We start from the raw sequence: 122,946 nt of genomic DNA on the forward strand, positions 1-122,946 counted from the left end.
TGTTCCTGGTAATAATGTTAAAATAATACTCCAAAACAATAATAAAGTAGAAGTCAACTACCCAATGTTAAAATGTATTCTCTAACTACAAAGAAAGTATGATACTAAACAAGAACAGACCTATATACAAATGAAACATTATAGTATAGAAGATTCACACAGTGTCCCCAACTGATTTTTCATAAAAATGCAAAATCAATTCAATGCAGAAAAAAAAGAGTATTTCCAACATATACTATTAAAACTAGACTTAGACTGGACAAAAAATTACCCTTAATATAAACCTCACATTTTTAAAATAATAAAAATCAGAATAGATCACAAATCTAAATCTAAAATGTACATGACTTTAAGAAGGAAACATCATGAGTTAGATATGGCAAAAAAAAATTAGAGGAAAATTAGATAAATAGTACTTTATCAAAATTCAAAACTTTTACTCCTCAAAACTCTCTGATGAGAAAATGAAAATACAAACCACAGTCTGGGAGAAAATATCTGCAAAACACTTATCAAGCAAATGGTTTCTTTACAAAAAAAAAAAAAAGAACTCTCTCTAAATTCAACATTAAGTAAACAAATAAAGCTCATCAGAAAATGGTCAAAAGACTGGAGACTCTTCACCAAAAAAGGAGATACAGATGTGAGTAAATACATGAGAAGACTGTCGACAACATTAGACATCTGCAACATGCAAATTTAAACATAATATGACAGCACTATAGAACTACAAAGATGGCTTTTTTAAAAGTACTGGTAATATTAAGTGTTGCTAATGATTAGAGTAATTGATCTCAAATACATTGCTAAAATATAAAATGATACAGCAACTAGGAAAGTTTGTTAGTTTCTTATTAAGTAAAATATACACTTACCATGTAATTTAGCTGTCATCATACCTAGAGAAATAAAACATACATCCACATAAAATCCTGTACAGAGGGGCAGACATTTGCTATGGCAACTAAGTGACCACTTGGGACCCAGCCCATATGGGAGTACCTGGACACCAGACCCAGCTACTCTGGATTCCATTCAACTTCTTGCTAATGAGCACAATTGGAAGCATCAAATGATAACCAAACTACTTGAGTGCCCACAACTCTTGCAGAAAAACCCAGACTGAGTTCCAAGCTCCCTGCTTCAGTCTGCCCAGCTGTTGCAGCCATCTGAGGAATGAGCAAGTGAATGAAAAATATCATGAGTGTGCTCTCTCCATTTCAAATAATTTTGTTTTTTTTTAAAAAACCTGTACAGAACTATTTATAGCAACTTTATTTGTAATATCTTAAAACTAGAAGCAATCCGATGTCTGTCAATGGACAAATGGATAATCTATGGCACATCAGCACAACAGAATACCTCGCCACAAAAAAGAACAAACTACTGACTGAGGCAATAACTTGGATGGACCTTAAGGGTACAATGCTGAGTTTGAGAAGTCAATTCCCAAAGTTGCATGCTGTAGGATCCAATTTAGATCCCATTCCGGAAATAACATAGTGATGGAGAATAGATGGGTAACTGCCAAGAGACCAACTTGAGGAAGGTCTGATTAAAAGGACAGAGCATGAGGGAGATTCTTTGTGATTATAAAATCGCTCTTTATTCTGAGGGCAGAAGTGATTTCCTAAACTTATATATGTCATGGTATTACTATGGACCCTCCAAATAATATCTGAAACCGAATAAAGTCTTATTTAATAAAGCTTTATTTAATAGAATTGTCAAATTCCTGGTTTTGAAAATGTAAGATGTTATCATTGGAGAAAGATGAGTGAAGGATACTTTTTAATATTTGTTTGCAATTTTCTGTGAGCCTTAATTCAAAATGTAAAAATTTACAAAGAAGCAAGAAGTGTGGGAAGAGCCCCAACACGGATATTACCCCTGATACTCTGGGAGAAACCAAAGTCAAAAAGCATTGCCTCTGTTCAGGTTTCATCCAAATTGGGAGACACAACTTTACCTAAGAGGCTCAGGCAGAGGAAGGGAACCCACTGCTTTGGACCAAGCTGGTGAAACCGCTCTTCCTTGAAACGTATGCTGTGGGGACTCCTTTGACCAGCCCGTGCCCTCTCAGGCAGGGCGGCCGCCACCCAGGAGGCGTCCGTGGAGACACCGTGCACAGCACGGCCAGCCCCGCTCAGGACCTGATCCCGGAGCGCCTCGACTCCCTCGTCCGGCTGCTCACGCCACCATGTGGCCTCCGCTCGTGGCCCCCAGGGCTCCTTCTCCCCTCAGTTTCCCCCTCGCGGTCTTGCCTCTCAGGCCCTCCACTCCTCGCGTCTCCATCCTCACAAGTCCTTGCTCCCTCACGATCCCCAGTGTCTGTCCTCCTGCTTCCGTCTCCGTTCTCCCGCGTCTTCGTCCCTCGCGGTCTTCCCCTCAGCGCCCCGTTCCCCCGTCTCGCCCTCACACCCCCTCCCGCGTGTCTCCCTCCTCCCGCGCCTTCCTCCCCTCCCCGTCTCCCGGCCTCGCCCTCACGTCCGGTTTCCTCTCCCGGTCTCCCGGCCTCGCCCTCACGTCCGGTTTTCTCTCCCGGTCTCCTCCGGGCCTCTCTCTCACCTCCCCCCCTCCCCACCATGTCGCCCTCCTCACCTGCCTTCCTCCCTCGCGGCCTCGCCCCAATGCCCCACCTCGCTGCGTGTCTTCCTCCTCATGCCTCTTCCCCCTCGCGTCTCTTGCCACCCCCAGGCTCCTCCCACGTTCTCTCCTCAGTTTCCCCTCACGCCTGTCACCTCATAGCTTCTGCTGAAGTGCCTTCCCGCCTCAGATCTCAGGGTACTTCCCTCCCACACTCTTCTCTCCTCGCTTCCTCCTTCTCCCGGTCCTCCCTCCCTCCTCACACCTCTCGCACCCCAAGTCTTCCACTTACTCCTCTCACCAACCCCACTACCCCTCGCCCGTCGCCCGTCGCCGGCAGGGTCGGCCTCTGCATGCCCCATCTTCCTGGGCATCGTGCACAGCCTTGCTCAGCCAAGCCTCCCCCTACTCACGCCCGCTCCCCGATACGCCCCTGCTTGCTGCCCCTCCCCCACCTCGGGGCTCACTTGCGGGCTCCCCCACCTCTTCACACACCCTCCTCACTGCAGTTCCCCCATCTCACTGTGCTAATAGCAGGAAGAGTAGTTATTCCTGTGGGATGCAAGAGTTTATCTCTGCTCTCCCAAAACACTATTAAAATGACTGTGAAATGGAATGATTTGTCAGAGACGAAGGAATAACAAGAGACTGTGTTGCTTTTCTGGAAAACTGGGGAAAAGCAGAGCTCAAGGTGGAACCTCGTGTTCTGAAGAGAAGATCACTGTTCATACAAAACTCCCATTTCCTGAGTTGGAGACCTCGACACCAAGAACAGTAAGAGGGTAAAGCTGGAATGCGTGAACTGATAGGAGATCTCTGTAGAGAAGACATCTTTCCCTCATTTTTGCTCTGCATTCCATAAAAACAGTTTCTCCCAACACCATTCTTGACTTAAAACGAGGGTCAGTTAACTTTTTCTATAAAAAGCAAAGTACTTGTTTTTGTAGCGCAGATGGGTTCTCACAACTCCTCAAGCCTGCCCTTGTAACATGAAAGCAGCCATAGACAACACATGGATAAACACGGCTTGGTTCTAATAAAACTATATTTATGGACATGAAAATTTGAATTTCATATAATTAATGGAAAAGGGAGAAAGCACAGAATGCATTCACAACCTCACACCAGTGACCTAGCAAGAGACAAGCAGGACAGAATATACAATAAGTTTGCCCCACTTCCCACTTGACAAACACCAAGCCCCACCTAACCCAATGGGTATGTTTCCTGCATGTCCCACTGACAGATACCGGGCTCTCCTGACCCAGCCGGAACATTCATCCACCCCAACTTGATCTGCAGCTGCAAAATTTGCCTCTCCTGACCCCACCCTGTAAACTCTCTCACCCTGTAAGAGAAAAGACTTTGGTCTCTCTTGACTGATGACCCCTCTGAAACTTATTTTCTAAAAAACCTGTCCCTGCTGTCAAATTGCCTCTCTCCATTTCAATTTCTTTCATTGCCATTTTATTCTAACCCTAACAGTTTTCACATGTCACAAAATGTGTACCATTGCACATGAAATGTAAAAATCATTCTCAATTAAGGGCCATACAAAGACATGGCAGACTAGATTTGGCCTATGGGTAGCCATTTACCCATCTCCAGCTTGAAGAAAAAGCTATTAATAAGCTACTAATATAATTAATATAAATTAATAAGCTACCAATATAATTGACTTTTCTTACATCCATAAACATGCTTTAAAATGTTTATTATTCCATTCACATACAGTGTTCATGTATTTAGTTTAAAATTATTTAATTTGTACAAAGGAACAAATGAGAGCACAGGAACAAAGGGCTCTATCATGCTTGAATTTATTCCTGTTAATTATATAATAAAGCATGAGGGGGTTCTCGCAGAGAAGGCCCTGGTAGTGGCTCATTCGTGGGTTGGTGAGCCAGTGGTGTTCTTTGTGATCCATCAGGGCTGTGACTGCATGTGTGACATTAATGATTAGGGTTTGTGCCATAGTCAGTTTGCCTCTTCTGCCAGGAAAGCAGTGGTGGCTAGGGCTTATAGGCAGGGTAGCCACCCAGCTGCCATTGTGTCTAACTGTTTGGACAGATAGGTCACAGGTCACCTCCAGCTTCCTATATTTTGGGCTGTGACCCATAGGGACAAATTGAATTTGCACGTCACATCAGGGAATCCCGAAGCAGGTGCCTCTCGTAGAACCTTTTTAAGAGGAAGAAAGTCCTCTTGTTGCTCTTGCCCCCATTTGAATAGTTCTTTCTCTGCTCCCCCACTGAAGTTTCATAGAGGGGCCTGACTATCAGTAAGTAGCTGGAGATCCAAATGCGACAGAAGCTGCTGCCCACAAAAACTCTCAGACCTGTCTCCAGGTTTTTGGGGTTGGGAGAGCCTAGATTGCTTCCAATTAATTAAATCAGTGGTAGAGAATGGTTGGTAATGAAAAATTAGTTGTCCCCATTAATTAGTACTGTCTTGGTCAGCCTGCGGCGGCCCTCTGATCTCTCACAGGGCCACTTGGAGTGCCGTGTGAAATGCTGTTGTTCCCACCACTATTGCTGCTGTCACTGTTGCCTGCAGCTCTGTCTTGGGAATCAGAGATGGGGCCTCTCTGTGCTCACAGGCTCTGGGTTGAACAGATATGCTTTCCCATCTATTCAGATTTCTCAGGTTGCAGCAGGTGTGTAAAACAGATGGTGATGGACCATCTGGTAGAGGAGGGGCCTCTGGCCTTAGCAGAGGAAAGTAGGGAGGTGGCAGCAGTGAGGAGTTTTCTAGAGATGCTGTGGGATTCTTGGAGGTTCCTTGGTCTCTTAACTGGGACTGAGTCCTGGCCACAAGGATTTTGCTCTGACCCTGCCTGCCAGCACACAACTATATCCAGAGGGGCTAAATTAATGCAATTTGTAACCCAGAATTTATATATGGGAACTAGTCTGGATGGTCTGCCTACCTGGTTATTACCAAGTGCACCTTCAGTATGACCTTTTGAGTGCCTTGCTGGACTCCCGCAGTGTGGCAGCCCAGCAGACAGAGCAGTAACATCATGGACCCACTCATCACCACACCACTGGGCTGGCAGGTGGGTTGAGCTCCCTGATGAGCACGGGAGGAGCAGCAAGCATCACAGGCAGCCAGGCCTGCTCCTCTCTCCGCAATGCCTGGCTTGCTTTGCTCACTGGGGTCCCTGGCTGGCCATCCAATTGGCCTGGCCTTGCAGCCATGGTCACTCCCTCCTCCATACCCCACACAGGTTTCCCTGAAGAGCTCTGGCTGCAGCTGTGGCAATAATGGCTACGCCCTTATCTTAGAGAGTGGCCTCTGGCAGCTTTTCTAAGTCAGCCCTTCCACTTCATACATTTTTTAAGTTAAACCATTTTTTTTTAATTTGTAAGATCCACCTTAGAGGCCATAATAATAAAACTCTTATTACTCATTGTTATTTTGCCAAATCTTCTAAACCTAGTAACAAAACAAGTCAGGCAGATTAAACAGCAAAAATTTTTCTTTTAAAGCAGCGATCTTGTTAGATTCAAAAGAGAAATTTCTTCAAACTCAATGTCCAGTTATGTTTGAACAAAATTAGCACAGAAGCAATCACTCTAGCAATTTTAGGCAAGAGATTGTTATTTATCAACTCTGTCTCCCTAGACTTTCTCCAGTAGACAGAGCTTTTCAGCTCCCTAACCTCAGCAAAGTTGATCTCCCCCAGTCTCTCCAGTGCCTCTTCATTCATCACAGTACCTCTCTCACAGCCATTTCCTCTGAGTTATTCCTTCTTTCCCTCTCTCCACACAATCATCCCCCCATTCCTATTCAGCTTCATATTTCTGTCCTCATCCTCCCTCCATCATCACATTCCCATTCTCTCATTTCCCTCTTTCTTGTCTGTGTGCTTTAAATGTAAGACAATACTGTATAATTTTTAATAATGTCATAAATGTGACTCAGGAAAAGATAGAAATCAAGTATTTTAATTAATTGATTAATCAATGATGAAACTGGTACAATTGTAGAGCTAGTTCAGATAGCATTTGGAAAAATAATGTATTTATTGTCCATCTGGAAACGCAATTGAAAATAAATACTGTGAGTAAGAGAAGAAATTTGGTTAATATCTTATGGTTCAATAAAACTATAGGCTTTGGGATACTCAGAAAAACAATCTATAACTTTGATCAGTATAGCTCCAAAAATAAATTCATTGCCAAATGTATACCTAGATAACTTAGAAATCAACCTGATGAAGTGTTATAATATTGATGGATTTATTCATTGCTTCTGGAACTATTTAGGCAGGCGTACACTTAGCTAAAAAGATCACTCCTGGATTTGTAAATAAAATCATACCATCTGCATCCTTCCTTTCCTCTCTCTTTAAAAGAAAGCATGCCCTTATATAATCCAAAATTAATGCAGTGCCATAAAGATAAATGAAAAATGAATGGAAGATAAATATGGCAGTTAATATATGAATATATAGAAGGTACTTAAAATCTAAGCAAGGACATTGTATTTTTTATGGTCTTATGGTTGAGATAAAACATTTTAATAAATGTGTCAGTGCCTGAAAAACCATTTTCCACACAGTGTGAACAGTTCAGTGCCCTCCTCTAAGCCACACTATGACTTAGCTGATTACAGGAAAGTCTGATCACAAGATAGCAACTACATGGCATTTGAGCAGGCAAATGTAATATAAAAAACTATTACCTAGGGGCTGGCCTTGTGGCATAGCCAGTAAAACCACTGCCTCCGAATGAGGGTGAAGATGGTGGAATAGTGAGGGCGTGCACCGATAGTCCGGGAAAATTTAGTTTAATAAAAGGGGAGTTACGGTAGCCTCAGAAAAAGGATCAGGAAAAAATTGCAGAGGAAACTCTTCTGGCTCTAGTGGCTGTGACTCGGAGGACCTACTGGGAGAACAAGGTTGCCCACCGCACGGAAGCCCAGCGGCAGGAGCCACAGGGTCTGTGCGCCAGTGCAGGAAGGGGAGTGCATGTCACACAGACACCAGCGGGGAAAGTTGGGACGCTCAGGGCTCTGAGTCCACACATCAGCCCTGGAAGGGGAGGTGAGCTCAATAACCCGAGACATTGGCGGGGAAATGGCTGTCAGAATCTAGAGGGGAGCGGGAAAGTGCACCAGACTGACTACAGGAGAGAAGGAAAAAAAGGTGGGGGGTTTCTCTTTCCGCCAACCTTGCAAAGGTTGCAAGGCTGCAAGGCTTGCAAGACTTTGCAAGAGTTTGTAAGAGTTTGCAAGAGACAAAGAGCAGGCCCCCTCTCTGGATTTACATAACAACAGGGGAGAGCTAAGGAACTGAGTCACTACACTTCAGTAGCCTAGGCAACCCAGTGGGAGTCTAGAGGAGAAACAGAGCCTGCACAGACTCTTTGGGTAGAAGCCAGAGATCAGAAGCTAAATACCATCAATTCTGCACAGCCGTGCGGTGCGGTATTACTTACCCCCTGAAAAAATTAAATAAATAAATAAAAAGAGAGAGATTTACCACGCAAAACCTGAGGGTGTCACCTTTGCACACCCGTAACCCGGAAGAACCAAGCAGAGCTCTCAGGCCACACCCATCTCAAACCTCCAAGGCTCCTCCAACAGCAGGCAGTCCACTTAACACGGACACAGTATAAAATAATAAAAAAAAAAAAACGCACAGTGACACAAGAAGAATTAACTATGCCAAGCAACAAACACAGAAATCGAGGGAACAAGATCAACGATGACACTATGATGCCTCCAAATAAACAAAACACCCCAAGCCAAGATTATGAAGATGATGAGATAGAAGAAATGCAAGATATGGATTTCAAAAAATTTATGATAAGAACATTTAGAAGTTTTCAAAAGCAAATCCTTGAACTATGGAAATCCTTATTGGACAGGATTGAAAATCTCTTTCGTGAAAATGAAATTTTAAGGAAGAATCAAAATGAAACTCAGAAACTAGTAGAACAGGAAAGTGTGATAGTGAAGAGAAATCAAAATGAAATGAAGAGCTCAATAGATCAAATGACAAACACATTAGAGAGCCTTAAAAACAGAATGGATGAAGCAGAAGAGAGAATATCGGACTTAGAGCACAGGAAAACATACAGTCAAACCAAAGAAAAGAAGAGGAAATTAGAAATCTAAAAAATATTGTTGGGAATCTACAGGATACTATTAAAAAAAAAACAACATTCGAGTTCTAGGAGTTCCTGAAGGCATGGAGAGAGAGAAAGGATTAGAAGGCCTTTTTAGTGAGATACTAGCAGAGAACTTTCCGGGTCTGGAGAAGGACAGAGACATCCTAGTACAGGAAGCTCATAGAACCCCCAATAAACATGACCAAAAGTGATCCCCACCACGACACGTGGTAATTAAACTTACCACAGTGAAACATAAAGAAAAGATCCTAAAATGTGCAAGAGAGAAACATCAGATTACTCTCAGAGGATCTCCAATCAGACTCACAGCAGACTTCTCATCAGAAACACTACAGGCTAGGAGGGAATGGCGAGATATAGCACAGGTGCTAAGAGAGAAAAATTGCCAGCCCAGAATATTATATCCTGCTAAGCTCTCCTTTGTGAATGAAGGTGAAATAAAGACCTTTCATAGCAAACAGAAATTGAAAGACTTTGCCGCCACTCGTCCAGCCCTGCAAAAGATACTTAAAGATGTGCTACACTCAGAAACACAGAAACACGGCCATCAATATGAAAGAAGGGAAAGGAAGAGAAACCACCAGTAAAAGAGCATGGGAAGCTCAAAGCATATACTAGAAAATATCTCCGGGAAAATGGGAGGGCAAAGTCACTACATATCAATAGTCACATTGAACTTTAATGGTCTTAATTCTTCAGTTAAAAGGCACCGATTGGCTGATTGGCTCAAGGAACACAACCCAACTATTTGTTGCCTACAAGAAACGCATCTCTCTAACAAAGATGCATGCAGACTGAAAGTGAAAGGCAAAGTGGGACACTATATAATGATTAAGGGTTCAATTCAACAGGAAGATGTAACCATTATAAATGTATATGCACCTAATTACAGGGCAGCGGTCTATTTAAAATATATGTTAAGGGACTTAAAGGGAGATTTAGATTCCAATACAATAGTACTGGGGGACTTCAATACTCCACTCTCAGAAATAGACAGATCATCCGGACAGAAGATTAACAAGGAAACAGCAGATTTAATCGACACTATTGCCCAAATGGATCTAACAGATATCTACAGAAATTTCAATCCTACAGCTAAAGACTTCACATTCTTCTCAGCAGTGCATGGAACCTTCTCTAGGATTGATCACATACTAGGCCATAAAGCAAGTCTCAGCAAATTCAAAAGAATTAGAATCATACCATGCAGCTTCTCAGACCATAAAGGAATGAAGCTGGAAATTAGCAACTCAGGAAACCCTAGAAAGTATGCAAACACGTGGAGATTGAACAACATGCTCCTGAATGAACAATGGGTCATAGAAGAAATCAAAAGAGAAATCAAAAACATTCTGGAAGTAAATGAGGATAACAACACAGCATATCAAAACTTATGGGATACAGCAAAAGCAGTTTGAGAGGCAAGTTTATAGCAATAGGTGCCTATACCAAGAAATTGGAAAGGTACCAAATAAATGAGCTTTCAGCGCACCTCAAGGACCTAGAAAAACTGCAGCAAACCAAACCCAAATCTAGTAGGAGAAAAGAAATAATTAAAATCAGAGAAGAAATTAACAGGATTGAATCCAAAAACATTACAAAAAATCAGCCAAGCGAGAAGCTGGTTTTTTGAAAAAATAAACAAAATTGACACCCCATTGGCCCAACTAACTAAAAAAAGAAAAGACCCAAATCAATAAAATCAGAGATGAAAAAGGAAACGTAACAACAGACACCACAGAAATAAAAAGAATCATCAGAAATTACTAAAAGGACTTGTATGCCAGCAAACAGGAAAATCTATCAGAAATGGATAGATTCCTGGACACATGCAATCTACCAAAATTGAACCATGAAGACATAGAAAACCTAAATAGACCCATAACTGAAACAGAAATTGAAACAGTAATAAAGGCCCTCCAAACAAAGAAAAGCCCAGGACCAGATGGATTCACTGCTGAATTCTACCAGACATTTAAAGAAGAACTAATCCCATTTCTTCTCAAACTATTCAGAACAATCGAAGAAGAGGGAATCCTCCCAAATTCTTTCTATGAAGCCAGCATCACCTTAATTCCTAAGCCGGAAAAAGATGCAGCACTGAAAGAAAATTATAGACCAATATCCCTGATGAACATAGACGCAAAAATCCTCAATAAAATTCTGGCCAATATAATACAACAACACATCAGAAAGATCATCCACCCAGACCAAGTGGGATTCATCCCTGGTATGCAGGGATGGTTCAACATTCACAAATCAATCAATGTGATTAACCATATTAACAGACTGCAAAAAAAAAGCCATATGATTATCTCAATTGATGCAGAGAAAGCATTCAATAAAATTCAACACCCTTTCATGATGAAAACTCTCAGCAAATTGGGTATAGAAGGAACATTCCTCAATATAATCAAAGCAATTTATGAAAAACCCACAGCCAGCATCCTATTGAATGGGGAAAAGTTGGAAGCATTTCCACTGAGATCTGGTACCAGGCAGGGATGCCCACTCTCACCACTGCTATTTAACATAGTTCTGGAAGTTTTAGCCAGAGCCATCAGACAAGAAAAAGAAATCAAAGGAATACAAATTGAGAAGGAAGAAGTCAAACTATCCCTCTTTGCAGATGACATGATTCTTTATTTAGGGGACCCAAAGAACTCTACTAAGAGACTATTGGAACTCATAGAGGAGTTTCACAAAGTGGCAGGATATAAAATCAATGCACAAAAATCAACAGCCTTTGTATACACAAGCAATGCCATGACTGAGAAAGAACTACTAAGATCAATCCCATTCACAATAGCTACAAAAACAATCATTTACCTTGGAATAAACTTAACCAAGGACGTTAAAGATCTCTACGATGAGAATTACAAAATCTTAAAGAAAGAAATAGAAGAGGATACCAAGAAATGGAAAAATCTTCCATGCTCATGGATTGGAAGAATCAACATCATCAAAATGTCCATTCTCCCAAAAGCAATTTATAGATTCAATGCAATCCCAATGAGGATACCAAAGACATTTTTCTCAGATCTAGAAAAAATGATGCTGAAATTCATATGGAGGCATAAGAGACCTCGAATAGCTAAAGCAATCTTGTACAACAAAAACAAAGCCAGAGGCATCTCAATACCAGATTTCAGGACATACTATAGAGCATTTGTATTCAAAACAGCAGGGTGCTGGTACAGAAACAGATGGATAGACCAATGGAACACAATTGAAACACCAGAAATCAACCCAAACATCTACAGCCAACTTATATTTGATCAAGGATCTAAAACCAATTTCTGGAGCAAGAACAGTCTATTCAATAAATGGTGCTGGGAAAACTGGATTTCTATGTGCAGAAGCATGAAGCAAGACCCCTACCTTACACCTTACACAAAAATCCACTCAACAGCGATTAAAGACCTAAATCTACGACCTGACACCATGAAGTTACTAGAGAACATTGGAGAAACCCTCCAAGATATTGGCACAGGCAAAGAGTTTCTGGAAAAGACCCAGGAGGCGCAGGCAGTCAAAGGCAAAATCAACTATTGGGATTGCATCAAATTGAGAAGTTTCTGTACTGCAAAAGAAACAGTCAGGAGAGTGAAGAGACAACCGACAGAATGGGAAAAAATATTTGCAAACTATGCAACAGATAAAGGGTTAATAACCAGAATCTACAAAGAGATCAAGAAACTCGACAAAAACAAAACCAACAACCCACTTAAGAGATGGGCCAAGGACCTCAATAGACATTTTTCAAAAGAGGAAATCCAAATGGCCAACAGGCACATGGAAAATGTTCAAGATCACTAGCAATCAGGGAAATGCAAATCAAAACCATAATGAGGTTTCACCTCACCCCGGTTATGATGGCTCACATACAGAAATCTACCAACAACAGATGCTGGCGAGGATGTGGGGAAAAAGGGACACTAACCCACTGTTGGTGGGAATGCAAACTGGTCAAGCCACTATGGAAGTCAGTCTGGAGATTCCTCAGAAACCTGAAAATAACCCTACCGTTCGACCCAGCCATCCCACTCCTTGGAATTTACCCAAAGGAGTTTAAATTGGCAAACAAAAAAGCGGTCTGCACCCTAATGTTTATTGCAGCACAATTCACAATAGCCAAGACCTAAAACCAATCTAAATGCCCATCAACGGTAGACTGGATAAAGAAATTATGGGATATGTACTCTTCAGAATACTATACCTCAGTAAGAAACAACGAAATCCAGTCATTTGCAACAAAATGGAGGAATCTAGAACACATCATGCTGAGTGAAATAAGCCAGTCCCAAAGGGACAAATACCATATGTTCGCCCTGATCAGTGACAACTGACTGAACACCAAAAAGGAAACCTGTTGAAGTGAAATAGACACTATGGGAAACGGTGACTTGATCAGCATAGCCCTGACTGTTAATGAACAACTTAATACATTATCCCTCTTAGTAGTTTCTTTTTGTCTGTTCTACTTAATATGACTGGTTTAATTCTGTAATTATCACACAGTTATTCTTAAGTGTTGAAATTTAACTGAAATGTGATCCCTGTTAAACATAAGAGTGGGAATAAGAGAGGGAAGAGATGTACAATTTGGGACATGCTCAAGCTGACTTGCCCCAAATGGTAGAGTTAGAAACATACCAGGGGACTCCAATTCAATCCCATCAAGGTGGCATGTACCAATGCCATCTCACTAGTCCAAGTGATCAATTTCAGTTCACAATTGATCATAATGAAAGGACTAAGAGTCAAAGGGAGCACATAAACAAGTCTAGTACCTGCTAATACTAACCGATAGAATAAATAAAGGGGAGAGTGATCCAACATGGGAAGCGAGATACTCAGCAGACTCATAGAATGGCAGATGTCCTAAATAGCACTCTGGCCTCAGAATCAGCCCTAAAGGCATTTGGATCTGGCTGAAAAGCCCATGAGAGTATTTCAGGCATGGAAAGCCAAGACACTTTGGCAAAAAAAAAGACCTAAATGAAAGATCTCTGTGAGTGAGATCCCAGTGGAAGGAACAGGTCATCCAAGAAGGAGGTACCTTTCTCTGAAGGGAGGAGAGAACCTCCACTTTGACTATGACCTTGTCTAAACAAGATAAGAGTCGGAGAACTCAAAAGGCTTCCATAGCCTTGGAATCTCATGACTGAAGCATAGTGAGATTACTGATGCCATAAACAGGAGTGTCAATTTGTAAAGTCAACAACAGGAGTCACTGTGCACTTACTCCTCATGTAGGATCTCTGTCCTTAATGTGCTGTACATTGAGACTTAATGCTATAACGAGTACTCAAACAGTATATTTCACTTTGTGTTTCTATGGGGGTGCAAACTGTTGAAATCTTTACTTAATGTATACTAAACTGATCTTCTGTTTAAAAAAAAAAAGAAGAAATCAGCAATTCCCAACTTGACTCTCACTGGGATTAAACATGACAATAGGTCTGATCTGATTTCATCATCATTTAAAAAATCATCTATTATTTTTCACTTTATGTTTCTGTGTGGGAGCAAACTGTTGAAATCTTTACTTAATGTATACTAAACTGATCTTCTGTATATTAAGAGAAGAAAAAAAAAAAAAACACTGCCTCCAATGCCAGCATCCCGTATATATGCTGGTTCATGTCCAAGCTGTTCCATTTCTGATACAGCTCCTGCTAATGGTCTGAGAAAAGCAGCAGAAGATGACTCAAGTGTTTGGACTCCTGCCACCCACATAGAAGACTCAGAGGAAAATCCCAGCTTCAGCCTAGAGCAGTCGTGGCTGTTGTAGCCATCTAGGTAGTGAACCAGTGAATGAAGCTTCTCTCTCTCTCTCTCTCTCTCTCTCTCTCTCTCTCAGAATTTCAAATAAATAAGTAAATCTATAAAAAATTCATCACCTAGAAAAATGTGGTTAACTATTAAAAAGAAGGAAGAAAGCAGTAAAGAATACAGAGGGAGTGACATTGGGGTGCAGCTGATTAAGCCACCAATTGAAACACCTGTATCTCTAGCAGAGTGCCTGGTTCATGTCCTGGCTACATCACTTCTGATCCAGCTTCCTGCCAATACAACTAGGGAGGCAGCACAGGATGACACAAGCACTTTGTCCCCTGCCATCTATGTGAGAAATCAGGATTGAGTTCCTGGCTGTTGGCTTCAGCCCAGACCAGCCCCAGATGTTGGTGGCATTTGGGGAATGAACTAGCAGATGAAAGATTCTCTCTCTCTCTCACTCTCACTCTCTCTCTCTCTCTCTCTCTCATATACCTTTCAAATAAATAAACAATTTTTAAAAAGAACATGGAACTACCAGATATAGGAAACAGATACTGCCTCTTGGGATGTGTCAGAGTAGACATGGAAGGAAGACATGGAGAAAATCTCAACAAAGAAACCCTGAAATTTCCAATTCATTGCTGAAGGTGGGCTGTGGCCTACTGGCGGGTAAAGTTCACTGCTGTGGCCCAAGACAGAGCCAGTTACATGAAACTTCCTATTAGGATACTCGTGAGACCCCCTGAGAAGCAAGACAATCAGGCAATGAAATGATATTGGGCAACGTCTACACTGTTGGCTACCCCAGCTGCATATACACCATTATACACATATTTGTGGGGATTTGTTTTTGTTTTGTTGGTGGGAATTTTTTTTTCTTTTTTAAAATTTTTAATTAGTTTTTAACAAAATGGTTTGTAGATATAATTCTAAGACCATAATGATATCCCCTTGTTACCTCATTCCTTCCCTGTCCCTTTTGCCCTCCCACCTTCCTTTCTTCTCCTTTTCGGTCTTTTCTTATACACACACTTGAACTCCTCACAATAGAAAAACAACTCTACCCTCTCACTTGTCAAGTCAAATCACTCTTAGAAAGGAAGAATCTCCCACTTTTTTCCCCAAAATAAGGAAACAAACTGCACAAATCATTATATTTATTCTTCCAATCCAAACAGAGTCCCACTGATGATTGTGTTATCTAAAGATTATAATATAGGGACAGGCTTGACCAGTACTGTCACATAGTGGGCTAAGCCTCCACCTGCAGCACCAGCATCCCATATGGGCATCGGGTCATGTCCCAGCTGCTCCACTTTTGACCAGCTCTCTACTATGGTCTGAGAAAGAAGTAGAAGATGGCCCAAGTCCTTGGGCCCCTGCAACTGCATAGGAGACCTGGAGGAAGCTCCTGGCTCCTGGATTCTGGCTTCAGATAGGCTCAACTCCAGCTGTTGCAGCCATCTGGGGAGTGTACCAGCAGATGGAAGGCCTTTGTCTCTGTCTCTCCCTCTCTGTGTCTGAGGCTCCACCTCTCAAATAAATAAAATCTTGGGCAGGCATTTGGCACTGTGATTAAGTGACCATGAGGTCTACATCTGATATTAGTGTAGCTGGATTGGAATCCATGCTAGATTCTCCATTCCAACTTCCTGATAATGTACTCCCTAGGAGACAGAAGGTGTTGGCTCATGTACTAGGTTACTGCCACTCACATAGCAGATGCAGATTGAGAACTTAATTCTTGGTTGCAGGTGGCCTAGCCAGATATTTGGGGAGTAAACCAGTAAGCAGAAGAATCTCACTCTGCTGTTCAAATAAAATAAATAAATACATTTTTAAAACACTATAATATATTCTTTTAAATCTCCAACATCTTATACATAGTGTCATAAGAAAGAAGAAAATGTTTACTATGTACAAAGACATACACAAGACAGTCAAAGACAAAATAACCTAAACTCTCCCATTAGTCAGCATTTTGTTGCTATAATGAAATACCTGAGGCAAAGCAACTTTATAAAGACAAAATGTTTATTTTGGCTCATGGTTCCAGAGATTAAAAATCCATTAATGTGTGATGCAAGCTGGAGCATTATAAATTATAATTTGAAACTATATGGAATATACAAGGGAGACATGGATGAAGTTCCAGGCTCCTGACTTTGTCTTTACCTAGCCCAGGCCATTTCAGCTAAGAGAAGAGTGAACCAGCAGAAAGATCTCTCTCTCTCTCTCTCTCTCTCTCTCTCTCTCTCTCTCTCCTCTCTCTGCAACTCTGCCTTTAAAACAAGTAAATAAATCTTTAAAATAAAATAAAAATGAAAAAAGAAAGAGCCAGGACTCAAACCCAGGCATTCAAATATGGGATGTGAGACTCCCAAGTGGCATCAGAACAACCACACCACATGTCCCTGGTCAAAGTTATTTACCTTGTGGAGTAAACACAATTTCATGCCTGAAGAGACCAAACCCTCAATAGTCCTGTTTCTTTTTGTTTTCTATGGCTTTCCCCTCCCTGTAACAACTGGACTTGGAAGTACTAAGAGGCAATACATTGATTAACTAGAACCATGCTCATGGGCAAAGCTTTCTACAGTTGAACTTGCTACTGAAAACTCTCTCCTTCATTGTCATCTTAGTCAATACATACTCCTTACTCTCTCTTCTTCCCACAGGTGTAGTGTTGACACAAAAAGATAATCCAGGCCCTCAAACTTAGATTCCATGAACCAACACAGCACAATTTTTTCACTGGTAATAGGAATTTACTGAGGTATGGAAAAATAGAGGTGTTTCCTCATTCCAGAAAGGGAGGTCAACAACATAGACCATTAGATCCTTCCCATTAAAAACCATCAGTCATCTGCTTCCATGGATTTTTGAATGGCCAATGTTAGTAATCAAATAGAACAAACCCTCCCAGAATAGACCTGGGAACCACCCTCAACCTCTTAGTACCTCTGTTCATACTCAGTGTGGAAAATCAAACGCTCCCTTCTTGAACACTGAAATTCAGAGCTCAGTTTACTTCATATCCAGAGGGAATTGAAAACTCATAAAACAATTTTTAAAGATTTTTTTATTTATTTGAAAGGTAGAGTTACAGAGGGAGGGGGCAGAGACAGAGAGAGACAGAGAGATCGTCCATCTGCTGGTTCTCTCCCCAAATGAACATTAACAGCTGAGGCTGGGCCCAGCTGAAGCCAGGAGCCAGGGTCTCCCAGGTGGGTATGAGGGCTCAAGCACTGGGGTCATCCTTGGCTGCTCTCCCAGGCACATTAGCAGGGAGCTGGATTGGAAGTGGAGCAGCCAGGACATGAACCAGTATCCATATGGGATGCCAGTTCTGCAGATTGTGGCTTAACCTGCTATGCCACAATTCCAGCCCCAAAAAACAATTTTTTAAAACTAAAAATTACAATTACCCATAGTAAAATTTAGCCTATCCTAAACCACTTCAAAAAACAGTCAACTTATACCTTCGGCTCTTTGAACACAGGCCATGGACCAACAATTCTCATAAACACAGGAGGAGAAAATTCTGGGACCATCTTGGATTCACCTCAGAGCCTTTTGCCACAGGGAGTCTGCAGCCCCAGCAAGAGTCACATTGAGAAATCAGGGGCAGTGAGGGGTTCTATGTGGTGCAAGGAAGCAATGGAGACTCAGCCCCAGGGGGAGCACCATCAACTCCAGAGCCTGAGCTGAGAACCTCCTGATGGTGCCTCACAGGCTCCTCAAAGGAAGAATTGTTAGGAGGCACAGGGAGCCCCTCAGATTCACGTGCCACTAAGCAGATGCTCAGGGACACATTTCCTGACTTTAGCATGAAGTATGGAAAGAGCTTTCCAACGAAAGAAACTCGAGGGAAGGAGAAAATGTGGGAGCCATCAGTCATGTTATAGAAGGAGACGTCCCTTCCATCATAGTCCAGGAAAATCCCCACCCTGCTGGGATGCTGCCTAAGGGATAGAGATGTTGGATTGGAAGTAGTACAGGCATTATACCCATTATTAAAACACCCCACAACCCAGAACCCCTTATCTGGGGACTCTGTATAAAAGCCTGTCCTTTTCACATGCTCCCTACAGACGCTCAGAGCAAACTCGCTGTCCACTCCATTCCTGATATCCACCTCCCAGTAATATCTTCCCCACGTGATGCCCTCAAGGCCCAACACAGAGCAGCGGCCATCTGAGACAACACAGGTGTCCTTCCAGGTCACACTTGTCTTTCCAGGAGACAGAGCAAGGTTCTTATGGGCAGAGCCTGGATCCAGAGTGACAGACCCTGCAGGGAGAGTTTCCAATCATACACAGTTCCTTCTTGCCTAATAACAAAGATACACAACCACCCCCAGAGTCATGTAGCTGCTCATAGGAGGGGCAAGGCCCCTGAGACCCAAGCCCATGGCCTCCAAGCAGGAGGAAGAACCAGAACCCTCTGAGTTAGATGTGTCACCTTGAGGACCAGAGCCAGCTTTGTTCCTCTCACTTCAGCCCCACCCTCCACTGTTGAAGGTGCCAGCATCTATACCAGCACAGAGAACTGAAGCAGAGGCCAGAGCCATGGGAACCACAGGAGGAGCACCCAGAAAGAGCATGAAGTCACTCACAGGCCTGGAACTGTTCCTCTCGCCAATCTACAAGAAAAACAAACATTTCTTATGAGGGGTCTGCACAAACTTTAAATGTCGGCTCAGCACCTACTTTCCTGAAATAGTATTGTGGGAGAGATAAGGGAAATGTGTAGGAGACATTCAGCTGATGGACTGTTTCTTACACACACACACACACACACACACACTCCTTCAAAGGTTAAACATAAAGCTAACATCCCAGGATTAAGTATTAGACACAGACCTGAATGGAAAAGTCATTGCCCAGATTTCACTATGAAATTGTGCTGATCTGTTTCCTAGCCACAAAACCCAACCTGAGGGGCTGGTGCTGTAGAGCAGAATGTTAAGCCTCTGCCTGTGGCAGCAGCATCCCTTATGGGTACCAGTTGGAGTCCCAGCTACTCCACTTCTGATCCAGCTCCCTGCTAATTGCCTGGGAAAGCAGTGGAGGATGGCTCAAGTGTTTGAGCCTCTGCACTCACGTGAGAGACCTGGAAGAAGCTCCCAGCTCCTGGCTCCTGGCTTTAGATCAGCCCAGCTCTGGACACTGCAGCCATTTAGGGAGTGAACCAGCAAATGGAAGACCTTTCTCTCTTTCTCTCCCTCTCTCTGTCTGTAACTCTGACTTGCAAATAAATAAATAACTGTTTTAAAAATCCTAGATTGGATTAAGATGTTGGAATAGGGAGGGAGCTTACTGCTTTGTCTAGGAGAAGATATTTTTTAAAAAGTGGACAAAGTGCAGTCTCAGGGAAAAGTTAGGGGAAAAACAACAGAGAATACTGCACACAAATTATAGGGACACTGTGGACCTACATAAAGGATGTGGACAAACACAACTCAGGACTCTAGCAGCCGAGAAACTCAGCAGTAGCTCTGGAATGAGGTGAGACCAGTCTGCAGCAAGCCACTAGCAATAAAGCTGCATGAAGAGCTTGGTGGGAATTGGGCTTGGAGCCCTGTGGGGAATAGTATACTTACCAAACTAGAGGAGAAAAAAAAATAGGGGATGAGGGCTCATTTCTCACTCCCAGACCACCCTGCACCCAGTGTCCTGTAGAGGGTGGGCACCATTTTGGACATATGTTAAAGCTTCCCTAGCTCATGTTTGCACGCCCTGCTAGCAGAGACTCCTTAGTCTGGCAGGGAGAACTGACAACGGGCTGGGTGCTTGTGACTATGGAAAGCTTGCATGCTGGGACTGTGAATACACTGTGGCTGTGTGGGAGGGCTCAGAGTGTGGCTGGGATTTGGGGCAGTCACTGTGGGAGGCTCCACATGCTAAGGTCTCCCTGATTCCCTGGGGAGGGTCATTGCTACAGAATCTGTGCTTACATGGAGGGCCACACAGATCCTTTTTGGAGTTCTTGTGGCAGTGCAGATGAATACTATACATACTGGGGTTAGCACTCAGGCAATGGTACCTTTTAGCAGAAGAGATAAGATGACACTACACTAACACAGATGAACAAACCTTCCTACTGATTAAAAAAAAAGGAGATTTATAATGCCCAATCTGGGTGTCACCTTGGACACCCCCTTCACCCTGGAGAACTGAACAGAGCTCCCTGGACACAAAAGCAAATGTCTCTAAGTTCAGTGAAAAAGAAGGCACTCCATTAATCCACAGAGTCATCATCAAAAGATTAAAGCCATCACAGGGAAAAAACAAAGAAGAAACAAATGAGTATCTCCACAAATGCCAATTAATAAATGCAGCAATTTAAGAAACAAGAATTGAGAAGACAACATGACACACCCAAAAGAACACAACACTTCAATATTAGATTGTGAAAATGAAGAGATTGAAGAAATGCTAGAAATGGCTTTCAAAAAATTGATTATAAGATTACTGAGAAGCCATCAGTAGCAAATGCATGAACTAATAAAATCCATACATGACATGAAAGAAAATTTCTCCCACAGAACTGAGATCTTAAAAATCAAAATAAAATCTTGGAAAAGAATAATTCAATAGAACAAATAAAAATGCAGTGGAAAACCTTAACAGTGAGCAGAAGAAAGAATATCTGAATTAGAAGACAAATCTCTGCAAATTTTATAGTCAGAAAAAAAAAGAAGAAGCGATTAGGAAACTAAAAACACTGTTGGAAATATACAGAATACTGTCATACAATCCAACATATGGATCTTAGGAGTTTTTGAAGGTGTGGAAAGAGAGAAAGGATTAGAATACCTTATTAGTGGCCGGCGCTGCGGCTCAGTAGGCTAATCCTCTGCCTTGCGGCGCCGGCACACTGGGTTCTAGTTCCGGTCAGGGCTCCGGATTCTGTCCCAGTTGCCCCTCTTCCAGGCCAGCTCTCTGCTATGACCAGGGAGTGCAGTGGAGGATGGCTCAAGTGCTTGGGCTCTGCACCCCATGGGAGACCAGGATAAGCACCTGGCTCCTGCCATTGGATCAGCGCAGTGCGCCAGCTGCAGCGCGCCGGCCGCGGTGGCCATTGGAGAGTGAACCAATGGCAAAAGGAAGACCTTTCTCTCTGTCTCTCTCTCTCTCACTGTCCACTCTGCCTGTCAAAAAAAAAAAAAGAAGAAAAAGAATACCTTACCACAGCACACTATAGTCAAACTATCCACAGTAAAACATAAAAAAAAAGAAAAGATTCTAAAACATGCATGAGAGAAATTCCAGATGACTGCCAGAAGATCTCCAATTAATCTCACAACTGACTTCTCATCAGAAACCCTACAGGCTAGGAGAGAATGGCAAGATATATTCCAAGTCTTAAGAGAAAAAACTGTCAACCCAGAATAATGTACCCTACAAAGTTTGCATTTTTAAGATTTATTTATTTATCTGAAAGAGTTACACACAGAGAGGAGTGGCAGAGAGAGAGAGAGAGAGAGAGAGAGAGAGAGAGAGAGAAAGAGAGAGGTCCTCCATCCAATGCTTCACTCCCAAATTGGTTACATCAGCCGGAGCTGTACTTTTCCAAAGCCTGGAGCCTCCTCCAGTTCTCCCACACAGGCATAGGGGCCCAAGGACTTGGGCCATCCTCCACTGCTCTCCCAGGACAGAGCAGAGAGCTGGATTGGAAGTGGAGCAGCCAAGTCTTGCACCGGTGCCCATATGGAATGCGGATGCCTCAGGCCAGGGCATAACCCATTGCACCACAGTGCTGGTCCCTAACATTTGCATTTATGAATGAAGGTGAAATAAAGACCTACCATAACAAACAGAAGTTGAATTTGTCACCATCCATCCAGCCTTACAAAATGTATAAGGATGTGCTACACACAGAAGCACAAAAAGATAAACATCATTATGAAAGAATGTGAAGGTAGAAACTCTCCTAGTAAAAGCACAAAGGGAATCCAAAGTAAAAAATAGGAATATTTATGGAAAAATGGCAAGGCCAAATCATTACTTATTAACAGTCACCTTGAATATAAGTGGCCTAAACTCTCTAGTAAAAAGACATAGATTGGCAGAATGGATTAAAAAAAAAAAACAAAATCTATCTATTTGCTGCCTACATGAAAAACATCTCACCATAAAAGATACACGCAGACTGAAAGTGAAAGAATAGAAAAAGATATTTCATGACAATAGAAACCAAAAAAGAACTGATGTAGCCGTCTTAAGATCAGACACAATAGACTTTAAAACAAAAACTGTTAAAAGAGACAAGGGCACTATGTAATGATTAAGCAATCAATTCAACAGGAAGATGTGCCTATTATAAACATATATGCACCTAATTACAGGGCACCTGGCTATATAAAAGAAATGTTAATGGATTTAAAAGAATACCTAGACTCCAATACAAAGTACTGAGGGACTTCAACACTGTACTTTCAGCAATGGACAGATCAACCAGACAGAGAATCGACAGGGAAACAGCAGATTTAATTGACACTATAGACCAAATGGACCTAACAGATATCTACAGAACTTTTCATCCTACAGTTGAAGAATACACATTCTTCTCAGCAGTACATGGAACTTTCTCTAGGATTGACCACATTAGGTCATAAAACAAATCTCAGCAAATTCAAAAAAATCAAAATCATATCAAGCATGTTCTCTGACCACGATGGAATGAAGCTGGAAATCAATACCTCCGTGATGCCTAGAGCATATGCAAACACATGGAAATTTAACAACATGCTCCTGAATGAACAGTAGGTCATTGAAGAAATCAAAAAATTTCAGGAAACAAATGAAGACAATAATAGAACACACCAAAACTTATGGGATACAGCAAAAGCATTGTTAAGAGGAAATTTTATAGCAATTGGAGCCTCTGTCAAAAAATTGGAAAAGCACCAAATAAATAAGCTATCAATGCATCTCAAGGACCTAGAAAAACAATAGAAAACCAAACCCAAGTCTACTGTGCAAAAAGAAATAATTAAAATTAGAGAAGAAATGAACAAAATTGAAACAAAAAACAATATAAAAGATCAGCAGAACGAAGAGCTGTTCTTTTGAAAAAATAAATAAAATTGACACATCATTGGCCTAACTAACCAAAAAAGGAGGGAGAAGACCCAAATTAACAAAATTAGAGATGAAAAGGGAAAATTAACAACAGACACCACAGAAATTTTAAAAAAGCATCAGAAATTACTGCAAAAAGCTGTATGCCAATGAACTAGAAAACCTAGAAGAAATACACAGATTCCTTGAAACATACAACCTACCTAAATTGAAGAATGAAGACATAGAAAATCTAATCAAACCCAGAACCAAGACAGAATTTGAAGCATTAATAAAGACCCTCCCAAAAAAGAAAAGCCCAGGACCAGATGACTTCAGTACTGAATTTTACCACACATTTAAAGAAGAACTGGTGTCAACACTGTGGTGTAGTGGGTAAAGCCGCCACCAGCAGTGCTGCATCCCTTATGGGCACCAGTGCAAGTCCCAGCCGCTCCACTTCCAATCCAGCTCTCTACTACGCTCTGGTAAAGCAGTAGAATATAGGCCAAGTCCTTGGGCCCCTGCAACCATGTGGGAGACCCTGAAGAAGCTCCTGACTCTTGGCTTCAGGTAGGCACAGCTCCAGCCATTGTCGCCATCTGGGGAGTGAACCAGCAGATGGACGATCTCTCTCTCTCTCTCTCTCTCTCTCTCTCTCTCTTTCTCTCTACCCCTCTGTAACTCTGCATTTCAAATAAACAAATAAAAATTATAAAAAAAAACTAACTCCAATTCTTCTCAACCTATTTAAAACAATAGAAAAAAGGACTCCTCCAAAATTCTTTCTATGAAGCAACATCACCTTAATTCTTAATACAACAGAGAAAGAGAACCACAGACCAAATTCCCTGATGAAATGAGATGCAAAAATCCTCAATAAAATACTAGCCAATCAAATCCAACAACATATCAGAAAGATCATTCACCCAGACCAAGTAGAATTTATGGTTCAATATTTGCAAATTAAACAATGTGATACATCACATTAACAAACTGAAGCTCAATAGATGCAGAGAAAGAATCTGGTAAAATACAAACCCTTTCATGATGAAAACTCTTAGCAAATTGGTTATAGAAGGAATAATCCTCAACATAACCAAGAAAATTTATGCATGGCCAGCATCCTATTGAATGGGGAAAAGTTGGAGGCATCCCCACTGAGATCCAGAACAAGAAAAAGATGCCCACTGTCACCGTTGCTATTCTATATAGTACTAGAAGTTTTAGCCAGAGTCTTTAGGCAAGAAAAAGAAATCAAAAGGATACATATTGGGAAGGAGGAAGTCAAACTATGCCTATTGGCAGATGACATCATTCTATTTATTGGGGATCCAAGACTCCACTAATAGAATATTGGAACTCATAGAAAAGTTTGGTAAAGTAGCAGGGTATAAAATCAACACATAAAAATAAACAATCTTTGTATACACAGACAATGCCACAGCTGAGAAAGAACTTTGAAGATCAATCCCATTCACAATAGCTACAAAAAATATCAAATATTCTTGATATTGGAATCAATTTAAGCAAGGATGTCAAAGATCTCTATGATGAGAATTACAAAACATTAAAGAAAGAAATAGAAGAAGATACAAAAAAATGGAAAAATCTTCCATGTTCATGGATTGGAAGAATCAATATCATCAAAATGTCCATGCAACCAAAGGCAATTTACAGATTCAGTGTGATACCAATCAAAATACCAAGGACATTCTGGTCAGATCTAGAAAAAAATGATGATGAAATTCACATAGAAACAAGGAGACTCCAAATAGCTAAAGCAACCTTATACAACAGAAACAAAGCCAGAAGCATCGTAATATTAGATTTAAAGACATACTACAGGGTAGTTATAATCAAAACATCCTGGTACTGGTACAAAAACAGATGGCTAGACCAATTGAACAGAATGGAAATGCCAGAAATCAGTCCAAGCATCTACAATGAACTTATCTTTGACCAAGGAGCTAAAATCAATCCCTGGAGCAAGGACAGTCTCTAAAAGAAATGGGGTGCTGGAAAAACTGCAGAAGTACAAATCAAGACCCCTACCTTACACCTTACACAAAAATCCACTCAAAATGGATTAAAGACTTCAGCCTTCAACCCAGTATCATCAAATAATTAGAGAACATTGGAAAAACCATGCAAGATATAGGCATAGGCAGAGAGTTCTTGGGAAAGACCCCAGAGGCACAGGCAGTCAAAGCCAAAATTAACAAATGGGATTACATCAAATTGAGAAGCTTCTGTACTGCAAATGAAACACTCAGCAAAGTAAAGAGGCAACTGACAGAATGGGAGAAATTATTGGCAAACTATACAATTATGGATTAATAACTAGAATATATAAAAAGTTCAAGAAACTCAACAACAGAACAAACAGTCCAGTTAAGAAATGGACAGGGCCAGTGCTGTGGAATAGCAGGTAAAGCTGCCTGCAGTGCCGGCATCCCATATGGGCACCAGTTCAAGTCCTGGCAGTTCCACTTCTGATCCAGCTCTCTGCTATGGCCTGGGATAACAGTAGAAGGTGGTTCAAGTCCTTGGGCCTCTGCACACATGTGGGAGACCTGTAAGAAGATCCTGGCTCCTGGCTCCTGACTTTGGATCAGTGCAGCTCTAGCCATTGCAGCCAACTGGCAAGAACTAGCAGATGGAAGACCTCTCTCTCTCTCTCTCTCTCTCTCTCTCTCTCATTGTCTCTCTCTGCCTCTCCTTCTATCTCTGTGTAATTCTGACTTTCAAATAAATAAATAAATAAATCTTTTTTAAAAAGAACTGGACAAAGGACTTAAACAGGCATTTTTCAAAAGAAGAAGTGCAAATGTGACCAACAGACATGAAAAATGCTCAAGATCATTAGCCATTAGGGAAATGCAAGTTCAAAACCACAGTGAGGTTCCACCTCATCCCTGTTAGAACGATCTTCATACAGAAATCAACAAACAACAAATACTGGTGAGGATGTAGGGGAAAAGGTACCCTAATCCACTGTTGGTGGGAATGTAAACTGGTAAAGCCACTGTGGAAGACATCATGGAGATACCTGAGAAATCTGAATATAGACCTTACCATATGACCCAGCAGTCCCACTCCTAGGGATGACATCAGCATACGACAATAAATTTATTTTTTTTAATTTAGGTTTTTACCAATGTTGTCAAAGAGATGTTCTGGAGTCGATCATATTTCCCAACCACGGCCCTGAAAGCCCTCAGTGCACCTCCTCAGTTCCAACTCCCCGGCTGTGGCCTTCAGCCCACTGCAGCCACTCTGAGCCACCCCAGTCCTGCACGCAGCATCACTCCACACACTGCTTTACTTCCTCCCTCATCTCTACCTCTCTTCCCCACAGATTCTTTTCTTTCATGGTTTTCTCACCACCCTTTCTCTGGTAAACAATTGCAACTTTTCTAGATTTCTCTTTTTTATCATCTTCATATGTTACCGCTAAACAAAAATCAAACAAGGTCATAAGCCCTTAGACAAATACAGAATTCTCCTAAAGTGGGAGAAAGTGGTGTGAGAAATCACACAGTACATTTTTGTTCTTGTTAAAAAAAAAAAAAAAAAAAAACCTCCTCAGGGCAAACATTTGGTCTCACAGTAAAACTACTGGTTAAGTTGTCCACAATCCATATCTGAGTGCTTAGGTTTGATGTCCAACTCCAGCTCCAATTATATATTCCTCCTAGTGCACACCCTGGGAGGCAGAAGGTAACAGATGAAGTAGTTAGATCCCTGCCGTCCATGTGAGAGACTAAGAATAAGTTCCTGGCTCTTTGGGGCCAGTGCTGTGGCATAACGGGTAAAGCTGCCGGTGGCAGTGCTGGCATCCCGTATGGGCACCAGTTTGAGTCCTGACTACTCTACTTCTGATCCAGTTCTCTGCTATGGCCTGGGAAAGCAGTAGAATATGCCCCAACTCCTTGGGCCCCTACACCCACATGGGAAACCCGGAAGAAAGTTCTGGCTCCTGGCTTTCGATTGGTCCAGCTCCAGCCCTTGTGGCCATTTGGGGAGTAAAGCAACAAATGGAATATTTCCTTCTCTCTCTCTCTACTCCCTCCTCTCTCTCTGCCTCTGCCTCTCAGTAACTCTGCCTTTCAAATAAATAAATAAATCTTCAATTTATAATTCAAATGCCTTCAAATAAATAAATAAATTCCTGACTCCTTGCTTTGGCTCTGGCCTAGCCCTGAAACAGCCCTGGCCATTGCAGGCATTTAGGGAATAGAACAACAGACGAGACTGTGTGTTGGGTCTCTCTCTCTCTCTCTCTCTCTCTCTCTCTCCCCTTAAATAAGTACATTTTATTTAATAAAAAAAGAACGTGGCAGGTATTTAGCCTAATGGTTAAGATACCTACCAGCCACATTGAAATGCTGGGTTCAACTTCCAACTCCAACTACTGACTCTAACTTCCTGTTTATGGCTTACGGAGACTAAGAAACAACACTGAGGGGTTGAGATGTTGACATCATGTGGGAGACCCTATTGAGGGAAAAGCACTGGCTTTGGCCAGGCCTAGCAGTAGCTATTGCTGGCAGCTGGGGAGAAAACTAACAGATAGTCTGTCTCTCTCTCCACCCCACCACCACCATTCTCTCTCTCTCTCTCTCTCTCTCTGCCTGTCAAGTAATCTACTTAGAATGCTAAAACTGTTGTGAATAATTTCAGTTATTTCATAGATGCCAACTGAGGAACCCATCCACAAATATCCTGGAGGCTCCATTTCCCAGATTTAGAACATTTACTCAGAGTAACTAATTCCTTAGCAACCAAGGATGTTCAGAGGAAGAACCCAGCTCCACAGTGGTCAGAGCAAGAAGAAGCCCAGAGAAGACCAACATCCCAGAGGACCAGGAAGAAACAGGAAGACCAAACTAGAATATAATGGGTAAAAATGTGGGTGTTAGAAGGGTATAGAGGAGGCTGGCCTTGTGACTGAATAGGTGAAGCAGCCACCTGCATCCCATATGGGTGCCAATTTCAGTTCCAGCTGTCTCACTTCCTATCCAGCTCCTGCTATGGCCTAGGAACGCAGCTGAAGATGGTCCATGTGGTTTGATGATTGCACCCATTTGGGATACCTGGCTGAAGCTCTTGACTCCTGACTTTGACCTGGCCCAGCCCCAGCCATAGAGAAAATTTCAGGGTGAACCAGTAGATGGAAGATCTGTCTCTCTGTCTATCTCGCCCTCTCTCTTTCTCCCTGTCTGTAACTCTGCTTTCAAATAACTAAAATAAATCGCAAAAAAAAAGGTTATAGAACTAATGACCCTCTTAGACTTGAGATCTAAGCAGGAAAGCATGATTTCTAGGGATTCCTAGAGACAGCAATTCTTGATCTACACAGTTGTTGCCTTGCTACTGTCTCTCCATGGTCAGCACACCAATGAGAAAGATCAGTTGAATGAGGGGTTTTCAGAGGATATTGCTGACCCTAACAGGGACCTGCAGTGGCGAAAGAGCCCAGAATGGAAACAGAGCTGTACTTCTAACTAGGAGCCCCAGGGGTCTTCTTTGGAGGCTACAACACTGACAAGGAGAGCAGGGACACCCAGCCCATCTGGAGTTGAGTCCACAGGTAGAGAAGGGGCAGGGCAGAGGCAGGGCAGGGAGGCAGAGGAACCATCAGCATCACTTACCAGCATACAGCTGCACCTTCCTCCAGGCTGAAAGGAAACACACCCTGGTGAGACCACAGCCACACCACCTGCTCAGCCCTCGCCTGCCCTCTGTGCTGAAGGTCAGACTCTGCAGGAGGAGAGAGGCTGCACAGGAGGGGCCTCCTGCAAGTGCAGACAGCAGAGGATTGTGGGAAACTCCCTGACCACAGATCAGGAAGCTGCAGGACAGCTGAGTTGTACCCTGCCCCACTGCTGGTGACTTTTGGCTGTCAGCTCTCTGCCCTGTGCCTTAAAACCCACAAAGTCTCCTGGCACCTTGATAATGCTTGTTAGGATAAAAACTATATATGGGAAAATACTTATCAAAAAATATAACTGACTCCATATTTATGACAATTAATTATCACATGGCTATTCCAGGCATGGGGATTTTAAAAAAATTAAAGGACAAAAAGAATAAAGTACATGACCATGAGACCTAGGTCAGAGGGGCCAGCATTCTTACACAATATTTCTGGAGAGAAGCATCACCATTCTCAGAAACATGCATCTCATCCCATCACATCCCCACACCTGCTCAGCAGTTTTCACCAGCCCCTTGTAGGAACAGGGAGGAATGGCTCCCCCTGGTGATGCTTTGCAAGGAGAAGGGAGATGACACTCCCAGCTGAATGAGCCATTTAAGTGTATCCTGTCTCTCAGGAAATCTAGAGCAAATGGATTTTGGCTTCCTGGAACAGACCAAGAGCTAGGTGCATTGCAGGCTAAAGCACTAACAATGTAAATATGGGGCATGCCAGGGTTGGAATAAAACCCAGAATGCAGGACAAACTCCATGACCCATCATTGCACCCAGATCTGAAAGCATAGATAGGAAAAACTCCTCAAACAGATGTGAGACAGCCCAGGGAGCAAGGCTCCATGTCCCAACAACTGGGACTGCTGTTCCCAGGAAAGGGAGTCCATGTGTCTGTGCCCAGAGAGAAACAAGGAGGGGACAGCTGGGCACAGGTGGGACAGGAGACCAAGGGACATCTGGAGAGTCACTCACCAGCCAGGTAAGCTGCCTTCCTCCTACCTGAAAAACAGCACACAGGGAACAGGTGAGCTGAGACCCAGAGAGTCCTCCACAAAGAGACATGGGGAGTTCAGGAGGGGGAGCAGAGCTTACCAAGTTCTGCCTGAAGTTCATCTGAAAGAGAACGGGGACAGCGGGGAGATGAACACCAATGCCAGAAAAGGAAGGCTACCTTCTTTGGGAATCCACAAAAAAGATATTTTCTGTAACCTAGAAAATGTCCTGACGCCAGACCCACCCATACCACCACGCCTCCTGCTGTCTTCTCTGATCTCCACAGCCTGCTCTGGGCTTGGGATGCTGAATCTCTCTGGGGAGCTGCACCCATGGACCCCAGTCCTGTCTTCTTGTCTCTCTCAGCACCAGCTGCTGCACCTGGCCTCCTACCTCTGGCCTTCAGTGCCTCCTCCTCTGCCCGCAGGTCCTCCTCCTTAGCCTGGTGCAGCTCCTGCTGTTTCTGCCTCTCCTGCACCTTTGCGGAGTGCTCTCTCCTGGTGAAGAAGCCAGCCCCAAAGAGCAGGAGCCCCAGCACCGTCAGGTTCCCAGCAAAAGCTGCCTTCCAGGGAGAGGCCTGCGGGAAGAAGGGCTCTGGGGCCCAGGCAGAGACCCAGTCAGGGGAGCACCCAGGCCCACCCCGCACACTCAGGGATGCCGGCACCACCCCCCAAGCCCTACCAGGATGAGAAGCAGCACCGACCTGGGATGGACACGGCCATCGCCTTCTCCTGGCCCAGGATGGGATTGAGGACAGAGCAGCCCACACGCCCTGCAGAGCTGTCTCTCACCACCAGAGTCGCCTCCACGCTGAACAGCCCTGCTGCGTCCTGGGCATGGGCCTCAGAGAACTCCAGGAACTTCTTCCCGCTGAGGTCTGTCCACTGCACCTGGGGCTTCGGGAACCAGCTTGACGCCTTGCACACCACGCGGACCCCGTCCTGCTCCGGCCCTTCAATGTGCACTTGAGGGGCAGAGCCCAGGCCTGCAAGAGGGGAGCTGTGGAGACCTTGGATTCCACTTGGCCCAGGGCCTCAGCAGGGTCTGGGTGTGGCTCAACTACAGGGGAGTCACTGTGTTCCATTCTGGAGAGTCCATGGGAGGGTGTGGCCTGAAGGGGAAAGAGCCCTGGACCCATGGGGGCACAGAGTAGGGGGCTTTCTCCTCAACTGTGCAGATGAGAACACTGAGGCCCAGAGAAACCAGGAGCAGGAACTTGACCCCAGGGCTCTATCTGTGAACTTCTAGTCTCCTCACTTCACACACACGCTGGGGGCACCTGCTTCTACACCTACTGCCCCTATTTCTCTTGTTTATTTTTGTAAGATATTTATTTATTTATTTGAAAGTCAGAGGTACAGAGAGAGAGAGAGAGAGAAAGAGAGAGAGAGATCTTCCATCCACTGGTTCACTCCCCACATGGCCACAATGACCAAGGCTATGCCAGGCTGAAGCCAGGAGCCAGTAGATTCTTTCAGGTCTCCCAGGTAGGTAGCAGGGACCAAACTCTTGGACCATCCTCCTCTGTTTTCCCAGGCCATTAGCAGGGAGCTTGATTGGAAGTGGAGCAGCCAGGTCAGACAGTTGTTCTCCCTAATTAGAACTGCAACCACACTTCCCTCTTGCTCACCTTCCAGTAATCTTCCTTATTGTCACCAGATTGAGCATTCAACCACTGACTGCTCCATTTAAAATATCCACAGCTCTGCATCCAGACTCCCTAACACAATACACAGTGCCTGCACTGATCTGATATCTGCCTTGCACACTAACGCCCTCTGCCTGCCCCACCACCAAACCCCCGACCTGTGACCCTCAAGGTCCACATACCCAGTGCCAAGGACTATTTGGCTAACTACAAATGATCTTGTTCACCATGCTGTCTATGGCCCTACCTCCTCACATTCCAGTCCATACAGGGTTCTTCAGAACCTCGCTTGCTGAACTCATGTGCCAGCATAAGTATTTGTGCCAAAACACCTTTTTTGGATCATGGTGTACAGTTTTATCTAAGACTGTCTATCTCTTTATTGCAATATTATCACTGCTTGCCATCCCCCATCACTGCTTGCAACCACCACAATGGTGGTACCCAGAGCACACCAAATGCTCCCATCCCAAAGGCTTCAAACTGGGTGCAGTACTGCACTAAATCCTGCGACTCCCCTCACCCCTAAACCCACATGGTGAGTTAGCTGCTTCTTTGAGCTGGGTTCAGATCATCAATAAGGGCCCACCTGAAACCCTACATAAGAACACAGACTGACCTCACTCCCCGGCCCATTGTCCCGATCACCTCCACTTGCTTCACTTGGCCTTTGTTCTTTAACACTTAGCACTTTCTCAAACATCAAAATATTCATCTATTTTGCTTTTTCTGTCTCAGCTTATAGATCATAAACTCTGCAGAACAAGCATCTTTGCTTCACTGATATGACTCTGGTACTCAGAACAATGAACAGCACACACTAGGGGCTTTATATACAAGATTTATATAGGTTGGCACCACAGCTCACTTGGCTAATCCTCCGCCTGCAGCGCCGGCACCCTGGGTTCTAGTCCCGGTTGGAGCACCGGATTCTGTCCTGGTTGTTCCTCTTCCAGGCCAGCTCTCTGCTGTGGCCTGGGAGTGCAGTGGAGGATGGGCCAAGTGCTTTTGCCCTGCACCCGCATGGGAGACCAGGAGGAAGCACCTGGCTCCTGGCTTCAGATCAGTGCAGTGCGCCGGCCATAGCAGCCACTTGGTGGGGTGAACCAATGGAAAGGAAGACCTTTCTCTCTGTCTCTCTCTCTCTTACTGTCTAAATCTGCCTGTCCAAAAAAAAAAAAAAGATTTATATTAAAAAAAAATGAGCTGCCTTTCTCTCACATATGAAATGAGATGCTTAATTATATGAGTTCCCTCCCAAACCCAATACTCCCAAATCTAGATTTAGAATATAAATCAAGTCACCAACCTGCCACCTTGAGTTCTAGAGTGGCCTCTTCATAGTGGCCTCCCTTCTGGAAGAAGCATGAGTACCTCCCATTGTCTGAAGCCCGGACATTCTGGATACGCACGGCAGCCTGCCCTTGGGTGAGGAGGTCCCTCACCAGCGAAGTCCGCCCTGCATACTGGGGCATCTGCTCCTCGTGCTGCTCCCGGCCATTCTGATAGATGAGCACCGCTTCTGAGAACTTGGTACGGAACCACCGCAGCTCCATGTGCTCTGCATTCATGGCTGGGACCAGGGAGCAGGGCAGGGTAGCCTCACCATCCAACATGGCCACAATGGGATCCGAGGGGCCCATCACCAGGAAATCATCTGTGGACAGAGAATAGACTGAGCACTGAGAGACACAGGCAGGGGGCAGAGACACACAGACCACGGGGGAAGAACAGGCAGACCGGGAACAGGCGCTGGAAGATGTGACCCCAAGGCCTGAGGACTGGGCAGTGATGACTCTGAATCTGGATGAGACCCTCAGACCACAGGTTGTGGCCCAGAACGGATGTCACAGACTCCCTCATGAGCCTGGTCCCTGGCCCCAGAGTGTCCCATGAAGAAGAAATCTCTACCCCAATGGGTCTCAACCTTGAGCGTACACCTAAATCAAAGGTCAGCTTGTAAAACCCAGATTACTAGGCCTACACCTAGAATGCCTCATTCAGTTGATCCAAGCATTTCAGAACAGTCCCCAGAGAGCTGACATTGTTGGTTCAGGAGCTACACTTTGAGAACCACAGATCTAACCTGGCCTGTGTCAGCAAACATGGAAACTGAGCACAGAGCACACCTGGGGCCTCCCTCAGAGCTCCTGGGTCACTCAGCCACATCCAGAAAACACCCACTCCCACTCCTGTTTACTGGTTCTGCCCATATTTTTTCCTCCTCCATTGAATTCTAGTTGCACTTAAAACAGACCCCAATGTTCCTTCTATTATAAACCTGTCATTGCTCACAAGAGCTCGAATCAATGCTGGTTAAAGTGCAGTGCATTTTCTTTGTGTCTTTGCCCTTAGCCCTCTGAGGCCTGGCAACAGAGACACATATTTCATGGTTTTTTTTTTTTTTTTTGACAGGCAGAGTGGACAGTGAGAGAGAGAGAGACAGAGAGAAAGGTCTTCCTTTTGCCATTGGTTCACCCTCCAATGGCTGCCGCGGCCAGCACGCTGCGGCCAGTGCACCGCACTGATCCGATGGCAGGAGCTAGGTGCTTATCCTGGTCTCCCATGGGGTGCAGGGCCCAAGCACTTGGGCCATCCTCCACTGCACTCCCTGGCCACAGCAGAGAGCTGGCCTGGAAGAAGGGCAACCGGGACAGAATCTGGAGCCCCAAGCAGGACTAGAACCTGGTGTGCCGGCGCCACAAGGCAGAGGATTAGCCTAGTGAGCCACGGTGCTCGCCTCTTTATATATATATATATATATATATATATATATAGACTTTTTTTTTGTTTTATTTTTTGACAGGCAGAGTGGACAGTGAGAGAGAGAGACAGAGAGAAAGGTCTTCCAGGTGCTTATCCTGGTCTCCCATAGGGTGCAGGGCCCAAGCACTTGGGCCATCCTCCACTGCACTCCCAGGCCACAGCAGAGAGCTGGCCTGGAAGAGGGGAGCCCCAAGCGGGACTAGAACCTGGTGTGCCGGCGCCGCAAGGCAGAGGATTAGCCTAGTGAGCCACAGCGCCAGCCCAGAGTCACAGGACTCTTCTGCAGGACAAGTGACCATGGGCCCAGAACAGCCCCCCTCAGCTCTGTGCTGTGTCACCTGGCCCAGCCACCATCGTCTCTCACCTGGAGGGTGGGAACAGACCAGGCCCTTGGTTGTTCTCTCTCCAGCCCCACTTGTGTTCCATTCAACATGTGAGCTAAACCATGTCTCTGCTGTGCTCAGAGCCCTTCCCTAGTTCCCCAGTCCCCTCCCCTCAGTGTCACACAGACCCAGCAGGGTGGACTCCAATACTCTGATCCCATTTCCTGCTTCTCTCCCCCAGGCTCCCTCTGCTCCAGCCAGCACTTACCTCTGCTGCTCCTTATCCTGGGAACACTGCCAGCTGCAGAATCATCTCTCCCTGGGAGTTCTCACAGCTCACCCCTGCTCCACATCCTTGTTCCTGTCTCACTGTCTACCCTGCCTGCATCCCTGAACATGGCTGCTCCCTGCATCCCAACTCCTGTACCCCTGACTGCATATTCCCTGTCCTAACTCATTTCCCATTAGCCACCCCCTCCCACAGACACAGGCCTGAGTGTTATCCACTGTCCTTTCTAGAAGGGGATACAGGGCAGCTCCGTTTAAGGTGCTCATAGAACAGCCCCTAAAAACCCACTAGTATGAGAGGAACAAATAAACAAATGAATGCTGAGAACACCTAAAAAGGAGGGAAGTGAAAAATTAGGAAAATGGGATTTTCAAATTTTTGATGCACCACTTTTTAAAACATCGCCAAAATATCCTTGGACAATTTTCAAGATCCCTAACATTCATGTGATGGTTTAGTGACTTGTCTTAAAGATATAATGGCAATCAATGGTTGGGGGAACTCCATTACCATCATCTTTCCAGAGCCTGGGCCTCCACAGACTCACCCCCTCCTGACAGAGAACACCTGGGGGCTCCTGTCACTCAGGAAGACCCAGGGTGAGGGACAGGGACAGACTCACCTGCAGAGCCCCACGTGGGCAGCTGGACGAGGAGAAGCAGGGAGGGGAGACTGCAGAGCAGAGAGGGGCGGCAGCCGTGCTCCATGTCCTCAGAGCTGGGGAGAGAGGTAGGGAAAGAGGAGGTCTGGGCCAGCAGACTGGAGGCGGGAGGTGGGTCCAGCCCAGAGTGCCAGCTCCTAGGTGGGAGCAGAAGGCCCAGCCTGCCCTGTCAGCCCTCACAGAGGCAAAGCATTCCCTGCAGACTCATCACATCAGCAAGACGGGGCCTGTGCCAGCAGGGTAGCTGGGGAGGAACAGCTCTTTCTTGTCCCACCACAGTTGAGGTCCTTCTGCCTAGAAAACCAGGCCTTTCCTTTCCCAACCCCAGGAGTCCCGTGGAGGAAGCCATGCCTGCATCTATCCACCATCTACCCAGGACCCATGCCTTCCAAGACAGTTGGCCCAGACTCACCATGAAGGGCATGCTTGTTCCTGTTGTCAGTTGCTCTGTCCTCTGCAGCTGTGACCTGGGTGTCACCTGAGAAGCAGCAGACAGTTCATGAGCCATAGTGCCCAGCAGAGGTGCCCAGCAGCCTGTCTGTCTTTGTAAGTCTGTGGCATTCCCACCACAGGGCCCCGGACATTCCTCACTGACAAGATTCTCACTCTGTACATTTGAAGACTCCTGTTGGGAGGCAGGGCCACAAGAAGAGAAAATGATCCTTGCTCAGAAAAAGCCCCCACAACTGTTGTAAGGAGGAAGGGGGAGGCAGCCTTTTGTCCTGGGAGGGACAGGCTCAAGCACCCCTCTGCAGGCTTAGGCACTCTTGGGGTCACCACTTCAGGCCAGGTTCTTGGCCTTGGACTCAGTTTCCTTCTCTGAAAATGTGGGCAACAATGCTTCTCAGCCTTTTGGCTAAGATCAAGTGTAGTATCTGTTCTTATCAGCTTAATATCACATTAAAATGTGGGTAACAGAATCCCCCTTACCATGCAATGAGAGGTCTTTATATTGGTTCAGTCACCACATGCATTTAGAACCTGGACTGGGTGGGGGGCATTGTGGCATAGTGGGTTAAGCAGCAACCTGCCACATCAGCATCCCGTATGGATACCCGTTCATGTCCCAGCTGCCCCACTTTCGATCCAGCTCCCTGATAATGTCCTCGGAAAGCAGTGGAAGATAGCCTGAGTCCTTGGGTCCCTACATCCATGTGGGAGACCCGGAAGAAGCTCCTGGCTCCTGGCTTCAGTCTGGCCCAGACCTGGCTGTTGCAGTTAACTCAGAGAGTGAACAAGCAGATGGAAAATTGGAAGATTGTCATTCATTCTCTCTCTCTCTCTCTCTCTCTCTCTCTCTCTCTCTTTCTCCCTTTCAAATAAATAAAGGGAAACCAGGAGAAGCACCTGGCTCCTAGCTTCGGATCAGTGTGGTGCGCCGGCTGCAGCGGCCATTGCGGGGTGAACCAACGGCAAAGGAAGACCTTTCTCTCTGTCTCTCTCTCTCACTGTCCACTCTGCCTGTCAAAAAAAAAAAATAAGAAAGTAACTGGGCCTGGTCCTAGTAGATACTTGAGAAATGGAATTAAAATAAATGAGTTAAAGTACAGCCTTCACTAATATTCTGGGTCTTCCTTGAACAAAGCTTTTATCCAGCCGCCCCTTCCCCAAGTCAGCTGCTAACTGCCTTCCTCCTCTTCACTCACTGGTGTCTTCAAAGCCAGCTTACCTGCTACTCTTTCTTCTCAGCTGTGAAAAGCTGCGACTTCCTGCATTGTCTTTAAATTCAGCAGCTCCAAAAACTTCAGAGTCACCGAGACCCCAGCAATTGGCAAATCCACTCTCCAAGCTTGAACCCACCGAGAGCTGCCCTCAGAGCTGCAGAGTCCACTTCCAGGTCCACTGCTGGGCCAAGAATCCTACACTCCAGGTGGCCGTGGACTCCCAGAAGACCAAAGCAGAGCTGGCACCGGTGTAGCAGAGTCTTCAGAGGCCCTGGCCCTGGGGCCCCACCAAGCCCTCCCACCCAGAAGAGCCAGGCCCTCAGTTTCCTTCAACCATCTAAAGTGAAAGCTTGCAGAAGCAGCCTGGGCAGGGAGTGCCCTGCCCTGTGGACCTCGCTCCCTGTTGTCAGCATGAGCACAGTGCAGGAAATAGCACCACAGCTGCCCTGGGAGTGGCTGCAGCACAGCCTGCTTAGAGCTCACAGTGCCTCAGCCCCTCCCCCTCAGCCACCACCTGCCCCTGCCCAGCACCCAGACTTCCCAAGGCCCAGAGACGTTAGGGAACTTCTATGAAAAGACAGAAGAAACTAAATCTTATCCCGTGCATATTATGTGTCAGGATCTGAGCTACACACAGTAGATTCCTGAACCTCCTTGTCACAACTATATGCAGATGCAGTAGGACAAGACCCCTGCCACCTCCTAACACTCAGGTATTTCCTAGGGAGGGAGGAGCTAGAGCTGCAGGGAGACCCTGCACCCCCCCTACAGCCATAACCCTCAGATCCAGCCCTGAAGGCAGACAACTCAGAGTGAGAAAGAGCTGCCATGGGGCCTTGGACTCTCAGCCACCCCAGGATGACACCACCTGGATACTCGTCTCAGCCGGCAGCCCAGCCTTTTGCCCTGAGTATCAGGTGGAAAGGGAGCACCCCAGTCCAGGTCAGATTTTCTGTATGAGCTCTGATAGGAAGGCAGCAAACAGTAATTCATCCCCCTCCCAGCTCACCAGGACCAATGCACAGCTGCTATAACATGACTGCTGTTCACTAAGCACCAATGATTTCTTGCTTAAAGTATAAATTATCCTAAAGCTATTGAGTTACTATTTTACTTCCTTTTAACACACAGGTCATGTTTCTTATCATTTAGTTGTTTCAAGTACTTTCAAAATAGTTTCAGATACATATCTAAGCATCAGGGCCAGCTTTGTGGGATAGTGCGTGAAGTCACCACCTGCAATTTTGGCATCCCATATGGGCACTGGTTCATGTCCCGGTGGCTCCACTTTCAATCCAGCTCCCTGCTTATGGCCTGTGTAAAGCAGCTAACCATAGCCCAAGAATTTAGGCCCCTGTACCCATATGGGAGACCCAGAAGAACTCCTGGTTCCTGGCTTCATCCTGGCCCAGTCCCAGCTGTTGAGGCCATTTAGAGAGTGAACCAGAGGATGAAAGATCTCTCTCTCTCTCTCCCCCTCTCTAACTCTGCCTTTCAAATAAATAAATATTTTTAAATATATATATATATATATATATATATAAAGCAATGTTTAATGAAAAAATATTAAACCAAGTAAGATTTAAAATGTGATCATTAATGAAAAGGATCAACCCTTTATATATTTTGTTATTTAGCAGAAGTAAAAAGAAGTAGAAACACAAGGAGCAGGGGCCCACATACTTGAGTCATCCTCTGCTGCTTTTCCCAGGCCATTAACAGGGACTTGGAATGGAAGTGCAGGAGCTGGGACATGAATGCATGCCCATATAGGATGCCAGGGTCTCAGGTGGCAATTGTACCCACTACATCACAATGCCAGCCCCACTGGTTTATCTTCTATTGTATGAAACTTTCAAGAACTGTTTTCTGATTGCTTATTTGCCAGAAAAAGAAAAAGAAGCAGAAGCAGCACACATACATACACACAGGTGGATTTGTTTTAGTTTTGACTAAAAATTCTTCTTTCAGATCTGCAATCAGCATGAACCTGACTGTGGGTTGAGTTCTGATCTGGCAACCTGCCGAGCAGAGCCCCAGTAGACATCACCCCACGCTGATCCTGCCGTCTGCTCCTCAGGTGGGAAGAGCTCTCCGTCGCTGCACCTTCCCCACACCCTCAGTCCAGGCAGTCACCCCCGTAACTGACAGTTACACCTAAATGTGGCTCAGACACTTCCCTATGTCCTCAGGGTCTGTCCAGTCCCATGCAGAGATCATTGGCTGAGCCTTGTTGGCCTGGGACCCCTGCCCGCCCATGCCCTAAATGGGAATCCACCTGCTTCCAAATCTGAGATTCCTTGAAAGGTGAGCACAAATCAACCTCACCCAATACCCAAGATATATACAGGTAAAGGAATAAGGCCAGAGGGGGGAAAACAGTCTTATAGAAAATTTATGGGTCTGGCGTTGGTGTAGCAGTTAAAGCAGCTGCCTGTGACTCCCGTATCCCATAGGGGCACTGGTTTGTGTTCCAGCTGCTCCACTTCCAATCCAGCTCCTTACTAATGGCCTGGAAAAAGCAGAAGATGGCCCAAGTGCTTGGGCCACTGACACTTCACAGAAGACCCAGAAGAAGCTCCTGGCCCCTGCCCCGGCTATTGCAGCCACCTGGGGCATAAACCAGTAGATGGACGATCTCTCTCTCTCTCTGTCTCTCTGTGGCTCTCTGTGGCTCTCTTAAGTCTTTCAAACAAATCAATAAATCTTTTATAAAAATGTAATATATTTTATTAGACTAATAAATCAGCAAAAATAAATAATAAAACTGAATAGAGGGAACCATTGAGAAAAATGGTGAAAGAAATGGAGAAAAAGGAAAGAGAAGATAGGGGGAAAACCCTAACTGATGAATTTTGTTACCCAGAACTGTTGTAGAAAAACTAAATCTTAAGGATGAATTTTCTGAATTGATTCTGGGGTTTCAGAAATTAGCTCTCCAGAATGATTAGATTTTAGATTTTAAATTGCACTAATAGTTTATGACATCATACACAAAATATCACCACTGGATACACCTAGTCAAACACTTACAAGAAGGGAGAACCCCAGTGATCATGTGTATGATGCTTGTACATTTTTATCAAACTAACGAGTCTGACTGATTGCTCCTAAAGGTATTGAACAAATTGGAGCAAGAAAAAGAGACACTCATGGATTTGAAATCCCAGATCAAATGTCACACAAATGACCTAAAAATTTCTCTATGTCCCAGAAACAGACCCCCATCTCCTCACCTGCAGAGCTGAGATTGCTGAAAATCAAACTCAGATTCATATCCTCCAAGTGTCTTAATTAAAACACAAATTAAATTCTAGACCCCAAACTGTATCAGCTGTAAAAATAAAAGGCATTGTTTGGAAAGAAATGGGAACCTGAAAGTTGGAAAGGGGTGTGTGTGGGCAGACTGATTGAGCTTGGGATACTTAGTCCCTAAATTTTGTTGGGTCTTTTTTTTTCCCACAGAAGTTGCCTTTCCACCTGCCAAAAATGTATACTGTTCATTTTTCTCTCACATTCTCCAAAGAGACTTGCAACCTTTTGGCAGAGTAACTGCAACTAAGGAAAAGTAAATGAATCAGATCGTGCAGAAACTACCGACACTGGCTCTGAACTGACGCTGAGGTCTAGGAGATCCAGTACATTATTGTGGCCCCACCCAATACAGCTCGTCTGAGCTAACAAAGCTTATGGAGGGGAAGTGATCAATGAAGTTTTAGACCAGGTCCCTATGACAGTGGGTCCAGTGGGACCCAAACCCATCCTGTAATTATTTCCTAGTTTCAGAAGACACGAATGGAACAGACGCTGCTGCCGTTTGAGTGTGGTGTGTTTCCCTCACAGGTCCATGTGCTGGAAGCTTGGTCCTCAGCACAGAAATGTTAAGGTGATGGAACCTTTAAAAGGTGGGGCCTAGTGGAAGGCAGTTATCTCACAGGAGCCCTACCCTCACGATAAGATTAATGCTATCTCATGGGAAAGGGTCAGGTCTCCTGTGTTGGGATAAGCTCTGAAATCAGTCCATTTGCCATTGCCAGGCTATTGGGACTTTCCAGATCCCAGGACCACAAATAAAATAAATCTCTCCTATTTTTATATTTACCCAGGATTAGGTATTTTTATATTTACCCAGGATTAGCAATTTGAAAAGAAGTAAGATAGGAAATGCGTCCTGAGGAATGGGACATTGCTATGAGAAAATACTTGAAAATGGAAAAAGAGCTCTGGAACTGCAGGTTGGGTAGAAGTTGGAAAAGTTTAGAGGAGCTGGAAAGAAAGCCCCAGAGAATTACAGGTGTTTCTAGGAATACCTCAGCAGTCCGGGCAATGAGAAAGGCCAGAACTCCCCCCCCCACACACAGGCAGAGTTAGACAATGAGAGAGAGAAAGAGAGAAAGGTCTTCCTTTTTTCCCGTTGGTGCACTCCCCTAATGGCCACCACTGCCGCTGCACTGCGCCGATCTGAAGCCAGGAGCCAGGTGCTTCCTCCTGGCCCAGGAAGGCAGTGGAGGATGGCCCAAGTGCTTGGGCCCTGCACCCACATGGGAGACCAGGAGGAAGCACCTGGCTCCTGGCTTCAGATCAGCACAGTCGCCGGCCACGGCGGCCATTTTGGGGGTGAAGCAATGGAAGGAAGACCTTTCTTATTGTCTCTCTCTCTCACTGTCTAACTCTGCCTGTCAAAAAAAAAAAAAAAAAAAAAAAAGTAAGACCTGAGAGTGGCAAGATGAGGGAAAGTGACAGGAAAGTCAGCCTTAGGCCAAGTGAACTGAGCAGGAACAAAACTGGAGAAGGAGCATTCTCAGGGGAGAATTGCAGGAAAAACTTCAGTGGGAGGTCCTGCGAAAGCAGTGGAAATGGTCTGCACCTGAGTGGAAGACACAGACACACAACAACAAACAGGAACACAAAACGAATGACCCAGCAGCCCACTCTGATGAGCAAGGTGAGGTCAGACTGCACAGGCCTCCACCACTGTTGATACAGCTGGAGGGAGAGCCTAGTGGACTGCACCATCTTTGCCTCTGGCCAGAATCCTCAGGGAAGCAGGGCAACTGCTCACCCAGAATGGGGGAAAATCAAGTGTCTCTCTCTCTCCTCTTCTCTACCTCCACACCAGTGCCCTATGGCTAGCTGTTGGGAGGGCTGGCGCCATTTTGGATATAAGCAGACAGCAGCTGCTTCACTCTTCTGTGTGCACCCAGCAACTAGCAGGGGCAGTCTCTATCCTGTCTGCAGGGCCAAACATGGCAGCTTGAGTCAATTGGCAAGGACTGTCTCCACCTTGTCATCTGGGCAACAATACCAGGTTCACTGCGCCCACCTGGCAACAGGCAGGAAGAGGGAGCCATCCGACAGAAGAGAAGTGCCACCGATGGGGACTATTGAATGCACCAAGCACAATTTTGAAAGGAGTGGGACTGCAGCAGGCAGGTTATGTGCACAACTGAGATCCAGGGATTTTACCAGAGGAAAAAATCCATTCCCCACTGACTTTGAGTCTGACTTGGAGGATAGGGCTCTATCTGCATGGGCAGTGATTCTGAGAACCTCTCAGTCTCTCTATGAACAGGACAGGCTAGTGGCACAGAGCAGACTCTCCTGCACTCCTTGATCATGGGAGAGCTGTGTGCTGAAACTGTGAAAATACTGTGAATACGTGAGAGGGGGCAAGGTATAGAGGGGGTGTGGGCAAGCTCTGGGTATAAAGCCACATTCTCAGAGCTCTTTGGTTGCCAGAGTAATTCATTGCAATGGGAACTGTGTTCACAGTGAGATAACTGCACAGATCACTTGTGTGGTTCATATGGCAGTGTGGATGACTGTTGAACACACTGGGAACTAACACCCAGGCAATGCTCAGCTTGGAGGAGAGATGAGGGCATGATTACACAGAGGTGACCATTCCCCTGCCTCTTCTGTTAATAAGAGGAGAGCTCCAAAGCCCAACTAAGATGTCACCCTGGGTACTTGCCCCACCCTGGGGCACTGACCAGAGCTCCCTGACCACACCCACCATACACCTTGTGCTGTTCACTGAAAGTACAGACATTCCACTAAGACACAGGGGCACAGCTCAAAGATAAAAGCCATCAGAGAAAAAAAAAACAACAATTAACTCCACAAATGCCTAAAAATAAATGCAGAAATTCAAGAAACAAAAATAAAGAAGACACCATGACACCTCAAAGCAACAAAACAACTATTAGAATGTGAAGATGAACAGCTGGAGGAAATGTGAGAAATGGAAATCAAAAATTAATCATAGGATTACTCAAAAGCAATCAGAAGCAAATCCATGAACTAAAGAAAACCATATGAGACATGAACAAAAATTTTTCCAATTAAATTGAGATTTTTAAAGAAAAATCAAAATGAAATATTAGAAATGAAGAACTCAGTAGATCAAATACAAGATGCAGTGGGAAGCCTTAACAACAGCCTTAGAGAAGCAAAAGAAGGACTATCCAAGCTGGAAGACAAATCTTTGGAAATCATTCATTCAGACAAAAAAAAAGAAGAAATTAGAAAATTTAAAAACACTATTGGAGATTTATGGGATACTATCAAATGACCCAACTTACGGGTCTTAGGAGTTCCTGAAGGTGTGGAAAGAGAGAATGGACTGAAAGGCCTATTTAGTGAAATAATTACAGAAATGTTGCTAATTGAGAAAAATTAAAGAGACATCCAAATACAGAATGCACATAACACTCCTAAAAGAAATGACCAGAAAAGATCTTGACCACAACACACTGTAGTCAAACTCCACAGTAAAACATAAAGAAAAGGTTCTAAAATGTATATGAGAGAAACACCAGATTACTGCCAAATCTCCAATTAGACTCATAGCTGACTTCTCATCAAAAACCCTATAGGCTAGAAGAGAATGGCAAGAAATAGCGCCCAAGTCTTAAGAAAAAAAAAAAAAAAGACTTTCAACCCAGAATACTGTAGCCTGCAAAGCTCTCATTTAAAATGAAGGTGAAAGAAAGACTTTCCATAACAGAACATGAAAGAATTTGTCACCACTCATCTAGCCTTACAGATGATTAAGGATGTGCTACACACAGAAACACAGAAAGATAGATATCATTATTGAAAAAATTTGAAGGCAGAAAATCCCCCAGTAAAAGTACAAAAGAAACCCAAAGTAAACAATAGGAATATTTATGGAAAAATGGTAGGGTCAAGTCATTACTTATCTATTGTCAACTTGAATGTAAGCGGCCTCAACTCTCCAGTTAAAAGATACAGACTGATAGAATAAATAAAGGGGAGAGTGATCCAACATGGGAAGCGAGATACTCAGCATACTCATAGAATGGCGGATGTCCTAAACAGTACTCTGGCCTCAGAATCAGCCCTAAAGGCATTCCGATCTGGCTGAAAAGCCCATGAGAGTATTTCAGGCATGGAAAGCCAAGACACTCTGGCAAAAAAAAAAAAAAAAAAAAAAAAAAAAAAAAAAAACCACCTAAATGAAAGATCTCTGTGAGTGAGATCCCAGTGGAAAGAACAGGTCTTCAAAAGAAGGAGGTACCTTTCTCTGAAGGGAGGAGAGAACCTCCACTTTGAATATGACCTTGTCTAAACAAGATAAGAGTCAGAGAACTCAAGGGGCTTCCATAGCCTTGGAAACTCATGACTGGTGCATAGGGAGATTACTGATGCCATAAACAGGAGTGTCAATTTGTAAAGTCAACAACAGGAGTCACTGTGCACTTACTCCTCATGTAGGATCTCTGTCCTTAATGTGCTGTACATTGAGACTTAATGCTATAACAAGTACTCAAACAGTATATTTCACTTTGTGTTTCTATGGGGGTGCAAACTGTTGAAATCTTTACTTAATGTATACTAAACTGATCTTCTGTTTAAAAAAAAAAAAGAAGAAATCAGCAATTCCCAACTTGACTCTCACTGGGATTAAACATGACAATAGGTCTGATCTGATTTCATCATCATTTAAAAAATCATCTATTATTTTTCACTTTATGTTTCTGTGTGGGAGCAAACTGTTGAAATCTTTACTTAATGTATACTAAACTGATCTTCTGTATATAAAGAGAATTGAAAATGAATCCTCATGTGAATGGAAGAGGAGAGGGAATGGGAAAGGGAAGGGTTGTGGGTGGGAGGGACGTTATGGGGGGGAAGCCATTGTAATCCATAAGCCATACTTTGGAAATTTATATTCATTAAATAAAAGTTAAAAAAAATTTTAAAAAAAGATACAGACTGGCTGAATGGATTAAAAAGCAAAACCCTCTATTTGCTGCCTACAAGAAACACATGTTACCAACATGCAAACTGAAAGTGAAAGGATAGAAAAAGATATTCCATGTTAACATAAAGCAAAAAAGAGCAGGTGTAGTCATCCTAATATCAGACAACAGAGTTTAACATGAAAACTTTAAAAAAAAAACTTTAAAAAAAATACTGTTAACAGATATGAAGACGGGTGCAATGTAATGATTAAAGGATCAAATCAACAGGAACATGTGACTATAATAAAGGTATACACCCAACTACAGAGTACCTGGGTATTTAAAAGTAATGTTAACAGATCTAAAGGGAGATATAGACTCCAATACAATAGTAACAGGGGACTATGGGTTACCTGTACCCCTATGTTCATTGCAGCTCAATTTACAATAGTTAAGATATGTAAACAACCCAGATGTCTATCAACTAAAGATTAGATAAAGAAATTGTGGTATATATACACTGTGGAATACTATATAGTGGTAAAAAATGAAATGCTGTCATTTGCAGCAAAATGGATGCAACTGAAAACCATTATGCTTAGTGAAATAAGCCAGTCTCAAAAAGACAAATACCATATATTCTCTCTAATCTGTGGTAACTTACACCACACCTAAAAGGTAATATATAGGAGTGAAATTGATACTTTATGATGACATGATTTGAACAGCCTTTGTGTTTGCTGTTGAGGAACAATGTTTTTTGTTTGTTCACTTGGTTTTGATTTTTGCTTTTTTTAAATTTTTCTTTACACTATTTGTTGATCCCTCTACTTAGTGAAGGGCTAATGTTATGAGTATAAAGTTAGCTGAAAATAAATATTTGTAAAAAATAAGAATGGGAATGGGAGAGGAAGGAGGAAAAAGCATGGGAGTATGGGTGGGAGGAAGGAAGGATAGGAAGAATCATTATATTCCTCAATTTGTATATATTAATTTTATGAATTTTGTATTCTTTAAATAAAATTTTAAAATGCAAAAATGAAATAAAAATATATAAAGTTAGAAAAAGAAAATAAGCACTCAAACAAGTGCAAAAGCATATATGTTCACAACATCACTATTCATAACATTCAAAATAGTAATGTCCAGATGTCCAGCAACAGATCAATAAACAAATTATGCAACATACATGTAATAGGATATTATTCAGTCACAAACAGGAATGAAGTACTAAGATATTACACAATTTGAAAGAACCTCTAAAACATAATAAAACAGGGGGCCAGTGTTGTGGCATAGCAGGTAAAACTGCCACCTGAGGCTTCAGCATCTCATACAAGTGCTTGTTTGTGTTCCAGCTGCTCCACTTCTTCTTTTTTTTTTTTTTTTTTTTTTTGACAGGCAGAGTGGACAGTGAGAGAGAGACAGGGAGAAAGGTCTTCCTTTTGCCGTTGGTTCACCCTCCAATGGCCGCCGCGGCTGGCGCACTGCAGCCGGCGCACCACACTGATCCGATGGCAGGAGCCAGGTACTTATCCTGGTCTCCCATAGGGTGCAGGGCCCAAGCACTTGGGCCATCCTCCGCTGCACTCCCGGGCCACAGCAGAGAGCTGGCCTGGAAGAGGGGCAACTGGGACAGAATCCGGTGCCCCGACCGGGACTAGAACCCGGTGTGCTGCCACCGCAAGACGGAGGATTAGCCTAGTGAGTCGCGGCGCCAGGCTCCTACTTCTGATCCAGCTCTCTGCCTATGCACCTGAGAAAGCAGCAGAGGCTAGCCCAAGTCCTTGGGCCCCTGCACCCATGAAAGACACCCAGAAGAAGCTCCTGGTTTCCTGGCTTCCTGGCTTCCATTTGACCCAGCTCCAGCCATAGTGGCCATTTGGGAAGTGAACTAGTGGAAGGAAGATCTCTCTCTGTGTGTGTGTGTGTGTGTGTGTGTGTGTATGTCTTCCCCTCTCTCTTTAACTCCAACTTTAAAATAAATAAATAAATATTTTTAAAAACATGGTAAGACAAAGTTTACAGATTGTATTATTCCACTTTTATGAAATTCCAAAATAGAAAAATCTGCAGAAACATGAGGCTCAATATTTTAATATGTCAATTTTGCTGAATTGTACTATACATCCAGACAATCTCAATCAAAATTCCAGAAGGATTTTGGGAGAAACTGAGAGCCAAACACTAAGAATTGTAATAGATAAAATAAACAATAGTAGGACTAGCACTATGGCATAGTGGGTAGAAGCCACCACCTGCAGTGCCAGAATCCCATAATGGGCACCAGTTCAAATCCTGGCTGCTCTAGTTCTGATCCAGCCCTTTTCTATGGCTTGGGAAAATAGTGGAAGATGACCCAACTCCTTGGGCCCTTGCACGCATGTTGGAGATATGGAGGAAGCTCCTGGCTCCTCACTTCAGATTGGCACAGCTCCAGACATTGGAGCCATTTGGGGAGTGAACCAGCATATGGAAGACCTCTCTCTCTGCCTCTGCCTCTCTTTCAAATGAATAAGTAAATCTTAAAAAAAAATAAAAAATAACCAATAGAAAAAAACAGTTTTGAGAAATAAGAAATTTGGATGGCTTATTTCGATTGCTTTCAAAAACTTGCTCTATAGGTCCAGTAAGTAAGACAGTGCGGTATCAATCTAGGAAGATGTGTACAGATAAATTAAAAAAGCCAGAATGACCTAATACTGACGTACAGATATAAGGCTGATTCTTTTGCAATAAATGCAATACCATGGAGGAAAATATAGTTTTAGCAGTAAATAGTGCTGCAAAGTTGCAGGTTACAAAATAAACACAAAAATCAATAGCCTTTGTATACACAACAATGCTGAGAAAGAACTTGCAGAGTCAGAACCATTCAAAATGGCAACAAAATTTTAAATACCTTGAAATAAACCTAACAAAGGATAAAAAGAGCTCTACAAAGAAAATCACAAAGTACTAGAGAAAGAAATAGGAGAAAAAAAATGGAAAAAAATTGTTTACATTGGTAGATTGGAAGAATTAATGTCATCAAAATGTCTATACTACCAAAAGCAAATTACTTATTCAAAGTGATCCCAGTGAAAACACCAAGGACATTTTGCTCAGATCTAGAAAAAATAATGCTGAAATTCATGTGGAATCACAAGAGACCTTGAATGGGCCAAACAATCTTAAACAACAAAAACAAAGCAGGAGGTATCATAATACCAGACTTCAAGACATACTATAGGGCAGTTATAATCTAAACAGCCTGATTCTGACAAAAAAAAAATAGATATATATACCACTGGGACAGAATAGAAACCCCAGAAGTTAGTCTACACACCTATAACCACTAATCTTAAAGAAAGGAACTAAAATCATTCCCTGGATAAAGAACAGTCTTTTTATTTATTTATTTTTTGACAGGCAGAGTGGACAGTGGGAGAGAGACAGGGAGAAAGGTCTTCCTTTACCATTGTTTCACCCTCCAATGGCCGCTGCGGCCGGCGTGCTGTGGCCAGTGCACTGCGCTGATGCGAAGCCAGGAGCCAAGTGCTTCTCCTAGTCTCCCATGTGGGTGCAGGGCCCAAGCACTTGGGCCATCCTCCACTGCACTCCTGGGCCACAGCAGAGAGCTGGCCTGGAAGAGGGGCAACCGGGACAGAATCCGGTGCCCCGACCAGACTAGAACCCTGTGTGCCGGCGCTGCAAGACGGAGGATTAGCCTATTGAGTTGCGGCACCAGCCGACAGTCTTTTTAACAAATGGTGTTGGGGAAGTTTTATGAAACCAGTATGAAACCAGACACCTACCTAACACCTTATAAGCAAAAAAAAAAAAAAATCATAGTGGGTCAAATAAATAAGTCTATGGCCTGATACCATGATACCATCAAATTACTACAGGAAAACATTCCATGAACTCTGTAAGAAATTGATATAGGGAAAGACATCTTGGAAAATATTCCAGAAGCACTGACAGTAAAAGCAAAAATAGATAAATGGGACTACATCCAGCTAAGAAGCTTATACACTGCAAAGGAAACATTCAAGTGACAGAATAGGAGAAAATATTTCCAAACTATGCAACTGGTAAAAGATTACTATCCAGAATCTAGAAAGAGCTAAAGAAACTCAACAACAATACAAACATTCCAGTTAAGAAATGGACATAGGTCATGAACACATATTTTTAAAAGATGAAATACAAATGGCCAACAGACACATGATCACTAGCCACCAGGGAGATGCAAATAAAAACTAGAATGAGGTTTTCCCTCACCCTACTTATGATTGTCATCCAAAAAAAAGAAAATGTTGGCAAGGATGTGGAGAAAAAGATACGCTAATCCACTGTTGGTGGGAATGTAAACTGGTACAGCCACTTTGTAAGGCAGTATGAAGATTTCTCAGCAATCCCATTCCTGGGAATTTACCCAAAGAAAATGAAACCAGTATATGAAAGAGTGATTGGTACCCCCATGTTTATTGCAGCTGAAGTCACGATAGTTAAGATATGGAATCAGCTCAGATGTCCATCAGCTGATGACTGGATAAAGAAAATGTAGTGTATATACACTGTGGAATACTACATGACTATGCAGTGGTAAAAAAGAATGAAACCGTCTTTTGCAACAAAATTGATACAACTAGAAATCATTATTCTTTGTGAATAAAGCCAGTCTCAAAAAGATGTATATATCATACATTTTTATAGAAAACTTTTATTTAATAGATATAAATTTTGAAAGTACAACTTTTGGATTATAGCAGTTCTTCTCCCCATAACCACCCTCCCACCTACAAACCATCCCATCTCCTACTCCCTCCCCCATCCCATTCTTCATTAAGATTCATTTTTAATTATCTTTATATACAGAAGATCAACTCTATACTAAGTAAATATTTCACCAGTTTGCACCCATACCAGCACACAAAGTATAAAGTACTGTTTGAGCAGTAGTTTTACTGTTAATTCTCAACACATTAAGGACAGAGGTCCTACAGGGGGAGCAAGTGCACAGTGACTTCCATTGTTGATTAAACAATTGACACTCTTATTTATGATATCAGTAATCAACCAAGGCTCGTGTCATGAGATGCCAAGGCTATGGAAGCCTCTTGAGTTCACAAACTCCAACATTATTTAGACAAGACCATAATCAAAGTGGAAGTTCTCTCCTCCTTTAAGAGAAAGGTACCTCCTTTTTTGATGGCCCATTCTTTCTGCTGGGATCTCAATCACAGAGATCTTTCATGTAGCTCATTTTTTGCCACAGTGTCTTGGCTTTCCATGCCTGAAATACTCTCATGGGCTTTTTAGCCAGATCTAAATGCCTTAAGGGCTGATTCTGAGGCCAGAGTGCTGTTTAGGGCATTGGTCATTCTACGTGTATCCCACTTCCCATGTTGGAAAGTGATCAGTTTAAGTTCATAACTGATCATAAATATAGGATTAAGTGTCAAAAAGATCACAAAAATAAGACCAGTGTCTGCTAATAATAACTGATAAAAAGGAGAGAACATATATCATGCATTTTTCTCTTATATGTGGTAGTTAATATCAAATAGAATTTTATATATATATATAAGAATGAAGCTGACATTTTATGATTTGAGTATTGTTTACAACCTTGTATATAAGTCCTGTGGAACAGTGGTATTTCTACGTTTTAATATTTGGGCATTATGGTTAGTGGTGCTTTAAATCTGTGATTATAAATTTAAATTATATTATTGAAAAATTAAATTATAAAATAAAGAATGGAAGGAGGATGTTTGAGGGATGGAGGGAAGTATGATTATCTTCTTAGAATTGTATCTATGAAATACCCAAAATCTATATAAATTTTTTTATTTTTTATTTTTTTAACAGGCAGAGTTAGACAGTGAGAGAGAGAGAGACAGAGAGAAAGGTCTTCCTTTTTCCGTTGATTTACCCCCCAAGTGGCCACTACGGCTGGCGCATTGCGGTCGGCGCTGCGCCGATCCAAAGCCAGAAGCTAGGTGCTTCCTCCTGGTCTCCCATGCAGGTACAGGGCCCAACAACTTGGGCCATCCTCCACTGCACTCCCGGGCCACAGCAGAGAGTTGGACTGGAAGAGGAACAACCGGGACAGAACCGGTGCCCCCACTGGGACTAGAACCCTGGGTGCCGGTGCCACAGGTAGAGGATTAGCCTAGTGAGCCGTGGTGTTGGACATATATAAAAATTTTTAAAAACTGCAAAAAAGACCTATAGAAAATGTTCATTTTTTGCATTTTTAAAAAATAATTATTACATCCACCCATTTTTTTCACTGAAGTATAGTAAACATTCATTTACACACAAAATATTAGGACTGGCAGCAGGTGCAGCCTGGAATGCCTGTATATCATAACAGAGTGCTAGGTTAGAGTTCTGGCTCTGCTCCTGATTCCAGCTTTCTGCTAATGCATGCTCTGGGAGGCAGCAGGTGATGGCTCAATAGTGGGGCCTCTGCTACCCACATGGGAGACCTGAATGAACTCACAACAAACTTGGCTCAGCCCCAACTGTTGTAGGCATTTGGAGAGTAAATCATCGTATATATCCCCCCTTCTTCTCCCTCCCTCCTTCTCATCTTCTTTCCTTCTTTCCCTCATTCCCTCTGCCTTTCAAATAAGCAAAGTTAATAAGTAACTTTTTTCTGAGGGGCCAGTGCTGTGGCATAGTGGATAAAGCTGCCGCCTGCAGTGCCGGCATCCCATATGGGCACTGGTTCAAGTCCCAGATGCTCCACTTCTGATCCAGCTCTCTGCTATGGCCTGGGAAATCAGTAGAAGATGAGTAAGACCTCGCGCCCCTGCACCCACGTGGGAGACCTGGAAGAAGCTACAGGTTCCTGTCAGCTCTGGCCATTGTGGCCAACCGGGGAGTGAACCAGCAGATGGAAGACCTCTCTCTCTCTCTCTCTCTCTCTCTGCATCTCCTTCTCTCTGCGTGAAACTCTGACTTTCAAATAAATAAATCAATCCTAAAAAAAACTTTTCTTAAAATGAATAAAAGTGATAGATTTGACTATCTAGCACAAAAATTCTTATACAAATGTTAGGAACTGAATGGGTACTTTTAATGAGAGATCATTCCCAGGAAGACATGAACCAAACATCCATGATCCCCTCTTCTGGTATACAGTATTACCTTTCCTCATCCAGTCTATGTCTATGGTCCCATGGTGAGTTTCATAAGATCAGTTATCTAGGCTAGCACCGCAGCTCACTAGGCTAATCCTCCGCCTTGCGGCACCGGCACACCAGTTTCTAGTCCCGGTCGGGGCGCCAGATTCTGTCCTGGTTGCCCCTCTTCCAGGCCAGCTCTCTGCTGTGGCCAGGGAGTGCAGTGGAGGATGGCCCAAGTGCTTGGGCCCTGCACCCCACGGGAGACCAGGAGAAGCACCTGGCTCCTGCCATCGGATCAGTGTGGTGCGCCGGCTGCGGCGGCCATTGAAGGGTGAACCAAGGGCAAAGGAAGACCTTTCTCTCTGTCTCTCTCTCACTGTCCACTCTGCCTGTAAAAAAAAATCAGTTATCAGAGGATGGGAATACTTGCCTGGTTGATAAATGGTCCTGTACCATACGAAGGCACTGCACAGAAGTATACAGTTGCAGCACCTCCACCCCTTCCTGGGACATCAGTGAAAGTGAAGAGTGGAGGGTAACCCTTAGAGTGGGCAGAATTGATTGTCCACTTTGCTTGGAAGGAGAAGCAACCAGTCATGTGATTATTTACCAATTCAGAGGAAGTGGCCAATAGTTTGAGGGAATGGCCTTGGATTTGAAAGTGTGTGTTTTTTTTATTAAAGATTTATTTTGCTTATTTGAAAGTTACAGAGAGGAGGTGGAGAGACCACAAAATCTTCTTTTCCTTGGTTTATTCTCCAAATGCCCACAATGGCTATGGCTGGGCCAAGAAGAAACCAGGAGCCAAGAACTTCATTTGGGTTTCTCACATAGGTGTATGAAATTGGATCAGAAATGGGCAGCTTAGACTTGAAGCAGCATCCATATGAGATGCTGGTGTTGCAGATGGTGGCTTAGTCTGCTACACCACAATGCTAGTCTAAGATTAAGATTCTTGAAAAATTTGTGACAAGAATATTTGTGGAAAGGATATGTGGACAAATATCTCTTAATGGGTCAAGAATGAAGATATTATTATTTCATGCAAATGCTCACCCAAGGATGTTCTCAACCGAGGAGGACTTTAATAGTCAAATGGATGGAATAACTACTGGATCTGGATGGTGACTGAGAGGAGGCACAAGAGGGTCTAATAATAGTCTTCACCTGGATGTGGGTGATGATTTGCAGCAATACAAGGGTTGTTAATAACTTAACAGGGAGTGCCTGTGAAGTGAGCCGTGCTGCAGCCAAGTGCAGTGTTGAGAAGTAGAAAGTGAAGCCATGGTATGTGTCTTTGTTTTTTAGCTGGTAGGGAGAAAAGTAAGATGAGATCTTGTCTGTTCACATAGAGTAATTGAAGATACAAGGGTAGAAAGGATACTTGAAAATATTGGAGAAAGGAGAGAGAACCTCAGCCAGTTAGAGAAGGGTCTCAGAATATATAGTAAGACACCCGCTGTTGATGATGGAAGATATGTACAAGTAAAAAAAAAAAAGCAAAGACAAAAAAGCATTGCATATGTTCAGATTTCAGAAAATACACAATACATCACTTCATTTAAAAGAAAAAGTGACAAGGACTGTGATGCAGAGGGATAAGCCTTACAATCCATATCAGAAACCTGGCTAATGTCCTGGCTACTCTGCCTCTGATCCAACTTCCTGCTAATGCATTCCTGGAGACAGCAGATGATGGTTAAGATACTCTTTCGATAACACTCCACTAAAATTGCCTTCTTGTTGCTCATCAACTTCATGCTTTGTCACTGATAGAATAAGCTCCCAGGATTCACATCTTAGCTGAAACACTTCCCCCAGAGTGTGCATTAGTGGGAAGCTAGAATGAGGTGTGGATCCAGGACTCAAACCCAGGCATTCCAAAATGGATTGTGGGAAACCCAGGCAGCATCATGACCACTGCAGCACGTGTCCTCTCCTGGGCAGAGTTCTCTCTGTGGCAGAGTGAACACAGCTCCATGCTGGAAGAGTCAGAGTCCTCAGTACTCCTACTGCTTTTGGTTTGCTCTGGTTTTCCACTCACTGTGACTGTTGGACTTGGAAGTACTAAGAGGGAGTGCATTTGACCATGCAAAACTTTAAGCCTTCCTACAGTTGAACTTGCCATTGAAAATTCTCTTCTTCAACTTCATCTTACCCAGTTACTCACTGCTTACCCTGGTAGCAGCTCTCTTCTTCCCACAGCTAGTGTTGACTCCAAAGAGGAATCCAACCTCGTGTCCATTCACAATCCCTGAATTAACACAATTTTTTCACCAGTAATAAAAAGCTACTGAGGTATCCAAAAGCACATGTGTTTCCTCCATTCCAGAAAGGAAAGTAAACAAGGTAGACCATAATATTCCTTTCCACTGTGATTATATCAGTCATTCATTTCCATGGAAATTTTTGGAATTTCATGGAAATTATTGTCATCAAATACAGAAAATCCCCCCAGGATACACCTGGGACTACCATCATCTTCTTTGTCCCTCTGCTCAGAATCAAGCTAGATAATTAAACTCTCATTTGTTGGGCACAATAACTCAGACCTCAGCCCCATTCACATCCTAAGAGAATTTAAAACCCATGAAATACCTTTAATGCCAAAAACAATTATTTCATAGTAAAGTTCAGCCTGTCCTAAGCCAGTTCAAATAACATCAACCTTTATCTTTTGTCTGAACACGGTACATGAATCAACAATTATCTTAACCTCTGGAGAAGTTTCCATGGCCTTGCAGGACTTACTGTGGAGATTTTTATTATAGGGAACCTGCAGCCCCAAGAAGTGTTGAGTCAGTGGCAGTGAGGGGCCCTATGTGGCACAGGGATGTAATGGAGACTCAGCCCTTGAGGGTGCACCATCAACTCCAGAGTGCAAGCTGAGCCCCTCCATTAGGGGCCTCACAGCCTCCTCCAAAGAAAGAGAATTTCTAAGGGGCAGAGGGAGCTCCTCAGACTCCTCCACTTTGGAACAGATGCTCAGGGCCACATCTTCCATAAGCATGAAGTATGGAAAGAGGGTTCCAGAGAAAGAGGCTGGGGGGAAGGAGAAAATGTGACACCCATCAGTCATGTCATAGAAAGAGACATACCCTTTGCTGTAGTCTAGGAAAATCCCTACCCTGCAGGGATGCTGTCTAAGGGATAGAAGCGATGGCATGTTAGTCCAGGCAAATTAGATACTGTAAATCCACCCCACAGCCCAGAACCCAGTATCTGGGGATTCTGTATACCTGCCTGTCCTTGTCACATGCTCCCTACAGACCCCCAGAGCCCACCTTCTGCCCTTCCCACTCCTGATCTCCACCTCCCAGTAAGATCTCCCCGACATGATGCCTTCAAGGCCCAACACACTGCAGATGTCATCTGAGCCCACACAGTTGTCCTTCCAGGTCACACTTGTCCTTTTAGGAGAGATGGCAAGGTTGAAATGTGCAGAGTCCGGATCCAGAGTGACAAACCCTGTAGAGAGAGTTCCCAATCATGCAAGTCCTCTTCCAGCCCCATTTCAAGGTTGTACAACCACCTCCAGACCTGCCCAGCTTCGTGGGAGAGGGGCAAGGCCCCTGAGATAAGGACACTGGGACACAAGCCCATGGCCTCCAAGCACTTTTGAGGTTCAAATGTGTCACAAAGACTTTGAGGACCATCCCCAGATCATTCCTTTCACTTCAGCCCCACCCACCACCATTGAGGGTGCCAGCATCTGCATCACCACAGAGAACTGGAGGAGATGCCAGAGCCATAGGAACCACACGAGGAAGCACTCAGAAAGAACACAAAAAGTTACTTACAGGCCTGGAACTGCTCCTTCCTCCAGTCTACAAGAGAACCACACATTTCATATCAGAGAGCTTCACAGACATAACACGCCAGCTCACCAGCTGCTCTTTTGATACAGTGATGTGGGAGTGATGGGGGAAATGTGCAGGAATACATTTAGCTGATGGACTGTGTCTTACACACACACACTCATACACACACGTTGCACGTAGCAGCCTTCCTGCAAATGCTGAACATAAAGCTAACATCCCAGGACTGAGAGGCTGGACACTGACCTGAATACAAAGTCATTGCCCAGATTTCACTTTCAATTTGTGCTTTCTTAAACTGCTAGCTATAACACCCTGAAAACTAAATTTTCTTGAGGATAAATTGAGGAAATCAAAATTTACAGCCCCTCCATTTACCTACAGAGAACTGATTAAGCTGGAATTGTGGGTTTCCTCTAAACCATGGGTGAAGAGAGTATGCTACAATGGGCAGGGTAGAACTTAGCAGATGACTTCCAAAGATGTCCATGTGCTAACCAGTACAACCTGTGACTAAGTCAACTCACTGGGAAAGGGAGCTTTGCAAATACCAAAATATTGAGGACTTTGAAATGCAGATAGTTCTTTAAATTATCCAGGTGGGCCCAATCTAATCAAATGAGCCTGTAGAACCTTGCCAACATGTTTGTGGTCAGAGAAAGTTATACGATGATGGAAGCAGGATCAGAAAGACATATACTTGCTGGCACTGAAAAGGAATGGGACCATGAACCAAGTAATGCAAGTGGGCTATCTGCATAGTATTTGCACTGCTCCAGTCCCTCCTCACAGCTGACATCTCAATGGTCACCACACCAATGACAAGGGTCAGTTGAACAGGGGTTTTAAGAAGATGTCGCTATCCCTAACAGTGACCTGCAGTAGACAAAGGGCCCAGAATGGAAGCAGAGCTGTGATCCCATGGAGGAGCCCCTGCTGTCTTCCCATGGAGGCTACAACACTGACAAGGAGACCAGGATGCCCAGCCCATCTGGGGTTGAGTCCACAGGTAGAGAAGGGGCAGGGAAGAGGCAGGGCAGGGAGGCAGAGGAGCCATCAGCATCACTTACCAGCATACAGCTGCGCCTTCCTCCAGGCTGAAAGGAAACACACGCTGGTGAGACCACAGCCACACCACCTGCTCAGCCCTCGCCTGCCCTCTGTGCTGAAGGTCAGACTGCAGGAGGAGAGGGGCTGCACAGGAGGGGCCTCCTGCAAGTGCAGACAGCAGAGGATTGTGGGAAACTCCCTGACCACAGATCAGGAAGCCTGCAGGACAGCTGAGTTGCACCCCTGCCCCACTGCTGGGTGACTTTGGCTGTCAACTTGCTACCCTGTGTATCAAAACACACAAAGTCTCCTGTGTCACTGGTTCCTCAGTGCTGTGATCAGGACCAAAAACTATGTGCGAAGACAATCTAGTGGAAAAAAGAACAAATTACTCCATGTTGGTAGCAATTAATTATTGTATGGTATTTCCTGGCAGGGGAACAATGGGGAAATTAAAGTAAGAGGAAAAGAACAAAGAACATGAATGTGAGATCAGCTCCAGGGACAAAGGGATCAAACATTCCCTGATAAAGTAGTCTAGAGAGAAACATCACTATTCTGAGAAATGTCCAGTTCATCCTATCACATCCCACATCTGGTCAGCAGTCCAGTCCTCTCCTCCTCCACTTTTGAGGAACAGGACAGGAATTGCTACCCATGAGTAGCGAGGGGGCAGAAATCACACCCCCAAGCTCAACGACCCCATTTATTCATCTCTCTCTTCTCATGGAATCTCAGTGCATCTGGCTATGGTTTCCTGTGCAGACCAAGAGCTAGAGCACTGGAGGCTGAAACTCCAGCAATATTCAGCTGGGGACAGCCCAGGGTGGAAACAGACCCAGGATGCAAGGCTGACTCAATGGCCCATCATTGCACACAGGTCTTAAAGCATGAAAAGGAAACAGCACCAAGATGGGAGAGAGCAAGAAGCAGGGCTCTGCCTCCCACCAGCTGCCACTGCTGCACCAAGGAGGGCTCCACATGTCTGTGCCCAGACAGAAACAAGGAGGGGACATCTGGGCACAGGTGGGACAGGAGACCATAGGACATCTGGAGAGTCACTCACCAGCCAGGTAAGCTGCCTTCCTCCAACCCGAAAAGCAGCACACAGGGAACAGGTGAGCTGAGACCCAGAGTCCTCCACAGAGGGACACGGAGAGTTCAGGAGGGGGAGCAGAGCTTACCAAGATCTGCCTGCAGCTCATCTGAAAAAGAGTGAAGCATCATGAACTCCTGTGCCCAAGAAAGGGATGTGCTTAGAGAACCCACAGGAAAGACCTTTTCTGTACCCTAGAAAGATTCTCACTCCAGATCTACGCACATCTCCACGTCTCCAGCTGTCCTCTGATTCTCCACAATCACTCGCTATGGAGAGCAGAGCCCACAGATTCAAATCGTGTCAGGTTGTCTCTCTCAGCACCTGCTGCTGCCCCTGTCTTCCTACCTCTGGCCTTCAGCAACTGCTCCATTTCCTGCTCCTTATCCTGGCGAAAATAATCTTTTTTCTGTCTTGCAAGCAACTTTGCAGAGTGCTCTCTCCTGGAGAAGCAGCCAGCCCCTAAGAGCAGGAGCCCCAGCACCGTCAGATACCCAATAAAAGCTGCCTTCCAGGGAGAGGCCTGCGGGAAGAAGGGCTCTGCTGCCCAGGCAGAGACCCAGTCAGGGGAGCACCCAGGCCCACCCCACACACTCAGGGATGCCGGCACCACCTCCCAAGCCCTGCCAGGGATGAGAAGCAGCACCGACCTGGGAAGGACACGGCCATCGCCTTCTCCTGGCCCAGGATGGGATTGAGGACAGAGCAGCTCACACTCCCTGCAGAGCTGTCTCTCACCACCAGAGCCGCCTCCACGCTGAACAGCCCTGCTGCGTCCTGGGCATGGGCCTCAGAGAACTCCAGGAACTTCTTCCCGCTGAGGTCTGTCCACTGCACCTGGGGCTTCGGGAACCAGCCCGAGGCTTGCACACCACGCGGACCCCGTCCTGCTCCGGCCCTTCAATGTGCACTTGAGGGGCAGAGCCCAGGCCTGCAAGAGGGGAGCTGTGGAGACCTTGGATTCCACTTGGCCCAGGGCCTCAGCAGGGTCTGGGTGTGGCTCAACTACAGGGGAGTCACTGTGTTCCATTCTGGAGATTCTGTGGGAGGGCGTGGCCTGAAGGAGGGGAAAGAGCCCTGGGACCCATGGGGGCACAGAGTAGGGGGCTTTCTCCTCAACTGTGCAGATGGGAAGACTGAGGCCCAGAGAAACCAGGAGCAGGAACTTGACCCCAGGACTCCATCCTGAACCTCTAATCTCACCTCACTCACTCCTGGGCATCTGCCTTTATTGTCCCTGCCTCTCTTTTAAATCCCTTCCCTTGTAAAACTCAGATTACTGGGCCCCTACCTCCACAGCTCCAGATTCAGTTGGTATGGGGCAGGCCCAAGAGTTTCTAAGCATTTCAGAGCAGTCCTCGGGTAGCTAACAGTGTTGATCCAGGAGCTATACTATGAGAACCACAGTTCTAACCTGCCAGCGTCAGGACAGCCTGGAAACTAATCCAGGAGTTCACCTGGGGCCTCCCTCAGAATTCCTGGATCAGTCAACCCAGGAAACTGCCCACTTCCATTGCTAAGCTGACTTTTTCTGCCCATCCTTTTATCCTCCACTGAACTCTAGGTGCACTAGAACAGACTCAGAGGCTACTTCTATTAGACACCTGCCCTCATTGCTCAAAGAAGCTGGACTTGCTGCTGGCTAACGCAGCAAGTTCATGGGGCAGCTTTGTGGCACTGCAGGTTAAAGCACTGCCTGAAATGCAGGTATCGCTTATGAGCACTGGTTCCAGTCCCAGCTCTCCACTTCTGATTCAGCTCCTTGCTAAGTCTCCTGGGGAAGCAGAAGAAGACAGCCAAGAACTTGGCCCCCTACCACCTGCAAGGGAGACTTCAGATGGAGTTCCAGCTTCCTGCTTTGAGTCTGACCCAGCCACAGCCATTGCAGCCATTCAGGGAGTGAACCAGCTGATGGAAGATTCTCTCTCTCTCTCTCTCTCTCACTCTATTGAATTAATAAATAAATTTTGAAGACAATTCAAGCCACCCTCTATCCTCTCCTCACCCTGGGCCCTCTGAGGCCTTGACACGGTCGCAGCAGGACTCTTGTGCAGAACAAGTTGCCACGGGCCTCAGAACAGCCACCAACCACCCCCTCCAGCCACCGTCGTCTCACCCAGAGGAGGGCAACAGACGAAGGCTGTGTCTGTTCTCTCCCCACTTCCACACTGTGATCATTTTAATCTCTGAGCTAAACCACATCCCTACTCTGCCCAGAGCCCATCCCTCACTCCCTAGCTCCCTCACCCAGGGTCCCGCAGACCAAACAGGGTGGACCCCAGGAATTATCTGACCCCAACTCTTGCTTCTTTTCCCAAACTGCCTCTGCTCCAGCCAGTGCTTGCCTTTGAGGTGCCTCACACCGGGCACACTGCCAGCTTGGCACTGGCTGCCCCCGTGGAATGTCTTTCCCTGGGGGTCCTCACAGAATAGCCCTTCCTCCACATCCTTGTTCCCATCTCACTCTCTACACTGCCCACCTCTCTGAACATGACCGCTGCCCACACCCGATCCACATTCCTGTCCTACTTCATTTCCCATCACTCATCTCCTTCAATTCTGCTGCTGGAAGGAAAGCCTGGACACAGGTAGGTCTATCTGTTGTGTTCAAAGAACAGCCCCTAACATTCAGTTGATATTTCATTAATATTGGGGGGATAAATAAATGAGCAAATAAATTCTCAGAATGCCAAAAAAGGAGGGAAGGCAAACGTGAAGGGAGAGGTATTTTCAAATTATTGATACTTGACACTAAAACACCCACAAAACATCCTTGACAATTGTCAGGATCCCTAACACTCACTTTATGGCTGAGTGACTCTTCTTAAATTTTAATGGTAACCAGTGACTGGGAGAGCACCACCAACTTTCTAGAGCATGGGCCTCCGCCAACCTCATCCTAGAGGCTCCAGGGGGAGGGATAGGGATGCACTCACCTGAGGACCCCCACGTGGGCAGCTGGGCGAGGAGAAGCAGGGAGGGGAGACTGCAGAGCAGAGAGGGGCGGCAGCCGTGCTCCATGTCCTCGGAGCTGGGGAGAGAGGCAGGGAGGAGGAGGCCAGGGCCAGCAGGCAGCAGGCAGGAGACAGGACTTCACCAGAGCGCAAACCCCTCTTTGGGGAACCAGTGCCAGGGCCTCGCTGCCAGCCCTAACAAAAGCAAAGCCTTCCCTACAGGCTCAGCACACAACAGTGTGGAGTCCACGCAGGATCCTGATGGCTGCAACAAATGTGAGATTAGCTCTACCTATCCCTTCTGGGAAGACTGTGGTGCTTGGGAACACTTAGGGTAGCTTGGGAAGATACAGCCCCTTCTTTGCCCACCCTCAGTTGAGGCCCCTCTGCCTAGAAAACCAGACCTTTCCTTTCTCAGCTCCAGGAGCCTATGAAGGAAACCACAGCTGCATCTCTCCACTATTCACACAGCTTCAGGGACCCCCACCCTGACCCTACCCAGGACAGAGGCCCAGACAGGCTGCTCGCCATGAAGGATGCACTCACCACCTCCTGCATTCCTGCTGCTCTGTAGCTCCAGCTGTGACCTGGGTGAGCCTTGAGAAACGTCACAGACAGATCCAACCTGATGGAGGCTGTGCTGCCTGTCACAGAGGCCCAGCACCTATGTGGCATCTGTGGCTGTGGCGTTCACCTGAATTTGAATCCCACCCCCAGTCTCTTACTCCACGGGCCCAAGTCCTGGCCCTACATTCAGCAGGTGCCCAGGCCAGTTCCTGCCGGCAAGTGAACCCTCACTCTCTCTACACTCAAAGATTTTTGCATTTACAGTTAAGGATTCTGCTGGGAGGCAGGGCCACAGAGAAAACAGTCCCTGATCAGAAAAAAAATAATCCCTGAATCACCCACTGTTTGTGGGCAGGAAGCAGAGGCAGCCTTTATCCTGGGGAGGACAGGCTCCAGGGCCCCTCAATGGGCTGCCTGCAGGCTCGGCCACTCTTAGTGTCACAACTTGAGGCAAGGTCCTTGAGTTTCTTGGCCTCAGTTCCCATATCTGCAAATGTTCTTAATGGCAGCTTTCTTCCAAGTTGGCAATGAGAGGTACATGATTTTGTATTGGTGCAATCACTATATGCAATTATAACAGGATGTGGCCTATTACATATTTGAGAAATAGAATTGAAAGAAGTGAATGAAGGATGAGTGCTCACTAACATTGTCCTGGGTCTTCCTGGAGTGAGACTTTTATGCAGCCGTCCCCTTTACACAACTCTGGCCCCACCACATCCTCAGCCGCCTCTCCCAGCCACCTGCCCCCTGCTTTCTTCCTCTTCACCCACAGGCATCTTGAAAGCCACTTTACCTGCTCCTTTTTGTTCCCAGCTGTGAAAGGCTGTGACTTCTTGCAATGTCTAAATTCAGCATCTCCAGATAATTCCGTAAAGAGAGCCCAGCAGATTGCAAATCCACCCTAGGAGCTTGCACCTGCACTGAGCTTGGAACCACAAACCCTGCTTTCCAGATCCAATGCTGGAGGTCCAGGATTCCTAAGCTCTAAGTGGTAATGGGTTCCCAGGAGACCGGAGGAGCAGCAGAGGTGGTACCGGCACAGCAGCCTCTGCAGAGGCCCTGGCCCTGGGGCCCCACCAGGACCTCCCAGCCAGAAGAGCCAGCCCCTGCTTCTCCTTCCACCATCTATAGTGAAAGCTTGCAGAAGCAGCCTGGGCAGGGAATGCCCTGCCCTGTGGACCTTGCTCCCTGTTGTAAGCATGAGCCCAGCACAGGAGACAGCACCACAGCTGCCCTGGGAGTGGCTGCAGCACAACCTGCTTAGAGCTCACAGTGCCCTCAGCCCCTCCCCTTCAGGCACCACCTGCCCCTGCCCAGCACTGAGACTTCCTAAGGCCTGGGAACTATTATGAAAAGACAGAAGAAATCAAACTTTATTCAATACAAATTAAGTGTCAGGATCTGAGCCACTTCCTTGAGACAACTGTAAGCAAATTGAATAAGACAAGACCCCTGCCACCTCCTAACATTCAGGAATTTCCTAGGGAGGGAGGGGCTAGAGCTGCAGGGAGACCCTGTTCCCTCCCACACACACAGCCACAGCCCTCAGACTCAGCCCAGCCCAGTCCAGCTTCAGCTCCAGACAACTGGAGAGAGCAGTCAGAGGGCCCTGAACTCTCAGGTGGCCCATTATTATATGGCCCAGAAATTTATCTCAAGGTCACTTTAACATAAAAGACATGCACTGGGGACTGGTGCTGTTGTGCAGCTTTTAAAGCCCTGGCCTGCAGCTCCAGCATCTCCTATGGTACTGGTTCGAGTCCCAGCTGATCCACTTCCAATCCAGCTCCTCGCCAATGCTCCTGGAAAAGCAGTGGAAGATGGCCCAAGTGACCAAGAGACCCAGTGAACTCCTCCTTACAGGTTCTTCAAGTTTTTTGTGGGCTTTCAAACCTGGGGAAGAATGCAGGGGTTGGGGGTGGGGAACAATACAGGGTGTGAGACTGAACTGGTCTCTTGAAAGAAGGCAGGGGCAAGGGGTAAAATGGCATTCTATCTAGTTTCAGGCAAGAACCTAGAATGGCTGAGGCTTATGCCACTGTAAAGCCACCACAAAACACACCAAACACCAAATAATGAAAAGGGTTTATTGATGTAGGGAAACCCGACAGGCTGGAGGAAGAGGGAGAAGAAGAGAGCCTGGGCCAGAAAGCAGACCTTGTTATAGACTCACAGGGGTGAGGGAATGGGAACAGTCAATCTTGTTAGAGTTGGGGTGGGGTTGCCACTTATGGAGGGGCCATTCGGTCACCTGACTCTTAGTAAGCCAGGTTGGGTCCCGGAGAGACCAGGATGGGGCTTGAGATGGAACCTTTAGGGAAAATGGCTCTGTTTCACTTACACATGTTCCATCAATACTTCCTTTCATATCATTTTCAAGTGTTTCAGAACACTTTCAGATATACATCCAAGCAGTAAAATAATGTTCAATGTAAAATATATTAAATTTGTTAAAAATTTTAAATTGGATCATTAATGAAAATGATCAACCTTTTTTCTTTTTTGTTATGATAGATTTACAAGGCATAGTTACAAAGAGAGAGATCTTCTACCTGTTGCTTTACTTCACAAATTCCCTGTCAGTTAGTGCTACGCCAAGCTGAACAGGAGCCAGGAACTCCACCCACATCTCCTATGTGAGTGAAAGGGCCTCAAGCACTTGAACTACAACCGTCTGCCTCCCAGGATGCATTAGCAGAAGGCTGCCTCTGAATGGAAGTATTTGGACTCCAGTTGGCACTCAGAGGATGCAGGCACTCCAGGCAGAGGGCTAACCACTTAGGCAGCAACATCTGCTCAAACACTTTTATTAAAGGTGCAATCTGATAAGACTTGATTTATCTTTACACTGTTAAATGATGAAGTCACCAGGTTATCTTCTATTATAAGAAAGTTTCAAGAACTGTTTTCTGGTTGCTTACTAACCAAAAAATAAAAAGAGAAGAAACATACACACATACACACAAGGTGCTAGTTCTTGTTTCAACTTTAAAAAAAGTTTCCTGGGGCCAGTGCTGTTGTGTAGTTGGTAAAGCCACCCTACATGGACACCAGTTCCAGACCTGGATGCTCCACTTCCAATCCAGCCTTGTACTAATGCACCTGGGAAAGCAGTAGATGATGGCTCAAATGCTTGGACCCCTACACCCGCTTGGGAGACATGGAAGAAGCTCCTGGCTCCTGGCTTCAGATCCAGCCAGCTTCAGCCATTGTGGCCAAGGAACACATGGGAAATGGGCCTCTGGAAGTTGGAAAGGACATGTCTGGGAAGACTCTGAAACAGCTTGGAATGTTAAGTCCCTAAATTCTGTTGGGTCATTTTTGCCTATGGAAGCTGCCTTTCCACCCCAGTAGGAGCTACCTCTTTACCCTCATCTTAGGAGGGTCACCTTCCAGTTACTGAGAAAGCTGGAATGACTTCCCTGAGAGACTTGCCTTGAAGACAATGCAAAGTCTCCTCACAACACACCCCATCATCCTCTTTGTTTCTAGACCTATAACTATACTCAAGTACCTGCAAGTCCGTAAAGGTGATATACAAATTGTGAATTACACAAACAGAAATCTGAGGAAAATGTGTAGTAATGGATATTGAGAATGTAGATTAATTACAGAAGGTTCATTAAGTTGGATCAGGCTGGGGCTGACACTGTGGCATAGTGGGTTAAGCCTGCAGTGCTGGCATCCCATATTGGTGCTGGTTCGAATCCTGGCTGATCCAATTCCAATCCAACTCCCTGTTAATGGCCTGGGAAAGCAGCAGAGGACAATCCAACTGCTTGGGCCCCTCCATATGTGGGAGACCCAGAAAAAGTTTCTGGTTCCTGACTTTGCCTTGGCCCAACCCCAGCCATTATAGCCATTTGAGGTGTGAAAAAGCAGATGAATGACCTCTCTGACTCTGTGTGTGTGTGTGTGTGTGTGTGTGTCTCTCTCTCTCCCTCTTTCCCTCTTTCTCTCTCTCTGTACTCTTTCAAATAAATAAAATAAATCTTAAAAAATTTGAATAAGGTCATATGTATTTACATGAGTCCATGAAGCAAGATTCCAAATTTAATGTTACAGTTCAGGGAGTTAGAAAAGATTCTAACACTTTACTTAATAGGATGAAACATGGATCAAAAGGTGACCCACAGCCGTGCTGGGCCAGCCTTGGTTTAATGTAGAGAAAAGGATTCAAAGACTTACAGAGACTATGATGTTAGAGTATACTTATCACTTAAGATTTACTCTCCCACCCTGAGGAGATCAAGAAGATGCACTTTTCCACAAGAATAGGAGAAATAAATTTGGGAAGGTGGGGGTCCCAGTTTCTTGAAGAGTTCTGTGATTCCCTTTACATCTCCCAGAATCCTAAACCCAATCAATCTCTTTTCTTTATATATTACCCAACATTAAATATTTTCTCTAGCAACATAAAATGAAGTAATGGAGGAGATTGATTCTGAGGAACTGGAGAGTTACTATGACAATGACTGAAAATGCAGAAGCAGCTTTGTTACTGCAGGACGGGCAGTGGTTGGAAGTTTGGAGTAGGTGGTTAGGAAGCTCCTAGAGCCTTTCCAAGATGGCAGAGTAGGGAGGGAGCAAACTGCTCTAGCCACAGAGAAGATATTTTTCAAAAAGCGGAGAAAGTGAAGTCTCAGGGAAGAGTTACGGAGAAAACAGAAGAGGAAATCCTACCAAAATTAGAGGGACACGGTGGACCTATGTGGAGGGTGTGGGCACCCAAGGCTCAGGACTCCAGCAGCTGAGAACCTACACACCAGTGCTGGAAAGTGAGGTGAGACCAGACCGCAGCAGCACAAGCCACTGGCGAAAAAGCTGCAGGAAGAGCCTAGAGGGAACTCGGCTTGGAGCCCTGTGGGGGATTGTGTGCCAGTCAACTATAGGAAAAAAAAAAGGACAGGACAGACACATTTCTCTCTCCCTGGCATACTGTAAAAAGCCAATATAGCGGGAGCCATTTTGGACATATGTAACAACTGCACCAGCTCATGTCTGCACCCAGCAACCAGCCAAGTAGAGACTCCTGATCCTGGTGGGACAAACTAACTGGGGGTTAGGAGCTTGTGACTGCATGAGGATTCTGTACCAGGACTGTGAAAATAACTGAGGGTGTGTAGAAAGACTCAAGTTATGACTGGAACTTTGAGCAGTCTCAATGGGAGACTCAGGGCTTCCTGATTACCTGGTGAGAAACATTGCTGGGGAATCTGAACTTAAACTGAGGACTGCACAGATCTTTTGTGTGGTCCTTGTGACAGAGCAGATGAATATTTTCATTGGGGCTGGCACTCAGGCACTGATCTCCATTGCGAAGAGGAGCTCAGTTGAGCAGAATAAATTTCCCTTCTGATTAAAAAAATATAGAAGATTTACTATGCCAAAGCTGGGTGTGTCACCCTTAACCCTAGAGAAATGAATAGAGCTCTCTGGCCCACACTCCCTACAAGCCTCCAGATATTCACTGAAAGAAGACATCCCACTTATCTACAGAGTCATACTACAATGATAAAAGTCATCACAGCAAAAGGAAAAGAAGAAGAACAAGAAGAAGGAGGAGGAGGAGGAGGAGGAGGAGGAGGAGGGGGAGGACAAGGAGGACCAGGAGGAAGAAGCAGCAGCCAACAAGTATCTCCACAAATTCTGAATAACAAATGCACCAATTCAAGAAACAAGAATAAGGAAGACAATATGATTTCTCCAAAAGAACACAACACTTCAACACTAGATTGTGAAGATGATGAGGTTGAAGAAGTGCCAGAAAGGGAATTCAAAAAAAAAAATAAGATTACATAGAAGTAATCAGAAGCAAATGCATGAACTACTGAAATCCATACAGGACATGAAATAAAATTTCTCCCATGAAAATGAGATCTTAAAGAGAAACCAAAATGAAATGAAAAATTAAATAGAGCAAATAAAAAACGCAATGGAGAGCCTTAACCACAGAATTGGTGAAGCAGAAGACAGAATATCGGACTTAGAATACAATGCACAGAAAATTATACAGTCAAATCAAAGATAAGAAGAAGAAATTAGAAAACTAAAAAACACTGTTGGGAATCTACAGGATACTATAAGAAGACCCAATATGTGGGTTCTAGGAGTTCCTGAAGGCATGGGAAGACAGAAAGAATTAGAAGGCCTTTTTGGTGAAATAATAACAGAAAACTTCCCTGGTTGGTAGAAAGAAAGGGATACCCAAGTACAGGAAGCACATAGAACTCCTCATATGTGTGATCAGAAAAGGTCCTCGCCACGACGCATTGTAATCAAACTCACCACAGTAAAACATAAAGAGAAGATTCTAAAACGTGCACAAGAGAAATGCCAGATTACTTTCAGAGGATCTCCAATTAGACTCACAGTGGATGTCTCATCAGAAAACTTACAGTATAGGAGAGAATAGCGAGATATAGTTGAAGTCTTAAGAGAAAAAAAAACTGTCATCCCAGAATAATATACCCTGCAAAGCTCTCATTTATGAATGAAAGTGAAATAAAGGCCTTCCAGAACAAAGACAAATTGAAAGAATTTGTCACCACCCATCCAGCCCTACAAAGATTCTTTTAAGGCTATGTTGCACACACACACACGCAAAAAAATAAAGTAAAATAAATAAAAAAAAAACATGGTCATCACCATGAAACAAGGCAAAGGAAGAAAGTCTCTCAGTAAAAGCTCAAATGAAATTCAAATTAAAAAAATAGAAATATTTTTAGAAAAAATGGCAGGGCAAAGTCATTACTTATTAATAGTCACATTGAATGTAAATGGCCTCAACTCTCTAGTTAAATGACACAGACTGACTAAATGGATTAAAAAACAAAACCTATCTATTCACTGCCTACAAGAAACACATCTCACCAACGAAGATGCATGCAGACTGAAACTGAAAGGTTGGAAAAAGATATTCCATGCCAGCAGAAACCAAAAAAGAGCTGGTGTAGCCATCTTAATATCAGACAAAATAGACTTTAACACAAAAACTGTTAAAAGATATAAAGAAAGACACTATATAATTATTAAGGGATCCATTCAACAGGAAGATGTAACTATTATAAACATATATGCACTTAATTACAGCACACCTGGCTATTTAAAAGAAATGTTAAGGGATTTAAAAGGAAGACTCAGACTCCAATACAATAGTAATGCAGGAATTCAATACTCCACTTCCAGCAATGGACAGATCAATCAGACAGAGAATTAACAAGGAAACAGCAGATTTAATCGATACTATCGACCAAATGGACCTAACAGATATCTACAGAACTTTTCATCCTACAGTTGCAGAATACACATTCTTCCCAGAAGTGCATGGAACTTTGTCTAGTATTAACGACATACTAGGCCATAAAGCAAATTCAAAATAAATTGAAATCATACCATGCATCTTCTCAGATCACCATGGAATGAAGCTGGAAATCAGTAATTCAGGAATCTCTAGAGCATATGCAAACACATGGAGACTGAAAAAAATGTTCCTGAATGAACAGTGGGTCATAGAAGAAATCAAAAGAGAAATCAAAAAATTCCTGAAAACAAATGAAGACAAGAACACAACATATCAAAACATATGGAGGGGGTGCACTATGTTGAAGTGGATAAAGCCACCACCTGCAGTGCCAGGATTCCATATGGGACTGGATTGAATCCCAGCTGCTCCACTTCTGACCCAGCTCTCTGCCATGGCCTGGGAAGGCAGTAGAAGATGGCCCAATTCCTTCTACCCTTGCACCCACATGGGACGACCTGGCTCCTGGCTTCTGATCAGTGCAGCTCTGGCCAATTGGGGAGTGAACCAGAAGATGGAAGGCATCTCTTTCTCTAGCTCTCTGCTTCTCCTTCTTTCTCTGTATAACTCTGACTTTCAAATAAATTAATAAATCTTTAAAAAATATATGATACACAAAAGCAGTGTTAAGAGGAAAGTTTATAGCAATAGGTGTCTACATCGAGAAATTAAAAAAGAACCAAATAAATGAGCTACCAATGCATCTCAAGGATCTAGGAAAAAAACAGCAAATCAAACCCAAAACTAGTAGGAGAAAAGAAATAATTAAAATTGGAGAAGAAATCAACAAAATTGAATAAAAAATAGAAAATAGCAAAACAAAGAGTAGTTTTTCAAAAAGTAACAAAATTGACACATCATTGGCCCAAGTAACCAAAAAAATAAAAGGAGAGAGAAGAACTGAATCAATAAAATTAGAGAAGAAAATTGAAATGCAACAAAAGATACCACAGAAATAAAAATCATCAGAAATTACTATTAAAGCGGTATGTCAACAAACTGGGAAACCTAGAAGAGATGGATAGATTCATGGTCACATAAATATACCTAAATTGAGCCATGAAGACATAGAAAAACTAAACAGACCCATAACCAAGATGGAATTTGAATCAGTAACATGGGACCTCCCAACAAAGAAAAGTCCAGGACCAGATGGATTCACTGCTGAATTCTACCAGTCATTTAAAAAAGAACTAACTCCAATTATTCTCAAGTTATTCAAAACAATTAAAAGAGAGGAAATCCCAATTTTTTTCTATGAAGCCAGCATCTCCTTAAACCTGAAAAAGATACAACAGAATAAGAGAATCGCAGACCAATTTCCCTGATGAACATAGAAAAATCCACAACAAAATTCTAGCCAACTGAATCCAACAACACATCAGAAAGATCATCCACCCAGACCAAGGGGATTTATCCCCAGTATGCAGTGATGGTTCAATATTCACAAACCAATAAATGTGACAGCTCACATTAACAAACTGCCAAAGGGAAAAAAATATGATTATATCTTCAGATGCAGGGAAAGCATTTGACAAAACTCAACACCCATTCATGATGAATAAAATTGGTTATAGAAGGAAAACTCCTCAACACAATCAAGCGAATACATGACAAACCCATGGCCAGCATCCTATTGAATGGGGAAAAGTTGGAAGCATTTCCACTGAGATCTGGTACCAGACAGGAATGCCCACTCTCACCATTGGTATTCAATATAGTCCTGGAAGTTTTAGCCAAAGCCATTAGGCAAGAAAAAGTAATCAAATGGATACAAATTGGGAAGGAGTAAGTCAAACTATTTACAGATGATATGATTCTTTATATAGGGGATCCAAAGAACTCCTCTAAAAGACTATAGGAACTGATAGAAGAGTTTGATAAAGTAGCAGGATATAAAATCAATGCACAGATATCAACAGCCCTTATATACACAGACAATGCCATGGCTGAGAAAGACCTTCTAAGAATAATACCATTCAGAATAGCCACAAAAACAATCAAATACGTTGGAATAAACTTAACCAAGGATGTCAAAGATCTCTATGATGAAAAACACAAAACATCAAAGAAAGAAATAGAAGAAGATACAAAAAAATGGGAAAATGGATTGGAAGAATCAATATCATCAAAATGTCCATTCTTCCCAAAGCAATTTATAGATTCAATGTGATACAAATCAAAATACCAAAGACTTTCTTCTCAAATCTAAAAAAAAAAAAATGATGCTGAAATTCATTTGGAGGAAAAGGAGACCTCGAATAGCTAAAGCAATCTTGTACAACAAAAACAAAGACAGGGGCATCACAATACCAGATTTCAGGACATACTACAGGGCAGTTGTAATCAAAACAGCATGGTACTGGTACAGAAACAGATGGATAGACCAATGGAACAGAATAGAAACACCAGAAATCAATCCAAACATCTACAATCAACTTATATTTCATCAAGGGGCTAAAATCAATTCCTGGAGCAAGTACAGTCTATTCAACAAATGGTGCTGGGAAAACTGGATTTCCACATGCAGAAGCACGAAGGAAGACCCCTACCTTATACCTTACACAAAAATCCACTCAACATGGATTAAAGATCTAAATCTATCACCTGACACCATCAATTTATTAGAGATCATCAGAGAAATTTGCAAGATATTGGCACAGGTAAAGATTTATTGGAAAAGCCCTAGAGGCATAGGCAGTCAAAGCCAGAATTAACAATTGAGATTACATCAAATTGAAAAGTTTCTGTACTGCAAAAGAAACAGTCAGGAAAGTGAAGAGGCAACCGACAGAATGGGGAAAATATTTTCAAATTATGCAACTGATAAAGGATTAATAACCAGAATCTACAAAGAGATCAAGAAACCCCACCACAACAAAACAAACAACCCACTTAAGAGAAGGGCCAAGGACCTAAACAGACATTTTTCAAAAGAGGAAATCCAAATGGCCATCAGGCACATGAAAAAAAGTTCAGAATCACTAGCTATCAGGGAAATGCAAATTAAAACCATATGGCTTTCATACAGAAATCAACAAACAACAGATGCTAACAAGGATGTGTGGAAAAAGGCACACCAATACACTCTTGGTGGGATTGCAAACTGGTAAAGCCACTATGGAAGTCAGTTTGGAGATTCCTCAGAAATCTGAATATAGCTCTACCATACAACCCAGCCATCCCACTCCTTGGAATTTACCCAAAGGAATTTAAATTGGCAAACAAAAAAGCGGTCTGCACCCTAATGTTTATTGCAGCACAATTCACAATAGCCAAGACCTAGAACCAACCTAAATGCCCATCAACGGTAGACTGGATAAAGAAATTATGGGATATGTACTCTTTAGAATACTACACAGTGTTAAAAAATTAAATCCAGTCATCTGCAACAAAATAGAGGAATCTGGAAAACATCATGCTGGGTGAAGTAAGCCAGTCCCAAAGGGATAAGTATTTGTTCTCCCTGATCTGTGACAACTAACTGAGCATCTAACAGAAACCTGTAGCACTGAAACTGACACTATGAGAAACAATGACTTGATCAGCCCTTGTACTGACTGTTGAGGAACAGCTTACTAGTTTATTCATTTTACTATTTTCTTTTTCTACTTAATACCATTGACTGAACTATTTACTTAACACAGAATTAATCTCAGGCATTTAAATCCTATTGAAAATTGACCCTTTTATAAATGAGAGTTGGAATAATAGAGGGAGGAGATGGACAGTTTGGCACTAGTTCCCTCAGACTTACCCCTAAAGGTATGGCTACAAATTTGCCATGGGACACCAAATCCCACTAAGTTGACAGGTGCCAATGCCATCTTACTAATTAAAGTGATCAGTTTAAGTTCATGACTGATCATAAAGATAGGATTAATTGTCAAAGGGATCACAAAAATAAGACCAAGTGTCTGCTAATAATAATGATAGAATTAAAAAGGAGAGAATGATACAACATGGGAAGCAGTGAAGTAGCACCTTGACAGTAGAGACTCCTTTTGGAGCACTTGAGACTCCATTCTGGGAAAGAACCCACCCCACCCCCCACCGTGAGACTCTGGTCTGAAACTATGATCTCAAATAGTCGGACAATAGCAGTGCACTACACCACCCTTGGCAGAGCACAAAAATCCCCTAGCATGATTGCACCTCTGGCTTTGTAACCATTTATACCAAGAGGGAAGACAATAGTTTCTATGGCTTCAGTATTTGTGTTCCCAAGCTCAGTTGGGACTGCAGTCTTATAAGTTGTATATTAACAGTAGTGAGGGGGTGGAAACTTAATCAAATTACTGTGTTAGAGTTGAGGATTTTGTGAAGTGATTTCAGTGGAGCAGGTTGTTAGGACAGAGCTCCTGTGATTGAATCTTGGTGGATTTATGGGGGAGGGAAAGGGAGCTCATGGACACAGAGAGAAGTGTGCGATGCTGTCATATTGTGATTTTCTAAGGAAGCTCCTGTGAAAGTCTCCATTGTGCTCCCTGGACTTTGGCTCCCCAGAGCTGTGAGCCAAATAAACCTCGTGTCTTTATAAATTTACTCTGCCTCAAGTATTTCCTTATTGCAACAGAAAGCTTAGGAATATTTTCTTAGCTTGTCTGTGTATGTCTTTGAATATAGTAATCATTTTCTTCCTCTCTCCTTAAACTTATGGTATATTATATGTAAATTGTTTAAGATTGGCTTTATATTTATAATCTTATATAATGTATGTTTTTATTATTCTCCTTTTTATTTGAAGGAGAGAGAGATATCTTTTGTCCACTTGTTCATCCCCACATGACTGCAGCATTTGGGGCTAGGCCAGGCTGCAGCCAGGAGTCAGTGGCTCCATCTTGGCCTCCCCTGTGTGGCAGGGGCTGAAGAACCCACATATGTCACCTCCTAGGTAACATGACATCAATGTTGTCATGATGCTGGATCAGAGGTAGAGTAGCTGGTACTTGAACCAGGCACTGTGCTGGGGGATTCTGTTGTCCTCAGCTTGGCTGCACCTCAATGTCACACTTTTGTCTTCTTAGAGCTTTCTTTTCCTCTTTAGTAGTGAACCACATTTCTCTAGTAATAGTTTTTTAGGTTACATTTTCCCTGCTGAATTGACTGATGTAGTTTCCATCTCATGAGTGGACTCTGCCTGATGTAATCCTCTAAGCCACAGTGCAGCCCAGAGGAGGGTGCTGAGCTGCTCACACCGTGTGGGAAAGGGGAGCTGAGGCACTCACACATTTATCAAAATGCTTCACCCAAGCATGAGACCATACACACGTACTCTACAGGGTCCTTGCTTGGATTTTATGTATTCTCAACATATTCATGTATTAGCTGTCTTATTTATCCCCATTCCATCTTCCATGTATCTTTATGACACTATTACTATTATGACATGCATTACTATAATGACACACAATACTATTGGATTATCTATGTGAAAACTTTCTTTGAAAGAGACAGAAAAGGAAGTCATGCAGATGATGTGATATTATTTACCAAAAACAGGAGTGATCTCTTTGTTTTTTTAAAACATTTTAAAAGATATTTTTATTTACTTTAAAGGCAGAGTTACAGAGAGGCAGAGGCAGAAGCAGAGAGAGAGAGAGAGAGAGAGAGAGAGAGAAGGAGAGGCAGAGAGAGAGATCTTTCATTCATCTGATGTTTCACTCACCACATGGCCCCAACAGCTGTGCTGATCTGAGCCAGGAGCTTCCACTGGGTCTCCCAGGTGGCAGCAGGGGACCAGAACTTGGGCCATCTTCTGCTTCCCCAGGCCATACCAGAGAGCTGGATCAGAAGTGGAGCAGCCGGGGTTCAAACCAGCACAATATGTGATGCTGGCACTTCAGGCAGTGTCTACTCGCTACACCTAGGCTTGGGCCCCTGGAGTGATCTGTTTAGCTAAGTTCACCAGCTGCCCTTATAGCTTCAGAAGCAGTGATTAAAGCCATCACTCCTGAGGCACCTAGTCAGATAGATTTGTAAGTCACCTCAGTGTACATTTAGCAATGAATTTATTTTGGAAGTTAGTATATCAAAGGTACCAGGTACTTTTCTGAGTATCCTAAAACCTATAGTTTTGCTGCACCATAAAATATTTGCAACTTTCTCCCTCTTACTCAATGTATTTATTTTCATTTTTATAAATATTCATTTTGTTTATTTGTTTTTTAAAAAGATTTTATTTATTTATTTGACAGGTAGAGTTACAGACAGTGAGACAGACAGACAGAGAAAAAGGTCTTCCTTCCATTGGTTCACTCCCCAAATGGCCACAACAACCGGAGCTGCACCTATCCGAAGCCAGGAGCCAGGTGCTTCTTCCTGGTTTCCCACGTGGGTACAGGGGCCCAAGCACTTGGGCCATCTTCAGCTGCTATCCCAGGACATAGCAGAGACCTGGACTGGAAGAGGAGCAACCAAGACTAGAACCGGCGCCCATATGGGATGCCGATGCCGCAGGTGGAGGATTAACCCAGTGCGCAACAGCACAGGCCCCATTTTGTTTGTTTGAAAGTCAGAGTTGTATAGATGGAGCGAGCAAGTGAGCGAGCGAGAGAGAGAGCAATTCCATCCATTAGTTCACTCCTCAAATGTCCACAGAGACTGGACTTGGAGAGGCTGAAGCCAGGAGCCAGGAGCTTATTCCAGGTCTCCTATGTGGCTCCCAGGAACAAGCACTTGAGCCATCCTCCAGTTCTTTCCCAGGCACATAGGCAGGGAGCTGGATCAGAAGACTTGAGCTGGAGCTATTACAGGATGCTAGTGTTTCAGGAGGAGGCTTTATCCACTGGGCCACAACGAAAACCCCAATGTATTTATTTTCAAATGCCCTTCCTGTTGGACAATAAACAGTCTATTCTTCCAAACACTCCCTGAAGTAGCTCTACAATTGTATAGTTTCATCACTGATTAGGTAATGGAATAAATACTTTGATTTCTATCTTTGCCTAGAATCCTATTTATGACCTTATGACAATTGTACACTATTTTCTTACATTTAAACAACATAGATGAGGAGTGGGTGAGTGATGATGAAGGCAGAAATAGGAGACTGAGTAGGAACTGGGGAGACTGTGTGGAGAGAAGGACAGAGGGAGAACTGAGGGAAATGGGTGTGAGGGAGGAACTGTGCAGAGTGCAGGGCACTGGGGCGACTGGGCAGGACGGCACTTGGCCAGCACTGAGGGAGCTGGGAGGCTCTGCCCACTGCAGAAACTGACCTGAGATTTGAAAGGGGACTCCTTGAGGGATGAATTCAGGGGAGAGAATGAAATCACAGGCTTCTTACAAAGTGATACATTTTACCTTTTCCTTTGAAAAGAAAGCAGTTATTTTACTTTCATCTCCTTGTAAGGCAGAGCAAGAGGGGAGAGTGAAAGTGAGAATTGGGGGGGGGGGGAGAGGGAGAGAGATAGAGATAGATAATGAGAGTGCTCTTTCATCCACTGTCTCATTCCTGAAACAGCCAGTCAGCCAGTGCTGGGCCAGGCTGATGCCAGGCTCCAGGACCTAATTCATCTCCCCCACATGGGCGGCAGGGTCCCAGCACTTGAGTCCTCATCTGCTGCAGAGCAGCCAGGACTCAAGCCAGCTCTCAGATAGGAGTCTTGGGCTTCTGCGCTGTGAATTATCCAACAATATCACAGTGAATGCTCTTTTTTTCTTTAAATAAAGTGATGTCCTGAGTTTTTCTGCAGTCTGAACATATTCAATGCTTCTGTATTTGTATCCATCCTCCTTCTTTGACAGCAGGTGTCTTGTGAGGTGTTTGGTCCCTTCCTGTTCTCCTGCCCATGTAACTCATCTTCCTGGCTGAGGTTCAGTCTCCTGTCTGCAGAGTCTTCTTCAAGTATCTTTTCCACCACTCTGTCTCCATCTACTCAGTCTGGACAGCCAAGGTCTCACTCACCTGCCTTTCCTCACTACAAATGCAAAATAAGACACACCCTTGGCTTTGCTGCCACTTCTCACAGTGCATTTGGTCTCAGCACTCCTCACTTCAAAGGGACTCCCAGGGCTTGAGTGATTGACAGCCGTGATGTTGCTACAGATCACATCCACATCAAGGTAAGGATTACCATCAGCCCCTCCTGTGCCCCCTCAGTCTCTGTCCAGCTCCAGATCCCAGCACATGGTCATCACCACCCTCCTCTGCTGAGCACGTCCTTGGGGGAGCATTCATGGGAAACACAAGTATCCACTTTCTGTACAGTCAGAGACGTCTGTCCACAGAGCCTTTCCTCAGATGTCCTTGTCACAAATTTTCACAAATCTCCCTGCCAATTCCTAGGCCAGCCCATCACACTATTGGCCACAGCCTGTGACCTGGCAAATACTCGCAGGCCTGGGTGTTTTCCCCAGTCAAGTGAGCAGTCAGGTGCTCTTCACCCCTGTGCTCACTGACGTCCCAGAAAGGGGCTGCAGTGCTGCCACTGCCCACTGGGTGGTGCCTGCCTGTGGTCAGAGCCATTTGTAAGTCAGGCTGAGCCTTCTCTCCCGTCAGGGGATCCTAGGAGCTCCCCATGGGACCAGAGGCACAGACTGGGTGAGGAAAGGCAATGCTGTGTGAGGGAGAGGGGCTATGGGCGTTTGGACCATGTCTTCCTGTGACTTCAGGGCCTGCTCAGTGGATGCTGCATGCAGTACACACTCCCATGTGATGATGGAGTGGTGCTGTGCACACCCTACTTTACAGCCTCTGAATCAGCGCACAGCCAGTGTGACAGAGGGAGTGACAGAGAGAGAGAGAGAGAGAGAGATCTTCCATCCTCTGTTTCACTTCCAAAATGGCTGCAACAACCAGGTCTGGGCCAGGCTGATACCAGGAACCAGTAGCTTCTTCCAGGTGTCCCATGTTGCAAGCAGGGACCTATGCACGTGGCCACCTTCCAATGCTTTGCCAGGCCCTTAGCAGGAAGATGTAATGGACATGGAGCAGATGGGACTCGTACTGGCGCCCATATGGGATGCTGGCACTGCAGGCAGACACTTTACCTGCTGCATCACAAAGCCAGCCTCAGAGAAAAATGATATTTGGCAACAAGAGGCATGGTGGGAGCTTTATGTTGGAGAGGCAAACAGAAGAGTGGAAAACCACAGCTTGGAGTGTGACACTGGGTTCAAGTCCTGCCTTCAGCACCACTCACCCACTGTGTGACATTGATCAGAGCAGCTTCCAAGCCTCACTCAGCCCCTCCTCTGTAAGGAGAGGAGTCTAATGTGGAGGATGTGGTGAGCACTGCACCAGACCCTGATCAGCCCTGTGACTGACAAAGAAGTGCAACCCTTATAAGGACTGGGCTTTGTCCTCTCTGTCACAGGAGGATGACTGTGGACCCGGCCACGCTCCCTAGAGGACCTCCTTCCCACTGCAGGGATGCTTCCATGGATTTGGTCAATCTGGGCCCCAGCTATGTGACAATGTCTCTCCACTTCTTCTTCTCTCTCTTTCTGTCTGTCTCTCTCTGGCCCACTTCCCACAGATAACCACCCTGATAAGCAGGAGTTTGTCCTGGGTTTTAGTTCCTGGCTGACTTCTGGGACTCCTCACTAGGTGACCACTCTTTGTGTCAGTGTCTCCCCAGGGCTGCAGGAGGGGTTGGTCGGGATCCTGGGGCTCTGGGACAGTGGCCCTGATGCTGCCCCTGGGGGCACTGCTCTCCCGGGAGGTGACCATGGCAGACCCTCCACCAGTGACAGCCAGGCTCCAGGGTCCCCTGGCAGCAGGAGGCCTGTCCCTGGCTGACCTCAGGCCCCTTCAGTGCCTGCTGAGAAAGCTCAGGGCTGCCTGCAGGGAAATTTCAGGTTCTGTTCTGCTGATGCCAAGGATGGGGCCCAACCTCCTTCCCAGAGATTTACTCAGAGAGCTCAGGGCTGCACACGTGCATCTCTGGAGGACCAGAGGCCATTTCTTTGCAGTGCAGTCAGCATGAAGGGTGAGGCCTCTGCCTCAGGCTCCACGGGAGCTCAGAACACAGACCTGTGCAGCTGCCCCTTCACATGCACACTGACCAGCCTTCCACCTTCCCACCTCCCTGGCTCACCTGAGCCCCTGCTGGCCCCTCCCCCTCATCCTCACTGCATCCCAAGTCCTCAGGTCACGAGTCAGGGCTGTCTGCTCCTGGCCTGCCCTCCCTGTGGGCCTCAGGGTCCTGCCCAGCTCTGGGGTTGGGAGCCCATCTGCCTTGTAGCTTCTCTGGCTCCCAGCACTTCACTCTCCTGGCTCCACTCTTGGGGCTGGCAGATGGTCATGACAGGCAGCACTGTGACTGTGACGGCCGTGCAGGGATGGCTCCTGACGGCTGCTCTGGGAGAAGCAGAAGCCACTCAAGCAGACATCCCAGCCAGGTCTCTTCTTGGAGCGCAGACTGTGTGGTAGCTCCTCCCCCACTCCCAGTCAGGTGTGTAATGGAGCAGTCGGCAGAAACACACCTCAACCACGGCCTTGCCCTCCTGCTCCTCTTCACACCCTGGCAGAGCAGCTACTCCATCGCTAGGCTGTGCTGTGGTCCTGTGTGCCCCAGAGCGAATGTGCAGGACATGGAGCCTTGTCGTGACAGTGCTGGGACTGGCAGCCTTTCTGGGAGGTGGGATCACGACTCCGTTCCTGTCCACATGGAAGGACTTGGCGAAGGGAGCACATCCCTTTGGCCCTTCTGCCTTTCTCCCTGTGAGGCCACGAGCTTGCTCTGCTCTGGAGGACACAGCAGCAAGGCGCCATCTTGAAACCCGAGAGCAGTCCTCGATGGACACGGAGCCTGTGGGTACTTATATCTTGGATTCCCTGAGCTTCAGAACTGCAAGAAATGAAATTCTATTAAAAAACCATTTAATTATGTATTTGATAGGCAGTGTTTTAGAGAGAGAGAGAGAGAGAGATCTTCCACCTGCTGGGTCACTCCCCAAATGGCTGCAATAGCTAGGAAAGGGCCAGGCTGTAGCCAGGAATTTCTTCTGGGTCTCCCACGTGGGTGCAGGGGCCCAAGAACTTGGACCATCCCCCATTGCTTTTCCAGGCACATTGGCAGGGAGCTGGATTGGAAGCGGAGCAGCCGGGACACAACCTGTTATGGACTAGCTTGAACCAAAATGAGTATCTCAGGCTCTGGTCTTCTATTAGAGAAGCATCCTAAGCACAGGTCAAGCATGCTGTGCAGCACAGTGAGGTTTATTTAGAAAGTGAGAAGAACACGCAGGTGCGTGAGGGCTTCATTAGGGAGAGTGGGCCAGGAAAGGTGAGAAGGGCAATTTCATACCCTGCTCTGCTCATCCTGGGGCCACAAAGTGAGGAGAGGGAAAAAAGGGACCCCTCCCCTGAACCAGGCTTCCTGTGAGCTTTGGAAAGGGGAATGGGTACATAGTACTGCCCCAGGTCAGGTAAGGGGAGGTGCAGTTTGGGGAGGGGTCATCTGATTGATGATTGCACTACACGGGGTGGAGTAGGTATGGCTTCCAGCCCAGGAACTTCTTCTATCTCTCGAACTTTTCCCACATCAGAACTGGTGCCACATGGGATATCAGCCTCGCTTGTGGGAGCTTAACACACTACACCACAACGCTGGCCCAGAAATATTATTCTTTATCAATTACCTATTCTGTTGTATTCTATTATAGCAGCACAAACTGGCCCAAGATTGGACAGAAATCTAGGAATTCTCTTCTCTTCCTCCCAGACAGGAGTGTGAGGCTCCACCCCCAGGGCTCTCCTGGTCTCTGCAGAACCTGCCTGCTGGTCTCCCTGCTCCCATTTTCCGAGTCAGCTCTCCAGAAGGAAGCCTGAGCAGTGCTGCTGGAGTGGCAGCAGCAGTGCTGTGCCTGGGCTGAGCCTGTGCACACAGGCAGGGTCATGGCCGACAGCCGCAGGTCTGGGTCTGTTCACAAAAATCTGTGGGAGCAGAAGTGGGGGCACTGGGTTGATGAAGCTGGGGAAGGAGCATGTGGGCATCACTCGTCCTCTTACTCTGTCCACTTCTGTTTAAATACAGTTAACAGATTTTGTTATTGGTACTTTCAAATAAAAAATACCAGAGTGCTTTGCTGTGATAAGGGTAAAATAAGACAATGCACACAATGGTGGGGGTCAGACCAAGTCACCCTTCTGCAGGAGTGCTGCTAAAGCTTCTCCCTCTCCCTCAGTAACAATTGAAGGCTGTGGGATGTCGAAGGCCCCATCATGGGCCGGGCACACTCAGCTGCATCAGCACCACTGGCTTCCAGCGTGTGGTCCTCAGGCCAGCAGTGTCAGCGTTTCCCTGGACCTTGCAGGAGGTGAGCATGTTTGGGCTCCACCACTCACCTGCTCAACCAGACACCCCATGGGTGGGGCGGTCTGGGAACCCCTGCAGGTGATTCCACTGCTGATGCTAAAACCCCAGGGCCCAGACTCAACCTGGGGAAGCTGAGGGAGGTGGCCTGGAAGGACAAGCCTGGGAGAGCAGGTACAGGTGTCTGATCCCAGAGCCAGGCAGAACGAGGTCAAACTGCCCACAGCAGCATCTGACCAGTCTTGAACCACAAGGCTGAGTGCCCTGCCCTACTCCAGGGGAGGAGGTGAGGTAAGAACACGACTGTGGGAACCTGAGGTCCCGCTGTGGGGGCCCAGTGTGCTGGGAAGGAGCAGCTGTATGGTACTTAGTAGGGAGCCACTCAGAGAAATGGTTGTAGCGCCAGGTCCCATTGTGACAGAGCTGGGGAGGCAGAGTCTGAACCCACATCTGCCTACTCCACGCCCAGGGCTCCTGCCCTCTGCCTCCCCCTGCCTGTGGATTCCATCATTAAGGTAGATAGGAAGCTAGAACTTAGCCTATGTATGTGGGAGAGGGGGCTGTATAAACCAGAACATCTGCAGAAGCCCACCCTGGAAGCAGCCCAGGATCTCACACTCTGACGTCCTGCCCAGACCCTGATGACTGTCCAGGTGGTCTCAGCCCTCCCCCCAGGACAGCTTCCAGGAGAACCCTGTCTCCTCAGCATCCAGTGGGCCCCTGGCCTGATACACTGAGTGATAAACCACTGCTCCTTCCTCCAGGCAGGCCCCCTAGGGGACACTCCTCTGTCCATGCCAGGTGGGCTCCCCAGTCTGATGGCACTGCAGCAAAACCTGGGAGGAATTTTCCTAAGTTACACTCAGCAAATTCTTTGTCCTGGAGGAGGAGAAGGGGAAATGTGGGCGGTCCCAGCAGTTAGCTGATACCAGGCACATTTCTCCCCACCCTCAACTTCTGCTAATCAGGTAAAGTGCTCCCGGGTGTGGCCCAGGCCCACCTGGAAAGCTACCTCCAAGCTGATTGGAGAGGCTACTGGCACCAGTGTCGGTTCTGTCCTGTAGTTAGTGCTCCCCTGAGTTAGTTACGCCCTTCCTCCCGCCCTTTAAAAAGCATACATGGCTGTGAATAAAGTCAGACATATTCTCTGAAACTTGTCCCTGGTGCTCCTTGAGGGAAGGACACTGTCACCCTGCTCTCCCAGACAGTGTGGCTTTGCAGGACAAGATGCAGGGAAAGAGAAATGGTGGAAGAACTGGACCCTTTTCTCTTATGAGCCCCAGAATGAATACAGAGAGCGCACTCAGCACTCAGCTCTCTGCTGAGCCACCCACCTGGGCTGCCAGCTGTATTCTCTCCATTTACCCATGTAACCTTGCTTTCCCCAGTCTGAGTGACTGGGCCCTGTCTCTCTGATTCTGTCCCATCCGTTCTGAGGGATGCCCCACCCCTGTACACCTTGCTACCTTGCTGAGCACTGCTCTGTCTCACACCTGAATTCTTTGTAGCATGAAGACAAGAACCCCACACTCATCTCTGCTGAAAATTAGAGTCCTCTCTGTTCTTTGACTGCCTCATTCTTGTTTAAGGGGAGCAGGATGGGGGTTCATGTATCTGGAGGGCCTTATGGTTTTTACTTTAAAAATTTATTTATTTGAAAGGCAAAGTGACAGAGACAGAGACAGAGAAAGGGAGAGAGAGAGGACAGAGAGTGAGGAAGAGCTGGAGAGAGATCTTCCATCTGCTGGGTCACTCCCCAAATGGCTGTAACAGACAGGACTGGGTCAGGCTGAGCCCGAAGCCAGGAGCTGTATCTGGTCTCCCTTGTGGTTTCAGGGGCCCAAGCTCTCAGACCATCTTCTGCTGCTTTCCCAGGTGCATGAGCAGGGAGCTGGATCAGAAGGGGATCCAGCAGACATCTGTGGCACAGCAGAAGATGAACTATTTTACACTTGTGAGCGTGTGGCTGGTCTCAAGGAGACAGTGACAAGGGGAAGGCAGGGGGCTCACTGTGGTTGCACTGGTTCTCGCCCTGTCCCCATGTGTCTGTCTTATCAGCCAATGAGACTGTGAGTCTCCTCTGGACAAAAGGCTTTTCTGTGTCTGGATGCCCGCAGAAGCCTTGATAGATGCTCACTGAAGAGCTCCTTGTGAGGCTGAGTCCTAGGACTGCTCAGTGGGGCACAGTGGCATCAAGAGGGGAGGGAGTGGGAGAATAGAAAACTTTTGATTGGGGGAGGGGCTGGGGGAGCCCAGGTGTGGCCAAGGATGCAGTCAGGGTGTGTTGAGGGGGGTCCAAGAAGAGGGAGACCCTGGCCCTCTCTGTTCTCAGGGGAGCAGTGTGGGCAGGCTCACCTGGGAGCCCTGGTGTAGGCAGAGATGCTGATATTACAGATGTAGGGAGGTGGGTTTGCTGTGAAATAAAGAGAGGAGCCAACACTACAGCCCGAGAGTGGTTTCGTGGATCATGTGACATAATGTGCCCCAGGGCAGCTCTGTGTGCAGAAGCCAGAGTACCACAGGTGGGGACGGAGGCCCAGAGCAGGAGGCAGAGATCCTGGCCCCAGGATGCCCGTGGGAGAAGCAGGAGTGAGACCTGATCATACCTACTGTGGTCTGTGCTCTGCCCGTGGTGGCCTTGGCTTCCAGCCCCATCAGCCACTGACTTTGAACCCAATCTACAGCACAGCGTGAAGCGCGCTGCTCTCTCTGAAACCACCACATTTTGCACAGGAAACCTGTGTGACCATCCGGGATCAAGGCTGAGTGCTCCTGGCCCCCAGGACAATCCGGCCTTGTCCTTCCCGACCTCACCTCCTCCTCAGCCTGCCAGGGGACCAGCTCTTCGTGACACTTCTCTCACTGCAGCTCCTCCTGCTGCTCTTTCACTGCATGCATTTGCAGTCCTGCACCTTGTGGCCTTTCCTGTCTGGGCTCTGGGAATCCTGTTTGCATTTCTAAGATTTCTGGACTGAATTGCCATCGCCTTCCTGCTGGGAAGTGCTGCTGTCTGCAGTGCTGTCCACAAGGGGGCAGCAGAGGGCTGGGAAACCCGGTGCCGCTGGCGCTGCTTCTGGGTTGGCCCTGCTTCCTCTGGGGCCTGCTGCTGTGCAGAGTTCTGGAGCAGGGGTTTGGAGCCAGGATCTCCGCACTGTTTGGAACACGCACTCCTTTAAATAATGAGAAAGTAGAATGAAAAGGGAAGCTTATTTTGGTAGAAAGCATTGTGATGTCCGTGAGCAGCTTTTCCCTAAACGCATTTCCAGGGACTTCTGGATGAGCCCTCCCAGGTCCTTGGCCTCCCCTCTGCCCCCAGATCCCTGGACACCGCTAGGGCTGCTGCCCCCCACGTGGTGGCCCCACTGGGAGCAGGCGGAACTCTGGGGGGAGCTGGCATCGGCAGGGCTGACCCTGGTGGGTTCCTCACCTCGGGACCCCGGGTCTCAGCTGCGACAGGAGGACAGCAGAGGCCTCACATTAACGCAGGAGAACGGGCACGGAGACTCCGTGTGCGCTGCTCAGAGGAAAACGCGGGGGAGTGAGCGGGGCCGAGTGTGTGGTGGGGGCCGTGGGACAGCAGAGGGCAGGCGTCCATCCCTATAATGTCAGATTTGCCTCGCAGGACTGGACGGCGCCTCTGTAGCCTCTGCCACCCCAGGCTTCTCTTGTGTTCTTTTGGGGACAAAACCGGGGTCTTTCCCATCACCACTTCCTGCAGTCCCTCTGCCAGGATTTGCCTGCTGCACCCTTGGCCCAGGCAGAGCCTGATCCACACGGAACTGGAGGTGAAGGGTCAGAGAATTCCTCCAGGTCGCTGACGCCCCCATCTGGGCAGCACTGGCGCTGGCGCTCGGGGCCCAGCCACTGCCCGGGAAAGCGCTGAGGCCCTGTGGGAGGAGGGGTCCATCGGCCCCGCCCCGGATACATCTGGGCTTCTTTCTTCATAACCCTGCCTGCCTTCTTCTCTGCCTCCTTCCTTTTCCTTTCTTTCTTTCTTTCTTTCTTTCTTTCTTTCTTTCTTTCTTTCTTTCTTTCTTTCTTTCTTTCTTTCTTTCTTTCTTTTTTTTTTTTTATTTTCTTTCTTAGAGTTATAAACGGGGGAGGAGGAGGAAGGCAGAGAGAAAAGTCTTTCATCTGCTAGTGTACTCCCCAAATTGCCAGAATGGACAAAACTGAGCCAATTTGGAGCCAGGAGCCAGGAGCTTCCTCCGGGTCTCCCGTGTGGGTGCAGGGACCCAAGCAATTGGGCCATCTTCCACTGCTTTCCCAGGCCATAGCAGAGAGCTGGATCAGAAGTGGAGCAGCCGGGAATCGAACCAGCGCCCCTTTGGGCTGCCGGTGCTACTGCCTCCTTCCTTTATGCTCTTTTTTTGCCTGTGCAATCATCTTTCCACTTTGTTTCACATTTTTATTTATTTTTTGCTTATTTATTAGCCTGATAAATTTATTAAATTCTCTGTAAGAACACCCTTTTCCATTTGAGCTCTTTATAAACAATCTTTATACAGGAAGACTGCAAAAACTTGGAAAGTGCATATTGTGAAGCCAGATGGGACCAGTGCTGTGGCATAAGGGTTAACCTTTAGTTGTAGCCCTGGCCTCCCATGTGTGCACCATTGTCCTGGCTTCTCCACTTCTATCAAGCCCCTGCTGGTACACCTAGGAAAGCAGTAGAAGGTGAACAACTTGGCTGTTGCAGCCATCTGGGGAGTGAACCAGCAGATGGAAGACTGCTCTCTGTGCCTCTCCTTCTCTCTGTCTGTAACTCTGCCTCTCAAATAAATAAGTAAATGTTATAAAAGAAATTAGATTATAAAACTTTTGCACCAAAGTAAACTGATCTTTTGATTCTGTTTCCATGAACGTTTTGAGGCCACTTGTGCATCTCAGTGGTTGCAGGGAAGGGAGACCTCCTCACCTGCCCTGGACCCTCAGGTGTGGACGTGGATGCCCATTCTGAGCCAGGGTGGGCAGGGGTCCCAGACCAGGAGGGCTCTGCCGCTGACCTCTGGGCAGGGCTGGGCAGACCCTGGTCCTTTGTTGGGCTGAGAGCATCCGGATGTTCCTGAGCCACATCAGTTGTGGTGCTGACAGCCTGGACTGGGGGTGGGGCCGCAGACTCCTCCCCCCTGAGGGGCAGATGGCAGCCAGAGGGAGGAGTGTCCACCAGGACTCTGCTCAGCAGGTTGCCAGGTCACAGCTCAGCCCACCAGCCAGGTTCCTGCTGGTTACAGATGGCAAGGAAAAATTATGAAGTTGAAACAAAAAATGTACCCCATATGTACGTGTGTGTATGTGTGCACACATGTATATATGTGTCTTCTCAATTTTTCATTTATTTTTCATAAAGGGAGAAACTAGAAAACAATTCTTAACACTGTTTCCTGGAGAAGATAACCCAGAGAAGATAATCTCTTTATCCTAACACTCAATGTCAATGAATTTTTTTTTTAACAGACTCTACTTCTAAGAAAAGGGATGGGTAGGACTAGCATTTGGGAGGCAGTTAAGACCCAGGCTGAGACACCTGCGTCCACAGAATGCCGGCTGGATACCTGGTTGCAGCTCCTGATTCCCGTTTCTTCCTAACTCTGACCCTAGAGGCAGTGGTCATGGCTCACGTATGGGGTTTCAGCCACCCCCATATACTTTGTGTTAACTGCTGTTTTATGGCTTAGATATTTATGGAAAACTAGTTTGAAAGCACTAGAAATAACTAAGAGGTATGATCTGTCTGTTAACAGGAAGAAAAATATTAACTCAATTAACTCAACAGCTTAGGATATTTTTTACTTTAAGCAAGAACCCCTTGGTGCTTCCTGAACAGGAGCTATTTTAAAGCTGATGGGCCATGGTCCTTATATCTGGGAGAGGAGGAGTTACTGTTTGCTGCCCTCCTGCTGGAGCTCATTGGGTCCTGGAAGTGTTTCTTACAGAAAATTTGATCTGCCCTGGGGCACTCCTCCTCCTCCTGCCCCTCCCCCTCCCCCTCACCCTCCACTCCTCCTTCTCCTCCTCCTCCCTCCCCCTCCCCCTCCCTGATAAGCAGGGCAAGGGCTGGGCTGCAGGCTGAGATCAGGGTCCAGGTGGTGTCATCGTGGGGGCAGCTTAGAGTCCAAGGCCCTTGGCAGCTCTTTCTCACTCTGAGTTGTCTGCAGCTGGGGCTGGGGTGAGGGCTGGGGGAATGGGAGGGAGAGTTTGCAGCTCCAGGCCTTCCCCTATGAAGTTCCTGGGTGTCAGGAGGTGCAGGGCTCCTGTCCTCCTGCATCTGCTCCCAGCAGTGACAGGAGCTGCAGGAATCTCTTGTGTGTAGCTCAGACCCTGACACTAAATAGTCATGGACTGAAATTCAGTTGCTTCTGAGATTTCCTAAAAGTTCCCTAGCATCTCTCAGCCTGGGGAAGTCTTGGTGCTGGGCAGGGACAGGTGGTTGCTGAGGGGGAGGGGCTGAGGCACTGTGAGCTCTAAGCAGGTTGTGCTGCAGCCACTCCCAGGGCAGCTGTGGTGCTGTCTCCTGGCTGTGCTCATGCTGACAACAGGGAGCGAGGTCCACAGGGCAAGGCACTCCCTGCCCAGGCTGCTTCTGCAAGCTTTCACTGTAGATGGTGGAGGGAGACAGAGGGGCTGGCTCTTCTGGCTGGGAGGGCCTGGTGGGCCCCAGGGCCAGGGCCTCTGCAGAGGCTGCTGCACTGTGCCAGCTCTGCTGCTCCTCTGGTCTCCTGGGAGCCCACTGCCTCCTTTGGATGAGGATTCCTGGGCCCTCAGCATGGACCCTGAAGCAGGGGTTGTGGCTTTGAGGGCAGCTCACGACAGGTGCAAACCTGAGAAGGGGATTTTCCAATTGCTGGGGTCTATGTGACTCTGAAGTCTCTGGAGCTGCTGAATTTAGAGACGTTGGAGGAAGTCACAGCCGGAAGCACAAGGGAGCAGGTGAGCTGGCTGTGAAACACCTGTGAGTGAGGAAGAGGGAAGCAGGGAGCAGGGAGTAGGGAGGAGCTGAGAGTGTGGTGGGCTCAGGGCAGTGGGAGGGGGGCGGCTGGAGAAGTCTCACTGCAGGAAGAACCAGGACGAGGTTAGTGAGCACTGAGCCTGTGTTCATTTCTTTGGTTTCCATTTCTCAAATGTGCTCCAGGCCAGGCCCTGCTCTGACTGCATTAGTGACTGTGCTGATACAGAGTCAGGAACCTCTACCTGCAATCCTGGGGAAAGACGCTGTTACTCACATTTGCAGATGAGGGAACTGAGGCCCAGAAACTCCAGGGCTCTGCCTTCAGCTGTGACCCAGAGTGGCTGAGCCTGCAGGGAGCACCCCGGGGGGGGGGGGGTGAGCCTGTTCTTCCCAGGAGGAATGGCTGCCTCCTCTTCCTGCCCACAACCAGTGGGTGGTGTGGGGGTCATTTCCTCTGATCAGGGACCATTTTCTCTGTGGTGCTGCCTCTCACCAGGGCCCTTAACTGTTAGTGCAGAAATCACTGAATGTGGAGAGAGCGAGGATTCACCTGTCAGCAGGAACTGCCCCGGGCACCTGCTGAACGCAGGGCCAGGACCTGGGCCCTGGAGTAAGAGGCTGGGGTGGGGGGTCAAATTTCGGTGAATTCCACAGCCACAGATGCCACAGGTCTGGGTCCCTGGGACGGGCAGCACAGTCTCATCAGGATGGGTCTGTCTCTGACGTTTCTCAGGACTCACCCAGGTCACAGCCAGGAGCTACAGAGAAGCAGGAAAGCAGCAGGCGGTGAGCTCATCCTTCATGGTGAGCAGCCTGTCTGGGCCTCTGTCCTGGTGGGGGTGGGGTGGGGATCCCAGGTGCTGTGTGAAGAGTGGAGAGATGCAGGCGTGGTTTCCTCCATGGGCTCCTGGGGCTGAGAAAGGGAAGGCTTGGGTTCTAGGCAGAGGGGCCTCAATTGTGGTGGGAATAGAAGTCGTTGTTTCTCCCCAGCTATCTTAAGAGTTCCCAGGCTCCAGAGTCTTCCCAGAAAGGCTGGGTGCAGCTAACCCCACGTTTGTTGCTGTCAGGATCCTGTGGCCCCCACTACTGGCTTGGTGATTCCTTAGGTCTGACAGGGCAGGCTGGCCCTTCTGCTCCCACCTAGGAGCTGGCACTCTGGGCTGGACCCACCTCCCCCCTCCAGTCTACTGGCCTAGACCTCCTCTTTCCCTACCTCTCTCCCCAGCTCTGAGGACATGGAGCGCAGCTGCTGCCCCTCTCTGCTCTGCAGTCTCCCCTCCCTGCTTCTCCTCACCCCGCTGCCCACGTGGGGCTCTGCAGGTAAGTCTGTCCCTGACTCGTCCTGGGTCTTCTTCTGGGGTGGGAGGAGCCCCCAGCCGTCTTGATCAGGACAGGATTAGGTTGCCCAAGACCAAGGCTCTAGAAAGGTGGTAGTGCTGCCCCAACCACTGGTTGTCATTAAGAAGTTAGGATGAGTCACTCAGCCATCAGTGGGTGTTAGAGACTTGACTGTTGTTTAAGGATTTGGGGCCTGCTTTAATGTCAAGTGTCAGTAATCTGAAAATACCTCTCCCCTCACTTTTGGCTCCCCTCTTTTTTGGTGTTCTGCGCATTCATTTGTTCATTTAGTTCCTCCCCAAGTATTAACAGAATGTCGACTATGCATTAGGAGCTGTTCCATGACCACAACAGATGTGTCTCTGCCCCCTGCCTGAGTCTCTCCAGTGTTCTCAGTTTATTCTGTGTCCACAGACAAGTTCCTGGTGATCGGACCCTCAGATCCCATTGTGGCAGAGTTGGGTGGTGACGCCATTCTACCCTGCTCCCTGGTCCCAGCCATGAACACGGAGGACATGGAGCTGCGGTGGTTCTGTACCAAGTTCTCAGAGGTGGTGTTCGTCTATCGGAACAGCCGGGTGTAGCACGAGGAACAAATGCCCCAGTACGCAGGGTGGACCTCACTGGTGAGGGATTTCTTAACCCACAGGAAGGCTGCTGTGCACATCCAGAAAGTCTGGGCTTCAGACAATGGGAGCTGCACCTGCTTCTTCCAGAAGGGAGGCCGCTATGCAGAAGCCATTCTAGAACTGCAGGAGGCAGGTTGGTGGCTTGATCTGTATTCTACATCTATACCTTGGGAGTATTGGAAACTCACGTAATTAAACAGCTCATTTTATATGTGAGGGAAAGATGGCTCACTCACTCATTCTTTTTTTCAAAATAAATCTTTTTTTTTAAAGATTTATTTGTTGGGGCTGGCACTGTGGTACTGTAGGTTAATTCTCTGCTTGCAGCACTTGGGCCATGCTCCTCTTCTTTCTCAGGCACATTAGCAGGGAACTAGATTGGAAGTGGAACAGCCGGGACTCGAACTGGTGCCCTTATGGGATGCTAGCAATGCAGGCAGCAGTTTACCTGCTAGACCACAGTGTGGCCCCTCATTATAAATCTTGTTTATGGAGCCCCTTCTGTGTCAATTGGATTTACTCAGACATCTTTGGTGTGGTTGTGAAATAAAATCAATGCCAAAGTCTTCTCCCAGAAATCCTGTTTGCAAAGATAGTAGGGAAACACAGCTGTTCCATTGCTGAGTGAGCACTATCCCAGGACGTGGTGCACACACAGGACATCCACTTAGGGATTGCAAAGACAGATGACGTCTCATCTCCTTTTTGTTTTTTAGGCAATCAGACGTAACATGTGTAACATTTTTAAAAAGTTTTATTTATTCATTTTTACTTAATGAAAGGCAGTACATCAGAGAGTTATAGAGACAGAGATCTTACATCTGCTGGTTCACCCCTCCAAACGCCCACAGAGCACATGTGCTTTCCAAGCCTCTGCTTCAGTCACACTGCCCAAATTGGGTCACATGACCAACTTCAAAGTGCAAATGTGAGAGAACCTCAGACTGTGTGGTAGAGGGCTAGATCTATACAAAAGTAGGCAAAGTAAAGGGGGCATTTTAGTAATCAGTTTATCACATACGGCTCAACGTTGTGTACTAAGTTCTGTAATTTTGAGTTTCAGTGTCTGTAAGTAAACCTGGCAGAGATAACTCAGGGTGTGGCTATGAGGGAAGGAGTGGGGACAGGGTTGTTGACTGGTGTAGTATTGGAAGGGATTTACAGAGAGAGGCAGTGGGAATCATAGCAGGTGCCCCAGGAGGGAGTGAGGTGAGGAGATTAGAGGTTCAGGATGGAGTCCTGGGGTCAAGTTCCTGCTCCTGGTTTCTCTGGCCTCAGTCTTCCCAGCTGCACAGTTGAGGAGAAAGCCCCCTACTCTGTGCCCCCATGGGTCCCAGGGCTCTTTCCCCTCCTTCAGGCCACGCCCTCCCATGGAATCTCCAGAATGGAACACAGTGACTCCCCTGTAGCTGTGCCACACCCAGACCCTGCTGAGGCCCTGGGCCAAGTGGTCCCCAAGGTCTCCACAGCTCCCCTCTTGCAGGCCTGGGCTCTGCCCCTCAAGTGCACATTGAAGGGCTGGAGAAGGACGGGGTCCGCGTGGTGTGCAAGGCCTCGGGCTGGTTCCCGAAGCCCCAGGTGCAGTGGACAGACCTCAGCGGGAAGAAGTTCCTGGAGTTCTCTGAGGCCCATGCCCAGGACGCAGCAGGGCTGTTCAGCGTGGAGGCGGCTCTGGTGGTGAGAGACAGCTCTGCAGGGAGTGTGAGCTGCTCTGTCCTCAATCCCATCCTGGGCCAGGAGAAAGTGATGGCCGTGTCCATCCCAGGTCGGTGCAGCTTCTCATTCCTGGCAGGGCTTGGGAGGTGGTGCCGGCATCCCTGAGTGTGCGGGGTGCGCCTGGGTGCTCCCCTGACTGGGTCTCTGCCTGGACCCCAGAGCCCTTCTTCCCACAGGCCTCTCCCTGGAAGGCAGCTTTTATTGGGAGCCTGACTGTGCTGGGGCTCCTGCTCTTTGGGGCTGGCTGCTTCACCATGAGAGAGCACTCTGCAAAGGTCCAGGAGAGGCAGAAAGAGCAGAAGCTGTGCCGGGCTAAGGAGGAGGACCTGCGGGCAGAGGAGGAGGCACTGAAGGCCAGAGGTAGGAGGCCAGGGGCCAGGCAGGGGGGTCAGCTGGTGCTGAGAGGAAGGATGCTGGGAGATGAGTCTGTGGGTTCTGCTCTCCAGAGCAGGTGGCTGTGGAGACCCAGACAGGACAGCTGGAGGCTGGAGCTGTGGGTGAGTCTGGAGTAAGAACTTCTCTAGGATACAGATGAGGTCTTTCCTGTGGGTTCTCCAGGCACACGGTCTCTCCTTTTGTTGGGATGGAAGTTCATAATGCTTCACTCTCTTTCAGATGAGCTCCAGGCAGATCTAGGTAAGCTCTGCTCCCCTCCTGAACTCTTCCTGTCCCTTGTGGGGGAAGCTCTGGGTCTCAGCTCACCTGTTCCCTGTGTGCTGCTTTTCAGGTTGGAGGAAGGCAGCTTACCTGGCTGGTGAGTGACTCTCCAGATGTCCCCTGGTCTCCTGTCCCACCTGTGCCCAGCTGTCCTGTCTCCTTTTTTCTGTCCTGGCACAGACATTCCCTGAGGCAGCATTGGCAGTTGGTGGGTGGTGGAGGCCTGCTTTCTTACTCTCTCCCATCTGGGTGCTGTTCCCTGTTCATGCTCTAAGACCTGTGTGCAGTGATGGCCATGGAGTCTTCCCTGCATCCTGGGTCTTTTTCTACCCTGGGCTGTCCCCATATGAGTACTGCTAGGGTGTCGGCCTCCAGTGCTCTAGCTCTTGGTCCGTACCAGGAAACCAGAGATGAGTAAATGGGGTCACTGAGCATGGGGTGCCATCTCTGTCCCCTTTCTACCAAAACACCATCCAGTGGGAGCTGCTGCTCACCTGTTCCTCCAAGGTTCCGGGGAAAAGTGATAGGGAGAGGACTGCACTTCTGACCAGGTGTGGTGGTTGATGGGATGAGCTGAACGATTCTCAGCACAGTTGCGCTTCTCTAGCAGTATTTTACAGAGAATATTTGGTCCCTTAGACCCTGAAAGGGGTCTCATATCCATGTTGTTTCCTCTTTTCCTGTAATTTTTCCAATATACCAAACCAAGAATTATTACACAATAATTGTTATATATTATATTATACAATATTATTATATATATTATATATTATATTTATTAATCATTATATATTGTATTATATAATACAAATATTATACAATAATTGTTTATTTAGAGTATTTTGTGGTTTTTAAAAAGTGTTCATTTTATTTTTTGAAACGGAGACAGCGAGAGAGAGAGATCTTCTATTCACTGGTTCACTCCCCAAATGGCCACAATGGCCAGTGCTGGGCCAGTCTGAAGCCAGAAGCCAGGAGTTTCTCCAGGTCTCCCACGTGGGTGCAGGGGCCCAAGCACTTGAACTGTCTTCTACTGCTTTCCAGGATCATAAGCAGGAAGCTGGATAAGAAGAGGTGCAGTTGAGACTTGAACTTGGCCTGATACTGATGCCAAATTGCAGGCAGAAGTTTTACATGCTACGCCATAATGCTGGCTCCATTTTTTCACTAAATATCTTCACATGGTATATTTTTATCCTGACAGCACTGAAGAGCCAGTGACACAGGAGTCTTTGTGGGTTTTGAGGCATAGGGCAGAGAGCTGACAGCCAAAGTCACCCAGCACTGGGGCAGGGGTGCAACTCAGCTGTCCTGCAGGCTTCCTGATCTGTGGTCAGGGAGTTTCCCACAATCCTCTGCTGTCTGCACCTGCAGGAGGCCCCTTCTGTGCAGCCTCTCTCCTCCTGCAGAGTCTGACCTTCAGCACAGAGGGCAGGTAAGGGCTGGGCAGGTGGTGTGGCTGTGGTCTCACCAGGGTGTGTTTCCTTTCAGCCTGGAGGAAGGCGCAGCTGTTTTCTGGTAAGTGACCTGATGGTCCCTCTGCCTCCCTGCCCCTGCCCTGCCCCTTCTCTACCTGTGGACTCAACTCCAGATGGGCTGGGCTTCCTGCTCTCCTTGTCACCATTGTGGCCTGCAAAGGAAGAGAGTAGGGACTCCTCCATGGGACCACAACTCTGCTTCCATTCTGGGCCCTTTGTCAACTGCAGGTCATGATTAAGGTTAGCAACATCTTTTTTTTTTTTTTTAATAAGAGAGGGAGGAACTTTATAGTTCTACATATATTCTTTTTTATATAAGATTTATTTAATTACTTGAAAGTCAGAGTTACACAGAGGTAGGAGAGGCAGAGAGAGAGAGGTCTTCCATCTTATGGTTCACTCCCAATTGGCCGGAGATTCGCTGATCTGAAGGCAGGATCTTCTTCCGGGGCTTCTAGGCAGGTACAGGGGCCTAAACTTGGTCCACCTTCTACTGCTTTCCTAGGCCACAGCAGAGAGCTGGATCAGAAGCGGGGTAGCCGGGACTAGACCTGGTACCCATATGGATGCTGGCGCTTCAGGCCAGGGCAGTAACCCACTGTGCCACAATGCTGGCTGCAGAAACTCCTTCTTAAAACCCCTTGTTCAACTGATCCTTCTCATTACGGTGAGCCAGGTGTGAGGAGAGCCTGGAGCCAGGGAAAGACTGTGTAGATCAGGAAGCGCCGGTCTCCAGATGACCCTGGGGACCACGTTTCACTGCTCAGGACTCAGATTATATTAAGAGGGACATGGGATCTATGTTCTTCTTACCCCCAAATCCTCCCTTTAAGGCCCACTTTGGTCTTCCTGGCCCTGGAATGTGGTCTTCTCTGCTTCTTCGTGCTCTGACCGCTGTCCAGCCTGGGTTTCTTCCTGTAAGTATCAGTGGTTGCTGAGGAGTTAGTTATTCTGAGTTAATGTTCTAAATTTGGAAACAGAGGCTCTGGGATGTTTGTGGATGGATTTGTGGGTTGAGGTCTCTGACATACCTGAAATTGTATGCAACATTTTGGTACTCTGAGATCAGAAAAGCTTAAAATGTATTTGACATGCAGAGTGAGAGCAACAGCAAGAATGACAGATATCCCATCTCCTAGTTCACTCCCTAACTGCTAGCAACAGCCATGGCCACGTCAAGGCCAGGATGAGGACCTCAGCCTAGATCTCCCACATGCATGTCAGAAACACACCCCCTCAGTCCTGCCTCTCAGGGTCTCCATTGGCAAGAAGCTGGAGTCTGAGGCTTGTACATGCCTACCCCTCTTTTTAAAATGTATGTTAATTTGAATAGGAGGAAGTGTGGGATGAATGGATAGAAGGATGAAGGGAGGGAGGGAGGGAGAGAGGGAGGGAGGGAGGGAGGGAGAGAGAGAGAGAGAGAGAGAGAGAGAGAGAGAGAGAGGAACACTCCCATTGGCTGTTCTATTCCCAAATATCTGCAATGGCCAGGATTCTTTTTAAGTGAGCTGGAGTCAAATCCAGGAGGAGCTGGGAATCCAATCTAGATCCCCTACATGGTTGGTAGGGACCCAACTAGATGCATTATTTACTGTTTCCAAGGTGTGCCTTGGCCAGAGCTGGAATTAGGAGCTGGGGCTGGGAATCAAATCCAGGCCTCTGACATCAAATTCAGACATCTTAACCCGTGACTTCGCTGGAAGGTCAAATTCCTGCCCCTAAATAGGTTTTTTTTTCCTACAAGAGCAACAAATATGTGATGGTCTACTACCATTTTTTTAACATTTTAGGAGAATTCTGTATTCATTAACAGCTCAAGGCCCTTGTTTGCTTTTTGGGGCAATCCATCAAGACTGAAAAAATATAAACTTAGAAAAGCAGAAATTGTTACCTAGAGAAAGGATGGCAAGCAAATTGTGGGAGAAAAGAACATGTGGGGAAGAGAGGGGAGGAGAGGGAGAGAGTGAGTGCTGTGCAGGTGGCTCAGAGTGGCTGAAAGCCCAGCCCTGGTGTTGGAATGTAGAAAGTGTGCTGAGGGTTCACAGGGTTTGGGTATGTGAAATAGAATTGATTCTTGTACACTTTGTATATAAATTTCAGGAAAAATCTAAATTAAAACATATTAAAATTTGAGAGAGAGAGAGTGAGCAAGTGTGCTCATCACTGGTTCATTCCTTGAATCCTTCAGCCATCGCTGCTGCATCCTCAGTCTACAATGGGAGGAAGTTAGAGTACCCCGGCCCATGGGGTAATTAACTAGGACACGAGGAGGGCAGGCCTGAATGGAGAGACAAACCAGACATGAGAAGGGAGACCAAGACAGTATTCTGATCAAGGTCCCACTTTATTGGAGAAGGAGGCAGCTTATATAGTATAAGGCAACGATTGTAGCAGTCGAGGGCAAGCAGGGATCATTTTACAACATAGTTTATAGGAATGGTTTTACAGGAGTTTTAGATCAACATCAGTTTGACAAGGGGAGTTACCGTGGGGTTTTACAGCCACCAAATATGCTTATCAAGATACAAGAGGTTGTGAGGTCAGAGGGCACTGAAGCCAGACGGCCAAGCGCCAACCATATCAGTGGTCTGTACAAACGGAGCTTTCTAGTGATTTGTGGTTGAAGGTTAATCTAAATAGAGGCCTATACAGGGAAACCAGCACAGTGGCTCCCAGCATTAGAGTCCAGAGCTGGAGCTAACTCTGACGTGGAGCTGATATCACACAAGGAACAATAAGAGGTTGGACGGCAGCCCATATAGCTACAGCCAGAGTTCAGGAGGCTTGTATGTAGGCCCTTTTTTTTTCAAAATATTTATTTATTTATTTGAAAGGCAGAGGTACAGAGAGGCAGAGGCAGAGGGAACCTTCCTTCTGCTGGTTCACTCCCCAGATGGCCACCAGGGCTGGAGCTGCGCTGATCCAAAGCCAGGAGCCAAGAGCTTCTTCCTGGTCTCCTGCGTGACTGCAGGGGCCCAACGACTTGGGCCATCTTTTAGTGCTTTCCAAGGCCTTAGCAGAGAGCTGGATCTGAAGTGGAGCAGCCAGGATTCGAACTGGTGCTCATATGGGATGCCAGTACTGCAGGTAGCGGCTTTACCCACTATGCCACAGTGCCAGCCCCAGTATGTAGGCTCTTCTAATCAAAACCTCAAACTCAGCAGCTCAAGATGTAGTGGATGCACTCCTTCACATCTCACTGCAACTCATGAGCATTCTTTCACTTACAAATAATGTTCCAAAGTGGAGTGGTGAGGGACTCCTGTTCATTAGTGCTAATATATACTCTTATAGATGGGATAGAATTTGGTAGGCTGGCTATCTCTTCCCAACATTTAAAATCTCTATATGACTGGGGCAGTAAGTTAGCTGTTGGGTTCTTTGTGTCAGTTCAGATTTTGGGAAGGTTCTCAAGCTCCTAGGCAAAGGTGACCAGGATCCCAGGGTGACTGAGGAGAGAACAGAGACCTGTACATGAGGCCACTTTTCATGGGGACTTGGCTGCTTGCAGCTTCTTGTTAAGTGGGGATGTAGCATAGACTCTGGGGGCCACAATGGAAACCTTCCAGTTCATTAGCAGCCCTGGAAGGCCACCTTCACTGTCTCAAATTCCTACTCAGTAGAACGAGCAGAGGAGCACAAGCTTTAAAAGTCTTCAGTGATAAAGGAGAAAATGTAGCAGAGCTGGCACAGAGGTTCTTTAAGCAGAACATTTACAGTTTATCCAGGGGACTGAGTATGAAGGAAATGATGTGGAAGGTCAGGAAACCTTAGCATTTCCAGGTCCTGTGGCTGCCCTTAAGGGTGATGTGGAAATGCTGAGAAATCTGCAGAGGTTGGAGTAATCCATGTGAGTGAGTGTGATGATGGTGGACCAACTGCTGTGCTTAAAGCTGCTGCACAAGGTCACACAGAGTCCGCAGTGGTTCATTACAGAGGAGCAGACAGTGACATCACCACAAAGCAGGGGACCCAGTGATGTGGCCATGAGGTTTTTACAGAAGACACGACGTTTAGGGAAGCACTGATGCCAAGCATGGTTCATGTCTCAGGGAGCTGTATAAAACAGATGCCAGGATGAGAGATTATTAAATCCTGTAGCCTTGTGACACCTTCTGGAAATTGCTGTGAGCAACTACAAATGTGGGAGGGAAAACAGAAGAAAGTTAAAGCAGAAGCCAGTACATCTCAAGTCTGAAAAGGCCATCTCAGCTGCAGGGCCAGCTCAGGTGTGAATGACTGTGTAGAGAATAATTAGAGTCTCAGCCGGTGAATATCGAGCAGAGGTGAATAAACCAGGGGAAAGGCTGGAATGTGTTCAGGTCTCCAATGTTGGAGCTTTGAGGATGACTCCTGTGAGCCGAGCAAAGGGAAGAGGCAAGTGAGAACAAAGGTGTCTTCTAGGGCAGCGATGTGAGAAGGCGCTGAGCAGTGAAATCACTTAAATAAACTTGCTTCATTTTTTTCTCTTTCATTAAAAAAACAAACAAAAAAATAAAAAGACCTGGACCAGAGATTGAATCCAGGCACTCTGATGTGGGACACGGGTGTCTCAGCTGTCAGGCTCAACACAAGCTCCCCAAACTTGTATTTTTTAAAAGCCATTTTGAAGCTGGAGCTATCACGTTGTGTGTTAAGCCACTGCCTACAGTGCCCTCATCCCTTGTGGGTGCTTGTTTGCATCTCAGATGTTCCACTTCCACTCACTTCCTTGCTAATGCACCTGGGAAAGCAGTGGAGGATGGCCAAGATGCTTCAGGCCCCACACCCCATGGGAGGCTCAGAGGAAACTCCTAGACCTGGCTTTGGCCTGGGCCAGCTCTGGCTGTTTTGGACAGTTGGGGAGTGAGCCAGATGAAAGATCTCTGTCCCCACAACCCGGACCCCAAAGTGAGTCAGATTAAAATAAAATAAATCTTAATAATGTCATTTTGAAATAAGCAACTAGTGAAGCTGCCTCTGTTAAGGAGAACATTTCAATCTTCCAGCAGCAGCGAGGGAAAGCACACGGTAAGGGAGACACTAGGGCAGTGGTGGGGGGGGAGTCACTGTGGTGATGGGAGGAGCTGTGCTCTCTGGCCCTGTGTAATGTGCCCCCACTCCAGTCTGGATGCTTCTGCTCATGGTCAGGGATGTGGACTGTGAGCAGGTACACAGGGAGCCACCTTATAGAATCTGCATCTCCAGGAGACTTCTGTATAAAAAATGAGATCGTATGGTCTTCTCTTAGCATAACCCTTTCACTGCTGAGTTTATATCTTATATTTTAATATGATTATTGGAGTCTTGTCCTCATTTGATTTTTTTAAAGATTTATTTATTAATTTGAAAGTCAGAGTTACAGAGAAATAGAGAGTGAGAAAGAGAGGTAGGCAAAGGGACAGATAGAGAGATCTTCCATTCACTGGTTCACTCCCCAAACAGCCACAATGGCTGGAGCTGGGGCAGGCCAAAACCAGGAACCAAGAGCTTCCTCCAGGGCTCACATGTGGGTGCAGGGGCCCGAGGACCCAGGCCATTTTCTGCTGCTTTCTCAGGTGCATTAGCAAGAAGCTGCGTGGGAAGGGGAGCAGCCAGGACACAAGCCAGTGCTCAGGTGGGATGCTGGTACCCCAGGCTGGGGTGTTACCTGCTATGCCACAGTGCCATAACCACCTATTTGTTTTGTAAGAACAAACAGCATCTTTACTATAAATCATGTTTTTCACATGGCAAGTTCACAACTGTACAAATGTCTGATCTCTAGTTATGAATACAAAACAATGCCTAAAAACTTACAATTTCTTATGAAAATTAAGTGAATTTTATGTTGGTATTTATTAAACAGTACTTTCTGTGCTATTTTCTCAAAAGTGAATCCTGGATCTGTTTTCTCCTCCTTTTCCTCCCCTTCCCTTTTTTCTCCTCCTCCTCTTCCGTTGTGGTACAGAACTTTACAGTTTCTTTGACAACTAATGTCTTGGTGAAAAACAAGTAAATTGAACATTCACTGTTCTTCCAGAGGTTACATCAAGCAGCCACATCATTTGATGTGATTTTATTTCCTATCCAGCAAATCAATCAAGTTAGTATCTAGCTTTCTCCTCCCCAGGGATGAGCATGGAGGTGGGAGGGATGCAGTAGCCTTGGGCAAATCCAGGAGAGATTTCCTGTGCCCCCCCAGGTGCTCATGCTGGGGAGGTGGGGCTTAGCTGGTCCTGAAGCCCCTGTGTTGTCAGCTGAGGAAGGGCAGGGCAGGTCCTGTCTGATCACTTGGGGGCGCTGTTGATGACCATGTTCCATGAGAGTGGAGTTTGTGGTCTGGGAGACTTGGCTTTGAATGGGAAATTGATGCACTGTGTCCCTGTTTCCTCCATCCCAGACCTTCCCTTGCCCACTGGCTCTCTGGGCCCCTCTGAGTCCCTGCATCTCAGACCACACCATGTGGGAGTTTCTGGGTCATGCCTTCCCCGTGTTCAGGTTCCAAGGGTCCTCGTGCTCTCTCCAGATGCCTTCTCCTGCCAGTTCTGCTCCGTGCTGGGTGTTGCTCCCAAGCACATGTGATTGTAGGAGGTTTCTATTTGCTGCCAGAAAAATGACCTGAGCCTTGCTGTCTCCACCACACACATTGACTGTCCTACAGCTCTGTAGGTCAGAAGTCTGAGACAGGTCTCACTGGGCTAAAGCACCTGCAAGTCTGCATTCCTTCTGTCAGCTCCTGGATTTCCCAGCATCTGAACTCACTTGCACACCTAAGTTCATGGCCGCATTCTTCTGTCTTCAAAGATAGCAAGGTACACATCTTTCAACTCTGGTTCCCTCACTCTATTACTTTCTCTGGCCACACATACCTTGGCAGGCTGCGTGCTTTCAGGGTTCACATGATTGGATTGGGCTCACCTGCATCATCCAGTGAACTACCTTAACTTCAAGGTCCTAACCTTTATGCCATGTGCAAAGCTCCCTTTCCCTGTAGGTGACAGAGCCACAGGTGTAGGGATTAGGACAGGGACATCTGAGAATCATCCTCCAGGTTCACATCATCCAGTTGTAGCCTCCTCTCTCCACCTGTGGGTACAGGCAGCCTGCAAGTTCAGCTCAGTCAGTGCTTCTGATGTAAATGGAAGCGCTGGAAATTTTTATCTCTCCAATTTATTTATTTTTATTTTTTATTTTTAAATATTTATTATTCAAAGTCAGAGTTACACAGAGAGAGGAGAGGCAGAGAGAAAGAGAGAGGTCTTCCATCTGATGGTTCACTCCCCAATTGGCTGCAATGGCTTGAGCTGCACCGATCAGAAGCCAGGAGCCAGGAGATTTGTCTGGCTCTCCCATGTGGGTGCAGGGGCCTAAGGACCTGGACCATCTTCCACTGCTTTCCCAGGCCATAGTATAGAGCAGGATTTGAAGTGGAGCAACCAAGTCTTAAACCGGCGCCCATATGGGATGCCATTGCTTTATGCCAGGGTGTTAACCCGCTCAGCCAAAGAGCCGACCCCTATCTCTCCAATTTATGCTTAAGAAAACCTGGCTCCATGATGATTTGTGTCTAGGAATGTGAGAAGCATAATTGGAGAGTGAAATCTGGGAAATGCCTTTTCTGTTTGGTCAGTGGCCATCCTCTAAGTCTCTGGTGTTAAGCTTTATGGCTTGGGGAAAGACCTTCGTGTGTGTGTGTGTGTAAGACACAGTCCATCAGCTGAATGTCTCCCACACATTTCCCACACCGCTGTTTCAGAAGAGCAGGTGCTGGGCTGACCTGTGCAGTCTGTGAAGACCCCTGATACATAATGTGTGTTCTCTTGTAGACTGGCGGAAGGAACGGTTCCAGGCCTGTGAGTGACTTCGTGTTCTTTCTGGGTGCTCCTCCCTGTGGCCCCCATGGCTCTGGCCTCTCCTTCAGTTCTCTGTGCTGGTACAGATGCTGGCACCATCAGTGGTGGTGAGGCCGGGGCTAAAGTGACAGGAACAAAGCCAGGCTGGTCATCAAGGTCTGTGACAGGCCTGACCCTCAGAGAGGTCTCCTGGTTCCTCCTCCTGCTTGGAGGCCACAGGCTTGCCTCCCAGAGCCCTTACCTCTAGGGCCTTGCCCCTCCCCCATGCAGCTAGGTGGGTCTGGGGGTGGTTGTGCATCCTTACTGTGGGGCAGGAAGGGAACTTGCATGATTGAAAACTCTCTCTGCAGGGTCTGTCACTCTGGATCCAGGCTCTGCCCATTAGACTCTTGAAGTCTCTCCTGAAAGGAAGAGAGTGACCTGCAAGACCACCCCTGTGGTCTCTGAGGACATCTACAGTGTGTTGGGCCTTGAAGGCATCACGTCAGGAAGATGTTACTGGGAGGTGAAGATCAGTATAGGAAAGTCCGGCAACTGGGCTCTGGGGCTCTTTAGGGAGCACATGACAAGGAAAGGCAGGTATACAAAGTCCCCAGATAAGGGGTTCTGGGTTATGGAGTGCTATTGTGGTAGCTACCTTGCCTGGACTAAGTCTCTGCATGCTCTATCCCTTAGGCAGTATCGCCGCAGGGTGGGGATTTTCCTGGACTACAGTGAGGGGGACGTCTCCTTCTACAACCTGGCTGACGGCTCCCACATTTTCTCCTTCCCTCCAGCTTCTTTCTCTGGAACCCTCTTTCCATACTTCATGCTTGGAGGAGACGTGACCCTGAGCATCTGCTCTACAGAGGCGGGGGGTCTGAGGGGCTCCCTGTGCCCCTTAGCAAGTCTCCTTCTTTGGAGGAGGCTGTGAGGCCCCCAGGGGAGGGGCTCAGCTCAGGCTCTGGAGTTGATGGAGCTCCCCCAGGGGCTGAGTCTCCATTGCTGCCCTGAGCCCCATAGGGGCCCTCACTGCCCCTGAGTCCTCAGTGAGACTCTTGCTGGGGCTGTAGGATCCTGGAACAGGCCTCCAGGGCAAGTCCTGGCCAGTCCAAGAGCTTTCTCATCTCATGGTTATGAGAGCTGCTGGTTCATGCCTGTGTTCAAACAGCAGAAGATACAAGTTCTCAGCTGTTTGAACTGGTTTAGGATAGGATAATTTTACTATGGAATTTGGTTTTATATTTTTTGTCTTGAAATATTTTTATTGATTTTTTTAATTATCATTGGACACGAATTGGACTAAAGTCTGGATTACTGTGCCCAAGAAAGCAGAGTTTAATTATCCAACTTGACTGTGAGCAGAGGGCCTAGAAGTTGAGGGGGTGCCCAGCTCTGTTCTGGGAGGGTTTGTTCTATTTGACTACAGAAGTTGGCCATTTGAACAGTTCCTTGCAAATGAGTGACTGATGGATTTTTAGGGGAAAGGTATTTAATGGTCTACTTTGTTTACTTCCATACTGGAATGGAGGAAACACACATGATTTTCCACACTGCAGTAAATTTCTGTTCCCGGTGAACAAACTGCTGTGTTAATTCAGGGAATCTAAGGGGAGGGCTTGGATTCCCTTCTGTGTCAACACTGCAGCTGTGGGAAGAAGAGAGCTGCTAGCAGGGTAGCAGTGGATCCTGAGTAAGATGAAGACGAAGATGAGAATTTCCTGATGCACGTTCAACTGCAGACAGCTCTGACCATGAGCATGGTTCTAGTTACTCAATGCATTGCCTCTTTATGATGCAAGTCCAGTTGTCACAATGAGTGGAAAACCACAGCAAACAAGGTGAAGCAGGACTGTTGAGGACTCAGATTCTCCTGCAAGGAGACGTCCATTCTTACTGATAAAATACTTTGTCGAGGAAGGTGCTCATGGAGCAGGGGTCCTGATGCTGCTTGAGACCCCCACATCCCATGTTGGAATGCCTGGCTGGGTTCCTGTCCTGGTTCTACCTCTGATTCTCACTTCCTGCCAATGCACACTCTGGGAGGAAGCAGTGATGACTGAAATAGTTGGATTCCTGCCACCCATGTGGGAACCTGGATTGAGTTCCTGTCTCTGTCTACAGCCTTGTCCAGCAACTGTTGTTTGCATTTGGAGAGGGAATCAGTGTCTGGAAGATCTCTGTCTTCATTTCAAATAAAATGAAAAAAAAAACAAAACTATCTGATTGGCTATCAATTCTGACTGAGGGTGACAGACATGAAATGGGAAGTGGAAGAAGGAAGTGGTGGATAGCACCTCTGGCCTTGTAACCAGTTATACCAATATGGAAGACAGCAACTGCTATGGTTTCAGTATTTGTGTTGCCAAGCTCAGTTGGGACTGCAGAGTTATAAGCTGTATATTAATAGTAGTGAGGGGGTGGAAACTTAATCAAATTACTGTGTTCAGAGTTGAGGATTTGGGAAGTGATTGGAATGGAGCAGGTTGTTAGGGCAGAGCCCCTAGATTGAATCTTGGTGGATTTATGGGAGTGGTAAAGGAAGCTCATGGACACAGAGAGACGTGGGGGATGCTGACATATTGTGCTTTTCAAAGGTGGCACCTGTGAAAGTCTGCATTGTTCTCTTGAGACTTTGGCTCCCCAGAGCTTTGAGCCACAATAAACCTCTTGTCTTTGTAAAATTAATCTGCCTCAGGAATTTCATTATTGCAACAGAAAGCTGACTAGTTTTTGTCTTTGCTTGTCTGTGTATATCTTTGTATATAGTAATCATTTTTTCTTCTCTCCTTACACTTATGATGTTATATGTAAATTGTTTAAGAATGGGTTTATATTATAATCTTATATAATGCATGTTTTTATTTATTCTCATTTTTATCTAAAAGAGAGAGAGAGAGAGAGAGAGAGAGAGAGAGAAGGGATCTTTTGTCCACTTGTTCATCCCCAAATGACTGCAGCATTTGAGGCTAGGACAGGCTGCAGCCAGGAGTCAGTGGCTCCATCTTGGCCTCCCCTGAAGAGCCTGCATGTGTTACCTTCCTAGTTGTGTTGTCATGATTCTGGGTCAGAGGCAGAGTAGCCGGGACTTGAACCAGGCACTGTGCTGGGGGATTCTGTTGTCCTAAGGTTGGCTGCACCACAATGCCACCCTTTTGTTTTCTTAGAGCTTTCTTTTCCTCTTTATAGTGAACCATATTTCTCTAGTTAATAGCTTTTAATTTAGATTTTCCTTGCTCAGGTAACTGATGTAGTTTCCATCTCATGAGTGGACTCTGCCTGATGTAATCCTCTAAGCCACAGTGCAGCCTGAGGAGGAGCCTGAGCTGCTCACACCATGTGGGAAAGGGGATCTGAGGTGCTCACACATTTATCAACATGCTTCACCCCAAGCATAAGACCATACACACGTACACTTCATGGTCCTGGCTTGTATTTTATTTTATTTTTTTAACTTTTATTTAATGAATATATATTTCCAAAGTACGACTTACGGATTACGATGGCTTCCCCCCCATACCGTCCCTCCCACCCACAACCCTCCCCTTTCCCACTCCCTCTCCCCTTCCATTCACATGAAGATTCATTTTCAATTATCTTAATATAGAGAAGATCAGCTTAGTATACCTTAAGTAAGGATTTCAACAGTTTGCTCCCACACAGAAACATAAACTGAAAAATAATAGATGATTTTTTTTAAATGATGATGAAATCAGATCAGACCTATTGTCATGTTTAATCCCAGTGAGAGTCAAGTTGGGAATTGATAATTTCTTCTTTTTTTTTTTTTTACAGAAGATCAGTTTAGTATGCATTAAGTAAAGATTTCAACAGTTTGCACCCCCATAGAAACACAAAGTGAAATATACTGTTTGAGTACTCGTTATAGCATTAAATCTCAATGTACAGCACATTAAGGACAGAGATCCTACATGAGGAGTAAGTGCACAGTGACTCCTGTTGTTGACTTTACCAATTGACACTCCTGTCTATGGCATCAGTAATCTCCCTATGCTCCAGTCATGAGTTTCCAAGGCTATGGAAGCCCCTTGAGTTCTCTGACTCTTATCTTGTTTAGACAAGGTCATACTCAAAGTGGAGGTTCTCTCCTCCCTTCAGAGAAAGGTACCTCCTTTTTGAAGACCTGTTCTTTCCACTGGGATCTCACTCACAGAGATCTTTTTGCCAGAGTGTCTTGGCTTTCCATGCCTGAAATACTCTCATGGGCTTTCAGCCAGATCCAAAAGCCTTTAGGGCTGATTCTGAGGCCAGAGTGCTATTTAGGACATCTGCCATTCTATGAGTCTGCTGAGTATCTCGCTTCCCATGTTGGATCACTCTCCCCTTTATTTATTCTATCGGTTAGTATTAGCAGGTACTAGACTTGTTTATGTGCTCCCTTTGACTCTTAGTCCTTTCATTATGATCAATTGTGAATTGAAATTGATCACTTGGACTAGTGAGATGGCATTGGTACATGCCACCTTGATGGGATTGAATTGGAGTCCCCTGGTATGTTTCTAACTCTACCATTTGGGGCAAGTCAGCTTGAGCATGTCCCAAATTGTACATCTCTTCCCTCTCTTATTCCCACTCTTATGTTTAACAGGGATCACATTTCAGTTAATTTTCAACACTTAAGAATAACTGTGTATTAATTACAGATTTAAACCAGTCATATTAAGTAGAACTGACCAAAAAAACTACTAAGAGGGATAATGTATTAAGTTGTTCATTAACAGTCAGGGCTATGCTGATCAAGTCACCATTTCTCATAGTGTCCATTTCACTTCAGGAGGTTTCCTTTTTGGTGTTCAGTCAGTTGTCACCGATCAGGGAGAACATATCGTATTTGTCCCTTTGGGACTGGCTTACTTCACTCAGCATGATGTGTTCCAGATTCCTCCATTTTGTTGCAAATGACTGGATTTCGTTGTTTCTTACTGCAGTATAGTATTCTAAGGAGTACATATCCCAAAATTCTTTATCCAGTCTACTGTTGATGGGCATTTAGGTTGGTTCCAGGTCTTGGCTATTGTGAATTGTGCTGCAATAAACATTAGGGTGCAGACCGCTTTTTTGTTTGTCAATTTAAACTCCTTTGGGTAAATTCCAAGGAGTGGGATGGCTGGGTCGAACGTTAGGGTTATATTCAGGTTTCTGAGGAATCTCCAGACTGACTTCCATAGTGGCTTGACCAGTTTGCATTCCCACCAACAGTGGGTTAGTGTCCCTTTTTCCCCACATCCTTGCCAGCATCTGTTGTTGGTAGATTTCTGTATGTGAGCCATTCTAACCGGGGTGAGGTGAAACCTCATTGTGGTTTTGATTTGCATTTCCCTGATTGCTAGTGACCGTGAACATTTTTTCATGTGCCTGTTGGCCATTTGGATTTCCTCTTTTGAAAAATGTCTATTGAGGTCCTTGGCCCATCTCTTAAGTGGGTTGTTGGTTTTGTTTTTGTGGAGTTTCTTGATTTCTTTGTAGATTCTGGTTACCAACCCTTTATCTGTTGCTTAGTTTGCAAATATTTTTTCCCATTCTGTCGGTTATCTCTTCACTCTCCTGACTGTTTCTTTTGCAGTACAGAAACTTCTCAATTTGATGTAATCCCAATAGTTGATTTTGGCTTTGAGTGTCTGTGCCTCCCGGGTCTTTTCCAGAAATTCTTTGCCTGTGCCAATATCTTGAAGGGTTTCTCCAATGTTCTCTAAATAACTTAATGGTGTCAGGACGTAGATTTAGGTCTTTAATCCACGTTGAGTTGATTTTTGTGTAAGGTGTAAGGTAGGGGTCTTGCTTCATGCTTCTGCACGTGGAAATCCAGTTTTCCCAGCACCATTTATTGAATAGACTGTTCTTGCTCCAGGAATTGGTTTTAGATCCTTGGTCAAATATAAGTTAGCTGTAGATGTTTGGGTTGATTTCTGGTGTTTCAATTGTGTTCCATTGGTCTATCCATCTGTTTCTGTACCAGTACCATGCTGTTTTGATTACAACTGCCCTGTAGTATGTCCTGAAATCTGGTATTGTGATGCCTCCGGCTTTGTTTTTGTTGTACAAGATTGCTTTACCTATTTGAGGTCTCCTGTGTCTCCATATGAATTTCAGCATCATTTTTTCCAGATCTGAGAAGAATGTCTTTGGTATCTTGATTGGGATTGCATTGAATCTGTAAATTGCTTTTGGGAGAATGGACATTTTGATGATGTTGTATTTTAAGTATTCTCAACATAATTACATATTAGCTGTCCTATTTATCTCCATTCCATTTATCATGTATCTTTATGACACTGTGTTACTTTTGGATTATCTATGCAAATACTTTCTTTGAAAGAGACAGAAAAGGAAGACATGCAGATGATGTGATATTATTTACCAAAACAGGAGTGATCTCTCTCTCTCTCTCTTTTATTTAAAGATTTATTTATTTATGTGAAAGGCAGAGTTACATAGAGCTTGAGGCAGAGGCAAAGAGAGAAGTCTTCCATCTGCTGGTTCACCCCCAACATGGCCACATATGCCAGAGCTGTGCCAATCTGAAGCCAGGAGCCAGGAACTTCTCCCGGGTCTCTCATGTGTGTGCAGGGTTCCAAGGACTTGGGCCAATTTCCACTGCTTTCCCAGGCCATAGCAGAGAACTGTGTTGGAAGTAGAGCAGCCGGGACTTGAACTGGCACCCATATGTGCTATTGGCTCTGCAGGCAGCGTCTTTACCCCCCACTCCACACTTGGGCCCCGTGAGTGATCTCTTTAGCTAAGTGCACCAGCTGCCTTAATAATAGCTTCAGAAACAGTGATTAAAGCCATCACTGTAGTAGCACTTAGATAGATTTTTTTAAAATTTATTTGATAGAGTAATAGACAGAGAGAGAGAGAGAGAGAGAGAAAGGTCTTCCTTCCTTTGGTTCACTCCCCAAATGGCCGCTACAGCTGGCCCTGCACTGACCCGAATTCAGAAGGCAGGTGCTTCCTCCTGGTCTCCCATGCAGGTGCAGGGGCCCAAGCCCTTGGGCCATTCTCCACTGCCCTCCTGGGCACAGCAGAGAGCTGTACTGGAAGAGGAACAACCTGGACTAGAACTCTGCGCCCATGTGAGATGACAGCACCACAGGCGGAGGATTAACCAAGTGAGTCACGGCGCCGGCCCCACTTATATTTATTTTATCTCGGTATACATTTTGCAATGAAGTTATTTAGGAGGTATTTTGATCAAAAGTACCAGGTGCTTTTCTGAGTATCCCAAAGCCTATAGTTTTTTTTTCCCCATAAGATGTTTGCCACTTCACCCTCTTACTCAGTGTACTTACTCATTTTTTAAAAAGACTTGTTTGTTTTATTTGAAAGTTTCAGGTGCATAGAGAGAGAGGGAGAGATAGAGAGATCTTCCAGTTGTTAGTTCACTTTCCAGATGTCCCTAGTGACTGGGCTGGGCCAAGTTGAAGTCAGGAGCAGGAGGTTCGTCAGGGTCTCCCATGTGTCTCCCAGGGACCAAGCCCTTGGGCTATCCTCTGGTTCTCTCCTAGGCACATAGGCAGGGAACTGGATAAAAAGTGGAGCAGTCTAGGCAGTTCCAAGATTGCAGAATAGGGAAGGAGCTTCCTGATCTAGTCCAGGAGAAGATAGTAAAAAAAAAGTGAAGATAGTGTAGTCTCTGGGAAAAGTTAGGAAAAAATGGCAGAGGAAACTCTTCTGAAATTACAGGAACACTATATACCTGCGTGGAGGGCGTAGGCACCCACAGCTTGGGACTCCAGCAGCTGAGAGCCTAAGCACCAGTGCTGGAAAGTGAGGTGAGACGAGACCGCTGCATCCTGAGACACTGGCGAAAAAGCAGCAGGAAGAGCCTAGAGGGAACGAGGCTTGAAGCCCTGTGGGGAAAGTTCACCAGGATAACTAGAGGAGAGAGAGAGAGAGAGAGAGAGAGAAATGACTGTACAGATATGTTTATCTCTCTTGAATCACCTTACAAAGGCATACAAACCGATAGAACAAACACCATTTTGGACATACGTACATAACAGCGCTCCAGCTCATGTATGCACCCAGCAATCAGCTGAGCAGAGAAACCTGACACTGGTGGGGAGAAATAACAGGGGGCTAGGGCCTTGTGACTGTGTGAAGCTTCTGGACTGGGACTGTGAAAAAAAAAAAAAAACTTACGGTCTGTGGGAGAACTCATAGTGTGGCTGAGACTTTGAATAGTCTTGGTAGGAGATGCCACAAGCTTGGGAAGTCCTGGTTACCTGGTGAGAGACATTGCTGGGGAATCAACTTACACTGAGGACTGCACTGATCCTTTGTATGGTCCTTGGGACAGAGCAGACAAATATTATACCCACTGGGGCTAGCGCTTAGGCACTGGTCTCCATCAAGAAGAGCTCAGCTGAGCAGAATTATTTCACTTCAGGTTAAAAAAATAAAGAGAGAAGATTTACCATACCAAATCTGGGTGTGTCACCTTAGGTGCACCCTTAACCCTGGAGAACTGAATGGAGCTCTCTGACCACGCCCACTACAAGCCTCTAGAGATTCACCAAAAGCAGACAGTCCACTTAGCTACAGAGTTATAGTACAACCATAAAAGCTGAAACAGTGGAAAAAAAAGAAGAAACCAATGAGTATCTCCACAAATGCTGAACAACAAACACAAAAATCCAAGAAGCAAGAATAAGGAAGACAACATGACCCTCCAAAATGAACACGACAATTCAATACAAGATTATGAAGAAAATGAGACAGAAGAAATTCAAGAAATGGAACTCAAAAAAGTCATAATATTACATAGAAGTAATAAAAGCAAACGAAGAACTACTGAAATTCATGCAGTACATGAAAAAAAATCTCCCTCATGAAATTGAAATCTTAAGGAGGAATCAATGAAATGAAGAATTCAATAGAACATGAAATTGAGATATTGAAGAGAAATCAAAATGAAATGAAGAATTAAATAGAACAAATAAAAAATGCAGTGGAGAGCCTTAAAACAGAATCAGTGAGGCAGAAGAGAGAATATCAGACTTAGAATACAGAGTACAGGGAAATATACAGTCAAACCAAAGATAAGAAGAGGAAATTAGAATCTAAAAAATATTGTTGGGAATCCACAGGATACTACTGAAAAACCCAACATTCTGGTTCTAGGAGTTCCTGAAGGCATGGGGAGAGAGAAAGGATGAGATGGCCTTTTTAGTGAAATACCACAGAAAACTTCCCGGGTTTGGAGAGAGAAAGAGACGTCCAAGTACAGTAAGCACACAGAACTCCCTATAGAAAGGACCAAAAAAGATCCTCACCATGACACATTGTAATCAAACTCACCACAGTGAAACATAGAGAGAAGATTCTAAAATGTGCAGAGAGAAATGCCAGATTACTTTCAGAGGATCTCCAATTAGACTCACAGCAGACTTCTTACCAGAAACCCTGTGGGCTAGGAGAGAATGGTGAGATATAGCCCAAGTCCTAAGAGAAAAAAAAATTATATTAGAATATTATACTCTGCAAAGCTCTCATTTGTGAACGAAGACAAAATAAAGACCTTTCATAGCAAACAGAAATGAATTTGTCATCACTCATCCAGCCCTGCAAAAGATGCTTAAAAATGTGTTACACACAGAAACATGGTCATCAATATGAAAGAAGGTTAAGGAAGAAAATCTTTTAGGAAAAGATCACAGGAAGTTCAAAGTATATATTAGAAATATCTTTGGAAAAATGGCAGGGGAAAGTCACTACTTATCAATAGTCACATTGAATGTAAATGACCTCAACTCTCCAGTTAAAAGACACAGACTGGCTGAATGGATTAAAACACAAAACCAAGCTATTTGCTGCTTACAAGAAACACATCTTTCCAACAAAGGAGCATGCAGACTGAAAGTGAAAGGTTGGAAAAAGATATTCAGGAAAAATCCTGAATATGAATATGGAAGAACCTATGAACTCACCAATGGAGCAATCTAAACCTTCAATAATAGAGGCTGAAGAAGAAGAATTTGAAGTCATGCCAGAAAAAGAATTCAGAAAATTAATAATCATATTACTTATAAGCAATGAGAAACAGATTCAAGATCTGAATGAAAAGCACACCCAAGTAATAGAGCTTCTAAAGAGAAGTCAGAATGAAATACTGGAAATGAAAAATTCAATTGACTCAATAAAAAAGGGCATGGAATCCCTCAGAATTTGAACAGATGAAATAGAAGAGCAAATATAAGAACTTAAAGACAAACTTCAGAAATAATGCAGTCAGATCAAACACAAGAAGAATAAAGTAGAAAATTAAAAATCACAATTGGAGACTTATAAGATTCAATCAAGCATTGTAACGTCTGGATAATAGCAGTCTCCGAGGGTTTGGAAAGAGAGAACAGATTAGAAGGCCTTCTTAATGAATTCCAATACAATCCCATCAAGGTGGCATGTACCAATACCATCTCACTAGCCCAAGTGATCAACTTCAGTTCACAATTGATCACACTGATAGGTCTAAGAGTCAAAGGGAGCACACAAACAAGACTAGTGTCAGCTAATACTAACTGATAGAATCAAAAATGGAGAGAACGATCCAACATGGGAAGCGGGATACACAGCAGACTCATAGAATGGCAGATGTCCTAAATAGCACTCTGGCCTCAGAATCAGCCCTTAAGGCATTCGGATCTGGCTGAAGAGCCCATGAGAGTATTTTAGGCATGGAAAGCCAAGACGCTCTGGCAAAAAAAAAAAAAAAAAAAAAAAAAAAAAAAAAAAAAAAAAAAAAAAAAAACAACAACTAAATGAAAGATCTCCGCAAGTGAGATCCCAGTGGAAAGAATGGGGCCATCAAAGAAGGAGATACCTTTCTCTGAAGGGAGGGGAGAACTTCCACTTTGACTATGACCCTGTCGGAATAAGATCAAAGTCGGCGAACCCAAAAGGTTTCCATAGCCTTGGCAACTCATGACCAGAGCCTAGGGAGATTACTGACGCCATAAACAAGAGTGTCAAATTGTTAAGTCAACAACAGGAGTCACTGTGTACTTACTTCTCATGTGGGATCTGTCCTTAATGTGTTGTCCAATGTGAAGTAATGTTATAACTAGTACTGAAACAGTATTTTTACACTTTGTGTTTCTGTGTGGATGCAAACTGATGAAATCTTTACTTAATATATACCAAATAAATCTTCTGTATATAAAGAGAATTGAAAATGAATCTTGATGTGAATGGAATGGGAGAGGGAGCAGGAGATGGGAGGGGTGTGAGTGGGAGGGTAATTATGGGGGGGGAAGCCAATGTAATCCATAAACTGTACTTTGGAAATTTATATTTACTAAATAAAAAAAAAAGAATGAAATAGTATCAGAAAACTTCCACCATAGGCAGGTTGAAAGAAATGTCCAAATACAACAAATACACAGGAGTCCTAACAAACATGACCAGAAAAGGAATTCACCACAACACATTGTGGCAACACTCAGCACAGTGAAACACAAAGTCAAATCCTAAAATGTGCCAGAGAGAAATGACAAATCACATTCAGAGGTAATCCAATCAGACTCACCCCAGACTTCTCATAGCAAACCCTACAGGAAAGGAGACAATGGCATGATATATTCCAAGTTTTAAAAGAAAAAGGCTGCCAACCGAGAACACTGTATGCCACAAAGCTATCATTTATGAATGAAGGGGAAATAAAGATTTTCCGTGACAAACATAAATTGAAAGAATTTGTATTTTCATGCCCAGCCTACAACACTGGCTCAAGGATGTGCTGCATGCAGAAACACAGAAACAGGAACTTTACTACAAAAGAAGACAAATGTAGAAAATGACCCAGCTAAAATATAAGCAAATACCAAAATACATAAACAGCTCTACTTAGGAAACATGGCAGGAAAAAGACAGTATTTAACAATAGTCACACTGAATGTAAATGATCTCTATAGTTAAAAGACACAGACTAGCTGAATGGATTAAAAAGAAAACCCATCTATCTGTTGCCTTCAGGAATCACACCTACCAGCAAAGATGCACGTAGACTGAAAGTGAAAGGATGATAAAAAAGATATTCCAAGCTAACAGAAACCAAAAAAGAGCCAGTATGGCCATCCCAATATCAGACAAAGCAGACTTTACCACAAAAGCTATTAAAAGAGACAAAGAAAGACACTATATAATGATTAAAGGATCAATCCAACATGAAGATGTTACTATTATAAATGTATATGCACTTAATTACAGGGTGCCTGGTTATTTGAAAGAATTATTGAAGGATTTAAAGGGAGATATAGACTCAAATACAATAGTAACACTTCAATATCCCACTTTCAGCAAAGGACAGATCAACCAGACAGAAAACCAACAAGGAAACAACAGAGCTAATTGACACTGTAGACCAAATAGACCTAGTAGATACCTACTTCCACCCCACAGCCACAGAATACACATATTTGTCCCCAGTGCACAGAACTTCCTCTAGGATTGACCAAATGCTAGGCTATAAAGGGAGCCTCAGCAAATTCAAAAAAAATGAAATTATACCATGCATCTTCTCAGACCACAATGCAATGAAGCTTGAAATTAACAACTCAAGAATCTCTGCATCATATGCAAAGACATGGAAAATGAACAACATGATTTTGAATGAACAGTGGGTCATAGATGAAATCAAAAGAGAAATCAAAAGATTTCTAGAAACAAACAAAAATGACAATACAACTTATCAAAATTTGTGGGATACAGCAAAAGCAGTGCTAAGAGGAAAGTTTATAGCAACTGGTACCTACATCAAGAAACTGGAAAGGTACCAAATAAATGATCTCTCTATGTACCTCAGGGACTAGAAAAACAGCAGCAGACCAAACCTAAATCCAGTAGAAGAAAAGAAATAATAAAGATTAGAGAAGAAATCAACAGAATTGAAACAAAAAATTACAGAAGATCAGCAAAATGAAGAGCTGTTTTTTTGAAAAAAAAATTTGACACACCATTGGCCCAACTAACTAAAAAAAAGGAGAGAGAAGACCCAAATCAGTAAAATTAAAGATGGTAATGGAAATGTAACAACAGACACTACAGAAATAAAAAGAGTCATCAGAAACCATTACAAAGAGTTGTATGCCAACAACTTGGGAAACCTAGAAGAAATAGATAGATTCCTGGATACATACAACCTACCAAAACTGAGCCATGAAGACATAGAAAACCTAAACAGACCCGTAACCATGAAAGAAATTGAATCAGTAATAAATATGCTCCCAAAAAAGAAGAGGCCAGGACCAGACAGCTTCACTGTTGAATTCTACCAGACATTTAAAGAACAACTAATTGCAGTTCTTTTCAAATTATTCAAAACAATTGAAAGGGATTCGGTCTATGAAGCCAAATATCACCTTAATTCCTAAACCCAGAAAATTCCTTCTATGAAGCCAATATCACCTTAATTCCTAAACCCAGAAAAGATGCAACAGAGAAAGAAAACTATACACCTATCTCCCTGATGAACATAGATGCAAAAATACTCAACAAAACCCTGGCCAACCGAATCCAACTACACATCAGAAAGATCATTCACACAGACCAAGTGAGATTTATCCCTGGTATGCAGGGATAGTTCAACATTTGAAAATCAATAAATGTGATACATCACATTAACACATTGAGAAACAAAAAATCATATGATTATCTCAATAGACACAGAGAAAACATTTGACAAAATACAACACCCTTTCATGATGAAAACTCTAAGCAAACTGGGTTTAGAAGGAACATTCCTCAACACAATCAAGGCAATTTTTGGCAAACCCATGGTCAGCATTATATTGAATGGGGAAAAGTTGGATACAAATGGGAAAGGAGGAAGTCAAGCTATTGCTATTTGCAGATGACATGATTCTATATATAGGGGATCCAAAAGACTCCACTAAGAGACTATTGGAACTCATAGAAGAGTTTGGTAAAGTAGCAGGATAAAAAGTCAATGCACAGAAATCAACAGCCTTTGTATACACAGATAATGCCATGGTTGAGAAAGAACTTCTAAGATCAATCCCATTCACAATAGCCAAGGGAAATTAAATTGGCAAAGAAAGAAGTTATCTGCACCTCAATGTTTATTGCAGCTCAATTCACAATAGCTTAGACATGGAATCAACCAAAATGCCCATCAATCAAAGACTGGATAAAGAAATTTTGGGACATGTACACTATGGAATGCTACACAGCAGTAAAAAAGGATGAAATCTGGTCCTTTTGCAACAAAATGGAGCAAGCTGGAAAACCTCATACTTAGTGAAATAACCCATCCCACAGAGACAAACACCATATGTTCTCCCTGATTTGGGAGAATTAATAGTGCAGCTAAAAGGAAAGTTAAAGAAGCAAAATTGTCACTTCTAGTATCAATGTCTTCAAGAATCCTTGACCTGATTGTCAAGAGAAAGTTTACCATTGTTACTTTTTACTGTGTATATCCTTTTTGCTTTGTTTTGTTGATTTTTTCTGTTTTTTTCTTTCTTTCTCTCATTTCTCTACTTCACACTATATGCTGAACTCTCTATGTAACACAGAGCTAATTATATGTATTTTAAGGCAATTGGAAAAAGATTCCAGTTAAAAATAAGAGAAGGAATAAGAGATGGAAGAGGTAGTCTAAAACTTTAAAACAGTATAGTTCTGAATAAAGGCATATAGACTTACCTCTCAGGGTACAGCCTAAGAACTAATCATGGGGCTCCAAACCCATAAGAATCAGTGATGTAAACACCATCTTCACTGTTACAATGATCATGTTAAATGTTAAAGGCAATAGATAGACTGGTCTAAATTTACAAGGGATGATATTAATAACATCAAGTACCCAGTAAAAATAATATAATTAAAAAGGAAGGAAGGACCAACATGGGAAGCAGTCCACAGAGCAGGCTTCTAGAATAACTTTCACAGTAAATAACACTCTGACCTCAGAATCAACCCATAAGGCTTCCTGGTTGGGCTGAAATGCCTGTGAGAGCATTTCAGGCATGGAAAGACAAGACTCTGTGGAAAAAAAAATCCTACATGGATGATCTCTGTGAGACCTCAGAGGAAAGAAAGGGTCATCAAAGAAGGAGACACTCTTTTCTGAAGGGAGAAGAGAACATCCACTTTATTTATGGCCATGTCCAAATACCGACAGAGTCTATGGTCACAAAAGGCTTCCATAGCCTTGGCAGCCCATGACAAGAGCCTCGGATGATCACTGATGTCATAAGAAAGAGTGTTAATTGTTAAAGGAACAACTGTAGTCACTGTGCACTTGCTCCCCAGGTAGGACCTCTGTCCCTATTGAATTATAATATGAGAATTGACTGCAAATTCTCTCCCCAGACTGTACTCTATATGTTGTATGTGGGCATGGGGGCAAATTGTTGAGGTCTATGATTAGCATAGAGTTGGTCCTCTGTATATTAAGTCATACTAAAAGTGATCCATAATAAAGAAGGAGATGGGAGAGGGAATGGTAGGTGGGATGGAAGTGGGGGGGTGGTATGGGGGAAAGAACCACTATATTCCTAAAGTTGTATCTATGTAAAAATGCATTCATTAAATGAAAATTAAAAAGAAAAAGAAATAGCTGGAGGCATCACAATATCAGATTTCAAAATATACTACAAGGGAGTTATAATCAAAACAGCCTGGTACTGGCACAAAAATAGATAGATAGACCAATGGAACAGAATAGAATCACCAGAAATCAATCCAAACATCTACAACCAACTTATATTTGATCAAGGAGCTAAAAATCAATCCCTGGAGCAAGGACAGTCTATTCAAAAAATGGTGCTGGGAAAACTGGATTTCCACATGCAGAAGTATGAATCAATACCCCTAGCATACACCTTATACAAAAACCCACTCAACATGATTACAGATCTAAATATATGACCCAACACTATCAAATTATTGGAGAACATTGGGGAAACCCTGCAAGACATTGGCACAGGCAAAGAGTTCTTGGAAAACACCAAAGCAGTTAAACAAAGCCAAAATTAAGAAATGGGATCATTTCAATTGAGAAGTTTCTATACTGCAAAAGAAATAAGAAAGGGAAGCAGCAACTGGCAGAATGGGAGAAATTATTTGCAAACTATGCAACTGATAAAGGATTAATAACCAGAATCTACAAAGAGACCAAGAAACTCCACAACAATAAAACAAAGAACCCAGTGAAGAGTTGGACCAAGGACTTAAACATACATTTTTTAAAAGAGGAAATCCAAATGGCCAAAAGACACATGAAAAAATGTTCATGATCACAAGCCATCAGGGAAATGCAAATCAAAACCACAAAGAGGTTTCACCTCACCCCGGTTATAAAGGCTTTCATACAGAAATCAACAAACAAATGCTGGTGAGGAAGTGAGCGAAAAGGTACCCTAATCCACTGTTGGTGGGAATGCAAACTGGTAGAACCACTATGGAAGACAGTTTGGAGATACCTCAGAAATTTGAATCTAGTCCTACCATATGACCCAGGCATCCCACACCAGGGAATTTACCTAAGGGAAATGAAATCAACAAATAAAAGAGACATCTGCACCTCTGTGTTTATTGCAGCTCAATTCACAATAGCTAAGACATGGAATCAACCTAAATGCCTGTTGACGGAAGACTGGACTGGGAGATGGGATGGTTGAGGGTGGGAGGGAGGTTATGGAGGGAAAAGCTGCTGTAATCCAAAAGTTGTATTTTCAAAATTTATATTTATTAAATAAAAGAAAAAATAAAAAAGTAGCAAATCACAAAGAAAAAAGAAATTATGGTATGTGTACTCTATGGAATACTACACAGTGGTAAAAAAATGAAATCCAGTCATTTGCAACAAAATGGATAAATCTGGAAAACATCAAAGGGACAAATATCATATGTTCTCCCTGATTTGTGACAACTAACAGAGCACCTAAAAAAAAGAAAAAAAAAACCTGTAGAAGTGAAATTGACAGTATAAAAAGCAGTATGAACAGCTCATGTCTTGACTGTTGAAGAACAGTTTATTTTTTTTATTTTTTATTTTTTTCTACTTAATACCATTGGTTGAACTCTTAACACAGAATTATTCTCAGGCATTTAAATCCTATTAAAAATTGATCCCTGTTAAAAATAAGAGTGAGTCTGGCCTCAGAATCAGCCCTTAAGGCATGCGGATCCAGCTGAAAAGCCCATGAGAGTATTTCAGGCATGGAAAGCCAAGACACTCTGGCAAATAAATAAATAAATAAATAAATAAAATTTAAAAAAAATACCTAAATGAAAGATCTCTGCGAGTGAGATCCCAGTAGAAAGAACAGGTCATCAAAGAAGGAGGTACCTTTCTCTGAAGGGAGAAGAGAACTTCCACTCTGACTACGACCTTGTCTAAATATGATCAGAGTCAGTGAACTCAAAAGGCTTCCATAGCCTTGGCAACTCATGACAAGAGCCTAAGGTGATTATTGATGCCATAAACAAGAGTGTCAATTTGTTAAGTCAACAAAAGGAGTCACTGTGCACTTACTCCTCATGTAGGATCTCTGTCCTTAATGTGCTGTACATTGTGATTTAATGCTATAATTAGTACTCAAACAGTATTTTTCACTTTGTGTTTCTATGGGGATGCAAACTGTTGAAATCTTTACTTAATGTATACTAAACTGATCTTCTGTAAAAAAAAAAAAAGAAGAAATTATCAATTCCCAACTTGACTCTCACTGGGATTAAACATGACAATAGGTCTGATCTGATTTCATCATCACTTAAAAAATCATCTATTATTTTTCACTTTATGTTTGTGTGGGAGCAAACTGTTGAAATCTTTACTTAATGTATGCTAAACTGATCTTCTGTATATAAAGAGCATCGAAAATGAATCCTCATGTGAATGGAAGGGGAGAGGGAGTGAGAAAGGGGAGGGATGCGGGTGGGAGAGACGATATGGGGGGGAAGCCATTGTAATCCATAAGCCATACTTTGGAAATTTATATTCATTAAATAAAAGTTTAAAAAAAAACATACCAAACACCAGAGTTAAGGAAAGGGTTTATTGGGGGGAAACCAGAAGGGGCGAAACGGGAAAGGAGAGTAAGAGAGAGAGAGAGAGAGAGAGAGAGAGATGTGTTCAGGAACAGTTCCTCTTTAAACTTTGCTGGGCAGGCAGGGAAGTAGGAGCAGCGAATCCCATTAAGGTAGGGTGGAGCTGACACCTGTGGTTGGGTCATGGGGTCACCTGGCTTCCAGAAATGGTGGGGGAGGGGAGCTAGAGCCTAGGATGGTGTCCGGAGCATAGATCATGCCACCAGTAAGACTGCGAATATTGCTAACAGTGAAGATGAAGCTAGAATTAAGAGGCTGAATAGGAACAGGGGAGATTGTGTGGAGAGAAGGACAGAGGGAGAACCTGAGGGAATGGGTGTGAGGGAGGAACTGTGCAGAGTGCAGGGCACTGGGCGACTGGGGGAGGACAGCACTTGGCCAGCACTGAGGGAGCTGGGAGGCTCTGCCCACTGCAGAAACTGACCTGAGATTTGCAAGGGGACTCTTTGAGGGATGAGTTCAGGGACGAGGATGATATCACAGGCTTCTTTCAAAGTGATAGATTATAGCTTTTCTTGAAAAGAAAGTAGCGATTTTATTTTCATCTACTAGTAAGGTAGAACAAGAGAGCAAGAGGGGAGAGTGAGAGTGAGAGAGAGAGAGAGAGAGAGAGAGAGAGAGAGAGAGAATGAGAGGGCTCTTCTATCCACTGATTCACTCCTGTAACAGCCAATTGGCCAGTGCTGGGCCAGGCTGAAGCCAGGAGCCAGGAACTCCATTCAGGTCCCCACATGGGTGTCAGGGTCCCAGCTCTTGAGTCCTCATCTGCTGCCTCCCAGAATGCATTAGCAGGAAGCTGGGTCAGAAGCAGAGCAGCCAGGACCCAAGACAGCTTGAGTTTTGGGCTTCCGAACTGTGGGTTATCAAACAACGTCATTGTGAATGCTCCTTTTTTCTTTAAATAAAGTGATGTAGAGTTTTTATGAAGTTTGAACATAAGTAAGGCTTCTGTTTGTACCCATCCTCCTTCTTTGAGAGCAGGTGTCTTGTGAGGTGTTTGGTCACTTCCTGTTCTCCTGTCCAAGTAACTCATCTTCCTGGCTGAGGTTCAGTCTCCTGTCTCAAGTGTCATCTTCAAGAATCCTTTCCACCAATCAGTCTCCAACTACTCAGTTTGCTGTCCACTTCTCACAGTGCATTTGGCCTCAGCACTCCTTGCTTCAAAGGGACTCCCAGGGCTTGAGTGATTGACAGCCGTGATGTTACTACAGATCACATCCACATCAAGGTAAGGATTATCCTCAGCCCCTCCTGTGCCCCCTCAGTCACTGTCCAGCTCCAGATCCCAGCACGTGGTCATCACCACCCTCCTCTGCTGAGCACGTCCTTGGGGGAGCATTCATGGGAAACACAAGTATCCACTTTCTGTACAGAGACGTCTGTCCACAGAGCCTTTCCTCACATGTCACTGTCACAAATTTTCCACCAATGTTCCTTCCAACTCCTCAGCCAGCCCATCACACTATCGGTCACAGCCTGTGACCTGGCAAATACTCGCAGGCCTGGGTGTTTTTCCCCCAGTCAAGTGAGCAGTCAGGTGCTCTTCACCCCTGTGCTCACTGACGTCCCAGAAAGGGGCTGCAGTGCTGCCACTGCCCACTGGGTGGTGCCTGCCTGCGGTCAGAGCCATTTGTAAGTCAGACTGAGCCTTCTCTCCCCTGTCAGGTGATCCTAGGAGCTCCCCATGGGCCCACAGGCACAGACTGGGTGGGGAAGGGCAATGCTGTGTGAGGGAGAGGGGCCATGGGCATTGGGCCGTGTCTTCCTGTGACTCACCTGTGAGTGCAGGGCCTGCTCAGTGGATGCTGCATGCAAGACACACTCCCATGTGATGATGGAGTGGGGCTGTGCACACCCTACTGTGCAGCCTCAAAATCAGCTGTCAGCCAGTGTGACAGATAGAGGCAGTGACAGAAAAAGAGAGAGAGAGAGACAGAGACAGAGACAGAGGGACAGAGAGAGAGAGAGAGAGAGAGAGGTATTTTCCATCTGCTGGTTCACTTCCTAATGGCTGCAACAGCCAGGCCTGAGCCAGGCTGATACCAGGAGCCAGGAGCTTCTTCCAGGTCTCCCATGTGGGTATCAGGGTCTAAGCATGTGGCCATCTTCCACTGCTTTCCCAGACCATTAGCAGGGAGAGGTAATGGATGTGGAGCAGATGGGGCTCAAACTTGTGCCCATATGGGATGCTGGCACTGCAGGCAGACACTTTACCTGCTGCATCACAAAGGGAGCCTCAGAGAAATATAATTTTAGGGAACA

At 45.3% G+C, this 122,946-nt stretch overlaps 1 protein-coding gene and 4 pseudogenes across 2 annotated transcripts; 3 read left to right on the forward strand and 2 right to left on the reverse strand.

The window, feature by feature from the left end:
• Nucleotides 1-16,526: 16,526 nt before the first annotated feature.
• On the reverse strand, nt 16,527-38,051 carry LOC100343357 (butyrophilin subfamily 3 member A2). 2 transcript variants are annotated; one of them, XM_070074807.1, is made up of 12 exons: nt 37,646-38,051; nt 37,324-37,437; nt 36,389-36,454; nt 35,938-36,032; nt 33,247-33,594; nt 30,993-31,274; nt 30,683-30,883; nt 30,389-30,409; nt 30,269-30,295; nt 29,236-29,262; nt 19,129-19,155; nt 16,527-18,803 (listed from the first exon to the last, which is right to left on the reverse strand). In XM_070074807.1, the coding sequence occupies exons 4-12, from the start codon at nt 36,020-36,022 to the stop codon at nt 18,151-18,153; spliced, it is 1,671 nt and encodes a 556-aa protein (XP_069930908.1). In that variant the 5' UTR covers nt 36,023-36,032; nt 36,389-36,454; nt 37,324-37,437; nt 37,646-38,051; the 3' UTR covers nt 16,527-18,150. The 2 variants fall into 2 exon arrangements, with proteins under 2 accessions (XP_069930908.1, XP_051696524.2); XM_051840564.2 differs by lacking the exon at nt 37,324-37,437.
• Nucleotides 36,813-36,902, forward strand: LOC127488387 (U2 spliceosomal RNA; annotated as a pseudogene).
• Nucleotides 38,052-55,534: 17,483 nt separating the features above from the next.
• Nucleotides 55,535-61,959, reverse strand: LOC138849878 (butyrophilin subfamily 3 member A3-like; annotated as a pseudogene).
• Nucleotides 61,960-88,516: 26,557 nt separating this feature from the next.
• LOC127485469 (butyrophilin subfamily 3 member A2-like) lies at nt 88,517-104,806 on the forward strand (annotated as a pseudogene).
• On the forward strand, nt 97,901-99,180 carry LOC100344411 (ankyrin repeat domain-containing protein 42-like; annotated as a pseudogene).
• Nucleotides 104,807-122,946: the final 18,140 nt, after the last annotated feature.

Source organism: Oryctolagus cuniculus, chromosome 5 (genome assembly GCF_964237555.1).
Source record: "Oryctolagus cuniculus chromosome 5, mOryCun1.1, whole genome shotgun sequence".
Taxonomy (NCBI): domain Eukaryota; kingdom Metazoa; phylum Chordata; class Mammalia; order Lagomorpha; family Leporidae; genus Oryctolagus; species Oryctolagus cuniculus.

What these genes read in the sequence shown, in the direction of transcription:
- LOC100343357 (XM_051840564.2), bottom strand. Translation starts at nt 36,022, where the DNA reads ATGGAGCACGGCTGCCGCCCCTCTCTGCTCTGCAGTCTCCCCTCCCTG. An exon ending in TCTAGAACTCAAGGTGGCAG is followed by an intron (nt 31,275 to 33,246) that starts GTTGGTGACTTG and finishes CCCCTCTTGCAG; the next exon opens with GCCTGGGCTCTGCCCCTCAA. An exon ending in TGAACTTCAGGCAGAACTTG is followed by an intron (nt 30,296 to 30,388) that starts GTAAGCTCTGCT and finishes GCTGTTTTTCAG; the next exon opens with GTAGGAGGAAGGCAGCTTAC.